The sequence below is a fragment of the Colletotrichum lupini genome, chromosome 9, assembly GCF_023278565.1.
Source record: "Colletotrichum lupini chromosome 9, complete sequence".
Lineage (NCBI taxonomy): Eukaryota > Fungi > Ascomycota > Sordariomycetes > Glomerellales > Glomerellaceae > Colletotrichum > Colletotrichum lupini.
Window position 1 is genome coordinate 2,742,067 of NC_064682.1, and position 119,227 is coordinate 2,861,293.

Sequence of the window (119,227 nt, forward strand, 5' to 3'; positions counted from 1 at the left end):
AGCGTTAGAGGTCTATAATATAGTTAATAGCGTTAACCTCTCTTATATAATTTTAATAACGCTAAGGAAAATCACCGATCGAATTAGCTTTTTACCTATTCTAACGGTTATTTATACCGATTCTTACTCGCTATACGAATACCTTATTAAATTAAGAATAACGAAGGAAAAGAGGCTTATAATTAATATTATAGCCCTTAGGTAATCGTACGAAAGGCGCGAGATACTCGAGATCCGTTAGATTAATAATAAAAATAACCTAATAGACGCTTTTATAAAAGTAGTACTAAATAAGGGATTAGAGTAATTTATAAGTAGTAAAAAAGTTACTATACGAATAGAGGGATAGGTTATACGAAAAGAGTAAAAAAAAGGGGGAAAAGGAGACGACTTAGTAAACGGGCCCGAGGTTAAATTATACTTCTAACCGTAGTAGTTAAATTGATAAAAGAAAGAGAAAGTTAGTATTAAATTAGAAGTCTAATTTAACCGCGGTATATAGCCGACTATATAGGGGCTAATTAGGGGCCTTATTTACGATTATTATAGCTAGACTAACCTATAGTTAGAACCTCCTTTTTATACCTACTACGCAGATATTTATATAGTTTAATTAATCTCTTCGTTAACTACGGTTCGAACTAACTACCCTATAATAGGGATACTAACACAATATGACTCCATTGACGTGAGCGGCTCTATCTCTCGCGGCACACAAGTTGCAAGTTGCAGCGCATTGGTTGCTAACCTATGTGATACTAAGAACTTGGTGACTCTAAGTCAGCCCCGTCACAGCTTTGAGGTATACCAGGAAATACAATTATTTCCCACTACTGGCTACAATACAGAGGTAACCCGATTTCGAGTTCAGCGTTTCAGAAGAGTACGTACATCTTCTGCCAAGCCGTCATTCGCTGCACATAATTTGCAGAATCGCCGTCAAAATATGCTCGGCATCGCGTCATCTGGCAGGTAAAGACCGAGAATACTTCTACAACTGGGCGACTGAGGTTGTCTGAAAGTACTCGATGCGTTGCAGACACATGGACAGATTGCCATTTTCACACTTAGCACTCGATTGTCAGATATTGACCATACTAGAAAAGCAAAGCTTCTCAAGGCACTTCAATGTTATTAGAGGGGAAAGAAGCAATCGGCTGCAGCTAGATGCAAAGTCTTCTTGAGATTGTTTTTGCATTCATTTACTTGTTCTTATTATCCATCCTAACGGGAAATAGTTTCAACATCCAGCAATTGCATGCGCGGCGCCTAGGGTAAATCTCACCCCAAGGCAATAGGGACGAAAATGATGGTAACAATGACCAAAGACCTAAGTTTATTGAGTAAGGTATAGGACTTCTATTTATCGGGAGTGAAGCGCTTACCATTTGATGAAGGCTCGAAGTCAATTGGAAGCTCGCATGGCCGATTGCTCAAGGGCAAGAGCTTCCAATGCAGAAGTACTCGCCGTTACCAATAGGCTTGCAGCTGCAGCCGCGAGCCTGGATATCAACGTCTCTTTTGGTCATCGCAGGCGTAGGGATGAAGTCCTTGGGGCAAAGTCTGCCGCTGCAGAACCACTCATCGCCGATCTTGTGGCATGAGCACTGTCTAGCGACGAGCTCGGCCTCGGGGGCGGGAGCTGCAGCTGCAAGGGCGGCGAAGAGGGTGGTGAAGGTGAGGATTGAGAACTTCATTTTGATTTGTTTTGGTGAGTTGGCTAATTGATGTAGAGAAGTAGTTGGATGTTTTTGAGGTCAGGAGTTGTTGAGAAGTTGCAATTTCCTGCACCGATGACAACAGAAAGGAGACTATTTATGTTTCAATGGAAACTCAGAATCTACGACTTTCTTGTATCTCAATTGGGTAATACAAAGTCTAGAAATCGTTTCGGCCTGTTTGCGTTTGCCCTTGGCGCCTTGAACCTTTGCGAGCTTCCCATTCTGGCCAATACTCGTATGCAATTAAATTCTCAGTTTCGCCCAGTTTTGCTGAGACTGGACCTATCTTACCGCTATCTTGTCTCAAGAGCTTGTGGTTGTTTCTGAGGCATTCTGCTGATTGGAAGAAGTGTTCTTTGAAGGATCACGCATGTGGTGGCCTTTTGCGCAGCTGTGCCTCTTTGAGAGGCACAGCCATACCCGATACAGCAGGTCGTTAAAGCAGATCCGTCGTTAGTATTGCTAGTGTTGCTTTTAAAGGCTGACGGAATATGAGAATTGCCTAGTTACTTTGACAGGAGTCTCTCACGTCGGGTGCTGATATCAGGGTTGTCAACCTGTCGTGGTGGGCTACTGGTCGCTGCACGATCAATTGTGACTTGGGTGTGAGGGCGGGAGCTGAATTATGCCAAGCAACGCTATCCAGAAGGCTTCAATTAGACCACTAGTAACTGGAGCTGTCAGACCGTGGTCCAGACCCTACCAAGGGCACAGTCTAGAATTGCATCAAGTCGGAATTCCGCGAAGTCGCCAAGCCCTATAACATGCGTGACTCGTGAGATGCCAAGCAGTAGGTTAATGCACTTCAGAGGCGCAGAATACCACATTCCCGTTTAGAACTATGCTCTTTGCGCGATGCGATCTTTACCGGATCATTTGAAAGTTTACCGATGAGTCGTACTAAAAATGACCACACATGATCGTGGTGTAGAATTGAACGCGTCCACTCCGTCTGCCTTCGCAGCCTGTGGGCTATTATGCCCCAAAAGCCGCCAAACTATCCTCGAATATCTCTCTCCGACTTGAAAGATGCTTCGGGATTTCCTTTTACTCCAAAACCTCCAACTCAAACTCCCGAACCAAGATGCTACCACCCAGACGAGTCTTTGCCCAGTTGAAGACGCTGAATCGATAACCCATGAAGAAGAACCACTCATTGTTCAGCTCATACACTGGTCCAAGTTGTTCAAAGTTATCACCGTCGGTGCTAAACCAGAACGTAGCATTCGGCCACGCGCTCGATCCGGCGACGGGCGGTGAAATGTCGGCCTTGATACGGAGCCACAGATCGCCGCCGGAGATAGTGGGTCCTTCCGCCTTGACATAACCGTTCGAGGTTGTCACCCAGTCCGTCAATGAGTCTCGCACGACCATGCTGATCTCATCAACGTACACAAGCTTAGAGACGCCATCAACCTTGTGGATCCCGATATAAGCGCTCAGTTGGCGCAGTGCTGCTACACCTGCTTGGTCTCCGTCCACCATTTCAGAAATATCAAGGCGAAACGTGGCCTGGCTTCTGGGTCCGATGATGCGCTGGGTGAGGGTGTTGGCGGCTCCGTACAGCCCCTCGCATACCGTTGCGGTGTGGAGTGTGACTCCATCGGGCCCCAAGCTCCAGGCGTCGTTGTCGGGGTTGTGATTCCACTCCCAGCGGGGATTCAACGCGTCACCCTCGAACTTGTCGACATAGGATCCAACTCCCTGGACTGTCTTCGAGGTTGTGACAGGCATCGCGTACTCGACACCCCAACCACCGTCTGCATCTGTGACCACCGAAGGCCAACCTTCGGCGTCAAACTCGACAGGGGCGAGAACGGGAGCACGGCCACCGGGGTACACGTCGATGAAGGCCATGTAATACCACTTACCGTCCTCAGTCGATACGAGACCACCCTGATGCGGCGCTCCCGCACCCTCGACGGGGGCCTTCATCTGCGCAATCACCTGCCGAATTTCATATGGACCCCAGGGACCCGACGTAGATTTCAGAACATGCTGCTCATCGCCGGGCTTCGTAACCCAGATGTAATAATTTCCATTGATGTGGTAGAATCTCGAGCCCTCAATGTACCTGTGGGCATCTTCAGTGTACACAAGCTAGTAAGAGTCAGTGTCTGCAGTGCAGAATAGGCCACGACGTTTTGCCAACATACCTCATTGCGGACCTCAGTGAAACCATCAGGAGATAGCTGCGCAAGGCGGATGTCGACGGCACCGTAGGCGATGTACATGGTGTCATTGGTATCAATCAATAAGCCGAGGTCGTAGTAACATTTTGGAATGGGGTCGTGATGAGTCCACGGCCCCTCTGGGCTAGACGCAGTGTAGATGTGCGTCTCATCCGTGCCTTGGATGCAACCATACCAGTAAAATACACCGCTGCTTTCGCGATATCCCAGGGAAGAAGCCCAGACGCCGTTGACGTAGCCCGCACTGTCACTGCCATTGAGTGAGAACTTTGAACCAGGAAGCTCAGGTACCGAGTGCGAGACGAACTCCCAGTTCACGAGGTCGTAGGATCTGAGAAGTGGTGCGCCGGGAGAATAGTGCATTGTCGAAGCACTGTAGTAGTACGTGTCTCCGACTCGGAAGACTTCATCGTCGGCGAGGTCGGCCCATATTACCGGGTTGGAAAAGGTGGCTTCCTGGCGGGGGACCAGTGCCTGGCCGACTTGGCTGAGGCCAAGAAGGGCGAAGGAGAAGACAGTAGACACACGGAGTGTCATAGTGACTGGTTGAAGGTGACGAGGAAGTTCTCTCCGGTGTATCCAGGCCAGGAACGAAAAGCATGAGGGTGGAGAACCTCGATGCTTATTATCTTCCATGAAGATTAAGTTCAGTGATTTATCTATCGGCATTCTCCAGCTCCCGATTAAAGGTTAGACATTGGATCTAGCCTCAACATATTTCGATTTGAATTTTAGCCAGAACTATTAGCCTCTCTGGACGCTCAACTGCTAACATCGTGCAGAGATCGTCCGAAGCGGCAGAGTCGGTTACCGGATCAGACGCCAAGATACGGAGTGAGGACGAGGTAAACAGGATGGCCACTACTTTCGCCGAATATGATCCGATACCATGCTGTCTCCAGATTTGCGACCCATTCCTCTGCTTTCCAATGATTCATGGAGGAACATGTGATTTTGTAACCTCAGGAAGATCCAACCGCAAATCAATTATTAGATCGGGAGGATGAAGTCGATGAACTATGCGGGGTGCATGTGCAACTGTGTAGCTTTCGGCAATGAAATAATACTAGCGAGCCACCGTTCCAGCGTGGTATTTGACAGTGTGGTAAAATGCATTTTGATTTAGCCGGGTGCATGAGATGGGCACACTGAGCCAAGCGGAGCGGGCCGCCTGTCGAGCACGTTGCGTTTCTGTTCCATCATTGGTTCGGGAATCGGCTAAAACATAGTTGTTTGTAAGCTTAAACAGCTCCTAGCTACTTAAACGATCTATTGCAATTGGTCGATCGTTCAATCATGAAAGCCTTGCTCCACGATCCTTGATCATTGTCACCAGACCTGCCCTGTCTTGCTCTGCGCGTTCCTGCGACGACTTTCAGTGGTATCAGGGGCTGCATGCTTTTAGGACTCGATGTAGAGACTGATTGCGGGGAAGAACTTCCCCACACAGAAGCAAATCGATCGTTCCTTGCATCATGATGCTATCTGACAGGCAGATCATTTAGCCGAAGTTTGTGTTACTGCGTTATGTATCTCATTAGTGGGAGTGAAGTTCGGCAAGGCAGAATGGTGAAGCCATTTGCTGAAATGCTGGGCAACATGTGACATGACCTTGTCTTTTCAAACCTACAGTAATTCTCATGGGGTATATAGTTTGACTCTAGACCACGCCCACTTTGTCTGGGGTGTCCATACGCCTCTTCATCGCCTCGAGTATCTTGTAACCTTTCAACTCTTTCCAAATGATCCCTCACTTGGGCCGTTTGGTCCTAGGACTTTCTCTCAGTTTTTGGGCAGCTCTAGTAGCAGCTGATAACTCAACATTCTACAACCCAATCCTACCCGGCTGGCACTCCGATCCATCATGTGTCCACGTTGATAGCACATTCTACTGCGTCACCTCAAGTTTCATCACTTTCCCTGGTCTACCAATATATGCCTCCAAAGACCTGCTCAACTGGAAGTTGATAAGTCATGTTTGGAATCGACAAAGTCAAATGCCCAACGTTACTCAACAAACCAAAGGCATGTCAGATGACTTCATTAGATGAGCCATAGAGCTTCTTAAATCTTCACTAACGTCAACTCAAAGGACAACAAGAAGGCTTCTACGCCGCAACTATTCGGCATCATGATGGCGAGTTCTGGGTGGTGTGCAAGTACCTCGGCCTGCCCGACGGAATGCTGGGGACAGTCTTCAAAACGAGCGATCCATTTGACGCAGCTAGCTGGAGCGACCCTTACACATTTCTGACACCCAACGGAGATTTAGATCTTTTCTGGGACGACGACGGAAAAATGTATATCCCGGGAGGCGGGCACGTCCTCCTCGACGTCGACCTCGAGACGGGGACGGTTGTCAATAACACATTTCTCTGGGCCGGCACCGGTGGCGTGTGGCCCGAAGGTCCTCACATTTACCGCAAAGATGGCTGGTACTACATCTCTGCCGCCGAGGGTGGGACTGAGACTGGGCATTACCAAGTCATGGCTCGATCTTCCAGTCTGACGGGCCCGTATGAGCCGTGCCCGTACAACCCGGTCTTGACCAACAAGGATACCGATGAATATTTTCAGGTAAGCAAGCTATGTTTCATGTACAGCAGCCGCTGTCCATCTCTAATTTTGGGATAATAGACAATCGGCCATGCAGATCTTTTCCAAGACTCTGAGGAAAACTGGTGGGGTATCGCGCTAGCTACTCGATCTGGCCCAGAATGGAGAATCTATCCCATGGGCCGCGAAACAGTCCTGTACCCAGTCACCTGGCGAGAAGGTGAGTGGCCGATACTGGAACCCGTCAGAGGCAAGATGTCGGGTTGGCAAATGCCACCAGCATCTAGAGACCTTCCCGGAGACGGTCCGTTCAACTCGGACCCCGACGCGTACGACTTTACGACACTGAGCAGTATTCCTCGGAATCTCATTCACTGGAGGGTTCCAGCTGAAGGCGCCTTTTCGACTGATAGCTCGAGGGGCCTCCGTATCGTGCCTAGTCGCGCGAACCTCACGGGCGATAATGCGGATCTGGATGGCCGTTCGGGGCTATCTTTCATCGGACGACCTCAGACGGATTCTCTATTTACCTTTGAAGCAGTCATTGATGCACCGTCTCCTGATGTTGACCAAGAAACTGGCGTTACTTTGTTCCTGACCCAATACAACCACGCTGATGTCGGGGTAGTAACCCTCCCCAAGGCCGACGGCTCCGGTGGAAGCGATCGCATGCTACGCTTCAGGGCAACGGGAGATGATGCCCCTGCGGAGAATATTGTCAAGATACCTGAAGCGTGGGGAGACGATTCGATTCGTTTCCAGATTGCCACGGTCAACAGCACTCACTACACGATGGCCGCATCCCAGGCTTCTCAGTCCGATCAGCAGGTCGTCATGAGTACGTTCTCAGCAAGACTGGTCAGTGGCCAGAGCGGTCCTTTTACCGGCTCTTTGGTCGGCGTCTACGCTACCTGCAATGGCGCTGGCTCAGGAGTTGAGTGCCCCTCCGGAGGTGACAGTTGGGTGAAGGAATGGCATTACGAAGGTAAAGGTCAATACTACACTGAAACCGACCTTGTCCCACAGTAAGGTGTGTCGGTAAACCTGAGGTTAAAGTTGGATACTTGAAGTATGAGATTTATTCATCTTCTGTTGTCCTCATCTCTTTGTTGGCCTGCTTCCAGACTTCTTTCATCGTGACCTCCCCCTCCGCGCCTCTCCATTTCCTCCCATCCAAGTGCCGAAGACACAACTGCCTTCCTTCATTGGGATAAAACAGCCAACAAGCCCACCGCGACCACATGCCCTGCTCCTTCATTTGAGTCCGCGCCCGATGTCCGATCGTATCCTCGATAAACGCCCCTCTAGGTATCGCCAGCCGCGTCGGAAAGACACGCGTCAAATAGTGCTCCGTCGCTGCGATGTGGGGCTTATCATGCCAAAAGAACATTGGCGTCAACGGCACCTCCACCCCCGGATATGACTCTGGCGTAAAACTCCTCTTCAGCTTGTTCGTCAACGTTCTAAGATGAGGGAACTCTTGCGCATGAGCAGTCTCGGCATACTTCAGCATCCGAACCGAAGCAAGACAAACATATTTCACCGGGCTCTCCTCATCTGCGTCCTGCGTCCTCATGACATCCAGTATTGGGCCCACGGGGATGTCGTATACGAGTGTCCAGTCGTGCTGATGGACCCAGACGTACGGTGTTGTCGTTATTCTCAAGGCCGTCCGCACCGCTAGGCCGAAACCAAGTCTCTCTGACGGCTCTACGAAAGATACGCGAAAGTCTTTCGTCTTGCTTACGGTGAATGTGGCTGAATTTGTCGTCACGGTCGCCGCTCGTCCGTTGTAGCCATATTCTGCCTCCCCTTGCTCTTGACTCAACTCGTCAAGTCTCTCATGTGGGTCGTATTCCCTCAGCACGAGCTTCTTTACGTTGTCTTTGTACTCTGCATACTCCTCCGCGCCCTTTTCCGTCACCTGGCCCTTCTTCAACCTTGGAACGTCTCCGATGCGCTCATACGTGTCCAGTACAACAATGATGCGGCACGATAGCAAGTCACTGCAGTGAAGGCGGATAGATTTGAAGACCGCATCCAAGAGTTCTGTCGAAGGCGCCGACGGGGTTGGCGACGTGGTTATTATCAGCGTCAGAAGCTCTGAGACTGATGCCGACGCTGGCGGTGCAGGGGTGGAGGGCATGACGATGCCCACCGAGCGGGTGTATGAGAAGAGGAGTGGAAATGTCCCGTCGAGATCCGATGGGAGACGTCGAGAGGTACGTATCTGGTCGGAGTTGAGACTTTTTTCGGCGAAGTGGGGCACCACGCCGGAGCGTCAAAAAATTGTTAGTCACGGCGGCCGGCAGAAGATTGTGTGGTTTGCCGCGCAACAAGGCAGCTTTCATGCGTTCAAAACATCGAGATACAAAAATAACTCCCGTGGCATGTGCTTAGGACGAGTTTTCGTTGCACTAATCGTGTTCTTGTAACTACCGTTTAACACTGTTTGGCGGCGCCTGAGCGTTGAAGGCCACTTCCGGCCCGGACTAGCAAGCCCTGACTCGGCGGGGGCGCCGGACCCGCAACCCGCGCAAAAATTTCAAACCCGGCATTCAAAATGCAGAATTTTCAAAAGATTATGACCAGCCTGGGGGTCGAACCCAGAATCTCCTGATAACATGTTTAATCTTAGTCAGACGCCTTGCCATTGGGCCAACCGGCCATCGTTGTTGGGATCCATTGCTGGATGTTGATGAGAGCGGCCAGATCAGGCTCTATGTAGCCTGCCTGTGAGAGAGAGTAGCACGGTTTGAGTCTTTTACATTACAACTACGCATCGACCGCCTTATATCTAGTTCACCTTCGAGCAACCTCCTGAAGGCCGACACAAAGTTTAATTAATAAATTAAACTAAAGACTCTTTTAATTCTATTACCACCGGGTATCTTAATTAGCCAATCCTAAGAAACTCTAATCCGCATAATTATTCTAGGAAAACTAAAGCTATCGGATTAGAAGTCTAATTCGACCGCGGTATATAGCCGACTGCGCAGGGGCTAATTAGGGGCCCTATTTACGATTATCGTAGCTAGCCTAACCTACGGTTAGAACCTCCTTTTTATACCTACGCAGATATTTATATAGTTTAATTAATCTCTTTATTAACTACGGTTCGAACTAACTACCCTATAATAGGGATACTAATACTAATTAGTAATTAAATTCTATTATTATAAATTAGTAAAGTATCTCGCTATATAAAAAAGATAACTTCTTAATACCGTACGAAATAGGAGATTCGTACTAATTAACCTTATAGAAGTAAATAAAAAAGGAGATAATTCTTAAATATTATACGGAATTAAGTAATTATAGCCCTTTATTACTTACGAGAGGTCGACGTTTACTACGTTAAACTACGTTAATTAACGGAACCGCTTAAGTAACTAGCCTTTTACTATCGCCCCGAGTAGCTTTTTTACTAAACGATTTTTTTATAGCCGGCCCGCGATTAGAAATTAACTAGTTAAATTAGTAAAAGTACGGTATAAAAGAGTACTGCGCGATTAAAAAAGGGGATCTCTAAATATAAATATTCTTACTTAGTAATAAAAGTAATTTTATAAGAGTTATTAAGCTAAGAGATTTACGGTATATAGGAAAGTCTATTACTACGAGGATCTTATAAGTACGACCTTAAGCCCGCGATCTAAATAACCTCTTTATAGCTCCCTTAACTACCCCCTGGGTATTACTTAGGAATATAATATAAGGGACGGTTTAATAAGGAAAGAGGGGATTTAGAGGTCCTAACGGTATCGAGCTAAGAGTATTACGGATCTTAGAAATTAACTAAGGAAGCTATTTAGAGATTATAAAGAGTACGAGGCTTAGGAGGCTAGAAGTATACGGAATAGCGGAAATTAGTAATTAATAAAAATCCCGAGACTAATTACTATATCTTCTTATAGTAATATAAACGTCTACCGCTACTATTATTAAAAAGAACTACTAAAACCTACCCTTTTTTATTAAATAAAAAGGAGGATCTTAATAAGTACGATAGCTAGCGATTTAGAAAAGTAGTAGTAATTACTAAAAATAGTAAAAACGAGAGTAGTAGTAAGATAGCGAGAGAAAATAGGAATTTCCTAGACCTTAATAAATTCGTTAAGTAGTAAAAGCACGGATTTATTACGACCCGCGCGCGGATTAGATATATCCTTATTAAGATTAAATACGCTAGCGATTACTAATACGAGTATAAGCTAAAGTACGACCCTTAGTAAGTTAGGGTAAAAAAAGAGAGGACGAAACCCGATCTTAGATAGAATCCTAATCCCTTATAAGTAGGTAAATATTAACCCGGACTATTAAAGGACGTAGATATATAAAATCGTAAATTAACTTAACGGCGAGCAAATTAACGCGGTATTAATCTATTTAACTAAGGTCTATAAGAAAAAGGGGCTATAGGGGTAACCCCTATTTTACGAGATCGTAAACGACCTTAGTTACTAGCTAAATAAATAGTTCGCGAACGTAAGCCTAAGAATTACGAAAGTAGTTAATAGATTCCTTTACGGGCAAGGGGTATTACTAGCGCAATTATAATCGCAAGAGCTATATAAAATACTAATAGCGATAATTATAAAAGAGGAATTCGTACTATAAAACTAAGTATAAGTTAATAGAGCGTATAATTACTTTAATAAATTTAAAAAAAGGGTAAACGACCTAGATTTCCTCCCTATAATTACTAACGGAAATCTATCGTTATAAAAGGATATACCGGGGCAAAATATAATACTAAAAGTACGATAATTGATAATTCTACTTATTTCGATCTATAACTCGTTACCGCTATTAATACGAAATTCGGTACCGATTGGCTAATAAAAAAGGAGGTAGACGACCCGAAGTTACTAATAATACGTAGCGACGCAGGGTTCGCATATAAATACTAAAAATCTAGTAATAAATACGAAGTAATTTATAAACCTTAAAAAGATCTTCCTAAAAGAGAAATTATACTCTAGGGGGAAGTATAAGGTCTTATAAAAAACCCTAATAATATTTTACGATTATTACGAAAAAGTCGAAATTAGGGAATACTAGTACTATTTAGTAATTAATATTGTATTCGTAAGCAAAGCCTCTAATTACTATTATAAAGCGGTATATAATCTTAATTAAAACGACTTTTTTAATATAATTAACGTAATCTAAAGCTGCTTTAAGACTTATAATAAGAACTTAGAGCTCCTATCTAAGCTACGAGCGATTTTTTTTATATTTATAGCTAGGATAATAGAGGGCAAATTACGAGTAGAGATCCTTAAAGAGCTTATTAATTAAATCGATAAGCTAGCGAAAACCTAGCTAAATAAGGGGATAAACGAGCGGAAAGTCGGATATCTTTATACCGTAATTTAGTATATACTAAAAATAAAGATTACCCTATACTAGGTACCTAAAGACTACGAGACGCTTTACTCGAGGCTAAGATCTAGCTTTAATATTAAGGCGAGAATACTACGCTAAGCCTATCTCTAAGTATACGACGGCCCTTATTAGTAATATTAGGTCGATCGAACGTATAATAAAAAAGGAAAAGAGGCTAGATATAGTAATTACTAATAAGGAGGCCTAGATTCGTCGAATAAATAGAGATTTAACTTATAAATAGGGTAATAAAAAAAGTAATACTATATTTATAAAAAGAATAGATATTAGTTAAGTAACTACTTTAAAAAAGAGCGTACTAAATTATACGAATAGTATAAAAAGTCGAGGGTAGTAGATAGTAAAACTAGCCCTCGTCGGTTTAACTAATTCTTTATTATATATAAGGGTAGATCCGGGGGCATAGAACCTAGTGACGGTAACTAAAGTAGCGGCCTAAAGTATATACCCCCTATAAGAGATTCGGAAAATAAAGAAGATCTTACCCCCTATACTAACGAATTAGATTATAACGAAATCGAAGATATTAACTACTCTTTTTTTACCCTATTAGCCTCTAGAGGATATACGAGGCTAAACGAATAGAGGGTAGTAAAAGCTCTTAATAAGTAGGTTTTTATTTATAAATAGTAAGGGAAGGTCCTTTAGATAATAAATACGGAGGTAGCTAAAAGGGCGAATTTAATAGGGCCGAAGCTTATTATTTTAATAATTAAAGAGAAGACGCTATCTTTTTTAATATTTAAAAAAAAGGAATATAGTACTAAGTATATCTAGGGGTAGCTAGAGGGGTCCTTTTTATACTACTTAGATCCCTCGAATACTAAGCTCGTATAGGTATTTTATACGAGCGAAAAATACGGCCTAAACAATTTCTATAGGATTATCCTAGATACTAGGGCATCGTAATAGTTAATTAGAAAAAAAGAGTAATTCTAAGTATTATAAAAGATCGTACTAGTAACGCTTAATACGTTAACGGCGGGTATTATAAGGATTAGTTTTAGCCTAAGTAAGGAAATCGTTACCCTAAATATAATAGAAATAGAGATATACTTCGGAACGATAACTTTTTATATTTTACTTATTAATACCCCATTTCTCCTATATCTAAAAGATATAGATCGACTAAGTATTATATTTAATAATACGAAGAATAGAATCTCTAGTAGTAAGCACTTCGAGGTAATCGAACGATAATAGGGGTATGCGTTTATAAAGCTTATTAATAATACGAAGTTAATTAATTACCTAACGGAAAGTGAGCTTAGAAGACTATACTAGAGATTCGGGTACCCGTCGGTTACGAGGCTATATAACCTCCTAAAGTAATTAAGTAATAATAATATCAAAATAGGGGCGCTAAAATAGTTAACGAAAGTATATTACTAATACTAAATAAATACGCAGAGCCTACGTAGATTTAAGTTTAAATTGCGTAATAAGCTTAACTTTAACTAGGAAATAGTCGTCAATATTTTCTACTTAAATAGTCGGCTAGTACTATATATAATCGACGTATTTATATCTTTCTAAGTAGGGCAATTCCTCTAAGATTTATAAATAAAAATAGTATGGGTAGCCCTACGAAAAAGCTATATTAATATATACTAAGGACCGCTAAACGGTATTAAAACCGACGCTAATACTAGCTTTAAGTTAGTAGAATTTAGGGATAATACGACGGCCTATAGTATATAGCTAAAAGTCGTACCTATTAAAGCGTACTATAGTATTAAAAAAGTAGAAAGGGTATACTAATAGTTAAAAAGGGCGTTTAGAATTATTAAAAAGGAAAATCCGGATTTTACCGACGACGAATGCCTCTAGATAGTACTTAAATACTATAACGATACTATAGGGCCTAACGGACTTATATTAACGCTATTAGTATTTAGAGCATATTTAAAAACGACCTTAGCCTCGCTACTATTACTAAGTATAAGCTAACGAGCCTAAGTAGTTAAAAAAGTAATACGGGCACTGCACGAGGTAAATATAAAAAAGTAAGTTAACGAGGTAATTACTATGCGCAATGGGCCCGATATAGGGAATAATCTAAATATACCGCTAAATTCGGATATATAAGTATAGCGCGAAATTACCTAATAATAGGCTAGGCTATATAAGTTAATTTTCGTTAACGAGCGCTCTTATATAGTTATAAAAAATCGCAACTAGCTACTCGAAGTATTAATTACGGTAGTTAGACCGTACTATATAGATCCTAACGAGGTGATTTCTAACTTATAAAAAGAAGAAGAGCTAGGGGAAACTATATAACCCGCGGTAGAAGTATAGGAAATTATCCTTAACGAAATCGTCGTAGTAGTATTAATAAACGACGAAGAAGAGGATATTATTAAAAGGGTACTAATACTACTAGCGAGACGTTATAAAAGACTACGACGGCAAGCCCTAACGCGGCAATTTATTACTAACGACGAAGTAATTAATATTTTTTATATAGTAAAAGAAAAAGCCGATTTTAAGCTAGCGGTTAAACTACGTAAGGAAGGCGTAATTATAATTACTAAAAAGCCGTATAAGGGATTAGATCTTATTAAAGTAAACACTCTTTATAATCGAGGGGTCTATCGATTTATCCTATACGACTTAGAAAAATATATAAACCTCTATATATTTAAATTACGAATAGTTCGTAAGATTAAAAAGAAAGGAATACCCTAGCCGTACGAGAAGTTTAGATACGTAATTTAGGGGTACGGTAACGTCGAAAAGGCAACGCTGCTTATATAATTACCTATTATATAGTACTATAACTAACGATTAATAATAATACTAATAGCATTATTATAGAAGAAGGGATACGAGATTTAGAGCCGTAATATTACCTAGGCCTATACCTAATCGGCTATAGGGCTTATAAAGAAAATCCTAGCCTATTTACCAAAAGAAATAGCTAGCAAGTACTTAGAAAGCACGATTATTAAAGTACTTAAGCTATTATATAGGCTCGCAGAATCGGGCACTTATTAGTAAGCTACTTACTACGATTTTTATATTAATTAATTATTAATAGTTACCTCTACGTACGACCCGTGCTTATTAGTCGCAGAGTAGGAAGGCGACTAATTTAGGATCGTTAGAATATAAACTAACGATATATTAAGCCTATTTAATATTAACTTTATAAAGAAGGAGGATAAGGAGCTTTAAAAAGCGGGCTTCGTAATAAAGCTAAAAGAGGTCTTTATAATAAATACCCCCCTAGTATTTAATAACGGGATTTTTATAATCGAAGGGGAAACCGTCGTTTTTTAATAAAAGGGGTAAGGCGAAAAGATTAACCTTATTGATCTAAATATAACTAATATTAAGAAGCGGTATAAAGCTAAGCTCGCGCAAGGGGTATATATTATAAATATCTATTAGCTTAAGGTAACTTTTAATTATACTAAGGTAGCGTAAGCTATAAATCTAACCGAACGAGACGTCGAGGTACTTAATAAGCGGCTTAAGTAATAATAAATAAATCTCGATCGAGGTCTCGTTTATTACTTAATCGACCTTACGACTAATAAGCTCTATATCTTTATTAATAGGTTATTTATAAATAATAACGACTTTACTTCGTAATTAGGGTATATTATTATCTTAGCTAATGAGAGTATAAGTAAGAGCGAATTTACTATATATAGTAATATAATTTATTACTTATTAACTAAAAATAAGTAGGTAATAAGAAGTATATTAGCGTTAGAGGTTTATAATATAGTTAACGGTATTAACCTCTCCCACGCGATTTTAATAACGCTAAGGAAGATTACCGATCGAATTAGCCTTCTACTTATTTTAATAGTTATTTATATAGATTCTTACTTACTATACGAATACCTTATTAAATTAGGAACGACGAAGGAAAAGAGGCTTATAATCGATATTATAGCCCTTAAGTAATTATATAAAAGGCGCGAGATACTCGAGATCCGTTAGATTAATAATAAAAATAACCTTATAGACGCTTTTATAAAAGTAGTACTAAATAAGGGATTAGAGTAATTCGTAAGTAGCGGAAAAGTTATTATATAAATAGAGGGATAGGTTATATAAAAAAAGTAAAAAAAAGGGGGAAAAAGAAACGACTTAGTAAACAGGCCTAAGGTTAAATTATACCTCTAACCGTAGTAATTAAATTAATAAAAAAAAAAGAAAGTTAGTATTAAATTAGAAGTTTAATTAACTACGGTATATAGCCGACTGCGCAGGGGCTAATTAGGGGCCCTATTTATGATTATCGTAGCTAGCCTAACCTACGGTTAGAACCTCCTTTTTATACCTACGCAGATATTTATATAGTTCAATTGATCTCTTCGTTAACTACGGTTCGAACTAACTACCCTGTAATAGGGATACCAACAGAAGCAGACCTCTATTCACGTCGTCAGACCCAATGACACCCTCCAAAGACCTCATACCCAACCCTGAACCTCAGACCTTCTTCTTCCAAGCACTCAAAAAGAAGAACCCCCCACAAATCTCCGACGTCTGCGCGCCAGTGCAGTGCATATCGCAATTCCACGCCGGCGCAGCTGTCGTCGGCGGCGTCCGCGAACAGTAACACTGGTCCCCAAACTCGGTGCCAAAGTACTCGTACCCAGAACACACCCCCGCGCAGAGCCGGTTCGTCTGGTCGTCAATCTGCGTGAACTTGTCCGGGAACACGCGGTTCGAGGTGTCCTCATAGCAGCCAATGTATTCCCAGTCCACTACCTGCACCCATGTCGTCGTCGTTGCGGGTGCTGCTGTTGTTGAGGTGCCGTTGGTGTCCGGGTCGGTTGTTCTGTGACGGGTGTTAGTATCAAAGCCCCAGCCAGTGTTGATCGAGGTGTTTTGAGGGGAATGCTTACTTTGTTGCTGCCACGTTCTTGAGATCTAAGATTTCTGAGCTCTGTCTTGCGAGCATGCTCCCAAATACCCCCGCGACGATTGCCAGCAGCGCAAGAAGGAATCCCAGTACACACCAGAGCATGAACATCGCCAAGCTCATGCCACAGATCCTCCTCTTCGATGCCGCTTGTTTTTGAGGATGGCTAGGCATGCCATTGCCGGGTACTTGGTTGTACTGGTGATAATACGGCGCGCCTACGATCTTGTCTGGCTCCGGCACCGGATGAAGACCATTCTCAACGTACGAATCGTCAATGACTTGTGACTGGCTGTAATGCGTGTTCGTATTCTGTGCCGTACTCGCATTAGATCCTGTTGGACCGACGTTATAACCTCCCGTCTGCTGCCCGTAGGAATGGTCCATCTCGTGTGCTTCCTCTCGCCAACTTCCACCGGACCGTCGGGTGTGGTTGATATCGAGCAACGCCTTTTGCTCGGGTGACTGCATTCAATCGTCTAATTATCAAAGTCCGATGGGGAGAAGAGTATCGCTATGAGGTGATGTCGATGAGGCTCATGAGGAACAGAAAGGGAAACAACTCCAGACCCATGAAATAGCTTTCTCAAGCAAAACAGATCCGCACAGCTTCTTAAGAAGCAGCTTAACAGTCACCAGAGCTAGTGCTAGGCAGCCGAATCACAGAGCTGGGGGCCAACCGTCGCTCACGTAGGATTCCATCCCTTGCCGGAACCGCACGCCACTGCCAAGATGCTACCAATTGCGGCATCTCGAGAATCGCGTAAATCTTAAGACTCCCGTGCCGTCAGCACCAAGAACTCTGCCGGCTTACAATACCCCCGGGCCTCGATGACAACTAGAGAGCTGAAAGCCACAACAACCACCACTGGAGCTCTCGCAGAGGTAAAGGGTTCCCGGCAGGACTGCGGAAAGACTCCGCGCATGTTGGTTGCGACTTTGCCTCGCTCAATGTTGATCCTCTCCCAAAATCAGCCTTACGATAGATGACAATACGCTTGGCATTGGAGGCTTGAAACGACGTACTAATCCCTTTTAATGTCTGCTCATTTCCCAGCTACGCCAACTTCTCAAGAGACTGTCAGCTCGCGGGTGATTTTGGTGTTTAAGCTCGTCTGCCTAGAGTGGATTAAGCATATTTACTAGCGTTCGCCACCTGGACCTCAATCGCTTTGACGTGCTCGAAGCTGCCGGGAAGGAAAATACCATCTTGGAGAGTTCTTTCATCCACATAAGGTAACTTTCTTTTTACACTATTGTTCAGGACCTTGCCGTATTTGATTGAGAGCTCTCCGTCTTGAGTTCTTTACTTGTAACCAACCTGGCATCCAATGTAGTGGCAGCAACAACGCCGTCTCGGCTCAGGTGGGAGAAGGGTACTCGACTTACTTTTGTCTACGTATGTGCACAGAGGGACTTCCACACCAGATCCTTCTAACGTAGAGCAATTGACGAGAGTAGCATCTATGCCTCTTAACGTCTACTACGATTTTATTCGTCTCTGAATTCTAAATTACCTTTCAAGGTTCTGTCTTCAGGGTGAAGCATCAGCCACCATGATCATCACCATCGCCGGCTCAAGCCATGCATCTACAGACAGGTTGAGAATAACAGGGCTCTCACGTCTGACATGCATGCCCCATCAGCACTAACCCCGCCACCAATTTACCACTCCCGAAGCCAACTTCTCCGCCTCGACCTTGTTTCTAAATTAACCCGTCATCATACCTATCAGTTCCTCTGATGTCATGTATCAAAAAGCTCCTAAATCACCGCCAAGAGCAATAAACCACATACCCTCGTACAAAACCATCATTCCAAGCGGCAGGGAGGGGGAGAGGCCCGGGCCGCACCAACAAAACAATGGCCTTCTTCCTCCGCCACCTAACAGACCCAACCTCCATCGCACAAGAACCATCCCTGAGCAAAGTCGTCCAACACGTCCGGGAAACAGCCGTATGTCTCGCCGTCCTCGGCCAAGTGGACCACGGCACCGGTCTGCTGACGATCCTTCACGCGCACGGCATCCCGCCGTTTGACCTCTGGGAATTCGGGCCCGAGGTGTTTTCGGAGGACTTTTCCCGGTGCCGGAGCCTCGGCAAGGGATGCGACGACAACGGCGATGGATCCGGCACGTACGAGGTCCCCGTGAACCCTCCGCGCGCAGACCCATTTACGCGCATCGTCTTTGCGTTTGCGTGGGAACATGTCGGGCGGTGGCCGCGGTGGGCTACGCCCGTCCCGAAGCCGTTTTCTTCTTCTTCTTCTTCTTCCTCGAACGATGGACAGCAGTATCATTCATCTTCAGGCAACGGCTGTGATACGGCGCTCGACGCCCTGGAGTGCTACGCTCGCACTCTAGTCTGCAACCGCTTCGCCCCGCCCTGGCGCGAGGACGAAGAAACCTACGAACTCGCCCGCGAGCTGGCGCTGGGGCAGGACAACAGGGCGAACCCGCACGGCCCGATCCCGATGCGCCTGGCCGGGTTCTGGGGTCTCTGGGAGCGCATGCTGGCGCCGTGGCAGATGAATCAGGTTGTCAAGGCCACGGGGCGGGTGTTGGCGCTTGATCTCTCTGTGAGGTTGTTTCGTGATGCGGTGGATGGTGGGGAGGCGACCGATGATGGTGGTGGTAGCAGGGTGGAAGAGAATGTGTATCGACCCGAGGAAGAGGTCCTCGTCGACGAGTTCCTTGCAGACGAGGCCGAAGAGGATGAAGAAAGGGTTAATGACAGCTGTGGAAGCAGCACTCATGCAAGCGAAGAAGAAGAAAGCGTCATCGAGCTATGGGGAAGAACGATAGCGACCCTCCATTCCGCACAGGACCAGATGTCTATGCTAGGCAGTATGCGCGAACTATGGCGTTACGGCTGGTTCACGGATCCCTCCAAGAACGCCCTCGTCAAGCACCTAGAGATCGACCTCAACCATATCCGCGAAGTCGCAGACGCCGGGTGCGAGATGCTCCGACAGCGACTGGAGCGCAGCCCGGTGCGACCGTATGAGGGGTACACCATTGCCGAGCTCGCGCGCGCAATCGACGAAAACACTAGATCATGTGCGCCGTATGCCCCCGACGAACTACGCGGGCGGGACGATATGCTCGTCGAGAGGACGGTTATGGGGCCGGTGGAGCTTGATAAGGACAAGATCTTTCGTCCTGAGACGTTGTTCCGCTACCCAGTCCCCTCTCACCAGGAAATCCAGGATCTGGAGAGGAGGCTGGAGCTGAGTGCCCCGTTGCCGGATCAGTACAAGGCATTTTTCCGCGTCACAGACGGGACGGGGCCGGTGTGGTGGAATACATCGCAGCACCTCCGCATCCTAGCCCCGCTATCCAAAGTCACCGTCCAAGACGACGAGCTTCCGGCCAGCATGCAGCTGGAGCTGCTGCCGTCCCGGGGACTCGCTGACGGTAGCTGTATCGCGTGGCCCCTCCTCCGGCGGGTAATCTGCATCAGCGAGAGCGGGCACGAAGGGGACCTCTGGCTCGTGGAGCCGAAATACGTATCCGAGGCCAAGGACGCCTTCTTCGAGGTCTACGACCACGCCTCGGCCCAGGATCGACGGTTGCTTCGCAGGGAGGTGGAAGAAGTCTACGGCAGCATTGACGGGTTTCGTGGGTTGGAGTGGGGTCTGTTGATGTGGACGTCGTGGTTTACGGAGATGGTTCCCTACCGGGACCTGAGCGCGTTAATGGATGAGTTGGCGAGAGGGAGTCGGCGGAAGGCGGAAGAGTGGACGCTGCAGTTTGATCCGAGCACGAGGAAGCTGGATGCGCGGTTGTATAAGACGGCGAGCGCGTTGGATCCGGGCAAGGAGGTGGAGAATGTGAAGGATGGAAAGGGGAATCTGGTGCTTCCTGCGCCAGGGACGATGTCGATGGGGCCGTTGGTGTATCCGGAGAATGCAATGACCACTCCCGTGGTCGATCTCTGAAGCTAGATATTCGTGATCAGGCATTGCAGGCTATTGATATCGAACTTGATGTTTCAAATGACACATCGCTTGGCTCGTCTGAAGCTGCATATGACAGTGTAGCACTTGGCTTCTTCGCAATCAAGATGTTCGACAGATATATATAGAAAGAGTCAACTGAAGACTAGTCACTGCCAGGACAAATCATGCCGGTCATTCCTTTTCTCGGCTTACAGCCAACGACCTCATAGACAGCGAGCCGGCTGGAGTTGCCAGGATGGGTAGCGCATTGATTCGACAAGCGGGTTAATCTCAGAATTCAAATTCCGAGTTTCCATAACACCATCACTCGCTGCCTTCAAGTATTTCGTCCCCCTATCCCTCGATGATTCCCAACGGAATACATATCAAACGTCAGACTCCCCAGCCTGGTACTGACCACATCCTGAACTATAACAAAACTGAATTCTAGAAACAGGCATTGGAATCATCTCATATACACCAAAGCCACCTAACCCCTATCTCTTCGTACAGACGTCAATCAGGTTGACTGACAATTTCAGTATTCGTGGGACTCTTCGTGTTACGCATGGAAAAGTAAACTGAATTATATATCCTTTATCCACCTAAGCCTGGCAACAGAACGAGTTGGTCAAAAAGGGCGTTGTAATTTTCCGGGTATGTCAACGAATCTAGGAATATCTTCCAAAGGATCGTTTGCCAAGATAGCTTTTTGTACAAGTTCGCAGCGCATCTTAGGACCTCGGGACGTAGTTGTGGATTGAGCAGCGGAAGAGCTCGTTCTACCTCTTGTGTGGTCAAGTCATTTAATTACGTCATGCTTTCACATCTATCGCACCATCATCAATGTCTTTGGACAAAATGAACAGTCGTTGTATCATCTTCATCAGTTAATCTGCCATCTTGCGCATTCGCCCCGCTTCATTCGCTTCAAATTCGCTTTTTCCCATAGTAATCTTCTCCCACAACAGCTCCTGCTGGGTATTATCGTTTAGTTTCGAGTATCAGGACTCTGCCGCAGTGCTCAGACAGCGGTGCCCTTCTTCTCAGTTTCGGCGACGACCTCATGGTTATCCTCATCTGCAACCGCGCCGTGGCGAGAGACCTTAAGATTACCGGCGGCGATCTCTCTCTCGATGTCATCAAGACGAGATTTCTTCTGATGGGTCTTCCAGGCTGGAAGACCAGAGTTGAAAACATCGTCCATCTCCTCAAGTGTGAAGCCCTTGGTTTCGGGCGCGAAAAATGCGGTGTGAAGGAATGCCAGGGCATTGAATGTCGCAAAGATATAATACATCTTGTAGTTGATGTTCCATACTGTTGAATGTCTGTTAGTCCTTACTTACTAGGGGGGTGCCATGCGGTTCGACTTACACAGAGGGGGAACGGCAAAAGCAAGAATCATGTTCCAGAACCAGTTGGTCGAAGTGGACAAAGAGACGGCCTTGGCGCGAATCTTACTCGGGAAGATCTCAGCAGGGTAAGTCCATGACACAGGACCCCATGTGGTGGCAAAGGTTGCGACAAAGAGGTACGAGCAGGAGACGATAGCAGAGGAGACTGGCCTCTGGTTGAGGACGAGCCAGGTAACAGACTCGTTGTCGGGGTTGCGTGTCTCATCGGTGTTGGGCTGTCCATAGTACTGTTGAAGTGCGCCAGAAATGAACAGCCAGGTCATCATCATAAAAGAGCCGCCGACGAGCAAGGGACGACGGCCGAGCTTGTCGATAAAGACGATGGCAGGAAGAGTCATGACGACGTTGATGATGTACTGAATAGATGCAGTAAGTAGCGGGTTGCCTATGCCGGCACCCTGCATGATGTAGACAATGTAGTCTGAATCAAATCAGCAACTTGTCGTTCACACTTGCAATTGGAAGGTCGTTGCTTACACATCATGATGTTCATTCCGCACAACTGGGACCACATCTGGATACTCATGCCGAGCAACACACGCTTGTACATGCGGGGAGCGACGAGACCTTTGAAGCTAGAAACGTTCTCTTCTCGCTCGAATCGAAGGGCCTCCTCGATTTCTTGGTACTGTGCCAGGACTTTGGGGTGGTTGACGTCGCCGCTGCCGTGAAGATGAGCGAGGACCTTAATGGCTTCATCCCAACGGTCCTTGCTAGCAAGCCAACGAGGACTGTAAGGAAAAAAGAACAATCCAACAAAGAGGACAGCGGCAGGGACAATCTGGACGCCCCAAGGAATGCGGAAAGCGGCGGTCGGCTGATCGGGATCAGTGGAGCCTTTTCCAATGCCCTCGGCGGCGCCGTACTGGATGAAGTATTGAATCAAGATACCCCAGGTAATTGCCCACTGCTGGAGCGAAACAACGCGACCACGGATCTCCTTGGGGGCGATTTCGGACTGGTAGACGGGCACAATGGAGGATGCGATACCGACACACATGCCCGCGATGACACGGCCGACACAAAGCATGCCGACGTTGACGGAAGCACATTGAAGGATGGCACCGATGGTCCACAGAATACAGGAGAATTGGAGTGCGACCTTGCGAGAGTACTTGTCGGCAATGAATGAGGAGACGAGAGATCCGACGAGGGAGCCGGCAGGCATGGAAGCCGTAATACCACCCTGGCGGTACGATGTAGGATTCCCAAAGTATCTCTTGTAGGCGCCAGTCCCTAGAACACCACTCATGGAACTGATATCAAAGCCGAAGAGGCCACCGCCTGAGCTTTCGTCAGTATGATCCTCAAGGTGTAAGGCCAGGCGAGAACTCAAGGCAACATCACGTACCAATGGCGGCGAAACCGCAAATGAAGTAGATGTTTTGCGCCTGATACATGATGGCGGTGTTCGCACGAAGGCGACTATTTCTGTAGTTGTGTTCAGTTACAATGAGGTGAGTCGTCCGTCTAGGTGGGACGAGGTGAAGTTGGAATGTCGTATGTATGCGTCAGCGGAGTAGGTCTCTCGTGGCTCGTGAATTGGCTTGCAGGTGGGCGCGACCGAAACTTAAAGTAAACGGGGAGGCTCGGTGGTTGTTTGCCTGCGGTACATCTGGACGCGGTTCGGGGGCGGCCGCGGTTGCCTCGTGTGTATGGTATCCGAATCGTAGGATGGGTAACGACACGGGTCACCGTCGTACCGAGTTGCTGTGTCGAATGACATTGGGCTACCAGTTGAGTTGATCATAGGGGGACCCTGTCTGGGGAGACAGGACGGACCGAATGCAAACGTTGGCACATGGGGTTGACAAGGTTGATGTGGAGGACTGCCAATCCCGTGGTATACGATGGGGTCATGGGTAGAAGCAGGCGCGGAGGAGTAGTGAAGGGAACAGACGATCAATTCCTCGAAGAGCGATAGGGCCATTGTGTGACAGGTGGGACGAGTGGGCGAGCATGGCGAAGGCACAGATGTCTGGGCCGTTGCCAGGTCGTCGGTTGAGATGGTGAGGCCGAGGAGTGACTGGGCAGGAATCGCATGCCTGCATAAAGTACTCCGTACCTTAGTTGGAGAGCTCAAGAAGAGGTGACCAAATGAGGCACATTGGAGTATGGAAAATCAGGAGCTCCCAAGGTACCACTGATCATCCAGAGTGCGTGAGCAGATGTGTGGTGTGTGGGAGACGAAATGCGGAGAAGAGGAGAGTTAACTCAGGATGGGAGGAATCGGCAGCTGTGAGTGGCTGGCAAGATTGGATGATTGGCGATGTTACCAGGCGAGCAGCGTGGGAGACTCAGACGAGAAAGCTGGGCGAGATCCCGAATGCCACACGGGCGGTAGAGGTGTCGTTGCGTTGCACGTCTCATGCTGTGCTCGTGTCGGTGGTGTCACTGGTGTGTCCAAGTTCCAAGTACCATATTGCTACAGCCAGGTATATTGCTGCAGGATTGTGCAGACCAGGAACTTGGTGTGCAGTCGAGCTGTCCATCTGTCTGTCTGCTGGTCTGCCTTGCCTGGCTACTCGTCTCTATTGCCTGAGCTCTCTCTTACGCAGTCGACTATCATAACTGAGAACCTTGGTGATGTGGGCCGTGGACATGGATGGACATGTCACATCTGGGCTGTTGTTGGGTTTCCTAGCACTGGTGCCATACTGTCAGTTTTTTAGTCATGAGTTCGTAGCAACCGAGAACTGTACAAAAATGGACCGACACATGGAAGCAGGCTAAACTTGGTCAATGATGCCTTAAGTGAGGTACGCAAGGCGGGGGATATCCATACGGTAAAGGTACCTGAAGTAGTTCATCAATCTCAATACGTACCGCAGGTACCTAGGTAGTCCAGTGTCAAACGGATGGGAAGGAGAAACACATGGTTCATTCGCCCTTTCCCTCCCTCATCGCCCGTGTGTCTTTTCCGTCCGGACCCCTGCCCGCTGTCTGCCCCGGGCGGGTCAAGAACGGTGGGCCACCTCCCGACGTTCCTCCTCCCAATTGACGGACCAATCTAAGCGGCCCATCTCCCCCGCACCCGACTTGGACGATGGATCACGATGGAAATAAAGGCCAAACACGCAACTCTAATGCTGGCCAGTCATATCACGGCAAGGGCGAAACGACTGCCTTACCTACCGAAGGTAAATACCTACAGTGGACACCTGGTAAGGTATCCTTAACTTGATACCGAGCATGTAGGAAAAGGCTGGACAAAAGTTGGGCGCTATCCCTGGTAGCTAAGGTAGGCGGATTTGCAGCATGCCAAGGCGATTTAATCCAGATGTCATCACTCAGCGCCAGGGTGGTTGAGGTCTTGGTGCCTTTTCGGCTGCTGCTCCGACGAAGACAGGCTTGGGGCAAGCTTGGCGATACAGAGTCGCCTCGGCCATCTGACGAAAGTTGCCTACCTTACCCGCAAGTATGCATCTGGCAAGTACCTAGATGCCGGACGGTAGACAAAGAGTCCGAATTCGGGCCACAAAATCTGACGTCTAGGTGTTTTCAACTATCTGTACGCTGCTGGACCTTTCCCAAGGGACACATGAAAAAGAGCCGGGAAGGGAAGTATCCTGCTAAGTGAACCAAAGTATGGAGAACAGACGGAGAACCGGCGGAAAACTCGTAAAAGCCCAGATGGGAAGCTTTCTATTGTTCCAGCTGCAGAGGAGATGAGGTATCCATACCCAAGGCACCAAGCTCATTTGGTTTCTACCACTCTACGTTACAAATAGCAAACTCACCGAAAGTTCAGAGCCTTGGCTGTCGGAAAAGTTTTTGCAGTTTTTGATCATCACGGGACAATGCGACACGAAAGCGAAGTCGAGGCAGGCACAGCAGGAGAGCTCTCTCCAATTACCAGACAGCTATTTCCCCCGTCGACCCCAATTCCTTCCCTCGCCCCACACCCCCAACATGGGAAGGATCCATCCTGGCTCCTTCTTCCCCGGCCTCACCTCACACTTCCTTCGAGGCAGCTACGGGTAGCACCACAACCTCCTCACCCCATTGATCCTTCCTCCCAAAGGTTGAGAAACTTGCAATGCAATTGGTTGAGAGAAGGCACGAACGGCCAGTTCTTTCTTTCCAACAATATGAACTTATCCCGGTAGGGTGACTTCGACACCACCTTATTTGTCCCCTTCGTCAAGCCACCCGCATCATCTTACCTACAGACTCCAGTGCTCCAATCCGACTCCCGTCTCAGACCGGGCCAGATGTCCGTCCAACAGCCCGTTACCAGCACCTCCAACCAGATGACATTGCCAGCATCTCCAGTGAGCAATGCCGTCTCGTTGCTTCCGCCATTTCTGGTCTTGTGCCTCGACTACTGGACAGGTTACCTCGTCCGAACGCCACGCCTCTGTCTCGCCACGATCGATTCGAATCCTTCTCTTTCGGCCCTCTGTCCCCAGCAAGTATCTCGCGGTTTCCTCGTCCGACCATCCGCAATCATCATAGTTTCAACAAGCACTCTAGCCTCTAAAGTCCCGCCGATGATACAGCGAAGTGCCCTTCCAGCACATTTGCGGACCTCGCCATGCGTCGGCCTCCAAACTACTCCTTTGCCGACCTGACAAGGCTTCGGTGTGCTCAAGCAATTTTGGCTCCTCTCATTTTCGCATTCAAGCTTATTAGCAAGCCGTCTGCTTGCGGGGGAATGGCTCCCGAGCTGCGGGCTTTCAAGCTTGGTCCCGTCCTTGTTTTGCGGGCCAATTCTCGGACCACTTCTCCGACACGGGCAACCCAATGTGCCAGCCGGTCAACGTTCTCCGCCAAGACGACCAGTAATTACAGTACATTCGCCATAGTCGATTCCTTCCTCTCCCAGAACCCGTGTCTATTCATCGCCGGCCCCGATGATGGTGCAGAGACTGACCAAGGCACACGCAATCTTGAAGCCTCGTTTCATGCCACGGTAAACTCGAGCGTCTGTCAGTTGAAATATGACAAGACAAAATCATCCAACCTCGCTTTCTCGCAGTCTTACCAGAGGTCCATCTACCAACGTTGTCTCTTTGGCGACCTTACCTAAGGCATCTCCACCAATTTAACATCTTGGCCACTGCTTAGCGCCTACTCGACCCGGCCACCACTCCGCGAGGCCCAGAAAAGACACTGGGGCCCTTGCCCGCTGCTACGATGCGTGTGCCTTGAATGGATCGCTTCTCATCAATCGCACGTTCATCACCCCTCGGCCTTGCACCTGATATTTCAGAAATTTCACATTTTTCTGCCCTTGTATCTTGGCACGTTCAAAGCTACGGAAAAGTTCTTCTTCTTGTTCCGGCGGCAACACGTCCTCGACATTAGGTACTAGGAGGTCACGGCATTTCATAATCCCTTCCTGTTAGTATCCCTATTATAGGGTAGTTAGTTCGAACCGTAGTTAATAAAGAGATTAATTAAACTATATAAATATCTGCGTAGTAAGTATAAAAAAGAGGTTCTAACCGTAGGTTAGGCTAGCTATAATAATCGTAAATAGGGCCCCTAATTAGCCCCTATATAGTCGGCTATATACCGCAGTTAAATTAGACTTCTAATCCGATACTAACTTTCTCTTTTTTTTATTAATTTAACCGCTACGGTTAGAGGTATAATTCGACCTCGGGCCCGTTTACTAAGTCATCTCCTTTTCCCTCTTTTTTTTACTCTTTTTATATAACTTATCCCTTTATTTATATAATAACTTTTTCGCTACTTACGAATTACTCTAATCCCTTATTTAGTATTACTTTTATAAAAGAGTTTATGAGGTTATTTTTATTATTAATTTAACGGATCTTAAGTATCTCGTACCTTTCGTACGATTACCTAAGGGCTATAATATCGATTATAAGCCTCTTTTCCTTCGTCGTTCTTAATTTAACGAGGTATTTATATAGCGAGTAAAAATTAGTATAAATAACTTTTAGAATAGGTAAAAGGCTAATTCGATTAGTAATCTTCCTTAGCGTTATTAAAATTACGTAAGAGAGGTTAACGCTATTAACTATATTATAGACCTCTAATACTAGTATACTTCTCGTTACCCGCTTATTTTTAGTTAACGAGTAATAGATTATATTACTATATATAGTAAATTCGCTCTTACTTATACTCTCGTTAACTAAGATAATAATATACCCTAATTAGGAAGTAAAGTCGTTATTATTTATAAATAACCTATTAACGAAAACGTAAAGCTTACTAATTATAAAGTCAATCGGGTAATAAACGAGACCTCGATCGAGATTCGTTTATTACTACTTAAGCTACTTATTAAGTACCTCGACGTCTCGTTTAGTTAAATTTATAACTTATACTACCCTAATATAGTTAAAAATCGCCTTAAGCTAATAAATATTCGTAATATATACTCCTTACGCGAGCTTAGCCTTATACCGCTTCTTAACGTTAGTTATATTTAGATTAACGAGGTTAATTTTCTTACCCTACCCCTTTTATTAAAAAATAACGGTTTCCCCTTTAATTATAAAAATCCCGCTATTAAATACTAGGGGGGTATTTATTATAAAGACCTTTTTTAGCTTTATTACGAAGCCCGCTTTTTAGAGCTCCTTATCCTCTTTTTTTATAAAGTTAATATTAAATAGGCCTAATATATTATCGGTCTATATTTTAATAATTCTAAATTAGTCGCTTTCGTACTCCGCGACTAGTAAGTACGGGTCGTATATAGAGGTAATTATTAATAATTAATTAATATAAAAATCGTAGTAAGTAGCTTACTAATAAGTGCCCGATTCTACGAGCCTATATAATAGCTTAAGCACTTTAATAATCGTACTTTTTAGGTACTTACTAGCTATTTCTTTTAGTAAATAGGCTAGGATTTTCTTTATAAGCCCTATAGCCGATTAGGTATAGGCCTAGGTAATATTACGGCTCTAAATCTTATATCCCTTTTTTTATAGCGATACTATTAGTACTATTATTAATCGTTAGCTATAGCGCTATATAGTAAGTAATTATATAAGTAGCGTCGCCTTTTTAACGTCGCCGTACCCCTAAATTATATATTTAGATTTCTTATATAGCTAGGGTATTCCTTACTTTTTAATTTTACGAACTATTCGTGATTTAAATATGCGGAGGTTTATATATTTTTTTAGGTCGTATAAGATAAATCGATAGACCCTTCGATCGTAAAAAGTATCTACTTCGATAAGATCTAATCCCTTATACGGCTTTTTAGTAATTATAATTATGCCTTCTTTACGTAGTTTAACTACTAGCTCGAAATTAGCTTTTTCTTTTATTATATAAAAGGTATTAATTACCTCGTTATTAATAATAAATTGCTACGTTAGGGCTTGCTATTGTAGTCTTTTACGACGTTTTACTAGTAGTATTAGTACCCTTTTAGTAATTTCCTCTTCCTCGTCGTTTATTAGTACTACTACGACGATTTTGTTAAGGATAATTTCTTATACCTCTACTGCGGGTTATATAGTTTCCCCTAGCTCTTCTTCTTTTTATAAGTTAGAAATTACCTCGTTAGGATCTATATAGTACGGTCTAACTACTATAATTAATACTTCGAGTAGCTAGTTATGATCTCTTGCGACTATATAAGAGCGCTCGTTAACGGAAATTAACTTATATAGCCTAGCCTACTATTAAATAATTTCGTATTATACTCGTATATCCGAATTTAATAATATATTTAGATTATTTTTTATATCGGGCCTATTGTGCGTAGTAATTACCTCGTTAACTTACTTTTTTATACTTACCTCGCGTAGTACCTATATTACTTTTTTAATTACTTAGGCTCGTTAGCTTATGCCTAGCGATAATAGCAAGGCTAAGGTCGTTCTTAAATATACTCTAAATACTAATAGCGTTAATATAAGTCCGTTAGGCCCTATAGTATCGTTATAATATTTAAGTACTATTTAAAAGCATTCGTCGTCGGTAGAATCCGGATTTTCCTCTTTAATAATTCTAAACGCCCTTTTTAACTACTAGTATGCCCTTTTTACTTTTTTAATACTATAGTACGCTTTAATAGGTACGACTTTTAGTTATATACCGTAGGCCGTCGTATTATCCCTAAATTCTATTAACTTAAAGCTAGTACTAGCGTCGGTTCTAATACTATCTAGCGGTCCCTAGTATATATCGATCTAGCTTTTTTATAGGGCTACCTATACTATTTTTACTTATAAATCTTAGAAAAATTGCCCTACTTAGAAGGATATAGCTACGTTAATTATATATAGTACTAGCTAACTATTTAAGTAGAAGATATCGACGACGATTTCCTAGTTAAAGTTAAGCTTATTACGCAATTTAAATTTAAATCTGCGTGGGCTCTGCGTATTTATTTAGTATTAATAGTATACTTTTATTAACTACTCTAGCGCCCCTATTTCGATATTATTATTACCTAATTACTTTAGGAGGTTATATAGCCTTGTAACTAGCGGGAGCCCAAATCTTTAATATAGTTTTCTAAGCTCACTTTTTATTAAATACTTAATCAATTTCGTATTATTAGTAAGCTTTATAAACGTATACCCCTATCGTCGTTCGATTACCTCGAAGTGCTTATTACTAGAGATTTTGTTCCTCGTATTATTAAATATAATACTTAGTCGATCTATATCTTTTAAATATAGGAAAAATAGGGTATTAACAGGTAAAATATAAAAAGTTATCGTTCCGAAGTACGTCTCTATTTTTACTATACTTAGGGTAATAATTTCCTTACCTAGGCCGAAACTAATCCTCGTAATACCCGCCGTTAATATATTAAGCGTTACTAGTGCGATTTTTTATAACGCTTAGAATTACCCTTTTCTTTTAGTTAACTATTATAATACCCTAGTATTTAGGATAATCTTATAGAAATTATCTAAGCCGTACCTTTCGCTCGCGTAAAATACCTATACGAGCTTAGTATTTGAGGGATCTAAGTAATATAAAAAGGACCCCTCTAGCTACCCCTAGATTTACTTAGTACTATATTCCTTTTTTTTAGATATCGAGAGAAATAGCGTCTTCTCCTTAATCGTTAAGAAAATAGGCTTCGGCCCTATTAAATTCGCCCTTTTAGCCGCCTTTATATTTATTATCTAAGGGACCTTCCCTTACTATTTATAAATAAAAGCCTACTTATTAAGAGCTTTTACTACCCTTTATTCGTTTAGCCTCGTATATCCTTTAGAAGCTAACGGGGTAAAAAAAGAGTAATTAATATCGTTAATTTCGTCGTAATCTAATTTATTAATATAGGGGGTAAGATCTTTTTTATTTTCCGAATCTCTTATAGGGGGTATATACTTTAAGCTACTACTTTAGCTACTATTACTAGGTTCTATACCCCTAGATCTGCCCTTATATATAATAAAAAATTAGTTAAACCGACGAGGGCTAGTTTTACCGTTTATTACCCTCGACTTTTTATACTATTCGTATAATTTAGCACGCTCTTCTTTAAAGTAGTTACTTAACTAATATCTATTCTTTTTATAAATATAATATTACTTCTTTTATTACCCTACCTATAAGTTAAATCTCTACTTATTTAACGAATCTAGGCCTCCTTATTAGTAATTACTATATTTAGCCTCTTTTCTTTTCTTATTATACGTTCGATTAACTTAATACTACTAATAAGGGCTATTATATACCTAGAGGTAGGTTTAGCGCAGTATTCTCGCCTTAATATTAAAACTAAATCTTAGCCTCGAGTAGAGCGTTTCGTAGTCTTTAAGTACTTAATATAAGGTAATTTTTGCCTTTAGTATACGCTAGATTATAGTATAGAAATATCCGACTTTCCGCTCGTTTATCCCCTTATTTAGCTAGGTTTTCGCTAGCTTATTAATTCGATTAATAAGCTCTTTAAGGATCTCTACTTACGATTTACCCTCTATTATCTTAGCTATAAATATAAAAAAAATCGCTCGTAGTTTAAATAGGAGCTCTAGGTTCTTATCGTAAGTCTCGAAACGGCTTCGGATTACGTTAATTATACTAAGAAAGTCGTTTCGATCGAGATTACGTACCGCTTTATAGTAATAGTTAGAGGCTTTACCTATAAGTACGATATTAATTACCAAATAGTACTAATATTCCCTAATTCTAACTTTTTTATAATAATCGTAAAATATCGTTAGGGTTTTTTATAAGACCTTATACTTCCCCCTAGAGTATAATTTCTCTTTTAAGAAGATCTTTTTAAGGTTTATAAATTACTTCGTATTTACTATTAGATTTTTAGTATTTATATACGATCCCTGCGTCGCTGCGTATTATTAATAACTTTAAGTCGTTTATTTCTTTTCTTATTAGCTAATCGGTACCGAATTTTATATTAGTAGTAATAACGAGTTATAAATCGAAATAAGTAGAATTATTAATTATCGTACTTCTAATACTATATTTTACCCCGGTATATCCTTTTATAACGATAGATTTCCGTTAGTAATTATAGGGAGGAAATCTAGGTCGTTTACTTTTTTTTTAAATTCGTTAAAGCGATTATACGCTCTATCGACCTATATTTAGTTTTATAATACGAATTCCTTTTTTATAATTATTGTTATTAATATTTCGTATAGCTCTCGTAATTATAATTGCGCTAATAATACCCCTTACTTATAAAGGAATTTATTAATTACTTTTACGATTCTAAGGCTTGCGCTTATAAACTATTTATTTAGCTAGTAACTAAAGTTATTTACGATTTCGTAAAATAAGGGTTACCCCTATAGCCCCTTTTTTTTATAAACCTTAGTTAAATAGATTAATACCGCGTTAATTTACTTATTATTAGGCTAATCTGCGATTTTATATATTTACGTCCCCTAATAGTCCGGGTTAATATTTACTTACTTATAAGGGATTAGGATTCTATTTAGGATCGGGTTTTGTCCTCTTTTTTTTTACCCTAACTCGCTAAGGGTCGTGCTCTAACTTATATTTATATTAATAGTCACTAGCGTATTTAATCTTAATAAGAATATATTTAATTCGCGCGCTAGTCGTAGTAAATCCGTACTTTTACTACCTAACGAATTTATTAAGGTCTAAGAGATTCCCGCTTCTTTTCGCTATCTTATTACTACTCTCGTTTTTATTATTTTTAGCGATTACTACTATTTTTTTAAATCGCTAGCTATTATACTTACTAAGATCCTCTTTTTTATCTAATATAAAAGGGTAGGTTTTAGTAGTTCTTTTTAATAATAATAGCGGTAGACGTTTATATTACTATAAAAAGATATAGTAATTAGTCTCGGGATCTTTACCGGTTACTAATTTCTATTATCCCGTATACTTCTAGCCTCCTAAGCCTCGTACTCTTTATAATCTCTAAATAGCTTCTTTAGTTAATTTCTTAAAATTAATAATCTCGTGCCGGGAGCTAGTATAAAAAAAAAGCCCTTTAGCGGCCCTCTAGAGGATTCTTTTTTTTTCCCCTTAGATCTTCGTTTTTTTAGCCTTTTCTTAAGCTAATAATAACTCTAATAAGAAGTCGTAGGACTACTTTAAAATAGCTACTTTTTTTTTAAGTTAATCTCTAAGATCCGTAATACTCTTAGCTCGATATTATTAAGACCTCTAAATCCCCTCCTCCCTTATTAAACTATCCCCTATATTATATTCTTAAGTAATACTTAGGGAGTAGTTAAGGGAGCTATAAAAAGGTCGTTTAGATCGCGGGCTTAAGGTCGTACTTATAAGATCCTTATAATAATAAATTTTCTTATATACTATAGATCTCTTAGCTTAATAACTTTTATAAGGTTACCTTTATTACTAAATAAAAATATTTATATTTAGAGATCCCCTTTTTCGATTGCGCGGTGCTTTTTTATACTATACTTTTACTAATTTAATTAGTTAATTTCTAATCGCAGGCCGGCCGTAGAAAAGTCGTTTAATAAAAAAGCTACTCGGAGTAACGGTAAAAGGCTAGTTACTTAAGCAGTTCCGTTAATTAACGTAATTTAATATAATAAACGTTAACCTCTCGTAAGTAATAAAGGGCTACGATTACTTAATTCCGTACGGTATTTAAGAATTACCTCCTTTTTTATCTATTTCCGTAAGGTTAATTAGTATAAATCTCTTATCCTATATAATATTAAAAAGTCGTCTCTTTTACGTAATAAGATACCTTATTAATTTATAATAATAGAGTTTAATTACTAATTAGTATTAGTATCCCTATTATAGGGTAGTTAGTTCGAACCGTAGTTAATAAAGAGATTAATTAAACTATATAAATATCTGCGTAGTAAGTATAAAAAGGAGGTTCTAACCGTAAGTTAGGCTAGCTATAATAATCGTAAATAGGGCCCCTAATTGGCCCCTGCGCAGTCGGCTGTATGCCGCGGTCGAATTGGACTTCCAATCCGACACTTCCCATTTGGGGGCTCCGAATTGATGATTCGCCTAGCGCATCTAGGTATTACACCGCAGACTCTCCGAAGAAGGGCCCTGTCTACCACCGTCCTACCGGTCATTTGCTGCTCCTTCTACGGAGATCGGCACGCCCAACTGCTGCATCTAACTCTGTACGCCCTCCAGACAAGATACCGAACGAGCAAATCCTCCAACGGTCCCCCGCAACTCCTCGACAGCAAGACGAGACTGCAACGTTACCCCGATGCGGGGTTTCATATTGACCGAACTGACTGATGTCTTTTTGCTGCTTTGGTCGGCAATTTGTGGCCGACGTGCTGGACATCAGCCCGTATCCTGTGATTGTATTCGAATCCCGGACGAACTACATACGGACCGAAAAGCTTCGATCGAACGTAGATGGTGCACACCTTGCTTGGCTCTGCCAGAAGGTCGGAAATCCCAAGCATCGGGTAGCTTGACCCTGGCCCCAGAGTCGCATGGGCTTTCCAACCATCCGTTCTTTCACCTGGGAACGCACCCTCGGTTCCCAACCTGGGCTGCAGAAGCAGCAGCACCTTGTCCAAGCCCACTGCCTATGGGCTCAGAAGCTGCATCGCTAACAAGATTTCGATGGAACAAGAGACCCTACAGCGTCATCTAACAAGGCTCCTTCGCTACAAGTGATATACCTTTCCTTTGCATGCTTATTTGACCCCTTGGCGTGCGTTACCGTGGTAGTCCTCTTCCATATTCTTACAAGTTCTTCCACTACCCGCGCAAACTTGCCCTCCGGAAACAGCAAGGTCATAATGTTGAACTAGACAGCATGCGGTGATATCAATGAAGTGACCCTAATACTGGTGAGACGCCAAACGCAAACAAGGGCGTGTTCAAGTATGGGTGCTTCAATGAGTAAATGCCTATAAACTCTAGAAGGCATGGACTGCAGTTACAAGGCTGCAAGGGTAACGACTCTCTGGCTATGTAAGACGTTTCGTCGGCTGAGGAGTCTGTCCAGGACTTCCCTCCTTCGTTGGGCTAAACCCTCGGGCATGCCAGTGGCAGCAGAGGCTGCACCGGACCCATGTGCTCTTGGTATGACTTCTTCCTCTCCACACCCATGCGCAAAGGCACGGAAAATGCAGTGAGAAAAGAGGCCGACAAACTCCAAAGAGCGTCGGCCAGAGTTTGTTTGTTGTTTGTCTGCTTGCGAGTCCTCGTGCCAGATTCTCGTAAGAAGATCTGCCTCATCGCTCACACCCCCACCTGCGCAAGCCCCCGCGAGGAAGCTTGCCAGGAGGTCCTGCCATCTGTGAAATCGTCAGCAAGTCGCCGGGCCACGCAGGCCCAGCGTAGTAGTGCCAAGTGAGCAGAGGCTTCCCGCTTCCCGCTTCCCGGGAGGAACGGTTGCGCTGCCAAGTAGAAGTAGTAGAAAAAGTCCTTGTTCATTGTTGAGCCCACTAGGGCTGGGCCCAAATGCTTCGTTGGGTAGCTGGCCAGCAGGGAAAGGGGTAAGAACACGCCACCAGGACGTGCTTGCGCAGAAAAGGACCGGTCCTGTGACAGTCGATCCTCGTCGACACCCCCTCGTCGCAGCCAACCAGCTGCCGTTATCATACAACTTTGCTTCGAAGAGAGACGAAACAATAGAGAAAATAAAGAAGATGGAGAGAGGGGAACACTTCAAGAGAAGAAAAAAATAGACTTGACCCAAGAAGTCAAGCCAACCAGGATATGGGGGTGGGTATCGTGAGAAAGAAACAGCCGCCTCTCCTTGACTCCGTCTCCAAACTGGGGTGCTTGGTCCCCGCCCGTCTAAACAATGCAGCGCAAAAGATTCCTGTAGCCTGATGATTCGCTTCCCTTCCGACATATCATGAAACCCCCATCCTTCCTGTATCAACAGTTGGAACGATGCTTTTCGAATTGCGACTCGCAACAAGAGCTGGGATCTCATCTTGAGTCGTACAGCTGGCGCAGGTGCGCGCGTTGGTGACGGAATGAAGAGTAGTTACCAGCGTAGATAGTCTCGAGTATGCTGGCAGGTCCATCGGCGCGTGGACCGGCTTGGGCAAGCTGCACCATTCTCTTCTTCAGCATCTGATGTGCAATGCTGAACTCTTCTAGAATTCGCCCAGCGTTGCTTGAGCCACCAGAGATATCATTTGCCGGGTTATTGGGATCAATGACGGAAATGCGATCAAAGTTCTTGTAGACGACGTCTTGAACTCGGTGCTGCGGTGAGAGCATTAGTGAACGTACTCAACAAGGTCACCAGTATGAACTTACCTTGTGAACATAACCTGGAGGATTCAGCCGGATTGCCGTGTTGACATAGTCAAACCTGTTTCCGTAGAGATCAAAGAACTCCATGAGCATCTGTCCAAGGTGGTGATCAGGGGTAAGGTTGCGACTTTGCACAGAGGGCATGAGCTGCAGCATGCTGACGACCATGCAGGTTACAGTGAAGCTACCGATACCGCCGTTGACAGGCTCGTTCAAACCGCGCATCGCCAGAAAGTGCTTGACCATTGTGACGATAACTGGCATGGCTGGATACTGCTTCTTCCACTCGATAAATGTCTTGACGGCCTGGGGACCGTCAAGGCGATCGAAGGAGATGTCCACCCGAAGGCCAGTCTCGGTGTCAATGTACTTGACGAGCGGGACTTTGGCGCCTGCGATGAACTCCATGCTGTTGTAATGGGTCAGACGCTTGGACGAAAGGAACTTGCCAAAGCTCCGCAGAGCCTTGATTCCGAAGAAGTTGGAATGTGCACCATTGAGCCAACTTCTTTCACAGATGACCAAGTCCATATCAGCTGTGGGTAAGTAGAGGCCAGACATGTATGAGCCAAAAGGGCGAACATCGCATTCCTTATAGAAGCGATTAGTTTTGAGCGCTGAGCGAATTCGTTCCACAAGCCGTGTGCGCATTTCGTGCTCAAAGTCGCGAGGGCGTACGACCTCGTAGAAGTCGACAATCTCCTTGTGGAGCCTATCCCGGTTAGACACTACGTCCGATTAAACGCTGCCACAACTCACCAAACACTGATGTCCGAGGTCTTGGAATGGTCGGCGTCGATCCAGGGCGTGGGATCCTCGCCTTTGGTCACCTTCCACTCAGACAAGATGGCACCACCCACAGGCATTTTATTGACTTTCTTGAGCGGAGCGTAGGTAGGAGGCTTGATGTGATCGTCGACAGTGCGCTTCCGGGAGCCGAGAGCGTCGTTGGATGCAACGGGCCTAGGCGGCAGAGTTGAAGGCTTGCCAGGCGTGGATGGCGCTGTCGACGTGGCTGATCCGTTAATAGCAAGTGGACGGTCGGAACGAGGACCGCTGGGTGCGATTCTCGAGGCGACAGATGAGGACTGCAGAGGAGGCGCGGGGCCAGGAGGAGGGGGAGGGGGGGGCGAAGGTGGCTCAGAAGGAGGAAGAATGATCTCTTCCTCGTCATTGGGCTCGTCAAAGTCGAAGGAAATGAACTCCTCGGCTTCTGCGCTGGCCTTGAGCTTGTCTGCGGCTGTCTTGTCGACTCGTGCCTTCCGAATCATCTTGACCATGTCCTTCTTCTTGCGTTCCGCTGCATCAGGCGGGGGCAGGGCGGTGTACGGGTCTGGGTTCGACCATTTTGGGACGCTGTTGCCCGATTCGTCGTTGCCAGCGCGGCGGGCACGCTTGCTAGAAGGCTCACCAGATTCCTCGTCGTCGTCGTCGGAGTTGTCCGAGATCTCCATATCGGCCTCTTCATCGTCTGAAAGGTCATTGATGTCGCGGTATACTACACCGGCGCCCTCCTCGTTGACTAGGTTCTCGTCGACTCCATCGCGGCGGGTGCGCAAGAGCTCGCGCTCGGCCGGGATGATCTTCTGGTACCCGCCCCTACCGCGACCACGAAAGAATCCTCCCCGAGCGCGTGGGGCCCTTCTTCTATCGTTGCCCTGATATGCGCCGGGGCGGTACGAGTCTCCTCTGGAGGTGCTGCCAACGCCAGAGGGCTTATCCATCCGGAAGGTGAAGTCGCCCTGAGGCGGTCGGTTATCGGGTCTGTAGCCATCGTAGCCTCCTGATCTTCGGCCTATATCATTGCATCATTTGTTAGCACCAAAATGGTCGAAATGCCGCGGTGGAAATTGCGATCTTGAGAGGTGGCTGTACTCACGGTCTTCGGGCCACGGGTTGCGCCAATTGTCGCCTGCTCCAGGTGGCGGCGGCTGATGATGTGAAGAACGGGAATCGTAACGACCGCGATTGCGGTCGTCCCTAGCATTGCCCTGAGGCGGGTATGGTCTGTATGAGCTCATCGTGGGCGCGCGCGTTGTGCAGTGGATCCTGGTGTTGACGCGTTGAGAAGCTTAAGCGATCGAGAAAATTCGGGCGTCCGACGTCAAGGTCAGGAATTCCTGCCCTGTGACTATCGATAACGCTAGCGTGCACGTGACGGCGGTCGCAGGAAGGGGGGTGGTGGGGAGGGTGGTGACGTCTTATCTTCTTATCGCCGATTGCATCCAAATTTCTGTTTTCATCTTTGTCAGGTCCTGCAGGCTGGAATTCAGGCCAAGAGCAAATTCACTCGGATAATAAGAAGATAGCTGAAAGCCATGGACTTTCTTAAGTTCTGGTTGAAAGGTTCACCCCCAACAATACCAGGCAGACCTGGATAAAAAAGCCCTACCAGGCGATCTTCGGTGTTCAAGGCAAGGATGTCCACACAGTCAAGGTGAGCGTGAACTGTCAGTCATCGTCTTTGACAGGTGAGCTGCTCAACCTCATTGCCAATGCATTAGACTGGCTTCGTTGATTATCACAGTATGTGGAAGATGTCTGTTACCTTGGTCAAAATCCATATGAGTAAATCATTTCAAATTGTACCATGTCTCTAGGCAATGCGTCCTACACAGCCCGAACGACTTGAAGAAGGGCAGAAGCCTCACGCCAGCCAATTTGATCTTGCTTCACCTACCTCAGGCAGTCGACAACTCGGGAGGATCAAAGAAACACTCAATCATGCTTGCCGCACCCATAGTATCCCAAGAGAACATTGCTCCGCGGTAGGTGGCGTCACTCAGCACCCTTATGTGGAATACCCAACTACGCTGGTAGATACCCGAGGATCCTGAGGATAGGAGGCAGGGCCTAGACTCCGCGAAACCGTTCGTCTTGTGATTTCTAGTACTATAAGTAGCCTTTCTGCCCATGATATCTCACTGGACCATGGCAAGCGTCATGTTAGTGTCCCAACTGTTGAAGAACATCAGCTCCCGACCCCCGGAAAGCTTGGAGTCCTTGTCAACAAAATCAGGTCAAGTGTGACCTCTGATTATAGATCTCTCCATGTCTCCCAAATCACAGCCACCTTTCCCTGTTCTGCATCTGATCCAGGATGCGCCTTCATCGCCGTATATACTCTGGACCCATGTAAACCAAGAAGCTTCAACAAAGCTTCGTTGTCTAAAACGAGCTTTGATGCCGAATGTTTTTTCCGAACAGGAGCCATAGCCACTCCTGTCAGTCCATACTCGATACGTGCTTGGGACCTGTTCATCTGGATGCGTTTCTCCTGCGTCTAGCCCGGCAATTCAACGACTCCTAACGGCGCCCCAGGCTACCCTATCTCGGCCTCAATACACTTACCAAAGAGAAGTCACCGATGAGAAAAAGGGATGACATATGACGGCACCACCGCCGATTTACGACAAGCGAATGAATCTCGCCCAATAGATGAAAGTGAAGGGGTACAGAGCGCGTGGCTCTCAAAGTAAGGAAGAGGATTGACACCGAGCTCTTATTGGGTTGTTAAACGTTTCAAGCACTCAACGAGGCTCATGATTCCGTGACGATCCCTCCTCAGAAGCAACCTTCGAGACTCTTTAGCCCATCTCTTCAAGCAGCCGGATGCTGATCTTTCAATAACATGATTCAATGCGTCTAGGACTCTAGCAGATCTTCCTCTAATCTATCTAACCCTTCCATCTTCTCACACCCCCCAGCCCTCTACACAAAATCTGTCATCCCCACACCCCCATCTAAAACACAACACCGCCCCCATCAACAACCAAATCACTCCCATTAAAATAACTCCCCGCCCGACTACACAACATCACCACAACGCCCCCCAACTCCTCCGGCAACCCCATCCTCCCCGTCGGATTCCTCCCCGCCCACACCTCCCTCGCCTCCCTCAACCCCTCCCCCTCGTTCAACACCGTGTCCATGTACCCCGGGCTCACACTATTCACCGTGATCCCGTACCGCGCCCACTCCGCCGCCAGACTGCTCTTCAACTGCAGCAGCGCGCCCTTGCTCGCATTATACCCGGCCTGCGGCTGCGGGAAATTCACCCTGTGCGCGGAGATGCTCGCCGTGAACACGATCCGCCCGCCGCGGCCCTGCTCCACGAAGACGCGCGCGGCGGCCTGCGCGCAGATGAAGGCGCCCGTGGTGTTGACGTCCAGGATCCTCCGGAACTGCGAGGCCGACATCTCGAGCGCGTGGTGGCAGCCCACCACCCCCGCGAAACAAACCAAGTAATCGATCCCGTCCAGCTCGCTCGCCGCGACCTCCATGGCTTCCTTGACGGCCCCTTCATCCGTGACATCCACGCTCCTGGCAAGGATCTTGGTCGCCGGGAACTCGGCCCTCAGAGACGCGATCTGCGTCTCCGCGGCGGGGGAGGAGACGTCTAGGTCGAGGAGCGCGAGGCCCGTCAGCCCGTGCTGGAGCATCGCGCGCGCGACGGCGTGGGCGATGGCGCCGGTGCCGCCTGTCAGGACTGCTGTGCCCGGGAGGGCGAAGCGGGATTCGGGTGTGTCGGACGCGGAGGCGGTGCGGGCGGGTCCGCCTGGGAGGGTGGCGGTGTCGCCTGATGCGAGGGTCATGAAGGGGATTTGGCGTTTTGTGAGGTCTGCGCGGGGGGTTTGGTCTGCCATTTTAAGTGGTGGAACGGGTTGAGTGTAAGTCTCGTGTGGATGGTTGAATGAGGCGATTGAAGGTAGTGAACGAGCTGCGGAAATTGATTTGAAATGGATTCTATGGTGAGGATTTGTAGGACGGTTGTAGATGCCGAAGTTTAGAGTAAGTTCGGTACGGACGGGGTTTTCAATGAAGTCGTTCGCCGGAGGAGGGGGTGACAGGACGCCGTGCGGCGGTGGGGTGCTGGCGGAGGACTGTCGACCGATAGTGGGGTCTATCTCTGTGGTGCCGGCGGCGGGGTTCCCGACGGGAGTGCGGGGAGGGGGTGTCAAGTTTCGAGGAACGAATCGAGGTACATCAGTGTGTGGGCTATCAGATTCTCGGGTTGGGGTAACGGAATAGCTTCTCGAACCATGAGCGGTTCGGCCAGAAGATTACCTCAGTATACTGTCGAGCGAAGAGGAATTCTAGCAGGGATTGTAGATGATTTCGTCTACCTCCTCTTTACCCATCAACCCCAGAGGATCGAAATGGTTTTTGGGGTGTAATTGCGATTTCCTCATAATCGCAATGAGTGGCTTCATCAAAAACAAGCAGTCTTCACACTTCAAATCTCAGAAAAAAGTCTTCTTCAATCTTCAACCTTCAACACATCAATTCTCACAAAGGCTCTCATTCTCAATTCATACATACAGTCTCTTGGCCGTGTCTATTAAATTACGTAAAAAGCTCTATGCTAGGGTGTGATGTGCGTGTGTACATCTCGCAAGCTCTTGACAAAAAGCCATGCTATCTCATGGCTCGATGTGTGATGTGTGTACTGTGCGCAATGAAGGCTTCCTCTATCTTCTCATATGAATTCGCAAAACCCTCCCGAAAATTTTGGTGTCGATATTCCCAAAACCAAAAGACTCCATTTTTCACAAAACATGGTTCTTGGCCTGTTGAAAAGACGCGGCCGAGTTGGAAACCTATCGGGTGATGACGATGCTGATGCTGTTAAATCAACTGACAGTAGGAAAGTGGCAAGCAGGATGCGAAACGCGTTGCGAAGCGGGCTTGAGGGTGGGGGTGATCATCTGCGGTTGAAGTTGAGGAACTTGCTCTGTTGAGGACGTTAGTAACTGCTTGAATCATCCAGTAGGGGACTAAAGTGGGGGATGCTTACCGCCATGAAAAGGATAATCAAGTTGCTGCCGACAAAGGCCAAAAAGATACCGAGGTCCCTCCAGCGGTTATCAAAGTTGAGCCCCAGAGGCGTGTAGAACTCGTCGCCGACCTTGTACGCGCAGTACTCGCAGCTCGACGTATCGTTGTTGGCCAGGTATCCCGGGCCACCATTGTCGAAGAAGGGCTGCATGTACTCGCCGCACGTCTGACCCGGCGGCGCGGTGAAGGGGTTGAACTCGACCGAGGAGCAGGCAACCTTGAGGTCGTGTAGCGCGGTGACGACCATACCGCCAATGAGACGCGTAAAGGGTTCGAGCTGGTAGAGCCAGGCGCGCCAGAAGCCGGGCATCTGCGGGGCGGGGATGGTGACACCGCAGAAGAGGGCAAAGGTGATCATGATGAAGGGATCGAACTGCGAGGAGATGAAGGGGCTGGGCGTCAGGGACGCCAAGGCCTGGCCGAGGGAGACGGAGAAGAGCTCGGTAATGAGGATCATGAAGAACTGGTAGCCCGCGCGGGAGGAGTCGAACTGGAATCCTGGCATGTAGTAGAGCGGAAGGAAGAAGCCGACGGAGCACATGATGGAGTAGGGAAGCTCGGCAATGGTGATTGCGGCGGCGAATGTGAGGGGGTTGTACATCTTTGAGGAGCTCTCGCGGAAGAAGAGGGCGCGCTTGATGTGGAACATGACCTCGACCTGGCTGATGATGAGGGCCGGCAGGACAGTGACCTGGAACATGACGAAGACCTTGTACTGGAGCGAGCTGCGGCTGCCGTCGAGTTGAAGGTAGGTGAGACCGGTGATGAGGGCGACGACGACGTGGTTGAAGAGGCGGGTGAAGAGGTAGTTGGGGCTGCGCCAGAAGCTGATGTTCATGCGGTTCACGACGACCTTGAGCTGGTGCAACTGCGGGCTGGCGTACTCCTTCTCCAGGTCGTGGTTGACGGTCCGGCCGGCGGCCATGCGCTGCTCCTTGAGCTGGCCGATAGTGTCCTTGACGTTGGCGAGCTCGGCGCTGTCGTCCCAGATGTCGGCCCAGTCCTTGTTTCCGACACGGGGCGCGGATCCGGCTCCGATGGCCTCGAGCATGTACTCAGCGACGTTATCGGTGGGCTTGGCGATGGCGCCGTGGCGCTTGAGGTAGTCTCGCAGAACGACAGCGTCCTGGCCGATATCACCAAAGTACACGGTGCGGCCACCTCTCTGAAGGAGCAGAAGACGGTCAAAGTTCTCGAACAGGGCGGCGTTGGGCTGATGAATGGTGCAGAGAATGGCCTGTCCGGCGGCGGCCAGCTTCTTGAGGAAACGGACAATGTTGAAGGCGCTCTGACTATCGAGACCGGAGGTGGGTTCGTCAAGGAAAAGAAGGAGCTCAGGCTTGGCGGCCAGTTCGACACCGATCGTGACACGCTTGCGCTGCTCGACGGTCAGACCGAACTCGGGGGAGCCAATGATGCAGTCGGCAATATGCTCCATTTCCAACAGAGCAATAATCTCCTCGACGTATTCGTAGCGCTCGGGAATGGGGGTCTCGTAAGGCTGGCGAAGAAGGGCGGAGAAGCGGAGGGCCTCGCGGACGGTCTGGGTCGGGTCGTGGAGATCGAGCTGCTCGGCGTACGAGGTACTGCGTTGGAACTGCTTTCCGGGCTTGATGCCGTCGACGAGGACGTCACCGTGGATGACACCAATGTTCTTACGAGACGCGAGTACATCGAGGAGAGTGGTCTTGCCGGCACCGGAAGCACCCATCAAAGCCGTGAGTTGGCCGGGCTTGACGTATCCGTAAACATTGTTGAGCAGGCGACGGGTTCCACCGGCGACAGGAACATCGTAGTTGAGGTCCTCCCAGGTCAAGACGGCTTCCGAGTTGATGCTTAAGTCAGAGCCTTCCTGCTTGTCGCCGCGGCGCTTGGCTGCCTTCTTCTCCATCAATGCCTCGTTGAGCTTCTTACGCTCCGCGTTGGGCTTTTGGTAGACCTTGGCCGAGCTGCCATCGTTCCCAAAGTTGATGAGTTCACCGAGAGTGACGTTCATGAGGAGGAAGAAGACGATGAGAGCCAGGATGATACCCCAGTTGCGCCACAGATCGCCCTTGATGTAGTTGTACCCAGCAGCAATATACGCTGAGCCATCGACGAGCGTGGTTCCTGCGGTGGAGCCAGCAAGCGTGCAAACCTGATGGTTGATGTCGCCATAACCGGGGCCCGAGGGGATGAGTGACTCGCTCGAGCAGGTGAGTTTCAGACGGCTGAACTCATTTTCCATCATGGCACTGAAAGCAAGACCAAGAGCGTTGACCCAGTAGATCCAGCGAATCCAAACCTTCTCAGACTGATACTGAATGAGGTAACCAGAGGTGGTGACGAAGAAGGTAATGATGACAACGGCGAACTTGATGGCGTAATCGAAATCGGGGCTGATGGAGCCGATGCATCGGAAGAAGAGCGTCATGGCGATGTTTCCAGAGAGAATCATGAGGTAGAAGGTGAAGAATGCCCCGGCTTCGCGGACAAGCCCAGACATGAAGTAGACGATGATGGAAAAGACCATGATTCGACTTGCTGCAAAGGCTTGATCGACAATGATTTGCGCGATCCACAGTGCTGACGGACGGTGGAAAGCGTACGCCTTGTGCTTGTTCACAATTGCACGTCCAGTCATGATACCCGCCAGCTCGGAGAAGGCTTCAAAGGCGTTGAAGAGGAGCGAGATGAACATGAGACCACCCTTGCTGAAGGCGCTGGCGGAAGTCGAACCGAGGCGGAAGAAGAGAGTACCGAGGACGATGGCGATGACGATGGAGCGGAACCAGGAGAGGAACAGAGACAAACGGTCCTGGAGCTTCAGGACGAACTGGCGCTTCATGAGCGCGTAGACCTGCAGGTGGAAACCGACGGCGTAGACAGAGCGCTTGGAGGAGCCGCGCTTGGCCTCCTTGACGGCGACCTGGAAGTCGGTGTGCTTCTCCGTCTCCTGGGCCAGTCTCGCCTTGTACTCCTCCATCTCGCTGTCGATCTGCTTCTGGAACTTGGAAGTCTTGAAGGCCTCAGCGAGGGTCTCGGGGCTGTGGGGCGCGTTCTCGGCTGAACGGCCGGGGGCGTACTCGCGCTCGAAGTCGTCGGTGCATCCGGTAACGTAGTCGGGGGTGGTCTGTCTGGGGCGAGGGGCGAAACCGAGACCCTCGAAGTAGGCGCGGGCCTCGGTGGCGGGGCCGAGGTAGACTTGCTTTCCGGCGTCAATAACCATGACCTTGTCGAAGAGGTTGTAGATGTTCTCGGAGGCCTGGTACAGAGATACAAACGTGGTGGTCTGGTACAAGTTCGTCTGGACACGGAGGGACTTGACAAAGTCGAGCGCCGTACTGGCATCTAGACCACGGGTGCTGTTATCCCATGAGAGAACGCAAGCGTTGGTGATCATCATTTCTGCGATCGATACACGCTTTCTCTCTCCTCCAGAGACACCGCGCACGAAAGCGTCACCGACGACAGTGTGGCGGGTGTGCTCGATGTTAAACATCTTCAGGAGGGTGGAGATGACCTGCTCCTTGAACTCGTTCTTGGACATGCCGGCGGGGCGCTTGGCGGGAACCTTGGTGTCGAGAGCGAAACCCAGCGTCTGCTCGACGGTGAGGGTGGAGTGGTGGATATCGTCCTCCTGGTTGTAGACGGCCTCACCTCGGTACTGCTTGAACTCGTCGGCTGTGAACTTCCCGTACAGCACATCGCCAGTAACACTGGTGTAGCCGGCGCGCCAGTTGGCAATGGTCTTGAGGAACGTGGTGCAGCCCGAGCCAGGCTTGCCCAAGACCAAGACCATCTCACCCGGCTTGCAGACACCCTTGAAGTTGTCCAGCAGAGTAGCCTCAACACCCTTCTTGTTCAAGCCCAGGAGGTTCATGACGGGAGTCACGTAGTCGACAAAGCTGACAAAAGCATCGGGGAAAGTCTGGACGTAGTTGGTGGTGCCTCCCATGCCCTTGACCGTGAGCCCGTCCCAGTAGGCGCCGATGTGCTTCGGTCTGATGCCGGCCTCGCGCTCGGCCTCGACGCCCCCGCGCAAGACGGCTTCCAAGTCAAATTGCTCACCATCCGTCTCGGAGGAAGGTGTGGCCGAGTTGACGTTGGCGACAGCCTTCTCGACATCTTCAGACTTTCTACGGCTGTTGCGACTGTTCACTCTGCTTGCGCGCGAGTGACCAGACAGCTCGCGCTGGAGTTCCGCAAACTCGGCCTCGGCCTGGTGAACCGAGATACCGGCGTGGATCGCGGTGAAGCCATCGGGGTTGTTGCGGCGAGCTTCCTCGCGTTGCTGTTCCGAATCGGCGGCGGTGGAGGTCGAGGATCGCGGGGCCGTACTTGAGTCGGCCGTATTGTTCTTCTCGTTGACGGCGGGGCTACCTCCTGCGACGGCCTGTTCCGTCTTTTCAAAGTCCTGGTCCGCCATTGGACCGACGGGCTAATGTGTGATTCGCGAAGTGTTGTTGTCCACTGCGGTGCAAAGTCTTTTGTGTACGGCGCGTTGGGTTGAATTAATGCTCGGTCTCACAAAACCTAATGGTGAGTGAGTGGTCGAGCTGGTATTAAGAGGTGGTGACGATGATCCCAGGCGACCGGAAAGTGGCGGTGGCTGGCCCGTGCCGGGGAGAGGAAAGGCGTTGGAAGTGGAGGTACGGGGTGATGTGCCGTGGGGATGGATGGTGAGAAAGAGGGAGAATAGGCGAAAGAGTCAGGCGGCAATGTGCCGTGTTAAAGGGGATGAAATAGAGAGAGAGATCAAAGGACTGAAGGGTGGAAGCTAAGAGCCGGTGGGTTGAGACTGCGTGACAGAGAGAGAGCGTGTATGTGTCAGAGTTTCTGACTGTCGAGATGCGCTTCGGACCAAGAGGCGGTCATTCGGCGGAGGAAAGGAGGAATACGCAAATCCCAGTGGCCGTCGACCCGAGAGCGAGTTGATGGATGAGAAATGGGAGTTGAGGAAAAATAAAAGAAGCTTCCGTCAACAACCTAAGAGAAAGAAAACCAGGGCCAGCAAGCAACTACCTCCTAAGGACTGGGTTACTGGGTATCCATCCGTATGGTCTAGGAGGGAAAAAATAAATAAAGAGGGTCTTGGGGCCGCCCAGGCAGTCTATCGGATCGACCTCGGGAGCCAAACAGAAAACATTACCAATCAACGATGCGTCAAGATGAGTGACAATTTCCGCCGGAGTCGGTTCCCGGATCTAGGACGTCTTAAGCCCGGCCGGTAGCTAACAACTTGCAGTAGGTACGGAGTAAGGTAATGCGAGGTCACAGGTGGAGGTACAGCACGATGTTGGGCATTCAGGAGGTATTGTTGCACGCAGGGCGAAGGCGAGGCACCCTGACTGGGGTGATAGATACTACCTTGTCTTCAGAGTGATGGGTACATACTTCCCGGCAGGCTGCTGTTAGTCTGTTAAGAAAGACAGAGAGCATTTCCTGGGTGAGTACATGGGAATTGGTGGTGTTGTGGGCGTCATCTAGTGGGATATGTAGGTACCGTATACCGTATCCACGTATCTCCCGTACCCAGCTAAAAGGACCTTATTAGCGCCACGAGTGAGAGTCTGGAAGACTGGGACTCGTTGGAAAGTGCGTGCTTGGCTTGGCTCCAGGAAAAAGGCGTGCAGATGCGACTAACAGCGCTGCGTAGGTACGGACGATGCAGCAGGGTGGAGGCGCGATGGGAGGACCCGCAGCTGTTAAATTGTCGGGGAGACCCAGACACACAGGCGTGCCAGGGTGCAAGACGGCCGTCATCCATGAGGTGGTGGGGGTACGGCTGTGTGGATCATCCTGTTCCCTTGGCATGGTGTTCCTTAGTCCTGACGGTCGACGGATAGTACATGATGAGCCATCTTGAGCCACCATGATACCTCCCAGGTCACAGACCAAACGTTGGGTTCCTTGGTTCCTTGAACCGTTGTAACTTGTGGCCCGTGGGAGGGCAGATCGGGGAGGAGTCAGAGACGGCAATAGCTTGCACCGGTCTCTACTATAGTAAGCTTTTTTCAACCGCCGCGGGGTTTTGCCTCGAGGCATCTTGGTCGTTGGTACACAGACAGATGTCCCCGATCTTGAACGAAGAAGAGGCGGTCAGCGGTGGGATGAGATGGGATGATGAGTGTCCGTGTGTAGAGGCTCGCGTCATCGGGAAGAAGGACGCTTTCGAGGTGTATAGTGTGTGTGTGTGTGTGACTTTTTTCGTCGGTATGTGTGTGCGCGAATGTGTAATGCAACTCTACGATCTAACTACCCGGCGAGGGACTCGAACACCCTCTTTGGTCAGACTAGTCGTGCTAGTATAAGGTGGGAGAGCTGGCTACCAACAACGGCAGAGCTGAACAACATAGACGTTAGCGGCAGCCAATTCGTTGAGAGATTTTAGACACATTGACGTGGACTTGCAAACATTTCCATCTGAAAAGCAGATGCAAATTGAACATCATCTAGCACCTGCCCGTCATGGAGGTTTCCAAGCAGATCTCCATGGGCCCCGAAGCATGTGTGCTGACCCTTGATGCAGTCAGAAAAAAGAAGAATGAGAGACTCCGTACGGAGTAAGAAGAGGCAAAAAAAAAAAAAAAAAAAAAAAAAAAAAAGGGATCAAAGTGGATACCAGCAGTGTTGAAACGCAGGTATCCAGCGCGATGGTCGTCGATGATAGAGGTCAGACACGTCGAACAAGTTGGCGCTACAAAACTCCGAGAGCGAAATGCGCAGCTAAGCACGCGCGGCAGGCCAACAGACAGTGGAGAGAAACAAGGGGAAGCAAACAACAAGAAATGTTGCAGGTTGCGATGGCAATGCCGAACACAGAACACGCACAACAGCAGAAAACGGAGACACCACATCGAGGGAAGGCGGCCCCACTTGAGAGATAGCAGTAGCGCAGCCAGCAGCGCCTGCCCGAGTTTGTGCTGCTGCACGTTGCGTTGTCTGCGGCCGGCGTAAAAAGGCGGCAATACCAGGACCAGGGATGGGGTCCTGCCCCGCTTTGCCTGCTCCCGGTGTTCTTTCCTTGGACTTTTTGGTTTCTTTCTTCTCTTTTTTTTTTTCACGTTCCTTCCACATTGAATTCTCACAGTCTGGTTGGTCACTGCCCACCTGGCCAAGGACAGCCACATTGGCCAGTCAAAACATCTGAAATCCGCGCTTGTCAGGAGTGTGGGGCCTGGCAATCGGTTTCGAGTCATCCGGCAAAATGTGGAGAAAGAAAAGGCAAGAAGGGCTACAGTGTCTTGTTTTGGATTAGTGCTGCTGAATCAGCTTCCTTCCTCCAAAGGCGAGCCAATTAGGTAGAGAGAGAAGAGGGAAAGAGCAGTCCAGGTTTGAAGGGTCTCTCTCTCCGAATATGCACCTCTCGTTTCGATCTCGAACTCCAACCACGGCCATCCCACCACATCGCCATCACTGCCAGCTGCAACAAACATTATTTGCATTCAAGTATCGCACTCTACAATTGGCTTCCCATCCTCGCTCCATCTTATCAGACCTCCTCTATCCAAACGCATTCTGTCCGGTCATTTCACCGGGTTTTCCACCACGGACTTCCCGCCATGCTTCCGCCAGTCTTCCGCGACTTCTCCGCTAGCCTCCCGCCAGTCAAACAAGCATATCTGAACCATTATTATTCATCTCCATCTCGCATCAGGCCCGCACATCTAAAAGTCCTTTTGCGACAAAGGATCGAGGACCCGTATTATTCGTACGGATATCCCGCCCACCCACTGTCTTACAGCCTGGCAGGGACCTCATATGCTAAATTGCGTGCGGATCAATTACGACTAGTATCTGCTTCCATTGTGGATTGTCGCTGACCCCTTACATAAGCCTTTACAGTCAATTAGTCTTACCCTCCGACCGCAACTCAGCTGAGGTTTTCGGCACAGCAGCAATTCGAATCCTGGAGACACCAAAAAGTCGTCAATTCAATGTGGACCGGGCCCCGCGGCCTCCCTGCTCCCCTGGTCCTAGCAGCATTCCACCGCCGGCTTCGTCCGCCGCAACGGAGGTCTTCTTGGACGTTGAATCAGCTCCGGTTCTCCATCAACGTTGACGCTGATCATTGACGAGATTTCAATCTCACGGCCCTGTTTCCCCTCCGACCTGTTTCCTCCAACGGGCCTCCTATCACTCTCCTACGGACGTCTCCCACTCGTCTTATCCTCCGGCTGATCAAGCAACCGGTGCAACCCTGGACATTTCCGTTTCGCCAAGCCCGTCTTCAGAATGAGTCACTTCTAGACTGCAAATCATGGCAACTGAACCAAAAAGCAAAAACTCGAGGGCCTAGCAGACACACTAATGACAGGTCGAATTATCTTCTACAACGGATACAGGCCATTGAGGTGTCAGCAAGAATTGTTGCGAGTAATTCAAGCCCAGCAAGTCACTGTTCCACGACAAATGCACCCTCGCGCCTCACCCTGTCGGAGACTTTCCTTTGCTAAATTAGTGTCTCGCCGCCACGCCTTCCGCGCGCCCTCCCGCCGCAAGTCACACACCTGGTGGGCGTTCCCCCGTCCTACCTGACGGTGGCACGGTGCAGCTGCCGTTCGAGTCTCGGCGGCAATCGGCCGAAGCCTCGGACAAGGTACATGATGTTCCTCAATCTCGCAAACCAGAAGAGACTCAAGAGAGATAGCAGCACTACGGATACAGAACATATCGCTACCCTGGCGACCTGGCCTGGCACCTGGCCCCCGACTTTCCAAGGCTGATGAGAAATGCACAGCTCAACCCCAGACACCTCACGTCGTGAAGACTAGCCAAGACCCGCTAATTACACATTGATAAAAAGTCCGTCCGTCTCCTGTCAGCTAGAGCCTGGTCGAGGACCTTCGCGTGACGCCTCGCACGCATGCACATGGCCTACCGTACTCCGTACCTCGCTCGCCTTTAGCAATCATGCCCACATCAGCCTGATCGGCTCGGCCTCAAGTGCCGCGACACGAAACATGAACGCGAAAGCCAACTCAACCACCCAATACTCGGTGCAGCATGCAGCACGTACGCCTGGCTCTAAGCTTATGCAGCGCTGCTTCATCCTCACTTCATCCTCTTCGTCTTCTTTGCTACTCTCCCCCACACCCCCGAACGAACGATGTCAATTCGCTCGCCAGCGGCAGCATCCGATCGACAGCGTGGCGTTTCTACCCGACTTCAGACTGGCTCCCAGCGAGAGAAATGATCGCTTGAACTCGTCACAGACCGCCCTGTCCCCTGACGACTGACTGCACGCCGAAAGAGTCATCCACAGACTTGTTTGTGCCGGATGCTGACAGCCAAGAACCCAGATGGAGTTTCCTCCAATGGGCCTCTTTACTCTTGTCTTTCCACTACCTATTCTGCTCTCAAAGTGGCCAGCGCCTGCATTACACTACACTGATTTTCCAGAAACCTCGGAGACATGTCATCCCTGTCGTCGAGGCACAAATGGTAAGCTTGCGGCTGATTCTCGGATCTCAACCGCTGAACGAGACGGATATCCGTATAGGAGTTTTGGTCAACCGCTCGGTCGGAGCCGACTCGGTCAGCCGAAAGAGGCAACATGCGGGGACGATCTACGTCGACGACCCCTCCACCCAAAACGTTGTCGTAAATCGGCCAAAAAGTCTAATATCGTGATCTGGAAGCGACCATTTCCGTCCCGTCCAAACAGTCGATATGCTATGCCAAAGTTTCCTCCCATGGGCATGCCATCTCTTTGGCTCCCACATTGACCACACAGACTTTACAGTCTAAGCGTGGATCGTCGACTGTTGGACGAGGCGTTCTTGTTGGTCTGATGTAGCTCAACATCGATTGACCCTCAAGTGTCAGTTAGTCAGCCATACACACACATTTTCCCCAAACATCGCAAGTGATTTGCTGAATCCGGTAATGGCTTCGTGGGGAGCATCTGGGCGGGCGAAACAATCATAAGCCTATTTCTATTGCGACGAGCGCACTCTCGGGCCGTTCGAGACACCGTTGGACCTCGGCGTCGTTGGAGCATCAATGTGAACGTGAGCGAGCAGGCAATGTATGATGATGAGCGGGCGATTCCTGTTAGTACGGTGTCTCTCTCAACGATGTAGTGTGTATCACTCTGGCTCAAGCGCTCCGGCGTTTGTTCTCTTCCCTCCCTTGAACAACTACCCTTCCCCCCCAACGTACCTTGCTCGTTGAGGCTTGTAAGTCCGTCTCGAGCATTCCGTAGACGTATAAACTGCCAGACTTGTCAACTATCGGGTACTTTGCACAGTATTAGACACGATAGACGAACAGTTGCTAGCCAAAGCTTGTAGATTTCTCAGTCCTTTAGTCTGAGAGACCTCTTGATGCGATAGATCAAGTCAGCCAGCGACCCTACCTGCAACGTGACAGATCTTGAATTGATACCTTGCGAAATCAAATACAAAGTAGAAGCCTTCCATATGATGTTCAGCTAAAGATGCTGAAGATGCTGGAGAGAGATACTGAGGACGGATCTACTTGGCTAGTCGGATGCTACCTCTAGGTTCTCTCATGACGGTGTTGCTTGCGTGCAAGTCTAGGAACATGAGCTTGCCTAGCTGACGGTACTGCCGCTGGCTACCCTTTGGTGATATTTCGGCCTCTTGGTCCTGTGTCTCTCCTTTGTTAGTTTGCAGTATTGTCCCATGTACAACGTCTTTCTCAGTAACAACGTATTAGCTCCAGAAGATCTAGCAAGTACATTGTGTCTCCCATTCTCGACGTGTACTCCGCATCATCCCCTTTGAAGGATCATTATCTTAGTGTCCTCGGGATTTTCTCGATCTGATCGCTGCCTTGCCCCTTTCCCGTGTGAATAGGCGTAACATGAGTCCCGTCTCGCATGGAACACCTTGAACTGAGCAACTGTGTTTCCTGGCGTAATCTGTAGCTAGGTGCAAGTGTTGATCAAGAAAAAGTAAGTATATAATGCTATCGGCCAGCAGAGATGCTACATGTTTCTCTCCACACAGTCTCTGCCATTGAAGCTAGACTCCTCGGGTCATGGAATTTAAATTCCTCTTGATGCAGACTTGCTAGGTGCATTTTCCCTTGGCTCTCTTACGACAACACTGTTAATTGAGACTGAGACACGTCGGATTCTTTCACTAAAGCCCTCTTTGAGAGTATACAGACGCGAATACTGGAGAGAAGCGGGGAGGGCGAGACTACTGATTGTCTGCTGCTGGTGCATAAATCAAGTATCCATGCAACATGAAGATTCACTCCATCGTCGCTTAACACAACTAGAAACGCAAGATCTTGCCTCTCCGATCGAACAGCCTCTTCAAGAGAGGCGCACTCTTGCTTTGCGGAGTGTTCACGCTCCACGAGGCCACTTTACAAAGGCCGCCAGCGGGGTGCAGAAGGGATCTACGGCGCCACCATGAGGCCCTCAATGGCGATGTCGATGACTTGGTTGCAGTTTTTGGGGCCCTGCTAGTGTTCGGCACTTTCGTCTCGCCCTCGTCTTTGTCACGATATTATGCAAAATCTTGTCGCGACTCCATGAGTTGCGTTGAGGTCTCTTCGGATGGTTGAATCCTTGTACCTGGCCGTGATGGATGACGTCGGAGAGTGCTGACAATCACGTTAGTGAATGGTCTCGAGGCTATTTATGTTGCTATCGCTTGTTTTGGTGCTGTTGTCGTCCACTCCTCCGCAGTCCATGAGCAGCGGCTTGGCTTGGCAAGTGAGTAGTTCTCCTGTCATGATTCACGTTGTAGGTTCCAGCCATGAAATGTTGCTTCTTCCTGTAAACTCCATGAGTTTGTCATTATTCTGGGTCTTCTTGATACGAGGCTATAAAACGGGGATGGGATTTCTAGTCCCTCTGGAGAGCACGCTGTCAAGACTCCTTCTTTTCGAGCCAAGTCCAAGCCCTTTTGCATGTTTTATTTGTTTCAGTAAACGAGAGAAAACTGCTCAGAAGCAACGATCAACTGCTTCAACGAAGATCTTCTCCGCAACAAGACCACCAGGCTCATGAATCTCAAGCTTCCAGGTCCCCAAACCCAAGATTATCAATGTCAAACTCTTCCACCCTCCTCTTAACCATCACCACAGCTTTCGGGTTCACATTCATGGACGCGCCCGTAATCACAGGCTCCGAAGGCGACCCCGGCGCCAGCTTCCAGTCGTACTTCAACAGCAAGTGACAAAGCGCAACCTTCACCTCGTTGGAGGCGAAGAACCGGCCAGGGCACGCGTGCAAGCCGTGACCGAAGCCCAGGTGCTCCGGGCTCGTCGTCACGAGCTGCGCCTTGTTGGCGCCGCCGGGCTGCTCGCGCATGCGGCGGAAGCGGTGGATGTCGTAGGTCTCGGGGTGTTCGTGGACGGTCGGGTCGATGGAGCTGTAGGTGTTGACGGAGACGGTGTCGCCGCGGCGGATGGTGATGTTGGAGTCTGGGAGGGTCACGTCTTTGGTGGCGAGGCGGCGCATGAGGACTGCAGTCGAAGAGGTGATTTATTAGATGGAGGCTTTGGGTTGTTGAATGTAATGGAGAGGGCGGTGGACTTACGCATGGAGACGGGCTTCATTCTTTGCGTCTCCTTGATGGCGCTGTCCAGGAGCTTCATGTTATACAGCGCGCTCTTCTTCCATCCCTCGGCTTTCAGGACCTCCACGATCTCGGCTCTCAGGGGGTCGATCAGCTCCGGCTCCCTGGCTAAGTAGATGAGCGTCTGAGCAAGGAGGTCCGTCGTAGTGTGTATAGCCACAAAGGAGAGCGTGAGCTGGAAAGTGGCAGCATCGTACGCCCCTCCCTGCGCCTCAGCCTCAGCCCACTCGATAGCATCGTTAGACACCGGCGTCTCAGTGGCCTGGCCTCCGGCGGCGGCTGCCCGTTTCTCCGCGCGCCGCTTTTCAATGACTGGTGCGATGAGCTTCTGGGCCTCGGCCAGGGACTCACGCGTGCGTCTGCAGTCTGCGGAGAACCAGTGGAGGAGGGGGCGCAGACGGAAGGGCACGGCGCGGAGCTTGACGGCTGCGGTGAAGGAGAGGACAGTGTAGTCCTTTGTGATGCGGAGCCAGTCTTCGTTACGGCAGAGTTCTGGGCCGAGGAAGACGCGGGAGGAGAGGCGGGCTACGAGGTCAAGGATTGTGTCTTTTAGGGGCAGTTGGTGCCATTCTGAATCGGCGATTGTTAGTTTTGGTTCCAAAGAAAGGCATTCCGAGGAATCTAGGAGATGGCCATGATATCTACCTTGAGATTCGCCGAAGATGAGGTTTGCTGCGAACGCGGTTTCGAGAGAGAGCGGTTCGGTGATGGTATCTGCCAGCAACTACTTGCAGGATCTTGTTATCGTCGTCAACGAATCCGAACGGCTGAAATCCCGGGATTTTGCCATGGAGGTCCTACAAATTGAACAAAAATGTCAGTATACCAAGAGCTCCCCAAGTAGAACGTCTTAAAGAACCACCCTGGGTAGTCTTCACGGCCCTGGGAACTCACCCGCATGATCACAGCCCCGAAGCTCAGTCCCTCCTCATTCCGGATGACGTTGGCGAAACGAGTGGGCAGAACAATAATCTCCCCACTCTCTGCAAGGACCTTGTATGGTTTGTCGCGCAACGTGGCTCTCCCTCTCGCAATCAGTTCCTTTCCTGTTTTGAAGAATTCAATCTGTGCTAGGAAGGTCGGTCTAAACCACTTTGGCGGCGGCTGCAGGAGGGGTAAATCGTCGTGTTTGAAAACTTTGAGGAAGATGGAAAAGACGACGACCAAGAAGGCAGTGGCGATGTAGCCGTACGGCTGGATTGTTGGGCTTGGACTGTTCTCTTTGCCTAGCCAGGAGAAAGCGGACGCGATTGGTGAAGATGAAGCCATTGTGACTCGGTTTGGAGATCAGTTTGCTGTTGTGATGGTTGACAGGGCGTGGTAAGATATACGTAGACCTGCTTCGTCAAGAGTTGTCCATTTCAACCTTCATGGAATGGCCTCCTTATGTAAAGAACATTCAGTTGTTCAGCATGCCTCTCAGGAGCGCCATCATGGAGCCGATAACTGATCAACTTAGGATGACGGGAATTATCTTGACTCTGAATCCCATACCAAGTTTTGAATTGGGTCTCAACGGACAGCTCCTAGCGAGCTTCAACCCTATGCATGGCTTTCCCCCATCTCGCATGAGGCAGAGGACTACAAATCAAAACGTTCTCATTCGCTACAATGTTGATGGTAAACCACATATCGGGAATTGCTTGCAAAGCCGAAAGGCGAAATACTGCGTCCGCACGATAGACTGTCGTCAGTCACGACATCGGGACGGAATTCAGACGAACTGATGTCAACCGATCCGATGAACACGCGGGCAATCACCTTTGTCAAGTGCGCCTTGCGCAGCCATTTTTGTTTTTTCTTTCTTTCTTACCGCTTTTACGCCATAGTATATGGGTAGCATATGTCCATTCGTTAGAATGCAGCCAATGTTTCACCACTTTGCTAAGCGGTGGGAGCCGAAACTTTTGACCAGTCATCATCGAGGCTCACGATGTTCAGGCATTGTAACTTGCCTAGACAAACACTGACTCAAGCTCCGTACGGCTCCGGAGTCTTTAAAGTCTCTCAATCCCGCCTCTTGCTTTGCTTTAAACTACAGACTGTCCACCAAGATAACTTATGGGGCTGTGTCATGATCGTGGGGTAGGATGAACATAAAAACCAGCCACTGGAAGCGCAGGCTACGGTAGGCAGAACCAATGATAGCTCGCACTTTACGCGGGTAACGATATTACAATCTTCAACCAGGGCCTGTAGTTAGAGACCGAAGTCCGTGTCTCAGCTACGGGTACGGTAACTAATGTCACATAGTGCAAGATTCGAGCAAATGCCTATTTAGGGGAAGCCGGCACTCGAAGCCGCCAAGGCCTAGCAAGGCAGATCTGTCAACCCCTAAATTCTGGAGCAAGCGAGTCTGTAACTAACGAACTGCCTAGCTCGTATCTCGTGTTCGTAACTCGGGTTCCGTCGCGTTTACAACCGTATGGGGCAAAAGCGGACGAATCAGGTACTCTATAACCAAGGGCAAATGGACATCGACCAAACGGATTACTCCTTGCCGAGACTGGGTTATGCCGTTAGATATACGAACGGGTCTTCCCGAATCTCCCGTTGACGTGTGAAGTGTGGCTATGACGGCTCAGCCTAGTGGGGGTTTGACCCTTGTCACTGCGTTCGCGCCTGGGCTTTGTAACGAAACCTTAATATTCCAAGAGATTTTTAAGCCAACGTCTGCGTGTAAAGTTACAATTACACGAGTAAGTCAGCGGATAGTACGGCTAGGCAAAGGCTGTAAAATGGGGGAGAGAGCTATTCAATCTGCCTAGTTCAGGACATTCGAAAGTCCATTGGTTCCTATGATCTTAGGCCCGCAGATCCGTCAGGTTTTGTCTCGTTAGGATAGGTAAGGTAATAATTGGCTACGATGCCAAGAGAACGCAGAAAGCTTGGGTGAGATTGGTCCTTTCATGTACTTACCTAAGCTTTTACTCACTTGATAAGAAAGCCTGGGCTCCAGAGGCGCAGGATGTATGTTCTCATTGCCAATTCCGTGTAGCCTTTCATAATTGTTTTCTTTCAGTATCTGCTCTGGATATTGTACTGGTATCTCGCTCTTTCAAATCTGGTTTTATCTCAGACAATCTGTCTTATTATACTATCTCATTGACAGTCATCACAAAGAGAAGGCAACCGGAAACAATAAAAGGACAGCCATAAGAGAAGGATCGGGAGGATAGAGAGCACGGAAGAGCGCGAAAACCTACGAAGCCGAAGGTGACTCCCCTTGTGATCTGAACGAAGACGCGAGCCGAGATCCTGGACCGTTTGACTCGAGAGTGACACTACGGAATTGGACCGTCCTGAAGATTCAATGGCGAAATGCAAAGAGCATCCTCTGGATGTTCCAAGTACGTTAAGATATATGACAACATCGGTCGAAGGCACGTCTGACAAATATACTGCAAGTTATCGAACAGAAGCTCGGTGGCGGTATCCGAGTCCACGGCCTGTTGATATCTCTATCAGCAGGAGCAACCATAGTCGCCTGTTGTGCCACGGCATACCTCATCTTCAGACACGCGAGCAACTACACGAAACCCAAAGAACAGAAGCAGTGAGTTACGCATATCTCATTCTCTAGCACTCTCCCATCCTAGGTCGTTCATGGGTTCTGACAAAAAGACATTCTTGCACAGAATAATCCGGATCCTGTTGATGGTCCCAGTCTACTCCATCGCATGCAGCCTGAGTATCATCTTTTACAAGAAGCAGGTGTACATCGGAAGCGTTTACGAGTTCTACGAGTCCTTAGTCATCGCATCCTTCTTCCTGTTACTCTGCCAGCTGCTGCATCCCGATCTGAATACATTACGCCGGGTCTTCAACTTGGTGGAGCCGAAGAAGTGGCTCAATCCCACGCGGTTCTTTGTCAAGCATGTAGGAAGAAACAAAAAGGGACAAACTGAGGACGGCCTGAAATGGTTCAACGTGAGTGAATGCAGCTCAAAAACATGGTGTCTCTTACATAGCCTGCGTCAAACTAATTTTTGCTAGATTATTTGGTTTGGAGTCTTCCAGTTCTGTACTGTCAAGTTCTTCGGTGCTCTCACAAAGTGCATCACGGAAGCCGCGGACGTGTATTGCAAGGAATCCAAGGATCCTAGCCATGCCAAGATCTGGGTGAGTGAGATCCCAATGAAGACGAGGTTCTCGAGAGTCGAACATGGTAGAGGACGAAGACCAGAGAGACTGACAACAAGTAGATCATGGTCATTGAGATCTTGTCCCTCGTCACAGCCATGATGTGCCTGCTGCAATTCTACCATCAAACCTCAAAGGAGATGGCCCAGCATCGACCTCTGCTCAAGTTCCTCGCCATCAAGCTGGTGGTGTTTCTATTCTACGTTCAGACCGTGAGTGCAAATCCCTTCTCCCTAGATAGGTGGTTTCCAACAACGTCCTCTCCTGGCCGCCTGTCTACTATGAACGTACGCTGACGCCGAAGCGACACCAGGGCATCTTCGAGTTCCTCACAGGCGACGGTGGTCCATTGATACCAACAGCATACATCTCGCACCCGTCATGGGCAGTCGGTATTCCCAACACACTCCTATGCTTCGAGATGGCAGCCGTATCAATTCTCCACCTTTATGCCTACCCCTACTCCATTTACAAAGACCCGGCGGCACCGAAAAACACCGGACATAATGCCAACGACGAAGATGGGCAGGGCACAGACCAGAACTCTGCGACGCGAATCATCCCTGTAAGAAGCCGAGAAGTCTGGCCTCAGCAGCCTGAGACTGCGTATGGACGGGCAGGAGCAGAAGAGCAGGACGCATGCGGCGTTTGGGATGGAGCTGACGGCTCTACTCGGCCTAACGCCGAGACCAGCGTCTCTGCGCGGGGCTTCCAATGGAGAGCGTTGAAGGATGCCCTCAACTTTGTGGATATTGTCCGGGCTGTTGTGACAGCGTCGCGGTGGCTGGTTGTCGAGCGACGGAGGGCTGCTCGGGGTTCTGGAACCGAGGGGGTCCAGATGCAAAGTGAGAATGGGGCGCAGTATATGGAAAGGGTCAAAACGGATGATTTATCTGAGGCTCTGAATATGGTCAACAGTCATATGTCTCGCAGATGAACTACCAGGCATAATTGACATGCCTGACGAAAACCTAGCTGCTGAGGACCCTCTTCATGGCGTGGAATGAGAAAATTGGTATTGTTCGTTGCATGTACTTCGTACTAGGGCTTTATGTCCGGAGTTATCATCTCTCAGTGTCTTGAGACTCGCTAGATCATAGACTTGTCGTTCGAGAGCTCTTCGAAATTCAACCCTAGCAACGCAGACAAGCTTCATCAAGAACAATGGTACGCATTTCAATCAAACCATTGGAGTCTGGGCAACAACTTCTAAAGCCATATTTCTTCTACCCATCTCTCAAGTCTTGCACGAGACTTCCATGCAGCCCTCGGAGAATACACCCATCTGCTCCACCGCGCGTAAGCCCTCACGCATCTCGTCTCCCACCTCACTTGAGAGTCCATAGACCCGTTTCCAAGCGGATCTGTCAACCAAGCTTCCTCCCCCACCAAGGAGACACATGCAAGCTTCAATTCGCCCAGATCGTCTAGTTGGTTAGGATGATACGTTGTGGTTCTTCTATACAGCGATCCGTGTTGACGGCGGTTCGAATCCGCCTCTGGGCAATTACCCGGGACTGATCATCGCGATCGGTTCACTTTTTGTGTTTGGTCAGAATTTTGAGGCATGGAGTTCTGTATTGATGGGTGGGGATGGATGTCCTGCGTTGTTGTGAAGTACTTGATGTAGGCCGAGTATCGGAGGGGCGGTTGGCTGCTCGAAATAATGAAATAATGTAAATTGAAAAGGATTGAATGAGTCAAAATTAATGTACACAGTCGGTCAGCATGGCACTGGAACATGTTCACCCAAAGTCGTGAAAAAATGCCAGAATCCAAGCAACGTTGAGCCACCAGTCAACAACTCAATCAAGCGTGAGACGCATTTCATTGGCTCTATGCATGAGTAGCAATATGGTGTTTGCATTCTCTAAAGACCTCTTCCCATCGGTCCGAAGTCCCCCGTCTCTCTTTCTCCTTCTCTTCCCATCATGTTTTATAGTACAGTAGTATTAACAAATTTTCTTCGCGCAAAGCCCCCTTTTATCGTCTAACCGTGCCAATGCTGGCGGTGCCGTGAGCGCGCGCGCCAAAATAATCAAAAAAGAGGTTCCACCTCCTAAAAACGCCATGCCATGCGGAGTCGAGTGAAGTTTGTTCCAATACAGTTTTCTGACCCTCGAGCAGCTCTTTGGCAGAGCACGCTCAGTGGTCATACCCCCTCCCATCCCTCCGTCGGGGTATGTTCGTACATCGGTTCGGTCTGGCCCGGCCTAAGATCGCTCGTCGCAGGAGAAGCTTCCGTCGTCCGTTACTGCGTCAGCGTCCTCGTGACGACCGTCCTGCCGCCGCCGCCGCAGTTCTCGCGGTGGCAGTTCACCGGTCCTTGTAAATCTTGGGCTTGAAGCCTTCCTTCACCTCAGCCTCGACCTCCTCCTTCTCCACCAACGGCCCAATCTCCTTTTCCAACCTCTCCCTCGCCCGGAGCACCTTGCTCTGGAGGTAGAAGCTGCCGCCCTTCTTGGGATCGTTGACGTCGAACAGCTTCTTGAAGCGCTCCATGACCTCGCCCGGGTTGGCGTCGGCGCCGTTCTTGCCGGGTGCCTCGACGTTGAGGATCTTGCACGCCTCGTCGAGGGTCATGCCCGAGCCGCCCGAGCCGGCACCCTTTGTGCCGGCGGGTGCGTTGCCGTTCTTGGCTTGCGCGCGGGCGTACTCGGAGGAGGCCTGCGCTTGCTTGTAGGCTGCGGCGAAGGAGCGACCGACGATGCGGGTGCCGACGAAGACGACTTGGGTGATGAGGCGGTACGCCTAAGGGTTGCGAGGGTTAGTCGGGTTTCGCTTCGCGGGATCGGTAGGAGGTTGATGAGCTCTGGCGGCGCATTCGGGTTCGAAGGGCGCACGCGGGAGAGAGTAGGGTAGGAGGGGAAAGCTTGAGGCGAACTCACCATGTTTGCTGTATTAGTAGCCTCTGCGCGAAGGGCGGTAGAGATGTTGTTGTTAGAGGCGGACCGATGCTCGATGACTGATCGCACGGTATACAGGAACCCGAGATGCGATGTCGCGCGTGTTCAGTACAGCTTGGCTGGTACGGGGGGGCGCTGGGCGTAAGGATGGCTCGCAACCTATCCAAAAAAATCCATCGACGACATGGAAATTGCCGACGAGAAATTCCGAGCTTCCTGCGCTTCGGAGGAGCGGGTTTGGCCGGGCGCCGACAACTTTTTTCTCGGGCCTTCAGTGCATACTGCGCCACATGTGCTCTCCTCAGCCACAACACTGATTCAAGTAGGCCGCCTCTCCTGTGGCTTGTTATTCACCCTGATGCTCGTGGGAAATGAGCAATGGATTCCCCTTGTCAACAGGGCACGGGGCTTGACTTTGAGTTTGAGTCCATCGTCGAAATGTTCCGCTGCGCTTGTGCTCTCTTTCAACGTCTCGACGGCACTGCATACCCATGGAACCTTTTCCTCACCTCGAGTGTCTGATGCTCATGTTGTTTACTGCATAGAGAGCACGATGAAGAATAGGAGTTGGCGCAGACATTCACAGCACAACCTCGAGGGGTTACTAGGCCGACCCGACTGTTCAGAATCTTGGTACATCAGTCTCCGTGACTGAGTAGCAACCATTCCGAAGCTTTCAAGGGACAAATCATTCAGGCAAAATCTCTAGCGCTGAATAAGGCAGAAGAGTCTTATAGGTAAGAGGATATGTACTGGTTGGTTTATGTACTCCGCTCTATGGCAGTCTAAGTATGTACAGACGAATTATTTACGGGATAAGATAGTATGTTTCAAGACGTGAAAACGAGATCTAGGACCAGGTGGTGGTGGCACCAATGGCCTCACCAGAGGTAGGAATCAAGAAGTTGCTCGCCACAATCTTGCCGTTGGCCTGGCGCGCACCCTTAACCAAGCTAACATCGACGCTCTTGAAGCTCGAAGCGGACCAGGTCGCGCTGCCGTCCCACGAGTTGCCGCTGCTGGTGGTGCCGCTGACGAGCGACGTCTGTCCCGACTTGGCCGTGGTCGCCGAGTTGGCGGCGGCGACATTGCTCTTGAGCGTTGACTTGGTCGTGATGGTCTGGAAGCCGACAGCGCCGTTGTTGTAGGCTGTGTTGCGTGTGAACTGGAAGTTGCCGGGCTGCTTGTTGTCGGTGAAGCCCTTGGCTACGTTGTTGAAGGCGATGCTGTTGGTGATGACGTGGTTCGCCGAGCCGACGTCGGCGGCGTCGCCGCCGCCCAGCTTGAAGCCGTTGCCGTCGCCCTGGAAGTCGGTGAAGCCCCAGCGGTTCACGCCGTTGCCCCATGAGATGGTATCCATGATGGTGACGGGGGACTTGAACTCCCTGTTGTTGTGTTTGTTAGCGGGTGTTTAGGTGGGCTTGGGGAATGTGGGAAGATATAACTAACCAAAGGTCCAAACCGTCGTCGACGTTCTCCCAAAGACGAGCGCCCTTTAGAATGTTACCCGTGCCGGAGCCCTCCTTGCAGGCGAAGCCGTCGGCGCTCTCGCCGTTCTTGCGGGGGTCGCGGTTGCGGTAGGAGTCGAGGTAGATGACCTGATTGTTGCTCAGGGAGCCCTGCATCTGGAAGCCCGTCTCGTAGTTGTCGTGGGTGACGATGCGCTCAAAGTAGTTGTTGGATCCGTCGCGGAGGTAGACACCGTAGGGGCCGTTGATGATGGTCAACTTGTAAAACTTCCAGTAGTTGGCCCCCTCGATGTGAAGAACACCACGGTCGGCGTTGGCAAGAGAGGAGTCGAGAGCGCCGGGGGTGCCAGGCAAAGCCTCTCCGTCGATGGTGACGGCCTCATCGTTGTAAGCCGTCAGGGTGTAGGGCTTGGCGGAGGTGCCGCTCTTGGTGATCTTGATGTTAGTCGTGGGCGAGTATGTGCCGGCACGGAGGTAGATGGTGTCGCCGGCAACGGCCTTGTCGACGGCAACTTGGATGGACTTGAGAGGAGCAGCGAGAGTCCCGGCAGCGCTATCTGAGCCGGCGGGCGCGACGTAGAGGTCCGCGGCCAAGACGACCGGGAGGATGGCGATGAGGAACCTGTAGAGACCCATGTTTGCTGTTAAAAAACCAAAAAGACCAATTGCAAGGTAAGGAATGAATGAATGCAGCAGTGAAGACTGATCGAGAGGGATCAGCTCTTGCCGATTAGCCGGCTGCCATCAAGCTTAAATACAAACTTCGCATCGTCAACAGGGAGCCCTCGTCTCTGAGAGCTGTCAGTCTAGGTCTTGATGAAGGTAACGCTGTACTTTCGCTGTAGACAGCTGCTATCCAGGCCGTGGCATTCTATTCGCAACCACCATTGACCCCCTTGTTAAACTGGGCTAGAAAGCAGACCGTCCTCCCGTTGGTGGAAAACAAACTCCACCACCGTAGGGCCGCCTCATTGATGGAGACCTGGCTTCGAGGTAGGATCCATCGACATCTCCGTGGGATAGAAATCCCGGCAATCGAGAGATTCCCAGGACCGCATGAACGAGGGGTTCCCTGGGCTTACTAGGGATGCGGTCGAGGTTGTTGAAGAAGGTAATACGCGGTTTATGAGCCACGAGGGAGGACAGTACACCAGCGACCCCGACGGAAAAGCAGCTCGCACCACTTCCTCGGGCACCGGAGAGAGCCTCGACCGGAAGATCTCAGTCCACCATCTCGGAGAGCAGCCGTACACGGACTCGATGGAACGTTGACTAGGGCTTTAAATCGTATTGAGCAGGCACACGACTCAGTTGAGCAATGTCACGACACCAAATGGTCGGCTTTTCGAACGAAACATGCCCGAGAACCAAATGTCTATTTAGTGATAGCATAATCACTTAGAATGAGATGAGAACAAGGGAAACTTGTCCATCTTGGAGAGCGCATGCACTCTCTGACGTCGCGATGTTGTCTAGAACTTCTGGTTCTGCGTGGTTTGAGTGGAGATGGAAGTCCACTGCCGTGATGCTTGGCGGCCCAGTCACCTCGTGGCCAGTTACCGATGCCATGGGTTGATAGGGGCTCCAGTGAAGAGAGTCAGGAGCAGCAGAAAACTGCCGCAGTCTGCCCACAAGCGTATTGTTTGGTTGGGGATTGGGTTATGTGGGCTGGCAGAAGAAGCGTCCATCCCCGGACGAACATCCTTGGAAGAATTGCTTGCCTAATCTGGCGGGCAGAAATTTGCGCTTTGTTTGACGCTAGATGGAAGAGGAATCGGCTGCCGTTGTTCGCTCTCTGGAGGCAAACACTTGCTGGAGCTGATGCTTGCAAGGTGCAGCAGAGAAGAGAGAATTGAGTGACGTTGACAATCTCAGCGGGATGATGACATGATCTAGTGACTTATGCGTAGCTGTTGCTTTATCCGCAGTTCATCTCATCCTGCTGATGCATAATGTGTTCGTGGAATAATACACTACTACGTCCACAAGAACTGGAGAACTGGGGAACAAGGAATGCCGGTCCAGGGTCGTCAAGAAAAGGTCCAAGGGAAACATGATCAGACGTTATCTTATCGATAATAGGCTACCTAAGCAGAGCTATCTTATCGATAAACATCTGTGCCTGACAGGCATAACGCTCATGCCTCAAGGTTCAGGCAAGAAAGATTCTTCACGGCCCCACTCTACAGCTCCAGGGCTGGTGACTGACGTGGTGAGCCTCGAAAGAAGCTACGTCTCCAATATCGCCAGCTCCAGGTACCACCTGTCCACTCACGCACCCAAACGCGCCTCGCAACCCCGGCGCAAAACGGCTGTCGAGCCCACGACCGACGACTAGCTCCTATATCCTACACACAATCCATTGCAACCAGATTTGCAACGACACCTATCACGAACCGACGACGAAACGAAACGGAATCGAGGCGCGCCTACTCCAGACAAGGGGGTAGTAATCGAAAGGGCACTCCAACCAATTTACCTATACCAAATCGACCTCAACCTCAACCTCTCAAATCCGACATACACAGCAGACAATGTCAAACTACTACCAACCCCAACAATCCTACGGCCCCGGCGCAGGAGGCGGCGGCGGCGGCGGAGGAGGAGGTGCCCAAAACCTCCAGTTCTACCCCTCCTCCTACTCCCCAGCCGGCGCCGTCTCGGGCCACGCAACCCCACAACAGGCCTCCTACGGCTACGGAGCCCAACCCGCCGCGGCAGGCGGCTTCGGCGGTGCGGCAGCCTTTGGCGCCCCTCCTGGCGGCGGCGTCGGTGTATCGGGTCGCATGGGCGAGCAGGGCGGTCTGCGCACGGGTTGGCTGGCGGCCTTTTCGACTGAAGGCTATGATGGCGAGCCGCCCTTGCTCGAGGAGCTTGGGGTCAACTTTGGGCATATTCAGGCAAAGGTGTGTTTTGTTGGGTGTGATGCGCGATTGGGCGTGGAGCATTGGGAGAACTTGCTGCCCCAACCTCTATAAGAATGGATCTGAACATGGGGAGAGCATCTTGGCTGACTTTCGATGATTTGCAGACTCTGGCGGTCCTGAACCCTTTCCGCCGAATCGACCAACACCTAATGGACGACGCAGACCTCTTCGGTCCCCTACTCTTCGTCCTCTCCGTACGTTGCAAAACCCAAAGCCTCACCTCCCTTCCCTACCACAAAGACAAAGCTAACCTCTCTCCTCTCAGTACGGCACATTCCTCCTCCTCTCCGGCAAAATCCACTTCGGCTACATCTACGGCCTCGCCCTCCTAGGAAGCACCTCCCTCCACATAATCCTCTCCCTCATGACGCCCACCGACGCCCACCCCTCAACAGCACCCCAGGCACCCCAATACGGCGGGCCCGTATCCTCCGTCGGCGGAGGCTACCCCGGCGCCCCGGACACCCACCACGACCACCCGTCGCGCAACGCCGCGGGCCACTTCTCCTCGACCCTGACCTTCACTCGCTCCTCCTCCGTGCTGGGCTACTGCCTCCTCCCTCTGGTGGCCACCAGCGTGTTCGGCGTCTTTATGCCCATGGACACGCCCCTCGGTATCGTCTTCACCACCATGGCTATCCTCTGGTGCACGTACTCCGCCTCGGGCATGTTTTGCGCTGTTGGACGGATGAGGGGTATGCGCGGGCTCGTGGCGTACCCGCTTGCGCTGTTTTACGTCGGATTCGGTATCATGGGTATTTTCAGCTCTAGGGGCAGCGGCGGGTCTCTGGCCAAGGCGGCGGCTGGGCTGAAGGGATGAGCAGGTAGGGTGACAACATGAAGGAAAACCTTAGAATCACCAAAAAGGCAAACTGGTTCCACGCGAGGAATCTCGAAAACGCCGGAACTGTAGAGGGCCAATCATACCAACAAGGGCACGGCGCATTTTGGTGTATACCATGGAAGTTGAAAGTTGTGGGAGCCACGGGAGAGGTGCGAGAGCCAACAGGAGCCCAGAAAGGAGCCACGATAGACGAACAAGGCAACGAAACAGACAGATGCATGCCCACGGCTACCAGAGGAGGCGGAAGCCAAAGGACCGACGATGCTTCACGTCATTGTACAATACTTTTAATCATGTTCAGACGAAGCCAGAAATAAAATTTTTGATAGTCCAATGCCTCCTATCCCTTCCGTTTTCCATGCTGCTGAAAAGATAAAAATGCACAATGCTGGGCTAGAAGATCCTCTCGTAATATACACATCAAGTGTAAAGAAAAGGGGAGGATCAGACCTTGATAACTTCTCGAGACCAAGCATAGTATTACAGGAGACTATCGTCAGTCTCCATAGCCAAACAGCCTCCGCGGCGGTCGCGATCCTCCGCTAGGCACACAATAGGAGGGGCCTTGTCGAGCAGAAAATCCTCGTTGGTATCATAAGTTTGACTCCCCTTCGAGGCCGTTTCTATACCTGCCCATCCGTTCATGCCGAGTCGAAGCCTCACTGCCGCTCTCGTCCAGAAAAAATCTATTAGTCCGCTCAGGGGACATTGGAGAAAAAACCGGAAACTCGTCAAAATCAGATTGTTGCACGAATGTATCGTACCGCGAGTGAAAATGGCTCATGCTGAGAATGAACCAAAGGAAAAAGCATCGCGACTGGAATTGGTATGCCGCCTCGGCTCATGTATGGAGTCCACCTCTTATTTCTGGTGATTGCGGCGCTTGCTCGTTCATCAACCGTGTTCTTGTAGAAGCCAGTCGTATCCGCTTGCTGTTATTTGGAACTCGCCGCCGCGCTGTCAAGGTTCAACCTTTTCTCTAAGAGACTTAGAAAACAGGTCTGAAACCACCGGTGGCTGGTTGGGGCGCGAAGCCGTTGACCTTGGGAACGTCGGCAACACCTCCCAGGATAGAGTACTGGCCACCGGCGCCAGCGAAGACGAGCTTCTTACCGCGGACAGCGGTGTTGTCAATGGTGGTCGGGGTCTCGATATCCTCAGTCGTGCCCTGACCAGTCTGGTAGTTGGCAGAGAAGCCCCACGAGTGAGCCTCGCCCTTTCCGTCGATGGCAAAGTTGTTGTCGACACCAGCGGCAACGTATACACACTTTGCGATATCTAGTGACTTACGTTAGCGATACTCGGTAAGGAATGGACAGGTGAACTTACCCTCAACAGCAGTAGGCTTAGAGAGAATGCGGGGGTTGTTGCTCTCATCCTTAATGACGCTTTCCGCATCCAGCTCCTCGACAGGAATACCGACCTGGTGGCCATCCAGACGTCCCCAGGTCAAGAGCTTGCCGTCCTCGGTGCAAGCAAGAGAGTGGTGCTCGCCACCAGCAATCTGCTTGATCTTGTAGTTCTTGAGCGACTCGACAATGGTAGGACGCAGAACAACAGCGTCATCCTCGCCAGCACCCATCTCAATACCAGTCTCGGCAAAGTTGTTGAGACCCCAGGCCCAGACGGCACCATCCTTGCCAAGAGCAAAGCTGTGGTAGGATCCGCAAGCAATGCGGTCGACCTTGTTCTTGGGAAGACCCATGCTCTGGGGGATAAGGGAGGAAAGCTTGTTGCGCTCGATGATACGGCGCCCAAGCTGGTTCTGCTGGCCGCAACCCCAGGCGACAACGACACCCTTGTCGTCAAGGGCGAGAATGTGGTTGGAACCGGCAGCAAGGGCCGTGATGTTCTTCAATGTGGGAAGGTAGGCGGGAGTCTTCTGGATCTGGATCTTGTCGGTGAAACCGAGGATACCGTCACTCGACTGGAGAATGTTAGCTACTTATCACCTCATGCTGCGGTTAGATAGCTTACTCTGAATGTGCCCCATCCGTAAACCCTGCCATCCTCAGTCAAGGCGAATGTGGCACTGTCACTGGCAACGACCTGAGTGAACTTGACATCGGGAGCAAAGTTCGTCGCGTCAACGGCGGTGGGCGTGCTCTCGTGGGGGTTGATGCCGGAGTCGTCCTCGTCGTCTTCCTCCTCTTCGGCGTCAGCGTCGCGGAGTCCTCCATCCCAGTTGGTGTCGCGACCAAGAGCGCCCTGGTCGTTGACGCCCCATGTGAGGATCTTGTTGTCCTTGGTCAGAGCAACGACGTGCATGCCACCGCAGGCAACCTGGACAACACCGACGTCCTTGGCATCAAGCTTAGGGTTCAATCTCGGGCGCTTGACATCGACAACCTTCTTGCCGTCAAGCTTCTTGCTGCCGAGACCGAGCTCGCCAGAGGATCCCTCGCCGAATACATACACATCGAGGATCTGGGTCGGCGCAGAGTTGATCTTCTTGCCAATCTTGTGGGGGTGGGCTGGGGGAGGCTTGGGGGCAGCGACAGCGGCCTTCTTGGTAGCCTTCGCAGGCTTGACAGCCTCGGGCTCCTCATCCGCAGACTCTGTCGCCTTGGCCGATTCCGTAGCCTGGCTGTCGACCTCAGCAGTGTCGGTCTTTGACTTCTTCGCCTTGGGCTTCTCGTCTTCTGTCGCCTCCTCGCTTGACTTGCGCTTCTTGATATCAGCGGCGGGCTTGGCATCAGTCTTCTTTGCGGCAGCAGTCTTCTTGGGCTCGGCCTTCTTCGCGGCAACCTTCTTTGCGGGCTTCGCGACCTTGGGCTCCTCTTCGGTCTCCTCGGCAGCCACGGCCTTCTTCTTGGGGGCGGCAGCGGTAGTCTTGGTCTTCTTCACAGCAGGCTCTGCTGCCTTCTTGGTGTTCTTCTTGGGGGCAGGCTTCTCGGTCTTCTCGGGCTCCTCGGCCTCGGACGCTTCGACTTCTGATTCCTCCTCGGCGAGCTTGCGCTTCTTGGAGGCGGCAGTCGCGCCATTGGTAGTAGCTTCCTTCTTTCCAGCGGGTTTCGCGGCAGGCTTCTTGGTGATCTCGTTGCCCTTCTTGGCGAGGGAAGTCTTCTTCGGTGCTGCTTTGGGCTCAGCAGCCTTCTTGGGGGCGGCCTTGGGAGGCATGATCGTCAGGTGATGATATGATGTGTGCTTGGCGATAAAACGCGTGTAATGGGATGGGGATTCTGGTCAAATCGAAGGTTTCGCAGAGAACAATTGAAGAATCGATTCTTTGTGATGCGAATTGATGCAATCGAGATGAAGAACTTGAAAAGAAGAGAGTCAGAAGAGGAGGATTATTCTGGGTATGGGGGGAAGAAAGAAATTGTTTCGAGGGTAGGGCGGAAGTGACGCGACCGGAAGGTGCAGCTTTATTTTCTTGGGCTCTGGAATTCTGACCAAGCAGGGGTGGCGCTTTGTGGCTCTCAGCGCGGGCTTAGCTGCGGTGCGCTGCTGGCGGCCCCAGGGCCCAGTACGTAGTAGGTTCGTTCTTTTGCGCAACTGCCTTTTACCTAGTGCGATCCCGGGTGGGTACCTTCCATGGGTACCTGACCTTCTGGGCCGTTTTTTTGCGCAGCTATGGCCCGAGCTCCCGGGGCCGGGTGCAGTTATGTTCCAATGGGAAGCTGCGATCGATGATAGAGCTTCTGACCGCCCGGTCACACCTGCCCTTTTTCTTCCAGTTCTCCGGCAGAAAAGGCAATCGCAATGATTGAGCCCGGCAAGAACAAAAAAAAAAAGATCATTCGAAAAACCCAAGGGTGGGTCCTTCCCTTCCGGTGAGTCGGGGAAACCTCGCGTCATCTGCCGATGCCCCTAGAATCCCCACGCCACGACGACTCGGCTTTCTTTCATTTCTTTGCAATTTGGCGCGAAATTGTGCCCGGCTGGACAAAAGAATCGGCTTCCTATGTTTTGCTTCCGAGATCCATATTGTTGTTTTATAGTGTTTGAGCTCGTCACAATGCGCTGCTGGTCCCGCCAGCCAGCCAATTGCTTATAGCCGCTCAGACAGAGCCGCGTCTTGACAGTCAGTGTGTAAGTCGACGAAGCGCGCTTGCCAGGGCGATTTCCCAGAATTGCCTCAGACCAGACTATATGACATACTCCCTACGATGCGATACTGTCCTCTCCATTGTCCACAGAATCCAAGATGGTGCTCACCTTGATCATCCACAGCATTTCCCGAAAGGTTTCAATCTGGAAGCAACGATGGCGATGCACATAGTGGCCCTAATAATACTACGCTCCAAGCATGGCATCTTGTTTTGCCTTTGGAAACGAAATCAAGTCACCTCCTCATGTCTAACTCGAAAGGTTGTTACGAATGAATGCCATGTTGATTCTCATCGCTAGCTACGGGATGGTATACTTGTTATCGCTGGTGTCTTGGATCCGCGATTCGCTGTCGCCTCGTCTGCACTTCATATCGACACTGCCAATCCTTGGTCTGGTCGGAGTGACTCTCTCAGCGTTTTCCTTTCCTCCTGTTTTTCTTGTTCTTCGGTTTCTTCCCCCTGTTTCCGCCACCGCCTTGCTGAGGCTGAATTGGAGCCGGCGCAGGAGGCTCCTCTACCTCGTCAGACCCCTCCTCCTCGTCGACCTCCTCTATTGTTTCAAGCCTCTCTTTTCTTCCAGATTCCTTGACCTTTCCGGGCTCCAATGGCTTGAGTGGCTCCGCAACCCTGGGCTCAGTCACGAAGAAGCTCAGTACCTTCGAGAAGCCCTTGCCGAAGTAGTTGGCCATGAAGAACGCCGCGAACATGATGAGCATCTTCTAGACGCGTTTCGGATTCGCCAACCACATCCAGAACTTCAGTCGCTCTGTCCAAAGATCCTGGTGCTCTTTCTGCCAACATCTGCAGCGGCCCCAAACTTCTCGCAGCCATCTCTCAACCCGTCCGAACAAAAAGTCGTATACCGGAATAACGACTGGTCGATAGAAGCGCCATACCAAACGGCAGAGCGATACGGTCATAGTTGGGTCATAGGCGAGAAATGCCAGTAGGAGGCAGCAGTAGACGAGCTCCTGGCGTAAAAGATCCGATATCCAGTAAGAAACGTCGAGAATCTGTGTGGTATTCATGTTGACTGTTGGCCAATCCTATCGTCCAGTACCCATTGTGCGCTCCAAAGCAGCCGTGCCATCATAAACCATTAACGCCTTGTCCTCAGTTGTCGAACCCATCGCCGTCGGGCTGCAACACTAATCCCAGAGACCCTTGAACGCCGATCCTAATGCTACGAATAGGTTTGCAGGGGAAGTTAAGTTACTGGCGGGTGGTGAAGTCGATCTCGTGCTCAGATCGGTCATACGTGGTTGTGGCTGCCTTATCACATGTGCAGGCATCTAAGAAGGGTGTTAGCCATCATGCGAACGAGAGAAGAGAAGATCAATGAACATACCTGCGGGACGAGATCCGCAGGAGCAGGTCTCGCCGGATGGCTTAGTGTTCTCTGTGGCGGCACGGTCGCAAGTGCATTCTCCAACGGGGCGGGCTCTGCACGAGCAGCGAGGTCCGGCGACAGCATTCTCGGAGGCGGCCTTGCTGCAGGTGCAGTGGAGGGCAGACTGCTTGCCGCAGGAGCAGGTAGCTTGCTGGGCTGAGGAGCAAGACGGGTTAGCTTGTAAAGTTTTGGTAGTGTCATTGTCGGTTATGGATGGTTTGAGAATGATATTGTGTTCAAGGACGAGAGAGATGTCGAGATGATGTTCAAGTTGAGGGATCGGGGGATCAGTGGATGAGAAGTACATACCACAGACGCACTCGGCGCTCTTGCCGCAGCAGGTGGAAGCCTTGGTGACAGTCATTGTGATTGTTAAGTGGGAAGGTGAGGTTGGTAGAGGGTAGGATAGCAAGTAGAAACTGGTTCTGAATGTAGAAGAAGCCGGGAGCGATGTGAGAGTTGTCTTGGGTTGAATTGGTCTGAATTGAACTGTATCGAATGGAACATCATCCAAAAAGGCAGTCGCAGAGGGGTCCTTTTAAGCATCTGCGATGCAGGGAAGGAGGGGCCGAGTCCCGACGTCACGGTTCCTGGCCATCATGGTGGGTGATCCCTGCACTAGGTCATCAGCTACCCTTCCATTGGCTAGAGATTTCTCTGACCAATGGCAACAGCTTCATTTCCAACAATGTGCCCAGGTTGCATCGGGCCATTTCCATGGCCAGATCCTGCTATGTCAGCCCATGTGTGAACGGTGCAATTGCATGACAGCGGGACGGGTAACTGTCATTTGCGCCCACATCTTTTTTGGTCAGCATTTGACGACGGTGGCACGGTTGGCTCGCGTGGTGTGGCATCCTGGGTTTACACCCTGTGTACAGTACGATTAGCTTTCTCCTCAATGCGGATATGGATCTCTGAGGTTCTATCCGGCAACGCCCGCTGCTAAGCTACCTTACACTGCTTCTGCACCCGTTGGTTGCTTTTAACTTTACTCTCGTACATTGCTTCAATTAACAATCACATATGCTAGCAAGCCATGCGTCATTCTACTGAACCTTTTGGCCGGCTGTGGGGAGGCAAACGCAGCAATTCCTCTAGTTTGAAGGATGCCAAGTTCCCCATGGCTCCAAGAACATATACACCGCTTGCATGCGCCTGCCCGTGTTCAAGCTAGTATATCAAGTCTTGTCGTTGAACGTTGTCTTGGCTTCTGGCCAACGGCAAACGTCACCTCGCAAGAAATAGAATGTTAGCCTTGGCTGTCTCCGTAACATCTCTCGATCCCGTTCTGTGGGTGGGGGCTCCGCTGATGCTTGATCATAATCATGAGCTGTGCCGCTTGCATGTTTTCCCATCAGAGCAACTGCCTGTCTTACTTTTGTGAGAGAGCGGCCGGTGTGCTATGCTTTGTCATGCTGATATATGATGCCATTGCTCGATAATTGCTATCCATAACCACTAAGCTTTCATGAGCAGGCTTGAGTGCTAGTCTTGCTATCATGAGAACACCAGTTGGCGTCGATAGCCAGGCTTCACTGGGAGCAATTCCCACCTGGACTAAGTGAAGGTAAATGGCTCGGGGTGAAATCCGAGTGAATCGTCCAAAAGATGCAATAGACCGTTGCCCCGAGTTCCTGCATACACGTCAACTTCCTTCATGTGCGGACCTTTGCTCCGTTTGCTCCGCCTGATGCGTGATCGAGCACTCGACGAACACTCCTGATGCCCACACCCATCATCTTCCTTCATCTTGGGACCCGAATACGCCTCTGTTTATCCTGGCGTCCGTTTGCTGCCATTCTTTTCAACTTGACCGCCTCGCCTCAGCCTTGGACTTACTTCCCCTCCTTCCAAAATAATCAAGCGGCTCGCAATCTTTTCTGTCTTGGCCTGATTTTTTTATCCTCAAGCTTGCCAGTCACAAAGTGGACTTCAGCAGCCCTACTTCCAGGTACCTTCCAAACTGCAGGGTGTTTGAGATTTCAAATCGTGAGTACCTCACTCTCGCCCCCAACCTGATCAAACCTTCATTTTCTCATCTTCAAACCATCAGATACAGCAAGAAAAGGCATCCATCCCAACATCAGCTCTCACCATCTCTCATCCCTAAAGCTCCAAGATGGTCGTCCCGACTGACCCCAAACTGCTCTCCATTCTCGCCGACAGAGGAGGCGTCAACATCAGACAGCTCGAGGTCGGATACCGTCAATTCGTCGACAAGATGGTTCCCAAAGTCTTGTGGGGAGCCAAACCCTTCAGCATCGACCTCATTCACCCTCCCGAGCCCTTCATCGCCCGCCGCGCCTACAAGCTCACCTTTGACGAGCCTCCCAAGACCGGCATCCCCAAGCAGCTCATCCTCGACGTCAAGTTCGGCCCCAGCCCTATAAACGCTGGCGTCTTTGTCAACATCACCAACCCCGTCGGAAACGTCTCCACGTTTGACACGGCAGGGCGTTGTCAAGAGATCGCTCGCTCTTGGCTCCCCAATCTGGTCCCCCGCGTCATCCGCGTTGGTGTCTATGAGACGGATGATGGCGATGTCGATTACATCGTGACAGAGCACATCCCCAACACAGTGACCCTCGACAAAGTCTGGTCCTCCCTCACTCCTCAGTCGCAGGACCGCATCATGGGCCAGCTCGTCACTGCGCTTGAAACCCTCCAGAAGGAACATGGCTTCTCTGAGAAGGATATTGAAGAGGCGCTCAGGGCCGTCGATCTGTCCGGCAACATCGACTACACCGCCCCCGTCGTCCTCAACGGTCCCAAGACCCCCGAGCCGATTCCCCTGGACCAAATCCCCGCCTGGCCTCCGCAGTTCACCTCGCAGAAGCGCGTCCGCCTCCTTCTCCAGCGCTACGCCAGCGAATTCCGTCCCGCCCGCCACCACTCCCCAGCCACCACCTTTACAGAGCGCAAAGACGGCAGCTTCAACATCAGATTCCCCAGCGCGGATCATCCAATGGACGTCCAGTTTCTCACATGCAGACACATCCAGGAGCTCGGCAGAGCCCTCGTCCTCTGCCACATGGACCTCGAGCCCCGCAACATCCTCGTCAAGCTCGTTGAGCAGCCCACCAGCGATCCCGCCGATGGCAAACCTGAGAAGGAACTCCAGCTGGCTGGCATCGTCTCCTGGCAAAAGGCCACTTTCGCCCCCTTCTCCATGGAGCGAGGTCTTAAGGATGCGCTGCTCGGCTGCCAGTTCAACTCGGACTACGCGTGGTACAGGCTCTTTGTCGAGCGCACCAAGCACCTAATCCCGGATCAATTCTCCAATGCTAACGAGCATGTGTTGGCGGCCATGGTGAGCATGCGCTTCGCTGCTCGTGCGCTGGACTGCAACTACACGACGACAGCCCACCAGCAGCATTTCTATGCCATGGAGAAGATTACCATGACCTCAAACCGGAAGGAAGGATGGGTCAGAATGCCTGGCGCCCAGGACCATGAGTCGCCTTCGGACTCGGAGTACCGAGAGATGGGCAATGGTCTTGTGCGCAAGCTGCTATATAACCACTTTCAGACGATTCCGAGACACAGCTGGCCACAGAGGATTGTGGATGCCTTTGCCCAGTATGATGCTTGAGCTGTCGATTCTTGGACAGTCTTTGTCGTGCCGTGGTCACCGGGGAAAGCTACGTTCTTCTGATGACATTAGGAGTTAGAGAGAAAATCTCTTCACGCTTGGGCAGTGCGAATGTTTGCAGAAGACAACGAAGACTGTCCTCGGCCATCACCTGCTTTGTATCCTGGAAGGAACGTCATCTTTCCGAAAGTACATAGCGCGTGGGACTGATATGGGGGTTATCGGCATTGTATCAGGAGGAGATAAACGCGCCTAGTAGACTAGCAGATAACTAGGTCTAGACAGCCTCTCATTCAATCGATTGTCCATGACATTGCATTTGCACCTTGTTCGTCGCCGTCCTGTGCTCTTGGTTTATTGGTGCCGATTTGACATGGCGGGGCAAGGAGCTGAACATTAGGAGTGAATCTCGTGCTTACTAAGCCAGGTATCTGTTTCATCAGGGGTCAAAGCTCTGTGGACACTCTGAATCCCTTGGTCACACCAAATTGAACCGCTTTCTTCTTGCAATGTCTCTACTCTGAGGCCGCTGTGACTAATATGTTGCTGCAAAGCCAGACAAGGCTGATTATCCCACAGTTCAAAGCTTACCAGATTCTTTCCCATTCATGATAGGCGAGGCAACACCCCCGGCGATGTTGACTCTCGGATGTGAAGGACACTGGATCTCAAATTCATCTTATTCCGATCTTGGAGCGTGGTATGGGAATCTCCCATCTATCTCATGATTGCTTTTATCTTCGGGATGGACGAACCAAACGCATCAGAAGTGTTACAACTGGTCTCTCACCCAAGATGAATTGCCTTCCTACCTTACTCATTGCTTTGCTTGGTGTCAAGCCTAGCTTCAAACCTCAACTCATGCCACAGAATATTCCGGCAACGCCTCTAGTCCTTGGGGCTCTCACTTAGAGATGAGTGTATGGTTTGCTCTGAAAGTATCGCAATATCCTAGAGTGTTCTGTCAAGGTCAGACACAAAGCCCTCTTCCATCGAAACCCAGCGACCAGGTTAAAGATAGAAGGCCCGAGTCCTCAGTCCCCCATGTTACTTATTGTCTCGCGACATCACCAAGGACGGCAGAAGAGGCCAATCGTAATGTTTCCCCGTAGTGCATGAAGTTACACGAGGGTACGCGCAGTGAGCCTCCGGTCCAGCTTTCTCCTCATGTAACTACTTTCAAGGTTCTCTTTCCGCTCTTTTAACGGCCAATGGCATTGGGAAGGAAGGCCTATCCGGCATCTTGCCGCATTCACTTGCCTTTGTCCAGGGACCGTACTTCCTTCCCACTTTCACGTCTGCTTTGTGTATTTCTCTCAATTCTTCAAAGCTGCTCACTTTCTACTTTCGTTGGCCTTTTGCCCTTCAATACTATCTACTCTTTCTCTCATTTCCCCTTCTTTCCCTCCTTTTCTCAAACGTCTTTCCTTCACTCAGTTTGTCGAGGGCACTAGAGGATATGCGATCCATCTAGCAACCATGGCGAAGCTTCGCGGCTTCATGATCTTTCTTTTGATATCAACCATCGCCGACGCAAATCTCGCCACGTTCTGTCACTCTGCTGTCGAGCCATCGTTGACCTCATTCTCGGACGACGGATACTTGCAGACTCTGGCAACGACTCGAGCTCCCCAGGAGCCTGAGAGCGCTCCGGCCGGGAAATTCCTGCTAGAAGAGAAGGCCAGCCAGAAGCAGGATGATATAGCCCTTCACCAGATGTGGGCGAGACAGAACCTCACGTAAGTACAAAGTTCACTGCGCCTAGATTGACGCTAACCATATGGTCTAGACCACCCGTTGAAGCGACAATTCAAGTCACCACCGTCACTGTTGTCCGAACGGTGACTGTCGAGCTTGCTAGCCGAACCGAAGTGATCTGGGCGCCTCTTCAGCAGACCTTGACTTTCATCAATCCCACCCTGGTCTTCGAGACGAATATCGTTACCGCGTCGCAACCTCGAAATATTGCAGTGAGAGACGCGGCAGACGCCATCGCATCGGGTCAAACGGCGATTTCCGAAATATCCTCGACCGACACGCACTATCTTGAAGGTGCTGGCTTCTCATCGCACCGGACTCCTGTTCGGAGGCAGACCCCAGCTTCAATCAATAGGGTTTCCGTAGTCACCATCGAGATCACGACCACAATAGTGGCGAGCGGCACCATCGTCCGCACTGTCACCATCTTCGAACCTACATTCGTTTCTGTGACGAAGACGCCTACTCTGACGTCGACGATCTTTACAACCACGACCCTTCCCATTAAGGATGGAGGTTCCAACTCACCTGCGATCGCACCATCTCCACCGGCTAGCCACAAGGTCATTTCCAGCGATGGCGCTCAGCAGACTCCATCGTTTGTAGGCCTCAAATCTTCTTCTGTCACGGCAACGACGCCAAAAGCCCTTGAACCCACAGAGCTTTCGGTCGTCTCCAACACTATAGGCGCACCCGAGAGCAGTCGCATCCGCTCAGAATTCGATACTCCTCGCAGTACCTTTACATCATCCTCAGTACTTCCGAGTCCATCACCTGTGACCAATGACGGTAACTCAGCGAGGGTTGGGCCCGCAGCGAGCAGTAGTCCCTCTATGAGATCAACTTCGACGACGGCTGTTCCACCCTTTACGGAAACTCTTCTTCCTCCAACTGAGCGCACTGCCAGGCCATCGTTGAGTCCTGGAGTAATCGCAGGCGTCGCTGTAGGCGCAACCTTTGCTCTCACAGCTCTGATCCTGCTATTCCTCTGCATACGTCGACAAAGGTCCAAACGCAGGCGACATCTTCAGTTGAACGAAGACGACCGTTACATGACATCTGCCATAGCTGCTACCGCTATGATGAATCGGCCGACATCTAACGCTGTAGCCTACGATCGACCTTGTCATATGCCGCGAACCGAAGGCAGCAGTGGCAAAAGTTCCGAAGAAGAGCAGGTGCGAATTGTCATTCAGCCCGTCCCCAAGAAAAGAAGCATGAGCAGCGTGCTCTCGGCCATACCAAAGGTTTGGCCTCGACCACCGGGATATACCGGCAAGGCATACAGCTTTTCTGCAGGCGGGAGCGGCGAAACGACTCCAAGGGAGCCGGTAGGATGGAGCGTTGAGAGCGAGTATGGAAGCTCGGGCAATCTGGATGCATCGCGAAGTGGAGGTTATCAGGAAGCCATTGCCTCGAAAGGGCCGGCAGCAACCCACTCCAGAGCAAATGACAGATGCGAGACGGGTTGGATCAGATGAACTAACGCAATGAATGGAGTAGTTATCCCAAGACTAATGACATACGGGTTGTGCCTTCTAGAAGTGTGGAAAGTTCACCGGTCACTTTGAGTAAGATGGGGCTCTTTCGCTCACCGATGCAAATCTTACCCGCAATGCAAAGTGAGATCATACCACAATCGGTACAACCTCCGTCGACGTATCATTACTCCGTTGTGACAGAACTCAGCACACTGCATCTAGTAGCCTATCCCGAGGCCCTGCCCACCGATTCGTATGTCGCACTGCAGAATACAGTTGGGATGTTGCATTGGCACATCACCGGTGCGGGGTTCTTAAATAAGCAAGGTGAGCAGATGTTCATTCAATCATTGTTGGATTGCACCAAAGAATTGGCTTCAACGTACTTAAAGTGTGCGCTTTCCGTCAGACATGGGGAGTTGTTCTGAGGCCGGTCGTCGCTATTCTTCCATGCACGAAGTTCGCCTCCGATTTCCTCAACCACCGGACAGAGCATGGCGTCTAAACTAGTGATTGGACTCCTGTTGGCGACAGCTTCAGTGCTAGGACAACATACTGAGCAGGTCAAGAGAACTTTCGACTCAATCGCTGAGCAGTATGACTTTATCGTAGTTGGGAGCGGAACAAGCGGCCTGGTCGTGGCCAACAGACTGAGCGAAGATCCCGAAAGTGAGTCTCAGCGTCATCAGTAGTCTCAAATCCAACGTATCTGATGCTGATTCACTGTGTGTGCTCTCAGAAACGGTATTAGTCGTCGAATACGGAGACTTTGCCAACACAATCAACGTCACCGTGCCCTACTTTGCAACATACGACCAGTCGGCGCGCCTCTACAACGTGACGTCGGTCCCTCAAACCCATCTTGGTAATCGAACATCTCGCCTTCGTATCGGTGCTGTGGTTGGCGGAGGCTCCACCGTCAACGGAATGGCTTGGGACCGTGGCTCTGAAGCCGACTATGATGCGTGGGAGGCCCTTGGGAACCCCGGTTGGGGCTGGGCGACCCTTTTCAAATATTTCCAAAAGTCGTCTACGTTCGCGCCGCCTGTGGGTGAGTATGTCGAGGAGTACGGGTACGAATGGAGCGAGAATGCGTATGGCGATGGTCCCATTCAGGTCGGGTTTCCTTCGTGGCAGTGGCCAGAGTCTGGTGAGGTGCCCTCTTGACGGAGTCATGTCCCCGCTGATTAATTTGCTAATGTCACCAAAAAGCTCTCATGGCACAAGCATGGGCTCAGGACATCAAAGCGCCCACGTTGAAAGACGGTGCCGACGGTGACAACGTCGGCATTGCATGGCTCCCGCAGAACTCTGGCGGTCCGAACGCGACTCGATCAACCGCTGAGACTGCGTACTTCAATCCAGTCAGCGCCCGCGAGAATCTACATCTGCTTATACGTCACTACGGTGCAGCGATAAGATTTGAGGGCAACACAACAACCGGCATAGTGATTGGCAGCCGTGATGGCTCCGAGACCAAGTTCGTGGAGTCTCGGAACGTGGTGCTCGCCGCGGGCGCAGTCCACACCCCTCAACTACTCCAATTGAGTGGCATTGGGCCTCAGAAGCTGTTGAAGTCATTGGATATTGAGGTTGTGGTTGATTTACCAGGTGTTGGTGCGAACTTCCAGGACCATCCTTCCATCTTCATGGTCTACGATTGTAAGTTGAACAGCCACTTTAGAACTCCTGTCAGAAAGCTCATGTCTCTTTACAAAGTTGCAAACGACACATCTATCAATCCCACCCTCATGAACAACGAAACCTTCTACAACGAGTCCTGGGCAGAGTACGAAGCCAACAGAACCGGGCCACACACACACGCCTGGGGAAACCGCGTCGTCTTCACATCCCTCCAAGACCTCGATCCAGACAACTACCAAGCCATCGCAGACGCCGTCACAACCCAAGACCCGCTGCAATATCTTCCTGAAGTCTACGCCGAGAACCCGGCACTCCTCGAGGGCTTCAACCGCCAGCGTGAGATCCTGAGCCAGAGATTCCGCAATCCAAAGGCAGGCGTCATGGAATTTACCTGGGGCGGCGCGGAATCCGTCCCCGTAGCCCTCCAGAAACCCCTCTCGCGCGGCACAATCACCATCAACAGCACGAACCCGGACCCCGGACCCTCCACCCCAGGCGCCGGCGGCGCACAAGTCGACTTCAACACCCTCTCGAACCCAATCGACACCCTCCTCCTCCTCCGCGCCGTCGCCAAAGCCCGCGCCTTCATGGCGAGTCCCAGCGTCGAGACGCTCGCCGCGGTGGAGATCCTCCCGGGCCCGGGCGTCACCAGCGACGCTGAGATTGAGACCCTCATGCGGGAGTCGTGGCTGTCTTCGAGCCTCGATCACCCGGTCGGCACGGCGGCGATGATGCCGCGGGATCTGGGGGGCGTTGTGGATAGTGGGCTGAGGGTGTATGGCGTTGAGGGGTTGTGGGTTGTGGATGCGAGCGTTATGCCGATGTTGCCTGCGGCGCATACGCAGGCCACCGTGTATGCTGTTGCGGAGTATGCGGCTGATCTTATCAAGGGTGTTGGGAAGTGAGTTGGTGAGGGTGGAAAGACGGGACTAGCAAACTAGCAACAGAAGTCCCGTCTTCTTCACAAGCCACTAGGGTTTGCGTCGTGAATTAAGCTTATTCCAACTTCGAGTGCTCCCATCAGCCGCTCGGATCCACCGAGACCATGGTGCGCGCTGTGTTCACACAAATCGAATGTTCAGTATGACTGGGTCATTGAACAAGAACAGTCTGTCGATGCACGCTTATATCATTGCCAGGTGACCGACCCAAAAGCCTCAGGCCCAGTTAACCTCGCTTCCCCAGCACCCATCCCTCGTCTCCAAGCCTCACAGCCAGCCATCCACTACCAAACGACTCTCACAATGAGCGTCTTTTTCAAAAGTGCATTCACTTTCTTCTTTGCCTTGTCCCTCCGCCCTTTGGGAGTCGCTGCCCAAGCTCAAGCATCCCTCGGAGGAAGCCTACCGGCGCTTTTGGTAGTCGGTACGGGCCGAGATGCTCGTTTACGGGGCTACTTGAGTGCCTACAAGCTGCAATTGAGGGACTCGTATTCCGAGTCTTCTATGAGAAACATTGCGATGGAGATGGTGTAGCGGGTGGGTGGTGTTAGTTGCCCCCTTTACCCTCGTCATCGAGCAAGCCCGTCACGGCTTCGGCCACGATCTCAGACGAATGCTCTTCTCGAGTCGAGGAGACTTGAAGAGAGAGGTCAAAGTAGCGCAATCGATTCCCGCTTCATCGCAAACGCTGACGACACCTGTTGCTTGCCACGACCAGCTATACACATACAATAGATTTCGCGAAGAAAGCAGGCAAACCGCAAAAGTTCAATCTTTGGTAGATTAAGTTTAGTCCAGCCGTTGCCACTAGCAGTGTATCCACAAATTACTCGTCGAACATGAGCCGAGCTAGCTCATCGTTCACTATCGCGATGCGACCTCACCCCCCCCATACAACAAACTTGCATTGGGGCCATTTTCCCTTCTTTCCCACAAGATTCGCCCGAGACATTACTGCAGATTCACAAGAAACCCCACCACGGCTCATAATCGTGGCGAAAAAAATAAATAAAAGATTAGGCAATCGCCAAAACCCCCCCCTTGCTAGCGTTGATCGGATTCCGGTGCGAGGCCCCGGGTGGGGGGCAGCTTGGAACCATGGGAGCAATGGGAGCTTTCTTCAGTGAAAACCATACAAGCACACCAATGGGACGGCGTTGATATCTTGGATACCCTGGAACCAGGTGGTCTCAGGGTCGCATCGCACCACGTACCGAGCATCTCGAGTCGGACTGGTGCGAGAGGGGGGACTGCATGTCTAGTCTAAGTCTGCCGGTCCAGATCGCCTAGTTGTCTTGGCGTGTATCCTTACCTGCATGATGGTATTTACACAGATCGCGCGCACTTTTTCTTGGGTGGTGTTGAAAATGTTTCTTGCGCAGCTATTCTTCTCCTTTTTGATTATTAGTTGACTTGGTCACGGCGGCTTCCTTACTTGAGGTTTCCCGACTTTTTGTAGCATTGAAGGGGGGACTAGTTTCCAGAGAAGGCCGCAATCATGGCAAAAGCGGACCTTGTCGAGATGCAGCAGCAAAAGGGCGGCTACGACGCCGTCAACACGACGAGCTCTCCGGGCAACACAGACGACGGCGCCAAGAACAACCACCACGAGAGCGGCGCCTACCCATACGCGACCGATGGCGGCACGGGCGACTCGACGCTCAGGGTAAGTCACAAGCGCAGTCTTCCTCACCGATGTCACGGACGGCAACTGACACGGGTACTTGCTGCCAGCGTCTCTTCTCCTTTTGGCAGCTCTTGGCCTTTGCCCTGATCTTCATGTCCTCGTGGGAGGTCATGGCGATGGACATGGGAGCGACGTTCTACAACGGCGGACCGCAGACGCTGGCGTGGGGTATTGTTCTCGTCGTCGTCGGCGCCATGGCGCAGGCGCTCTCCATGGCTGAGCTCGCGACCATCCAGCCCATTGCGGGGGCGCAGTACCACTGGACGCATTTCCTTGCGCCGGAGAAGCATCGGCGGTTCATCACGGTATGTCTCTCTCTCTCACCACGCGTTTCCCGGAATCCAGACTGACATCGGCTACCCTCGCAGTGGATGCAGGGCTGGGTAACCTGGTTCGCCTGGGTTTCCGCCCTCGCGGGCTCCGCCGCCTCGGAAGCAAACATCATGATCGGCCTCGTCAGCACAAACTACCCCTCGTACACCTTCCAACCCTGGCACATCACCATGGTCATCATCGCCCAGCTCGTCGCCTGCGCCCTCATCAACATGTACGCCTTCCGCACCATCCCCTGGATGGAGCTCCTGGCGGGCGTCCTGCACGTCGTCCTCTGGCTCGTCTTCGTCGTCGTGCTGTTGACGCTCGCGCCCCGCGCCTCGGCTGAATTTGTCTTCTTCGAGCGCACTGTTTCCTCCGGGTGGACGAATGGCTTTGTGAGCTGGAATATCGGCATGTTGGTCCCCGCGTGGGGGTTCATTGGGTTCGATGGTGTTGTGCACATGGCGGAGGAGACGAAGAAGGCGAAGCAGGCTGCTCCGCGCGCGATGCTGTGGACGATTATCCTGAACGGCGTGCTCTCGTACGGGATCATCCTCGCCATCCTGTTTGGCATGGGCGGCGACCCGGCCACGACGGAGGCGATTCTGAGCTCCGACTACCCCATCATCCCCTTACTCTTCAACGCCGCGGGTCCCGCTGCGGGCACAGCCATGGTCGTCGGCCTCCTCGTCATCACTTTTTGCGTCGTCGCCGCCTCGCTGGCGTCCGTGTCGCGCATAACGTGGGCCTGGGCCCGCGACGGCGGCCTGCCGCGGTACTTTGCCAAGATCCACCCGACGCACCGCGTACCCATCCGGTCCGTCTGGCTGCCGTGCGTCATCGTCACCTGCCTGTCGCTCTTCACGGTGGGCAACAACGCGACGGCGACGGTGTTTTCGGCGTTTACTGCGCTCTCGTCGCTGGGGTTGTATGGCTCGTACATCATCGCCATTTCCTGTATGCTCCACGCCAGGCTGACGGGGCGGATCGGGCATGGATCCGAGTATCAGGTGCAGTATGGCGGGTGGTCGCTGCCCAAGGGTTGGGGCACGCCGGTTAATGTGTATGCGCTGCTGTGGTCGATGTATTTGAGCGTGTGGTTGCCGTTCCCGCAGACGATTCCGGTGACGGGGACGGAGATGAATTATGCGGGGCCGATTTATGTTGTTGTTGTGGTTGGGGCGGTGAGTTTGTGGTTTACGTGGGGGAAGAAGCATTGGCCTGGGTTGAATAAGAGTGCCATTGATAATGTGGTGGCGTATAATTGAGAGTGAGTTGAGATGGGAAAGTCTGGTCCAAACCAGACTTTGTAGATGATGAGTTATTAGACTACTATAGAGCCTCGTGGAGTTGTGCAATTCGACTCAAGTCTTTGATGGAATTCCTGGCATGAAGAGTAGAAATGAGAGTGATGGGTTGCTTGATCTGATGGATCTCAGTGCGATTAGCTTGAGAGACTTGGCAACCGGCGACTCTTCTCGTTGACCGTGTCCTCGATAGATATGGCCAACCTGTTCTCATCTCAGAAAGCCGGTGCCTGGGAATTACACGCGGCCGCGATGACTGGCCGCATCAGGCACCGACGGCCTGGGTAAGAGCATTGCGTACGTGGGCCACGAATGCCACGCTGGCATGAGGTGAGATGTGGCATCTCCCATCGACAACGCGTCCGCATCATACACCAGGACCCGAGTATCTGGCATTTGATCTCGCGATGCTGATGCAACAGACAAGTCCCGGTGAAAGGTGAAGATGGAGCATCCATGAGTGGGTTGTGTCCCAAAGCGGCAAGATGCGGAGAGAAGCGGTAAGGTGGAACAAGGCCCCGATCGTCGGGCGGGACCGAAAGGCGCTAGCAGACGTCACATGGCGCTCAGATTAGGGGGATGCCTGGATGCAAAACACGGTGCCTGTATCGGTCGTGGATGTTGTAGGTATTTGGGTGTACCGGTAGGCTGTACGCAGTAGACGGTAGTCAAGGACTCGTTGTATCTAGAAGCGTTGGATGGAGGGAACATGTTTGCTCGGTGAGTCAAGCCAGGAACCAGACCTTGCTGCGAATGAACACATGTCCATCTATGCCAAACAGGGGCGTTGAAAACGAGGGGACCAGAAGGTCTCGTGAGTATTTAGAGGGCCGTCTCTAACCTCGGTGAGCCTTGTTGGACAGTTCGAAAGACCTCTTTAAGTTGGCTGCCTCGGGACGATGAGATGAGAGCGGTGTCACGAATCAGCAGGTTCCCTGTCTTCATCCCTTCCAATTGTCCGGTTTCAGCTCCCTTCCTCTCCGCAGCTTACCTCATCCGTTGAACGCTCACCGTTATCGGCTTATCGCCTGCCCGAGCTGACACCGACGACAACCTTATCGCACCTTATCCAGCCCCTCGATGACGTCCACCGAGGTACCTCATCGCATTGCATCTCGCTGAAAGCACCAAAGCCAAGATCTCTCACCGGGCGCCCCCCGCCTTACTAGGTACCTTAGGTATTCTACCTTAGTCAAGTTACTTTGGGTATGTAAGGTACCTTTCCCACCTAATGCTATGCGGCAGGTACATTCCCGTTTGACCCTTGGATCCAACGGCAAGTGCCCGTGATGCCCGCTACACCCGCCTGTTTTGTCCTCGTGCTCAGGGACCCCACCTTACCTTGCCCCCCAGCGAGCACCGAGCGCCGGTTGCTGCTTCCGCGTGCTGTCTGCTGTGTAAGCTGCCGTGTACCTTGCCTTACACACCCGTCCGCATCCGCAATCCTGCATCTTCCATCTGCTTGCTCCTCCACAGCTTTTGGTTGAACCCTTTTCTTTCTTTCTTCCATTCTGTCTGTCACTCCGACACTCATTGTCGAGATCCTACCGATACTCACACATTACCTATCAAGCTAGACGGACCTTGCAACCTCAAACGCTACCCCTCGCTGCTCATCCCATACCGTCAGCCCCCCCGCCTGACGTCGGCTTGTGCTCCCTGCGACAGCTGCGCGCGCTGACCGAGCCGTGCAAAGCTACCTGTGCCGACAACACTCTTCCATCTCTTCTTTAGTTCCGAGCAAACCTTCTTCTTCCCTCTTACACCTCTACCTCCTCTCCACCTTGACGACCTTATCGAGCCCTCATATCGCAACCATGTTTGACATATTCGCCCACCTCTTATCGTGAGTTCCCCTCTCCTTCAGGCATGCGCAATGGGGGAACGCCGCCCCTCCATGACATCCATGACACTCTCGGCGCGGCTTGAATTTCTCAACCTTCAGCCTTAGGCCTGCTGGGATACGATGAACCGCTCGACTAACATGATATTCTACCTCACAGCTCCATCGCTTCCTTCCTCTTCCCCCTCTTCGCCTCTTACAAGGCCCTCAAGACCTCCGACCCGGCACAACTGACACCATGGCTCATGTACTGGGTCGTCCTCGCCTGCGCACTCCTCGTCGAGTCCTGGACTGAATGGATCCTTGTCTGGTACGTTTTGACTCGCAGACTGCAACCAACATCCAGCCTCCCTCTTCCGACCAACCACTAACACCAGCCACAGGATCCCCTTCTACGCCTATATCCGCCTCCTGTTCCTCCTCTACCTCGTCCTTCCCCAAACCCAAGGCGCCCGCATCATCTACCAAACCCACGTCCACCCTTTCCTGCAAGACAACGAGGCTCAAATCGAAGAGTTCATCTCCGAGGCCCACGACAAACTGAAAGCCGCCGGCATCGCCTACCTCAAACGCGCAATCGAGCTCATCAAGACAAACGTCCTCGGCCTGCCCCCAGGCGACCCCGAACCCGCGCCCCAGCCCTCCGCTGCAGCCGCTCCTGCCGGCCACCCACCGCAGTCCTACACGCAGTCCCTCCTCGCCCGGTTTAGCGTCCCCGCCGCGCGCTGGGCTCCCGCTGCCGGAACTGGCCACACAGGCGCTGACTTTTACAACCTCCTCGCCGGCGCCTACTCCGCCGCTACCGGTGGGGGACAGCACCAGGACCTGTCCAAGTCCGGCTCCATTATCCCGCCGAACCTCCAGGGTGGCGAGAGGACGAGCTTCATCGCCGCCCAGCGTGAGCGTCTCGCCTTCCTCCTCAAGGCTCTCGAGCGTGAGGAGGCAGCGACGTCATCGTCGGCGCATCCCGAAACTTTTAGCCGCTCCCTGGGGAGCATGCAGCTCGACGGCAGCGAGGAGGAGGAAGTGACGCAGAGACCGCCGAGCGCGCACAGCGGACTCAGCAAATCGCGGAGTGAGACCGATTTCGAAAAGATTGACGCCGAAAGCGGGGCCGAGGACCTCGGTGGCGATGACGAGGACGGATCCGTTAGGCGGAGGCAGACTAGCGGGGGATCGTCGTGGATGCCGTGGGGATGGGGCGCTACACCGACGGCTGAGAATCCCGAGGGTGGATCTAGCTCGGGCGTGCACAAGTGATTGCCGTCCTTCGGATGTGACAACGGCGTTTGTCAGTGGGAAATGGAGTTCTTTGCGCGGCGGTTTATGGTGACTTTTGCATGATTTAGATGTTCGGCTTGGGCGAGGGATATGGAGTCATGGTCGATTTATGATACACCCGAGAGTGGATGTCATTCCGGGACCAGCAAAAGCCTGCGCTCCCGCACGATTCCCAACCAAAGGGGGGCTGAATAGACCTGGGAGTCGCTTTCAACAGCCGACCACCGTTCCTGAGAGAGTGGCCTCTGTCGTGATTGTGTCCTAATGTTTTGATTGACCGCTATGCAAAGGTCTATGCATCTACAGCCCTTACCCCTATCCCGAGGAGGGCCATGATATACGTCTAATATTACAGTTGAGATTCCTACTCTTGCGACCCGTCTTACACATATCCCACCCATCTAGTTTTATTTATACAAGTTTTTTTTATCCATAAGGTCTTTGCGGGCTCGCACGATACCCGTCACATTCCCTAACAGCGCGGAATTGTCCTCTTTCAAGGTTTATCGTCCTTGAGCGCCAGACACTTTTAGTTGGTCTTCTTGTAAGGGTACGCCAGCGGCACGTCCTTGCGCGTCCAGACGAGCTTCTTGCGCTTGGTGGTGACGTGCTCGGCCCAGACCTCGTCGGCGTACTCTCTGCGGAACTGGCGGATGAAGACGGGGTCCCAGAGGTCCGAGGCGACGCCGAGGTCTTTGCAGCAGCGCATGAGGGCGTTTGATTTGCAGCCCTCGACGGCGGAGGGGAGGTTTTCGACGGAGAAGTAGCCGTTTTCGCCCTGGGCTTGGGAGATGAAGCTGTGTGGGTTTGCGGGTTAGCTTTGCTTTGCTTGATGCGACTTCAGGATAGTCCGAGTGGGTTGGGGGGCAAAAGTCCGAGGACATGGAAAAACACGTACCGTCCTTCCGCGATGAGAGCGTATTCTCTGGTGACGACCTTCTCTCCGACGACGACATCGCCCTTGGGTACGAGGCCCCACCCGCCGGGACCAAAGGCCTGGTTGAGGATGCGGCGGTACTTGATCTCGGGGAGGTAGATTATGCCGTCGGGTTTGACCTCGACGTCGGACGGGTTGACGGGTTGGAGGAGGATATCGACTACTTCCTTCGGGAAGCGGGCTGTGCCTAGGCCGTGGTAGGATGTCGACCAGTCTATTGGCTGCTGCTGCTGTTGCTGTTGTTGCCGTGTTTGCTGCTGCGGTGTTTGCTGTTGTTGTGTATCTGAGGGCTGGGTTTGAGGAGGAGGGACATATGCTGGTGCTGTTGGGAACGTTGTCGTCGCGGGCGCGGGTGTGGGTTTAGGTGCTGCTGCTGCTGAGGGGGAAGAGGATGGTTTCGAGGCCTTCGCGGCTGGGGAGGGTGTCTTTCTGGCGTAGCTTGAGGTTGTTGTGCTCTTTGCGGGGGACGGGGCGGCTGCGGTCGCGGAGGCGGCTTTGTAGCGCGAGGTTGTGGCTATGCGCGCGACGGAGGTGAAGGCTGTTGCTGTTGCTGTTCGCGATGCGCGGAGGAGGGGGCGCACGGTGAAGGAGGCCATTGTGGTCTGTCTAGTATGCGACTTTCCGGCTGAGGAGTGAGTGGCGTGGGAATGGGTAGAGTGCGTGTCCGGGTGTAGGGTTGAAGAGCTGTGGGACACGCGCGCGCGCGTGGGAGAAAGGGACGGGCGGGAGAGAGAGAGCGAGAGTGAGGTGGTTGAGGGTTGCGCGGTGTCGATGATGCTCATAGACTCCCGGGGCGGCGTGTAGGATGAAGGAGGACTGATGAATTTGGTCGGCGCGGGTGAATGCGGCGCCCGGGAGGCGGGAGCTTGGGCCACGTTTTTGGAGCTAGAACACTGTGCGAGCGACTTTTTCTGTTCTCGTTGGCGTCAGTCCACTTTAAGCCTGGCAGTGAGTGAGTGAGTGAGACGGTCAACGGGAATGAGATGAGTTGCGATTCGTTTCGTGATGATTTTTAATCTACAGTTGTTGATACAAGTGGTGTACAAGCTTCAGATAGCGGACCAAAGACTCATTCTCGGAGTTGGATCACGCATCCTTTGCGTCCGTCCGGCGATCGTTGCCCTGCTGCTTCCAACAGCTCTTGAAATGCTCCATCTAAGATAGTATCAACCATTGTCAGCTTTAGTTCATCATGTACCTCATTGCAGCGCGAGACAAGAAGAACATTCGGAGGAAGCAGACATACCTCGGCCGTACACTGCCGCCAGTCCTTCTTCTCGAAATAGCAATCTGTCAACTTGGCATTCTCGTCTACAGAGACAACCAAGGTGGATTCCAAAGTTAGCGCCGTGATCCAACTGTCTGTTCGCGATCTTTTCCGCTGCGATCCGGAGAGAGAGGGGAGTCGTTGCGTACCTGCGCAACCCGTGCTGAAGATGCGCTTGTCCCTGCATGGTTTTGTTAGCCTTTACTTCTTGTTTACTTGTCTCTCTCTGCTCGTTTTCCTCGTCTACTTATGCCTTTCTACATCGTGAGCAACATCAATTTGCCGTATGAGACAAGACAAACTCGACGAGTTGAGAAGAGCAGAAGAAAGGTCCATTCTACGTACCAGTCATCAGGCTCGTCATCTTCTGTCGACGACTTCTTCGCCGTGTCGCTCTCCTGCTTGGACATCTTCTTTATTCGTCTTCCTCCTCAGAGTCAATTGTAGGTCGTTGAGCAGACGTTGTTGTCGTCTTGTGTCGGCGATTGAATTGTTTTGCAAGGTGCGAAGTGAGTTCTCATTCGAAGTAGCACCGCCGGAACTTTGTTAGGGGTCCCAAGACAGTGCCCAACCAAACCCCGAAGCTACAACGACGCTCGCTACTGGAACTCACTCACTCAACACCTTAAGACTCATCTCATCCCTCATCGCCCTCACTCACAGACTCTCACCATGGCCTCACGTAAACTCAATGTGCTGGTCTACACCGGTACCTAGTCCCCCTCCCTCAGCTATTATACCCCACATTGACTCACATACAACCCCTAGGCACCGGCACGACCGTCGAATCGGTCCGTCACTGCATCTACTCCCTCCGCCGCCTCCTCTCCCCAACCTACGCCGTCATCCCCGTCGCCGAGGCCGCCCTCCTTAAAGAACCCTGGCAGCCCACCTGCGCCCTCCTGGTCATCCCGGGCGGCGGCGACCTGGGCTACTGCCGCGTCCTCAACGGCCCCGGCAACCGGCGCATCCCCGACTATGTCCGCCGCGGCGGGGCATACCTCGGCTTCTGTGCCGGCGGGTACTACGGCAGCCGCCGGTGTGAGTTCGAGGTCGGCGATCGGACGCTCGAGGTTATCGGGTCGCGCGAGCTCGGGTTCTTCCCGGGGACGTGTAGGGGTGGTGCGTTGAAGGGGTTCGAGTATCATTCTGAGAGGGGCGCGAGGGTGGTAAGGTTGAGTGTGAAGGAGGGGTTTGGGGAGGGGGATGAAGTGTTGAGTTACTACAACGGCGGAGGCGTCTTTGTCGATGCTGAAAAGTTTGAGAATGTGGAGGTTCTTGCGCAGTATGCTGATGAGATTGCCGTTGATGGGGGAGCTGGGAAAGCGGCTGTGATACACTGCACAGTCGGGTCTGGCAATGTCATCTTGACCGGCCCTCATCCAGAGTATGTTCACCCTGTACTCCTTTCAAAACCCGTATGCTAACAAATTTACAGATTCGCAGCGGCAAACCTCAACCCCCAACCACAAATCCCCTCTTACGAAGCCCTCGTCTCCTCCCTCGCAGCAGCCGACGCAGCCCGCGTAACCTTCCTCCGCGCATGTCTCTCCCGCCTCGGCCTGGATCTCAGCGCCGACCCGTCCGCGCCGCCCTCCCTCTCGCGCATGCACCTCACCTCGGCGAACCACGTCGAGGTAGGCGAGATGCTCGCGTCCTGGGAAGAGGCCATTACCCGTGAGACCGGCCAGGGACAGGATGCCGATGAAAAAGAGGAGTACATCCGCGGCGAACACGACGTCTTCCGCATCGAGAAGCTGTCTTCGCGGTGGGATGTCGACGAGCTCAAGCAAGCTCTGCCGTCTTCTGGTTCTGGGGACGCAGGAGTAGGCCGGATGCTGGATTATGATGCCTTGGTCAAGGTGATTGTCCCGCACGAGGAGGAGTGGCCGGACGCCAAGGAGACGCCCAGTTTCAACCATCGTTTGTTTTATGGGTCTCTCAAGGAGTATCGTGCGATTGAGCCTGCGGCGGAGGAGTGGGGTGATACGCTCATGTATGGCGAAGTCGTCACCAGCACGAACACGCTCATGGATAAGTATGGCCCCCTCTTCGTTCTCCCTCGAGACACCATTAAAGCCCTCTCCGCTAACGGTAATTGTCTTCCAGGAACCCCAAACTGCTCGCCCACCTCCCAACCGGCTTTACTCTCACTGCAACAACTCAAGTCGCCGGCCGAGGCCGTGGCACAAACGTCTGGGTCTCGCCGGCGGGTTGCCTTATCTTCTCTACTGTCATCAACCACCCAGCACACCTAGCCGCCTCCCATCCAGTCGTCTTCATTCAGTACATTGCCGCTATCGCCATCGTCGAGGCCGTCAAATCGTACGACGCAGCCTGCGGCGACGTTCCTGTGAAACTCAAGTGGCCCAACGATATTTGTAAGTATACTCTTAACCAAACGGCATGAAAGTGCTGCAAAGAATTGTATCCTGACGACAACAAAGACTGCCGCGACCCAGCCTCAACTCCCCAAGACCCCTCCTACGTCAAAATCGGCGGCATCCTCTCCAACTGCGCCTACTCCCAAGGCGCCTACCAGATCGTCCTCGGCATCGGCATCAACACGACAAACTCGCGCCCAACGACCTCCCTCAACGCCATCGCGCCGGCACCACTGAAGATGGCGGGTGGCTTCCGCCTCGAGTCGCTGCTGGCGCGGATCCTCACCCGCATCGAGGCGCTCTACGCGCAGTTCCGCCGCGAAGGGTTCTCGCGCGACCTCGAGGAGCGGTATTACAAGCACTGGCTCCACTCGGGGCAGAACGTCACGCTCGAGGCTGAGGCGGGCGCGAAAGCGAAGGTTGTGGGGATCACGAGGGATTGGGGTATGTTGAAGGCTGTCGAAGTGGATGGGATGGGGAGGGAGACGGGGCGGATGTGGGCGCTGCAGAGTGATGAGAATAGTTTTGATTTCTGGAAGGGGCTTGTGAAGAGGAAGTTGTAGGTCTGGATACTGTGACGGGTATTAAGTTAGGCTTAGCATCTATAATTATCGAAGTTGTGGCTGGCGACTTCATCTGGAGCGTGCAATAGATCTGTGCGGATCGTATCTTGCTGGCTTGCTGAGTGAGTTGAATACTTTGGAGTACTTGGAAGATCATCCTGGGTGACAAGTCAACGGGGTGGCTCAAGGAGGCACAGTGAGAAAGGTCCATGAGGAGCAAAACGACCGTCAATCCCCAACAGCTACAGCCGCAAAAAGGAACTCCTTCCCAAAGGCTTAAGATGGTTATACCCCTAATCCTGAAGTCAGAGCCAATGAGTTGCTGTGGCTGTTGCTTTCGAGCCTCCATGGAGTCATTCGTTTTTCCTTTTTTCATACCTGCAGCACCACGCGTCACATTTCTCGCCCGATTCGAGTCGACAGTTCGTCTCAGGGGATCAACTGCGGGAGTATCCGGATGCTTACGGTCAGCTTCATGCCGCATCTGGATAGCTGCACGGAATGCATTCCGGCTTACACCCCCAAAACTAACCCATCTGACATCTCGAATAAATGTCTTCAAACGCCTCCGTCATCATGCTCTGCAAGCCTTATTCAATAATCGAAATGTCATGGGAAAATTACTGGTAGTCGGCTTATACGGTGCTCAAACCCCCGTCGCCAGTCTCACCATCGGCCTCCCGGAGCCCGATCTCTCCGTCTTACACCCTCCACGTGGGAACTGTGCCGCCCGTCACCACGGAGACAATGCGGAAACAAAAGTACGTGAGAAATCGTAGCGAAACATGCCATTCTAGAAGCCGAAACCCTTTGGCCCACCCAATGATGACAGGCTGCCTGGACGTCAAACCTGTGAGGAGTACATAAAGTATTAAATAACCCCAGTCTTGCGAAGTCACTACAGATCATCAATCATGAGTGCAATTGAGATCCTCGGCCGACGCTTCCATCGCTCAATATCAACTAACAGCAGTATTTCATCATCAAAATTCACGCTCAAGCTCATCGCCACTACTCAAGCTCGCCATAGATTCGCTTACCCCGCCACGCCTACCCGCAAACTCACAACCGCGCGATTCTTTGCAACATCACACCAACCCTTCAAAATGGCAACTGAAGAACTACCAAAAGTGAAGCTCTACTGGTAGCCCCCCCTCCCCTCATGACACGCTCAAATCCTTCCCTCCCACGAAGACTCACTAGTCCAAAGGCTCAACGACTCCCGCTCCCAAAACACCCTTTGGCTCCTCGAAGAGCTCAAAATCCCCTACACAGTCCAACTCTTCCGCCGCGCCCCCAACCGCCTCGCGCCTCCCGAGCTCGAAGCCGTTCACCCGCTCGGCAAGGCCCCCGTGCTCGAAATCACGCCCGTATCAACCGACGAGGACCCCAGCCCCGCACCGATCCGGCTCGCCGAGAGCGGGTATATCACGCAGTACCTCGTCGAGCACTTTGGCCACCGGAAGCCCGGCCTCGTGCCGCCGCGGTGGAAGGCCGGGCGGGAGGGGAAAGTCGGGGGCGAAACGGAGGCGTATGCGCGGTTTTGGTATTTGTTGCATTATGTCGAGGGGAGTTTCTTTCCTGTGATTGTGCAGTTTCTTCTCATCAATGGTAAGCACCTCTCCCTCCCCTTGGAGACATATTCACTTCCTGTCAACCTCTATCATATGAGATCCTGACCTAGATTGACCTATAGTACTCAAATCATCCAACGTTCCCTTCCTAATCCGCCCCCTAACCTCCCTCGTCGCCTCCAAAATCTTTTCCCTCGTCATCTTCCCCAACGCGCAAAAGCACCTCGCCATGCTCGAGAACTATCTCAAGACCGCGCCCGGGGTATCAGCCGGCGGCGGCGGGTTTCTTTGCGGACCGGAGCTCACAGCCGCGGATATTCTCATCAGCTTTGCGCTCATCACGGCGGACGCGGAGAATGCGTGGGACTCGATGGGTAGTTGGCCTGGTGGGTCGGTGAAGGCGGCGCATCCTGTGCTGTTTGAGTATGTTGAGCGTTTGAAGAGGGAGCCTGGGTATTTGAGGGTTGTGGAGAAGGTGAAGGAGATTGAGGGGTGAAGAGGTGGTGGTAGAGAGTTCCTTGGTCTTGAGTTGCTGCTCCACGAGGGATCACTCGACATTGCGATGCTTCGATTGACCGTGATACTCTTCGGCAGTCGACGTAGGCGTCTTGTGACTGATGAGGGTCGGACCGGCGCTGAACATTTATTATCATCATCATCATCATCATCACCATCACCATCATGATACTTTGATTTCCCAGGAGGAATGAAAAGTTTCATCTTTAGATATTAGTCAAATTAACATGATTCATGAGCTCTCAAATTCTGAGGCCTATGATTTTCAGAATGCATTGCCATCAAGATTGCGTGAACTAAATTCATCACCAAATTGAGGTTTACATGGGTATGGAACTTAGAGTGCGAGATTAGCCCAAAACATACACCATCCAAGTCGGTCAAATGTGAAAAAGAGACTTAGAGAGAAGGATTTGAAAAGCGGTAGCACGTTTTCATGATGGTCATGGTGGTAGGGCATGCGGAGTCTCATCTTCTTTGTGAGATTCCAGCTTCGATGCCGCGTGGGATGATCACGGCAGTCTCGAGTGCAGTGAGGTGTCTCTGCTGTTGCACGTTGCACAGACTCCCCGGCAAATGGTTGCAGCTGGTACCGGTAGTACGGCGCATTTGATCCCACCTCACCCATGAAGAGAAGAACTCGGCCAGGACACATCTAATAAACCACCCGACACAGATCTCCCACCCCGCCAAGCGCGAAGACAAGCTTCTAGATTGGCCCTTTCAGCTCCTCGGGATGATCCTGACAAGGCCTCTTTTAGAGACCGGATTCTAGACGCCGGGAAGCACAGTCTCCGCCATCAAGCTTCTGGCACCCGTGAACCTTTTGTGCGCTGTCGCAGGAGCAATCGACGCAGACACACAATAGATCGCTATGGCGGGGGTGACGGGCCGGAAGCCTAGGTGTCTTCTATGCTACCTCATCACCCCATCAGAAATTGTCATCAAATAGGACGGTTGATTCTCTCGGTCCCTCTTGACACATCTCTCCGATGAGGTGTCGTTAGCCGAGTGAACTTGAAGGGCAGAGGACGCAAAGAAGAAGCTCCGAGGATGCAGAAAGTAGCCGTGTCGGGACTACCTAGAGAAGAGTGTGGATGGGCGAGAGATGCATGACCTGACAGTGGTGGGCAGAAAATGCAATCGCCGTTGCCCGTCAACATCACCATCGCCATGAATCGTCTTGGTTTCTTTGTCCACCGCGCAATTATCCGCTCATCCACATATTCTGCGCTCTACGACAACAGACGGAAACAGTGGGCGATTGCGTGTTGAACTATCGCAACGAACCTTGAGACGAAGCATGCCATCAGAATAGAACATTGAGAAACAAAACGGTCCCACCAATCGGCACGGCAATCAAGCCAGGTCCTTCCGGATCGGGAAAGTCCCGGACGGCACTCCGTGCTGCCATGCCACCATCGCCTGCGGGGTGGCACATGTGGTCGCGGGATTTGCGGTGTGGAGGGGTCGAGCGAGAATGGAGGTGCATATCCAGATGCCTGCGGATAAGAGAATGCAAAAGTCTGTGTGGCATCTCTGACCCCGCATCGACGAATTCGACAGCGACTGGTGCGGGAACTCACTCGAGTTGGAGACGTCTCTTCTTTTCCCTATCTGTGTCTCGTCTCTCTTTCGAGGTTATCGTGAGATGACAGCCGGAGTTGTTTCACTCTCAGCCATCAAAATGTTTATCCCCGTTTCACCAAGATGAGATGACAACTGAGGTGAAGCTGAAAAAGTGACAGGACACATCACTCACGAACCGTTCAAGAAAGCTGAGTAGTTGGAATGTGAATATCCATCCCCATCCCCCTCCATCGGCCTCTCCCGCCGAGAACCCAAAAGAAACAGATGTCCATCCAATCGCGATCCCAGCCGTTTAGCCTGTGACTTGCATCTGGCACACTTAACACTCACTCACTCACTCACCTTCCCTTTTGCCTTTTCGGGCAGACATGGACAAGCCCACAAAACCCACACACACATGCGCACGCTCAAAGGCAGACAGATAGACACATCCACACACCAGGAGCCAATGCGCCCGCGCTGACGAATTGAGTTGATTGTTCTTCCCTTCGATGCGGAAACCCCCCCACACCCGGGGACGATGTGTGGGCTGGGACTCGGGAGATGCTACTCCAGGGTCCTTTGCCGGGCTAGGATGTTCGCCGCGTGAAGTCAACCCCGGGATGGGGTTTGGACGTGGTCCCGCATGACGAGCATGGAGCTTCCTATCCTAGTAGTTGAGGCCTCTCTCATGTCTGCTATGAAAGACGTCAGCCCTGCTCTCAGTTGCTATGAGACATGATACCGGCCTTGGCCTTCTTCCCTTCCTCATGTTGTCGTTCTAAGCCTAGACTTCACTCTCATGTACTGGAAGCATGTAATTCCTTGGTAAACACCAGGCGTGGAAGATCGTAGGCTTCAGAATCACCAATATCCGACTCGTCCGCGATTGTCGCAGTCGTCTTGTTCACGATGTCGAACTCCAGTATCAATGCCAACCTCACACACCCTCATACACCGTCGTCGTCTTCAACATTATCACCGACGGTTCTCAAGGAAATCGTAAGTCATAATCCCATTCATCTTATCGAATGACAGTCATCTCACACGGCATCACAGCAAGATGCAAACGTCCCCCTCTTCATGACGGGCCTCCTCCTCCCCCACGCCCTTTGCACCATCTTCATCGCCTCCCGAATAGCCTCCCGTCTCTGGGTAACTCGCAAATGGTTCCTCGACGACACACTCATCCTTATCGCATGGCTCTTCTCCACGGCCCTCTGCGTAGTCTACAGCATCACCGCCACCACGCCCTCCCTCCTCGGCGCCCCTTCGCTATCTTCAGCTGCCACAGCCGACACCGACGCAAACCCGTACATCATGCGGACCTACCTAGGCCTGATCTACTACCAACTCGCCCTCTGCCTCACAAAACTCTCCATCCTAGCCTTGTATCTCCGCGTCTTCGCATCCTCCTCCCGGCCCCGCGAACGCCTTCTCGCCCGCGCCGCCGTCGCCTTTGTCCTCCTCTACACCCTGCCCTTGCTTCTCATGTCCTTTCTTCAATGCAACCCCGTCCAAGGCCAATTCTTCAGCCGCCCGGTGCCAGTATGCTTCCGCTTCCCAGACCTCCTCATCGCCAGCGCGAGTCTGCACTCCGCCACAGACGCCTGGCTCGTCGCCATGGTCGTCCCCTCCGTCGCGCGTCTCGACCTCCCCCGTCGCCAAAAGATTGCCCTCGCAGTCGTCATGAGTCTCAGCGTTCTGGTGATTGTAGCAAGTATGGTCCGTCTGCAGCTCAGTCTGCACCTGCACTACCGGCCCACCGACGACGCCGGCGTCCGCAACACTCTCGGCTTCTTCGTCATGACGGTATTGGAATGCGACCTTGCCGTCATCTGCGCCAGCGCACCGACCCTCCGCCCCTTGTTGGCTCGCCTCTTCCCTTCCGTGATGATGAGCAGCGCAAAGCGGCGCTCACTTGAAGCCGGTGGTGCTGAGACGCAGAGCTTTGATCTTACTAGCCTGACGTATCACGGCTACCCCTGGACGGAACCCAGCACGCCCGCCGGGTTAGCAGCGCGGAGCCGGAACGCGAGTATCGCGAGCCACTTGAATAAGTTACGCATGCCGGCGCCGCCGTTGCCGACGCTTACCATGGCGCAGCTGGGCCCCGCGAAATTGAGCCTGGGAAATCTTTTGATTACGGGTACGGCGCCGCGGAGGCCGGGGCGGAGTTGGCATGTTGCGGAGGACGGGAAGCCGATTCTGTTTGAGACGGCGGAGAGGAGGGGGGCGGGGGCGGCGGGGTATAAGACGCAGGCTTCGTCGATTTATTCGCAGGATATGACGTGTAGTGGGGATGAGTCGTGGCGGGAGGAGGAGGAGTTTGAGAAGAAGGGTGGGGTGATTCTCAAGACTATGAGGTTGAGCCTGAGATCGGAGTATGTTACGCAGAATAAGACAGACGGAGGAGACAAGGAGACGGGAAGTGTTGACCGTTCGAGCCCGACGTCTGGATTCAGTGGCGATACTTGGGCCGTGGACAGGAGCAGCTCAGGGACGGCTGGGGGTGATGGAGTCGGCGGGAGAACACGCATAGGGAGATTTATGGAAGAGATACCCCGGGAAGAAGCAGTTGAGACGCCAGAGGTTCCCAAGAGGAGCCCTTTGAGGGATAGTCGACGAAGATAATGACCAATACAGATTGACGATTTGATGACTCTAACGAAGGCTCCCCTCCACGAACCTCTTCGAGTCTTTCCCCTGCGTCTCAAACCTTTCTTGTAGAGTACCCTTCAGCGGCAACAGCGTCGTCGCCCCGGGTAGGTAATAAGTCTCATATGACACCATCCTCACGGACCCGTTTCCCAAATCCGTCAACAGGTTCGGATGCTCCGCCGGCAGAAACGTGCCACCAAGTCCATCGTCGTTTCGCCACACGTTGACGGCTCGTGTAGCGCCGTCGTCACTGCCGCGCACATCCGGTGCAAGTAAACTGATGACCTCGGTCGAGGAGGTATTGACGCCGGGAATGATACCAGCTGTGGTAAAGTTCATCGATAGGCCGGCGTACACGTCCCCCGGTCCCTGCACATCGGGCGGGAGGCCGACGTCGATTACAAAGGTGTTCCAGGTACTGTAGCGGCGGAAGTCGAGAAGCGCAGGGTAGATTTTGTCAATGGGTGCGTTAATCACTTCTTCGGTGCAGACTGTGAAGAGCGCGCCTTTGAGGTCGTACGTGGGCGTGGGAAGGATGGCGCTGGAGCTGCAGCGTAGGGAGGCGATGTCGGATAGGGAGGCTGAGGCGGTCACGGCAAAGAGCCATGAACTCGAAACGACACGCATTTTGAGACGTTCCAAAGAATCTTCCTCGAACCTAGCTTGGTCTACATGGAGAACAGCGATAAAGTGAGAGAAGATATGGTAGCGATCGAGGGCAGAGCATCGATGATGTATCTGTCTAGGGTCGTTCAGCTTACATGTAGGTCCCCAGGCGAGCTGAAAACTCCATGACGTGGCCATGCAGACACGACCTCCCACTACCTTACGAGAACCCTCAGGCACACATATGGAGAGTGGGCACTTTGCCAGACATGAACACGCAGCAAGTCTACTCCCACCTTAGCTGACGATCCTACCGACCTCCGCCAAGCGGAAATTGCAAGTGTCGTGACATCCGAGTCTTGGTCTTTGCCATCTCAACTTTCACATTTGGTTGGGGTGCTAGACAGTTATCACAAGCGAGTAAATATATTTACAGGAGAATATTGAATGAAACGTTAAGCCAATTCAATATCCTCGCTCTTTATGGACCAGAAGTTGAGTGAAGTGGAATTATTGTATATTGTGTATTATCAAGCTACGGAGATCGTAATTATACGGCGTTTTCAGCACCCTCTTCGTGCGGGATAAGTTCTGTCTGTAGGAAGGGCCACGAGGAAAGTTCGAGGGGAGGCAAAACCGTTGATAAGTTGTAGCCAAACATTCCAAATCCATCAGGCCTATGTTCCACGCTTGGTAAATCGCGATCAAGAGGGAAATCCGCTGTAAAGGACTGGCCCAAGGCTCCCGGTTGATGTAAACTGGCAAAAGATTGCGAGCCAAACACTGCCCGCTCTTCTGACCCTAATGTTTGAAAATCCGCTGGAACATCCGTAGGTACTGGGCGGATGTTTTGCTGTGAAACGGATGCAGTTGCGAATGGAACTGTCCTTGGTTGGAAGTGACTTCCTATCCCAATACCGCTGTCTACCAATGACGCAGCGGGTGTCTCATTGCGTGTTAAATTGCGGTTTCGACCTATTCCTGAGTCCGAAGAGCCATTCGTGCTGAAAGTATCGCAGAAGGAATCCAAAGACTCTGAAATAACTCTCCTTAAGAGCTGCTCCTGGTCGGCGGCCACCCTGCCTTCATCTAACAGTCCAGCAGCCCGAAGATTCTGGACAAGGAGCGGCTCCGCGTGTCGCGCACAATGCTCCCGAAATAGGCAAACTTGCATGGCAAAAGCGGAATCTAGGTAAGCGGATTCAGGGCGTGGCTTCTGGGGGAAAACGATATCCCAGATTGCGAACCATTGCTGTTCTTCCGACAACTCCGCGTTTGCCTTTCTAGAGAGATCGCGGCTTCGTCTGTGGGTAATTCCATCTAGCGTTCTCCCCTCAGGCGCGAGTTGGCAACCGAACCCGTCTGGTTGCGACACGTGCTGCGTGAGGCTTTCTTCGTCATCGAAGATTCTCAGGCAGCGGTTGCAATAATCGTCGGGGGTGTGCTTTCTCTTCAGGTGCTGCTTGACGTCCCGGATTCGTTTGAGCTGGAATCGTGAACAGGCGAAATATTTGCTGGGGCTCATCTTTCCAAATGGACAGGCCAGAAGCTTGATGTGCTGTGACGTTTTCTTAGACCTTTTGGAAGGTCTTGGATCGGTCGCGTCCTCTTCTGAGTCTGAGTCGTCGTTTTGGACATGTTTCCTCTTTCCACCTTTTTCTGCAGGCCCTAAAGATGCCACGATGCTGCGAGAAGACGATGAAACTGCCATTCCGTGATCTTGTCCACTGCCATAAGGTGGGTTCTCCCCGTCAGCTGCATATTGAAAGCCTGAAACGAGGCGGAAAACCACGGTATTCAAGACTGCCCGTATCGGATTGTCACCTCCCAGGGGCTGAAGTTTTTCCGATGATTCCGACATCGACAGCAAGTCAGATTCCAACAAGGATTCGGTCGATTCACACGGATGAATCCCGTATGAGCATTGGCACGAAACCCGGGAATTGGCATCATTGTCCCACGAAAGTCTGGTGACAATGTCTATGTCTCCAATTTCCCCTGTGAGCTTCCCCGACGACGCTGTGCTCTTCGGGGACTCAGCTCCATGTGAGTCCATTGCCAATGAGCTAGAGGAGCTGGGGTGCAGGCCTCCATCGTCTTTGAACCTACATGTAAATTCTCTTCTTACTGTTGACACGGAGTCATCTGCGGATTGTCAAAACTCAACGGTCGTAGACAATATGTTACAGAGAAGACATTCTATGATGTCGCTTACCTGCATCCAGACGGGATTCTCGGCATTGCTCAATGATATGACGGCCGCTCAGGATATTCTCTAGATCAATATTTCTCCTGCTATATGCACCTTTGTGTGCCTGATTGCTAGGTTTCGAGCAAACGCAAGATAATTTCCGAGCACTCGGGGTTTCATGCCAGAGATACACATTCTGCACTTGCTTCACAAGAGAAAGCTTCTTTCGTGTCCCATCCAAACTGACTTTGGAAGCGGATCTGGAGTCTTTTCCTAGAAAATCTAGGAGATGGTGAGGAGAGACTTCAATACCGTTGAAAGCCTTCGGTCGGCGCAAGATAGGATACCCGGGAATAAGAACAACGTTGTCGTTTCTTAGTAACTCTATCCATTGAGACTGTTCCAAGAGTGAAAACTCGTCGAAAGGAGGTTTACCGACCCCGATATCAAAACATACACGCCCCTATTGAGATCAGAATACATGAAACGACCACTCTCCCTGGAAGTGTATACCTACTAACACATGAAGCGTAGCTATACTCATGATCACGGGAATCCGTTGTAGGACATTGTCCATTGATTGGTGAGGAGGGGCGTTTGCAAATGAAGTCTGCAGCCATGCAAGCTGCTCACCGCACTCTGCAATGGTGTGTGCAGTACCGTGGAGGTTCATTATGAGAGTACCGTCTTCAGAAGATGCTGATACCCGGGTCCTGTCATGCAAAATCTCTGTACAGCAGTGAGAATACCCTCATTACTAGCCCAGAACAAGAGCTTACCTTTGTAAATTCTGCCACTATCACCGACAGACGCCCAATGCACCAAGTTGAAGATCGTTCTCCAGGTTGAAGGCCATGTTTGCTTCATGTAATCCTCTACGGATGCTGCCTGTGCATCTCCGGAGCAAATGGTTATGACAATGGCCTCGTGCAGGGGGCTTTCAGATCTGAACAGGTTGAGACCGGCTGCGCCAAGGAGTACCCATCCCGGCACTCGAAATGTTACGGAGTGAGTGTTTGGTGGTCGGCGTTTACTAATCTTGCCGGTTGGAAGGTTCTCTAAGATCTTACGCCGTAGAATTTCACGATGGTTGAAACCTTCCGACTCATCGAAATCTCGCCTGAGGGCCAATTCTCTTCGCAGGCTATCGATAAGCCACTTGAATGACTTGCTCTCTATGACGGTCTTGTTGTACTTCGATAGTTCCGCCGTGTCTATGGTATCTTCTTCGTCCGTAACCCCCACGAAAAGCTCGTTGTCGCTGAGAGAGGTCCCTACTTCCGTCGCCTTGCTGTTCCACAGGGCTATCTTCTCGCTTAAGGGCATGTCGTCTCTCTTGTCCGTATTCTCTGCCGAAGCGTCGACACAGAGGACCATTGAGTCAAGTTGCGTTGCAATCTCCCTGTCTTCATTCAGTCTTCATGCGGATGTGTTCAAAGGATTTTATATGAAGGGAACGCACCGGCTACGTTTGTGTACGAAGTGCATTCTGTCCCGGTTCACCTGGTCCGAGGATTCAAGGCCAAGTTTGATAGAAAAATCTTTGATAAGGCCCAAGAGGCGTTCGGACAGTGACATCCAGTGATCCAAGTCGATACTCCCGCTGAGTTTACTATGGATAGTGCTGGACAACTCGGAGATATACCGCTGCGCTTGATCCATTGCCACACTGCTCGCTCCTGAGTATACGGTTCTAGCATCAAGGTCATTTCCGTCATAGCCAGGTGTATTAGCACCTCCCAATTCCATTCCCGGGAGATTGCTAACGTCGATCCCTGACGCATATCCGGAATCAGTGAAAGGGGCTTCTTGCTTCGCAGGAGTCGGCAGGGACTGCGAGTAACTCCCTTCTATTTCTTCCAATTTTAACGCATTATCACTACTTATGGTCCTCTTCTCGTTGTCTTGGGACCATAAGTGATCGTTGATGGAATGTTTACTTGTCACTGTGACCCTTGAGGCAAAAGATGCAGCGTCGTAATTTGGCCCACTACATCTAGGTAGCATGCCTGGGACTGGCTGCTGCATGTCTTTGGTGGGCGAATGGCCCTGCTGACCATTCCGCTTTCGAAACACGAAATTCCCCTGTGTATTGTCAACAATCCGTTGAAAACGAGCGAGCTCTTGGGGTTGAGCCTTTCCATCTGCGACTCGTTGCATCAGCTTTCGAAGGTTAGGATTTAGTGACGCCATTTGAGCTAATTGCTGAATCAAAGCTCTGACAGTCAGCTTCTCATTAGAGCTCGTAGCATTCTGAGCTCCCTGTTCCTTCGGTGATTGACGAGAAGTCGGGTCAAGGAATTGCCTCTCCGTCAGGTATCCAGGCGAATCAGCCGGCTGGCGCTTTGCTTGACCAGCCTGGTCAGCAAGAGTCGGCGATGCCATCGTTCCTGCAAGTATATTGAAGCACCTCGCTGAAAGATGAGTGGAAAGAGGGTACGAAAATGCAGCCAAGTCGGCGTTCTATTCAGAAAAGGGATGAAGAAACTGCGAATACAACGGCCGTTATGATGCTGTGCGTCTCTGGTTGCGAGGGAAACGGAATCATGGCAAGAATAAGAGGGGAAAGGGGAATTTCAGCTTCTACACATCAACTTTAACGTGCTTATGGCCACTGCCATCAAGGGGTATGTCGGATTAGAAGTCTAATTCGACCGCGGCATACAGCCGACTGCGCAGGGGCTAATTAGGGGCCTTATTTACGATTATCATAGCTAGCCTAACCTACGGTTAGAACCTCCTTTTTATACTTACTACGTAGATATTTATATAATTTAATTAATCTCTTTATTAACTACGGTTCGAACTAACTACCCTATAATAGGGATACTAATACTAATTAGTAATTAAATTCTATTATTATAAATTAATAAAATATCTTATTACGTAAAAGAGATAACTTCTTAATACTGCATAGGATAAGAGATTTATATTAATTAACTTTATAAAAATAGATAAAAAAGGAGGCGATTCTTAAATACTATACGGAATTAAATAATTATAGCCTTTTATTACTTATAAGAAGTCGACGTTTATTATGTTAAACTACGTTAATTAACGGAACTACTTAAGTAATTAGCCTTTTATTATTACCCTAAGTAGCTTTTTTATTAAAACGACTTTTTTATAACCGGCCCGTAATTAGAAATTAACTAGTTAAATTAATAAAAAAAAATACCTACGCGACGACTACTTACTTAATTGATTAATATAACGAACGAGCTTAATAATATAATATAAAAAAGTACTGCGCGATCGAAAAAGGGGATTTCTAAATATAAATATTCTTACTTAGTAACAAAAGTAACCTTATAAGAGTTATTAAGTTAAGAGATTTATAATATATAGAAAAGTCTATTATTACGAAAATTTTATAAGTATAACCTTAAGCCCGTAATTTAAATAACCTCTTTATAGCTCCCTTAACTACCCCCTAGGTATTACTTAGGAATATAGTATAAAGAACGGTTTAATAAAAGAGGAGGGGATTTAGAGGTCCTAATAATATTAAGTTAAGAGTATTATAGATCTTAGAGATTAACTTAAGAAAAAGGTAGTTACCCTAAAGTAGTCCTACGACTTCTTATTAGAGTTATTATTAGCTTAAGAAAAGGCTAAAAAGACGAGGATCTAAGGGGAAAAGAAAAGAATTTTTTAGAGGGCTATTAAAGGGCTTCTTTTTATATTAACTCCCGGTACGAGATTATTAATTTTAAAAAATTAACTAAGTAATAAAAGGGATCGCTAATAAGCGATAATTACTTAACTATAATTAAATTACGAAAAAGACTACTTAAAAGATATAAAATAGAGTATTAAGAGGCTATAAAAAATAAAATCTTTAAGGTATCTAACCCTACTACGTATATATAATAAGTAGGTATTTTTAGTAAGTTTTTAAAATTTATAATTTTATAAAAAGGAGGGCTTAACTTCGTTAACTATACTCAACGGCCTATATAGTTCTTAATAATTTATATAGCTCTTTTACGAGCTACTTAGCGTCTATTTTTAACTATTTTTATAAAATATTATTTAAAAAGAGGTAGGTTAAAAAAAGAAGCTATTTAGAGATTATAAAGAGCACGAGGCTTAAGAAGTTAGAAATATATAAAATAGCGGAAATTACTAAAGATCCTAAAACTAATTACTATATCTTCTTATAGTAATATAAACGTCTACCGCTACTATTATAAAAAGGAACTACTAAAACTTACCCTTTTATATTAAATAAAAAAGAGGATTTTAATAAGTACGATAGCTAGCGATTTAAAAAAGTAGTAGTAATTATTAAAAATAATAAAAACGAGAGTAGTAGCGAGATAGTAAGAAGAAATAAGAATCTCTTAGACCTTAATAAATTTATTAAGTAGCGAAAGTACGAATTTATTATAATTAGCGCACGGATTAAATATATCCTTATTAAAATTAAATACGCTAATAATTACTAATATAAGTATAAGCTAGAGTACGACCCTTAGTAAGTTAGGGTAAAAAAAAAGAGGACAAAACCCGATCTTAAATAGAATCCTAATCCTTTATAAATAAGTAAATATTAACCCGGACCATTAAAGAACGTAAATATATAGAATTATAGATTAGCTTAATAGTAAGTAAATTAACGTAGTATTAATCTATTTAACTAAAGTCTATAAAAAAAAGGGGCTATAGGGGTAACCCCTATTTTATAAGATTATAAACGACTTTAGTTACTAGCTAAACGAATAGTTTATAAGCATAAGCCTAGGGATTATAAAAGTAGTTAATAAATTCCTTTATAGGCGAGGGGTATTACTAGCGTAATTATAATTATAAGAGCTATATAAAATACTAATAATAATAATTATAGAGGAGGAATTCGTACTATAGAACTAAGTATAGGTTAATAGAGCGTATAATCGCTTTAATAAATTTAAAAAAAGGGTAAACGACCTAGATTTCCTCCCTATAATTACTAACAGAAATTTATCGTTATAAAAGGATATACCGGGGTAAAATATAGTATTAGAAATACGATAATCGATAATTCTACTTATTTCGATCTATAACTCGTTATTATTACTAATATAAAATTCGGTACTAATTAGTTAATAAAAAAAGAGGTAAACGACTTAAAGTTATTAATAATACGTAGTAACGTAGGGATCGTATATAAATACCGAAAATTTAGTAGTAAATACGAGGTAATTTATAAACCTTAAAAAGATCTTTTTAAGAGAGAAATTATACTCTAGGGGGAAGTATAAGGTTTTATAAAAAACCCTAATAATATTTTATAATTATTACGAAAAAGTCGGAATTAGGGAATACTAATACTATTTAGTAATTAATATCGTATTTATAAATAAAGCCTTTAATTATTATTATAAAGCAGTACGTAATCTTAATTAAAATAACTTTTTTAATATAATTAACGTAATCTAAAACCGCTTCGAGACCTATAATAAGAACTTAGAACTCCTATCTAAGCTACGAGCGATTTTTTTTATATTTATAGCTAGGATAATAAAAGGTAAATTATAAATAAAGATCTTTAAAGAGCTTATTAATCGAATTAATAAGCTAGCGAAAACCTAGCTAAATAAGGGGATAAACGAGCAGAAAGTTAGATATCTCTATATTATAGTCTAGCGTATATTAAAAATAAAAATAACCCTATACTAAGTACCCGAAAACTACGAGACGCTCTACTCGAGGCTAAAATCTAGCTTTAATATTAAAATAAAAATGCTATACTAAACCTACCTCTAGGTATACGACGGCCCTTATTAATAATATTAGGTTAATTAAATGTATAATAAGAAAAGAAAAGAGGCTAGATACGGTAATTGCTAATAAGGAGGCCTAGATTCGTTAAATAGGTAGAGATTTAATTTATAAGTAGGGTAATAGAAGAGGTAATATTATATTTATAAAAAGGATAGATATTAATTAAGTAACTACTTTAAAAAAGAGCGTACTAAATCGTACGAATAATATAAAAAGTCGAGGGTAGTAAATAGTAAAACTAGCCCTTATTAATTTAATTAATTCCTTATTATATATAAGGGCAAATCCGGGGGTATAGAACTTAGTAATAGCAATTAAAATAGCGGCTTAAAGTATATACCCCCTATAAGAGATTTAGAAAATAAAAAAGATCTTACCCCCTATACTAACGAGTTAGATTATAACGAAATTAATAATATTAATTACTCTTTTTTTACCCCATTAGCTTCTAGAGGATATACGAGGCTAAACGAATAAAAAGTAACAGAAGCTCCTAATAAGTAGGCTTTTATTTATAAATAATAAGGGAAGGTCCTTTAAATAACGGATACGGAGGTAGTTAAAAGGGCAAATTTAATAGGGCTAAAGCCTATTCTCTTAATAATTAAAAAGAAGACGCTATCTCTCTTAATATTTAAAGAGAAAGAATATAGTACTAAGTAAATCTAGGAGTAGCTAAAGGGGTCCTTTTTATATTACTTAAATCCCTTAAATACTAAGCTCGTATAAGTATTTTATATAAGTAAAAAGTACGGCCTAAATAATTTCTATAAGATTATTTTAAATATTAAGGTATTATAATAGTTAACTAAAAAAAAGGGTAATTTTAAATATTATAAAAGATCGCGCTAGTAATACTTAATGTATTAATAATAAGTATTACGAGGATTAGTTTCGGCCTAAGTAAGGAAATCGTCGCCCTAGGTATAATAAAAGTAGAGACGTATTTCGGAACGATAACTTTTTATATTTTACTTATTAATACCCTATTTCTCTTATATCTAAAAGATATAAATCGATTAGGTATTATATTTAATAATACGAAGAATAGAATCTCTAGTAGTAAGTACTTCGAGATAGTTAAATAATAATAGGGGTATATATTTATAAAGCTTAATAACGATATAAAGTCGATTAATTACCTAACGGAAAGTGAGCTTAAAAGACTATACCGGAGATTCGGATACTCGTTAGTTACGAGGTTATATAACCTTTTCTAGCACGTATAGCTTTAACGAGGTAATGCGGGATATTCTTATAAAGAATATAAAAAGTGAATATTCATATAGAAGCAAGAATATATGAATATAGGGGATATAAGCGTATATAAAAGAGGTTTTTGTAGTAAAGAGAGTAATATAGTTGAATTACTATATGAGAAGTTGCTTGCTTAACGAAAGGTCTAGGTAGGCAAATACACGCCTACATATAGGCATAAAAACCTCCTACTAGAATATTCCATTGCTTATTAATTATGATATAATTAATAAGCGTATACGTAAGTGAATGCGTAATCGTAGTACGTAATTCCGCCTCGAGTAAATTCCAGATTATTCAGTTACCTTCCAGTACTTTCCATTGCTCACGTAAGCTTATATAAGCAGTATTGCTTACATAATCAATACCTATAATAATCTACAGAAATCGTAGATTAATATGGTATATAGTTTGCTTACGTAATACTGATAATAAGGCGAATAATAAGGTAAACAAAGTTACCTTCGTAACACCTTTTAAAGTAATTAGGTAATAATAATATTAAAATAAGGGCGCTAGAGTAGTTAATAAAAGTATATTATTAATACTAAATAAATACGCAAAGCCTACGTAAATTTAAGTTTAAATTACATAATAAGCTTAACTTCAACTAAGAAATCGTTATTAATATTTTTTATTTAAATAGTCGGCTAGTACTATATATAATCGACGTAGCTATATCTTTCTAAGTAGGGTAATTCCTCTAGGATTTATAAGTAAAAATAGTATAAGTAGCCCTACGAAAAAGCTAGATCGATATTTACTAGGGACCGCCACATAGTATTAGAACTAATACTAGTACTAGCTTTAAATTAGTAAAGTTTAGGGATAATATAACGGCTTATAATATATAGCTAAAAGTCGTACCCGTTAAAGCGTATTATAGTATTAAAAAAGTAAAAAGGGTACATTAGTAATTAAAAAGGGCGTTTAGAATTATTAAAAAGGAAAATCCGGATTTTACTAATAACAAATGCCTCTAGATAGTACTTAAATACTATAACGATACTATAGGGCCTAACGGACTTATACTAACGCTATTAGTATTTAGAGTATATTTAAAAACGACTTTAGCTTTATTATTATTACTAAGCGTAAACTAACGAGCCTAAGTAATTAAAAAAATAATATAAGTACTACGCGAGGTAAGCGTAAAAAAGCAAGTTAACAAGGTAATTATTACGTATAATAGGCCCGATATAGGAGGTAATTTAAATATATTACTAAATTCGGATATATAAGTATAGTACGAAATTACTTAATAATAGGCTAGGCTATATAAGTTAATTTTCGTTAACGAGCGCTCTTATATAGTTATAAGAGATCGTAACTAGTTACTTAAAGTATTAATTATAGTAGTTAGACCGTACTATATAAATCCTAACGAGGTAATTTTTAACCTATAAAAAGAAGAAGAGCTAGGGGAAACTATATAACCCGCAATAGAGGTATAAGAAATTATCCTTAATAAAATCGTCGTAATAATACTAATAGACGATAAGGAAAAAGAAATTATGTTACGAAGGTAACTTTGTTTACCTTATTATTCGCCTTATTATCAATATTACGTAAGCAAACTATATACCATATTAATCTACGATTTCTGTAGATTATTATAGGTATTGATTATGTAAGCAATACTGCTTATATAAGCTTACGTGAGCAATGGAAAGTACTAGAAGGTAACTGAATAATCAGGAATTTACTCGAGGCGGAATTACGTACTACGATTACGCATTCACTTACGTATACGCTTATTAATTATATCATAATTAATAAGCAATGGAATATTCTAGTAGGAGGTTTTTATGCCTATATATAGGCGTGTATTTGCCTACCTAGACCTTTCGTTAAGCAAGCAACTTCTCATATAGTAATTCAACTATATTACTCTCTTTATTACAAAAACCTCTTTTATATACGCTTATATCCCCTATATTCATATATTCTTGCTTCTATATGAATATTCACTTTTTATATTCTTTATAAGAATATCCCGCATTACCTCGTTAAAGCTATACGTGCTAGAGGTTATGAGCCCAGTTATTATATAACTGAGGTTTTATTTACTTAAGTGAATATTATTCACTTATCCGAGCTCTTCTATTTTTATTTGCCTATATTATACCTATTATCATTTAGGTATATGCCTTTATCCGGTATATGCATATCATATATCGAGATACTTACTCCGCCCAAAATCACTTTTTCGAATTCGAAAATTCGAAATCGACCTTTATATTTAATAAAGGATTTATATATATAAAAAGGCAGACGAAGTGTAAGCCTTTTTATACTATATACTTACTTTTATTAAATATCTATTTATAAGAAAAGAAGTCAAAATAGACTTTTTCTTATATATATTTTTAGACTTAAATAAGTCTATTTTCAAGCTTAAAAACAAGCTTGAATTCTAAGCTTAAAGTAAGCTTATTTATACTAGGAACAATACTAGTATATATTTATATTATATATATTCTAAAATATATATAATGGCGGATATTATTAAGGCAATTACAGGCTGCCTTATGCCTGAAAATCAACGCCTAAAAGGTAGTCAAAATTGGACTACTTGGCTTTCTACTCTTCATATTTATCTTCGACTTTTGAAATTAAATACCTATTTCGAAGTTGAAAACGAATATGAAAATATTACTGAAGAGCAAAAAACCCAATCCTTATTATTAATAAGGCAAAATATTCAACCTGAGCCTCTTTCACTTATTTTTGATCAAATTGATCCAAAAGAGGCTCTTAATACCCTTAAAGCATCCTATGAGGGTACAGGACCAGTTCTACGTCAACAATTATACCTCGAATTCCACGCTATTAGATTGGAGCATTTTAATAGCTTAAATGAGTTTATTAGCTCATTTAAAAGCTATATTTCCAAATTAAAAAGCGTAGGAGCTATTATTGAGGATATAGACCAAAAAACGGTCTTTATATCAGCCCTAACTAATATCTTTCCGATTTGGGCTGATCGTCAAAGGTCTAATTAAGACTTAAAGAGCCCCCTACTTTAGAGGCTCTTATTACGGATATATTAGACGAAAATAGGAGAGAAATCGATACTCCTAAGTCTAATAATACTATTAAGAGTAATAAATACTCTCGAAATAAGTATAATAAGTCTAAGACTTATTATAAGCAAAATACCAACCCAAATACCAACCCAAATAAGCCCTTAAATTACCCAAATAAGCCCTCAAATAAGCCCTTATATCAACCCAAACCAAACCAACCCCGAAACCAGCCCCGAAACCAACTAAACCAGCCCAACTTTTTTACGAAAAACCAACGCCCACATGGAGATTTGAACCCTCAGCCCTTACAATCAAGGAATTATATGGTTAGTGGTTCCGACCACTATACTATAGACCCACTTGATGAAAATTATCAACCTTTTCTCCCTCATATATTACCCAACTCGACTCCAAATGATAATTTGGGCCTTTCGGGAGAAAATACCAATAATTCGGCTAATATGGGCACAAATACAACTGAAAGGTGGTTGTATGATACGGGTTCAACAGTCCATATTACTAATAGTATGGATTTATTCGAAAATTTCGATAATAGGGACAATTTACCCCCTATTCGAACCGGAGCTGGCCCAGTTTACCCACAGGGTATTGGGGACTTAATTTTACCTATCTATTTACGGGGTAAAATTATACCTATAAGGTTAAAAAATACCTTATATATTCCAGAATTCCCACTTAATATCTTTTCAGGTATATTACACTACAAAAATGGTGGATATATTGAAAAGAATTATTTAGTGGATTCTGAGGGCAATGTATTTGCTTATTTGGATTTCAAAAGGCATGGATTTTTCCTTAATATTGCTTGGAAAAATCGAAGGCCTACTACAGGGTACCAACAAAACGATTTGGACCCTAAAAATCAGTATTTGGATCTAAAAAATATTTTAGAATCCATTCAAAATTCTCTTCATAATATTACTATTAATAATAGTAATATAGAGAAAAATACTGATTATTTATCTGAAAATTCAGATAATCAGGCCTATTCAATCACCCAGGAATGGCACGAAAAATTAGGTCATCCTTCTTACCCTTATTTATTAAAAACTGCGAAAATAACTAAGGGAATTCCTTTAGACAAATTAAAGGAAAAAGACCTAAATTGCCCGAGCTGTACTACAGCTAAGTTAACTAGGCAACAGCCTAAAATTAACTATAATCGGGCATTATTTCCATAGAAAGGGTCTGTATTGATACAGTTAAAATTACCCCTACTACTATTAGTGGAAATAATTACGCTATTCCGTTTACGGATGATTTTACTGGTTTTCGAGATGTTGAATTCTCAAAAACCAAAGAGAATATAATTAATATTCTCAAAAACAAACTGGAATTTTATTTTAACCAGTTTAATTCCTACCCTAAGTATATACGCTTAGATAATGGTACGGAATTCAATATAGGGGAATTATTACCCTATATTAACGAAAAAGGCATTATTTTAGAGCCTTCGACGCCCTATACGCCCGAGCAAAATGGTATAGCCGAAAGGACTAATAGGGCCCTTATCGAAAAGGCTAGAACTATTTTATTAGGGAGAAATTACCCCTATATTTATGGGACGTAATTTTGAAAGAATTAACTAAATTAGTTAATTTTACCGCTAATATACGCCTTGAAAAGACCCCTATGGAGGCTTTTCTCGATTATTTCTTCCCAAAAAGAAATAATAAGCCGGATTTATCTAATCTAAGAAAAATCGGCTCTAGGGTACTTATTTATTACCCTACTCAAAAGCGAGTCACTTCGAATAAAATGTATACCTATACTCAAAATGGTATATATTTAGGAAAAGAAGGTAATAATATATATATTATATATTGCCCTTCTAATCCTTTTCGATCTCGATTATTACGGACTTCGCATATTCGATTTATTCAAAATAATAGAATAGAGGGGGTAGAAAGCGTAAATCCTCCTTTATATTCTAAAAATTTGATAAAATCGAAGATATTCAGGAAATACCTTCTAAAATAGAGGTATTAATTCCCAAATTATCTGAGGAAGAAAAATCTAAATATAAAGATTTTACTCAGAGTATTACCCTACCTCCAGAGCCTAATACACTAAAACAGGCTCTAAATAGCTCAGAAAAATCAGAATGGTTAAAAGCTATATATTCTGAGCTAGAGGTTATTATTAAAAAGGGTACTTTATTAGCTATAGACCCAAATAAGGTCTATAAAGCTAATAAAATCCACTATCTACTAGATGGGTCTTTAAACGAAAAATCAATATTAATACTGGTAATATTGATAAATATAAGGCCCGATTAGTAGTTAGAGGCTTCGAACAACAGTATGGAGTCGATTATTTCCAAACTTTTGCTTCTGGAAGTAATCCTACTACCTATAGGGTACTTATAGCCCTATCTGCCCCTTTAAACTGGCATATACACCAAATTGACGTTATTGGTGCCTTTTTAAATGGGGATTTATTAGAAGAGGTATATATAGACCCTTCTAATATACCTTTAACTGAATTTTTTGAAAAATACCCTAATTTAAATACTATAAATTGGGATAAATCAAAAAATCAGTTATTACAGCTTTTAAAAGCCTTATATGGGCTCAAACAAAGCCCTAGACAATGGCAACTAAAGCTGAAGTCTATTTTTAATAAAATAGGCTTTTTACCTCTAAAATCCGATGAGGCTACCTATTTCAACCAGGATTTCAAAAATCCTGCTTTTATTGTTACCCACGTCGATGATTTCCTTATATTTAATAAAAATATTAAATATATAGAGGAAATTAAGGGTAAAATATCGAAATATATCGATATTAAAGACCTAGGCGAAGCCTCGAATTTCCTAGGCGTCAAAATTACTAGAAATCGGTCTAATAAGACTATTTCTCTCTCTCAAAGTCATTATATTAAGGAAATTCTTAATAATAATGATTTTTCCAAAGCTAAAATCACTAATATACCTATAAATCCGGGTATATTAAATAGTGATTTAGGGAACGAAAAAGATGACTATTTACCTTCAAAAGAGCTATTAAAGACCTACCAGCACCTAGTAGGATCTTTAATGTACGCTATGGTTGTGACTAGGGCTGATTTAGCTTTTTCAGTCTCTTTCGTCTCCCAATACCTCCATAAGCCCACTATTTACCTACTTAAGGTAGTAAAAGGTATTTATAGATACCTTAGTGGCACTATTCACTATAATATTACCTATAATGGTAATATTGGGCCTGTAGAATTAGTAGGCTATACTGATTCTAACTGGGCCGGGTGTAAAAGTACTAGAAAATCAACTTCTGGGTACTTATTTACACTAAATGGAGGTCCGATTAGCTGGAAGTCTAAAAAACAGTCTACTATAGCACTTTCTACTACAGAGGCTGAATTTAATGGACTTCAGGAAGCTATTCGGGAAGCTATTTGGCTTCAGAATTTATTATCGGAAATAGGTTATCAAATTAAACCTATTACTATTAAAACCGATAATAATGGGGCATTATCTCTTGCTTATAATCCTGAATATCACCAAAGGACTAAGCATACTGCCCTATATTATTATTATACTCGACAGGAAGTAGAAAAAGGGAATATTAAAGTAGAATATCTCCCTTCTACTATAATGCCTGCCGATGGGTTAACAAAACCCTTACCTCGGGTTAAACATAAGGAATTCGTTAAGCTAATAGGCTTAAACGATCCTAATAACCCTATTTAACCTATATTATACCCCTAATATAGGTATTTATTTTCCTTATATTTTTATGAATACTTTAAGGAAAATACTCTAGGGTACCAAAAGATTGTTCTAGGGTACCAAAAAACTATTCTAGGGTACTAGAAATCTACTCTAGGGTACTTGGTTAGCTATTTCAACATAGCTAATAAGGCAAAAGAGGGAGTGTTACGAAGGTAACTTTGTTTACCTTATTATTCGCCTTATTATCAATATTACGTAAGCAAACTATATACCATATTAATCTACGATTTCTGTAGATTATTATAGGTATTGATTATGTAAGCAATACTGCTTATATAAGCTTACGTGAGCAATGGAAAGTACTAGAAGGTAACTGAATAATCAGGAATTTACTCGAGGCGGAATTACGTACTACGATTACGCATTCACTTACGTATACGCTTATTAATTATATCATAATTAATAAGCAATGGAATATTCTAGTAGGAGGTTTTTATGCCTATATATAGGCGTGTATTTGCCTACCTAGACCTTTCGTTAAGCAAGCAACTTCTCATATAGTAATTCAACTATATTACTCTCTTTATTACAAAAACCTCTTTTATATACGCTTATATCCCCTATATTCATATATTCTTGCTTCTATATGAATATTCACTTTTTATATTCTTTATAAGAATATCCCGCATTACCTCGTTAAAGCTATACGTGCTAGAAATTACTAAAAGGGTACTAATACTACCGGCAAGACGTCGTAAAAGACTACGATAATAAGCCCTAATGTAATAATTTATTATTAGCGACGAGGTAATTAATACCTTTTATATAATAATAAAAAAAGCCGATTTCGAGCTAGCGGTTAAACTACGTAAAGAAGGCGTAATTATAACTATTAAAAAGCTATATAAGGGATTAGATCTTATTAAAATAAACACTCTTCGTAATCGAGGGGTCTATTAATTTATCCTATACGACTTAGAAAAATATATAAACCTCTATATATTTAAATTATAAATAGTTCGTAAAATTAAAAAGAAAAGAATACCCTAGCCGTACGAGAAGTCTAAATACGTAATTTAGGGGTACGGTAACGTTAAAAAAGCGACGCTACTTATATAATCGCCTACTACATAGTACTATAGCTAACGATTAATAATAATACTAATAATATCGCTATAGAAAAAGGGATACGAGATTTAGAGCCGTAATATTACCTAGGCCTATACCTAATTAGCTATAGGGCTCATAAAGAAAATCCTAGCCTATTTACTAAAAGAAATAGTTAATAAATACTTAGAAAGTACGATTATTAAAGTACTTAAGCTACTATATAGGCTCGTAGAATCGGGTACCTATTAGTAAGCTACTTACTACGATTTGTATATTAATTAATTATTAATAGTTACCTCTACGTACGACCCGTGCTTATTAATTATAGAATACGAAAGCGATTAATTTAGGATTATTAGAATATAAACCGACGATATATTAAGCCTATTTAATATTAACTTTATAAAAAAGAAGAATAAGGAGCTTTGAAAAGCGGGCTTCGTAATAAAGCTAAAAAAGGTCCTTATAATAAATACCCCCTTAGTATTTAATAGCGGGATTTTTATAATCGAAAGGGAAACTATTATTTTTTAATAAAAGGGGTAGAGTAAGAAAATTAACCTTATTAATCTAAATATAACTAACGTTAAGAAGCGGTATAAGGCTAAGCTCGCGCAAGGGGTATATATTATAAGTATTTATTAACTTAAAGTAACTTTTAACTACGTTAGAGTAGCGTAAGCTATAGATTTAACCGAACGAGACGTTAAAATACTTAATAAGTAGCTTAAATAATAATAAACGAATCTCGATCGAGGTCTTATTTACTACTTAATCGACCTTATAATTAGTAAGCTCTACGTCTTCGTCGATAGGTTATTTATAAATAATAATAACTTTATTTCGTAATTAAGGTATATTATTATTATTAGTATATACGTAGGCAGGTCAGACCTTTTAGTCGAAACTAGGTTAATAGGTTAGTATAGGTCTATTACGTATATATATAAGAGGAGAAGATCGTGGGTAGAGCCTGCGGTCCCTTAATAAGTATAAGTAAGTAGAAGGGTCCGTCTATACGGGCCTAGACTGCCTACCTACTACCCCTACCTAACTACTTAATAGGGCCCCTTTTCTACCTCGTAATCTAATATTAATAATCTTTTACTTTTATAATAAAAAAGGCTAGAATAGGGGCTACGTCCCCCGCTAGCGAGAACTAGTAATAGAATCTATAATTAATCCCCTATTCGGAAATACCTAAAGCCGTATACTAAAATTTTAATATAGCTTCTATTATAATTATTTATATAGAAATTTTAGTATCCCCTCCTTCCGATTGCTTCCTAATCCTCTAATATATATAATTTATATACCTAACTCCTTAAAAATCGTTAAATCTAGCGTAGTTAAAAACGA

At 48.3% G+C, this 119,227-nt stretch overlaps 34 protein-coding genes and 2 non-coding genes across 36 annotated transcripts; 17 read left to right on the plus strand and 19 right to left on the minus strand.

The window, feature by feature from the left end:
* Positions 1-1,433: 1,433 nt before the first annotated feature.
* CLUP02_16688 (uncharacterized protein) lies at positions 1,434-1,697 on the minus strand (the record flags this gene model as incomplete). The annotated part of the gene is made up of 1 exon (XM_049295606.1): positions 1,434-1,697. The coding sequence occupies one exon, from the start codon at positions 1,695-1,697 to the stop codon at positions 1,434-1,436; it is 264 nt and encodes an 87-aa protein (XP_049152753.1).
* Positions 1,698-2,768: 1,071 nt separating this feature from the next.
* CLUP02_16689 (glycosyl hydrolase family 43) lies at positions 2,769-4,450 on the minus strand (the record flags this gene model as incomplete). Its single annotated transcript, XM_049295607.1, has 2 exons — positions 2,769-3,821; positions 3,878-4,450. 2 exons carry the CDS (start codon positions 4,448-4,450, stop codon positions 2,769-2,771), a joined length of 1,626 nt encoding a protein of 541 aa, XP_049152754.1.
* Positions 4,451-5,655: 1,205 nt separating this feature from the next.
* Positions 5,656-7,498, plus strand: CLUP02_16690 (uncharacterized protein; the record flags this gene model as incomplete). Its single annotated transcript, XM_049295608.1, has 3 exons — positions 5,656-5,884; positions 6,006-6,490; positions 6,551-7,498. 3 exons carry the CDS (start codon positions 5,656-5,658, stop codon positions 7,496-7,498), a joined length of 1,662 nt encoding a protein of 553 aa, XP_049152755.1.
* A 49-nt stretch (positions 7,499-7,547) lies between these two features.
* On the minus strand, positions 7,548-8,615 carry CLUP02_16691 (alcohol dehydrogenase; the record flags this gene model as incomplete). The annotated part of the gene is made up of 1 exon (XM_049295609.1): positions 7,548-8,615. The coding sequence occupies one exon, from the start codon at positions 8,613-8,615 to the stop codon at positions 7,548-7,550; it is 1,068 nt and encodes a 355-aa protein (XP_049152756.1).
* A 439-nt stretch (positions 8,616-9,054) lies between these two features.
* CLUP02_tRNA317 lies at positions 9,055-9,137 on the minus strand. Its single transcript has one exon. It is a non-coding gene; the product is annotated as a tRNA-Leu (tRNA).
* Positions 9,138-12,844: 3,707 nt separating this feature from the next.
* Positions 12,845-13,081, plus strand: CLUP02_16692 (uncharacterized protein; the record flags this gene model as incomplete). The annotated part of the gene is made up of 1 exon (XM_049295610.1): positions 12,845-13,081. A coding segment is annotated over one exon (237 nt), but the record flags the coding sequence as incomplete, so codon positions are not given.
* Positions 13,082-16,333: 3,252 nt separating this feature from the next.
* On the minus strand, positions 16,334-17,240 carry CLUP02_16693 (uncharacterized protein; the record flags this gene model as incomplete). Its single annotated transcript, XM_049295611.1, has 2 exons — positions 16,334-16,685; positions 16,753-17,240. The coding sequence occupies 2 exons, from the start codon at positions 17,238-17,240 to the stop codon at positions 16,334-16,336; spliced, it is 840 nt and encodes a 279-aa protein (XP_049152758.1).
* Positions 17,241-18,632: 1,392 nt separating this feature from the next.
* Positions 18,633-20,708, plus strand: CLUP02_16694 (uncharacterized protein; the record flags this gene model as incomplete). Its single annotated transcript, XM_049295612.1, has 1 exon — positions 18,633-20,708. One exon carries the CDS (start codon positions 18,633-18,635, stop codon positions 20,706-20,708), a length of 2,076 nt encoding a protein of 691 aa, XP_049152759.1.
* A 734-nt stretch (positions 20,709-21,442) lies between these two features.
* CLUP02_16695 (high-affinity glucose transporter) lies at positions 21,443-24,274 on the minus strand (the record flags this gene model as incomplete). Its single annotated transcript, XM_049295613.1, has 7 exons — positions 21,443-21,490; positions 21,739-22,025; positions 22,083-22,544; positions 22,601-23,407; positions 23,475-23,593; positions 23,737-24,149; positions 24,218-24,274. 7 exons carry the CDS (start codon positions 24,272-24,274, stop codon positions 21,443-21,445), a joined length of 2,193 nt encoding a protein of 730 aa, XP_049152760.1.
* A 68-nt stretch (positions 24,275-24,342) lies between these two features.
* CLUP02_16696 (uncharacterized protein) lies at positions 24,343-24,795 on the plus strand (the record flags this gene model as incomplete). The annotated part of the gene is made up of 1 exon (XM_049295614.1): positions 24,343-24,795. One exon carries the CDS (start codon positions 24,343-24,345, stop codon positions 24,793-24,795), a length of 453 nt encoding a protein of 150 aa, XP_049152761.1.
* Positions 24,796-30,651: 5,856 nt separating this feature from the next.
* On the minus strand, positions 30,652-30,885 carry CLUP02_16697 (uncharacterized protein; the record flags this gene model as incomplete). The annotated part of the gene is made up of 1 exon (XM_049295615.1): positions 30,652-30,885. A coding segment is annotated over one exon (234 nt), but the record flags the coding sequence as incomplete, so codon positions are not given.
* Positions 30,886-36,442: 5,557 nt separating this feature from the next.
* On the minus strand, positions 36,443-38,796 carry CLUP02_16698 (uncharacterized protein; the record flags this gene model as incomplete). Its single annotated transcript, XM_049295616.1, has 4 exons — positions 36,443-36,724; positions 36,779-37,487; positions 37,535-38,570; positions 38,655-38,796. 4 exons carry the CDS (start codon positions 38,794-38,796, stop codon positions 36,443-36,445), a joined length of 2,169 nt encoding a protein of 722 aa, XP_049152763.1.
* Positions 38,797-39,093: 297 nt separating this feature from the next.
* Positions 39,094-40,410, plus strand: CLUP02_16699 (uncharacterized protein; the record flags this gene model as incomplete). The annotated part of the gene is made up of 10 exons (XM_049295617.1): positions 39,094-39,121; positions 39,190-39,212; positions 39,280-39,314; positions 39,376-39,517; positions 39,596-39,654; positions 39,715-39,794; positions 39,875-39,999; positions 40,063-40,135; positions 40,214-40,250; positions 40,344-40,410. The coding sequence occupies 10 exons, from the start codon at positions 39,094-39,096 to the stop codon at positions 40,408-40,410; spliced, it is 669 nt and encodes a 222-aa protein (XP_049152764.1).
* A 108-nt stretch (positions 40,411-40,518) lies between these two features.
* Positions 40,519-47,021, minus strand: CLUP02_16700 (ABC-2 type transporter; the record flags this gene model as incomplete). The annotated part of the gene is made up of 3 exons (XM_049295618.1): positions 40,519-41,658; positions 42,418-42,509; positions 42,554-47,021. The coding sequence occupies 3 exons, from the start codon at positions 47,019-47,021 to the stop codon at positions 40,519-40,521; spliced, it is 5,700 nt and encodes a 1,899-aa protein (XP_049152765.1).
* A 1,124-nt stretch (positions 47,022-48,145) lies between these two features.
* CLUP02_16701 (uncharacterized protein) lies at positions 48,146-48,640 on the minus strand (the record flags this gene model as incomplete). The annotated part of the gene is made up of 1 exon (XM_049295619.1): positions 48,146-48,640. The coding sequence occupies one exon, from the start codon at positions 48,638-48,640 to the stop codon at positions 48,146-48,148; it is 495 nt and encodes a 164-aa protein (XP_049152766.1).
* A 423-nt stretch (positions 48,641-49,063) lies between these two features.
* On the plus strand, positions 49,064-52,228 carry CLUP02_16702 (uncharacterized protein; the record flags this gene model as incomplete). Its single annotated transcript, XM_049295620.1, has 13 exons — positions 49,064-49,123; positions 49,237-49,392; positions 49,489-49,582; positions 49,686-49,804; positions 49,897-50,368; positions 50,449-50,534; positions 50,576-50,612; positions 50,675-51,029; positions 51,098-51,194; positions 51,246-51,358; positions 51,425-51,445; positions 51,522-51,818; positions 51,898-52,228. The coding sequence occupies 13 exons, from the start codon at positions 49,064-49,066 to the stop codon at positions 52,226-52,228; spliced, it is 2,238 nt and encodes a 745-aa protein (XP_049152767.1).
* A 106-nt stretch (positions 52,229-52,334) lies between these two features.
* Positions 52,335-54,489, minus strand: CLUP02_16703 (uncharacterized protein; the record flags this gene model as incomplete). The annotated part of the gene is made up of 14 exons (XM_049295621.1): positions 52,335-52,411; positions 52,444-52,487; positions 52,552-52,703; positions 52,760-52,827; positions 52,869-52,919; positions 52,956-53,039; positions 53,097-53,208; positions 53,451-53,489; positions 53,664-53,766; positions 53,846-53,905; positions 53,976-54,034; positions 54,078-54,178; positions 54,254-54,351; positions 54,443-54,489. The coding sequence occupies 14 exons, from the start codon at positions 54,487-54,489 to the stop codon at positions 52,335-52,337; spliced, it is 1,095 nt and encodes a 364-aa protein (XP_049152768.1).
* A 101-nt stretch (positions 54,490-54,590) lies between these two features.
* On the minus strand, positions 54,591-56,427 carry CLUP02_16704 (ent-kaurene oxidase; the record flags this gene model as incomplete). The annotated part of the gene is made up of 4 exons (XM_049295622.1): positions 54,591-55,045; positions 55,120-55,704; positions 55,804-55,882; positions 55,960-56,427. The coding sequence occupies 4 exons, from the start codon at positions 56,425-56,427 to the stop codon at positions 54,591-54,593; spliced, it is 1,587 nt and encodes a 528-aa protein (XP_049152769.1).
* A 2,044-nt stretch (positions 56,428-58,471) lies between these two features.
* CLUP02_16705 (uncharacterized protein) lies at positions 58,472-60,238 on the plus strand (the record flags this gene model as incomplete). Its single annotated transcript, XM_049295623.1, has 6 exons — positions 58,472-58,508; positions 58,567-58,714; positions 58,797-59,088; positions 59,155-59,280; positions 59,364-59,513; positions 59,615-60,238. The coding sequence occupies 6 exons, from the start codon at positions 58,472-58,474 to the stop codon at positions 60,236-60,238; spliced, it is 1,377 nt and encodes a 458-aa protein (XP_049152770.1).
* A 479-nt stretch (positions 60,239-60,717) lies between these two features.
* On the plus strand, positions 60,718-60,807 carry CLUP02_tRNA300. The gene has a single exon. It is a non-coding gene; the product is annotated as a tRNA-His (tRNA).
* An 810-nt stretch (positions 60,808-61,617) lies between these two features.
* CLUP02_16706 (uncharacterized protein) lies at positions 61,618-62,192 on the minus strand (the record flags this gene model as incomplete). Its single annotated transcript, XM_049295624.1, has 2 exons — positions 61,618-62,052; positions 62,190-62,192. The coding sequence occupies 2 exons, from the start codon at positions 62,190-62,192 to the stop codon at positions 61,618-61,620; spliced, it is 438 nt and encodes a 145-aa protein (XP_049152771.1).
* Positions 62,193-63,057: 865 nt separating this feature from the next.
* CLUP02_16707 (pectate lyase L) lies at positions 63,058-64,312 on the minus strand (the record flags this gene model as incomplete). Its single annotated transcript, XM_049295625.1, has 2 exons — positions 63,058-63,592; positions 63,657-64,312. 2 exons carry the CDS (start codon positions 64,310-64,312, stop codon positions 63,058-63,060), a joined length of 1,191 nt encoding a protein of 396 aa, XP_049152772.1.
* Positions 64,313-64,359: 47 nt separating this feature from the next.
* CLUP02_16708 (uncharacterized protein) lies at positions 64,360-66,126 on the plus strand (the record flags this gene model as incomplete). The annotated part of the gene is made up of 11 exons (XM_049295626.1): positions 64,360-64,371; positions 64,411-64,476; positions 64,522-64,611; positions 64,700-64,943; positions 64,993-65,012; positions 65,079-65,247; positions 65,439-65,508; positions 65,573-65,632; positions 65,688-65,716; positions 65,806-65,990; positions 66,049-66,126. The coding sequence occupies 11 exons, from the start codon at positions 64,360-64,362 to the stop codon at positions 66,124-66,126; spliced, it is 1,023 nt and encodes a 340-aa protein (XP_049152773.1).
* Positions 66,127-66,210: 84 nt separating this feature from the next.
* CLUP02_16709 (Yip1 domain-containing protein) lies at positions 66,211-67,738 on the plus strand (the record flags this gene model as incomplete). Its single annotated transcript, XM_049295627.1, has 5 exons — positions 66,211-66,582; positions 66,708-66,797; positions 66,869-67,386; positions 67,458-67,596; positions 67,658-67,738. 5 exons carry the CDS (start codon positions 66,211-66,213, stop codon positions 67,736-67,738), a joined length of 1,200 nt encoding a protein of 399 aa, XP_049152774.1.
* Positions 67,739-67,927: 189 nt separating this feature from the next.
* CLUP02_16710 (GDP/GTP exchange factor) lies at positions 67,928-70,567 on the minus strand (the record flags this gene model as incomplete). Its single annotated transcript, XM_049295628.1, has 6 exons — positions 67,928-68,076; positions 68,111-68,287; positions 68,347-68,404; positions 68,445-68,725; positions 68,777-69,374; positions 69,425-70,567. 6 exons carry the CDS (start codon positions 70,565-70,567, stop codon positions 67,928-67,930), a joined length of 2,406 nt encoding a protein of 801 aa, XP_049152775.1.
* A 1,345-nt stretch (positions 70,568-71,912) lies between these two features.
* CLUP02_16711 (uncharacterized protein) lies at positions 71,913-72,218 on the minus strand (the record flags this gene model as incomplete). Its single annotated transcript, XM_049295629.1, has 1 exon — positions 71,913-72,218. One exon carries the CDS (start codon positions 72,216-72,218, stop codon positions 71,913-71,915), a length of 306 nt encoding a protein of 101 aa, XP_049152776.1.
* Positions 72,219-72,714: 496 nt separating this feature from the next.
* CLUP02_16712 (uncharacterized protein) lies at positions 72,715-73,256 on the minus strand (the record flags this gene model as incomplete). The annotated part of the gene is made up of 3 exons (XM_049295630.1): positions 72,715-72,794; positions 72,851-73,048; positions 73,202-73,256. 3 exons carry the CDS (start codon positions 73,254-73,256, stop codon positions 72,715-72,717), a joined length of 333 nt encoding a protein of 110 aa, XP_049152777.1.
* A 1,758-nt stretch (positions 73,257-75,014) lies between these two features.
* CLUP02_16713 (uncharacterized protein) lies at positions 75,015-76,487 on the plus strand (the record flags this gene model as incomplete). Its single annotated transcript, XM_049295631.1, has 1 exon — positions 75,015-76,487. The coding sequence occupies one exon, from the start codon at positions 75,015-75,017 to the stop codon at positions 76,485-76,487; it is 1,473 nt and encodes a 490-aa protein (XP_049152778.1).
* A 111-nt stretch (positions 76,488-76,598) lies between these two features.
* On the plus strand, positions 76,599-77,399 carry CLUP02_16714 (uncharacterized protein; the record flags this gene model as incomplete). Its single annotated transcript, XM_049295632.1, has 2 exons — positions 76,599-76,676; positions 77,145-77,399. The coding sequence occupies 2 exons, from the start codon at positions 76,599-76,601 to the stop codon at positions 77,397-77,399; spliced, it is 333 nt and encodes a 110-aa protein (XP_049152779.1).
* Positions 77,400-77,966: 567 nt separating this feature from the next.
* Positions 77,967-82,275, plus strand: CLUP02_16715 (GMC oxidoreductase; the record flags this gene model as incomplete). Its single annotated transcript, XM_049295633.1, has 6 exons — positions 77,967-78,226; positions 78,277-79,712; positions 79,928-80,053; positions 80,261-80,395; positions 80,466-80,876; positions 80,939-82,275. The coding sequence occupies 6 exons, from the start codon at positions 77,967-77,969 to the stop codon at positions 82,273-82,275; spliced, it is 3,705 nt and encodes a 1,234-aa protein (XP_049152780.1).
* Positions 82,276-83,809: 1,534 nt separating this feature from the next.
* Positions 83,810-85,908, plus strand: CLUP02_16716 (LPXTG-domain-containing protein; the record flags this gene model as incomplete). Its single annotated transcript, XM_049295634.1, has 4 exons — positions 83,810-83,977; positions 84,046-84,303; positions 84,367-85,497; positions 85,762-85,908. The coding sequence occupies 4 exons, from the start codon at positions 83,810-83,812 to the stop codon at positions 85,906-85,908; spliced, it is 1,704 nt and encodes a 567-aa protein (XP_049152781.1).
* Positions 85,909-87,437: 1,529 nt separating this feature from the next.
* On the plus strand, positions 87,438-88,723 carry CLUP02_16717 (HVA22 family TB2/DP1 protein; the record flags this gene model as incomplete). Its single annotated transcript, XM_049295635.1, has 3 exons — positions 87,438-87,466; positions 87,624-87,773; positions 87,847-88,723. The coding sequence occupies 3 exons, from the start codon at positions 87,438-87,440 to the stop codon at positions 88,721-88,723; spliced, it is 1,056 nt and encodes a 351-aa protein (XP_049152782.1).
* Positions 88,724-89,273: 550 nt separating this feature from the next.
* Positions 89,274-91,584, minus strand: CLUP02_16718 (uncharacterized protein; the record flags this gene model as incomplete). Its single annotated transcript, XM_049295636.1, has 7 exons — positions 89,274-89,541; positions 89,643-90,566; positions 90,772-90,836; positions 90,928-91,129; positions 91,210-91,378; positions 91,410-91,489; positions 91,562-91,584. The coding sequence occupies 7 exons, from the start codon at positions 91,582-91,584 to the stop codon at positions 89,274-89,276; spliced, it is 1,731 nt and encodes a 576-aa protein (XP_049152783.1).
* Positions 91,585-91,620: 36 nt separating this feature from the next.
* CLUP02_16719 (biotin-protein ligase) lies at positions 91,621-95,965 on the plus strand (the record flags this gene model as incomplete). Its single annotated transcript, XM_049295637.1, has 8 exons — positions 91,621-91,657; positions 91,717-92,335; positions 92,387-92,986; positions 93,058-93,329; positions 93,396-93,891; positions 94,560-94,660; positions 95,090-95,506; positions 95,592-95,965. The coding sequence occupies 8 exons, from the start codon at positions 91,621-91,623 to the stop codon at positions 95,963-95,965; spliced, it is 2,916 nt and encodes a 971-aa protein (XP_049152784.1).
* A 2,501-nt stretch (positions 95,966-98,466) lies between these two features.
* CLUP02_16720 (uncharacterized protein) lies at positions 98,467-100,188 on the plus strand (the record flags this gene model as incomplete). Its single annotated transcript, XM_049295638.1, has 2 exons — positions 98,467-98,556; positions 98,614-100,188. 2 exons carry the CDS (start codon positions 98,467-98,469, stop codon positions 100,186-100,188), a joined length of 1,665 nt encoding a protein of 554 aa, XP_049152785.1.
* A 30-nt stretch (positions 100,189-100,218) lies between these two features.
* Positions 100,219-105,397, minus strand: CLUP02_16721 (uncharacterized protein; the record flags this gene model as incomplete). The annotated part of the gene is made up of 9 exons (XM_049295639.1): positions 100,219-100,290; positions 100,354-101,002; positions 101,064-101,079; positions 101,140-101,220; positions 101,392-102,966; positions 103,037-103,475; positions 103,563-103,741; positions 103,792-104,414; positions 104,475-105,397. The coding sequence occupies 9 exons, from the start codon at positions 105,395-105,397 to the stop codon at positions 100,219-100,221; spliced, it is 4,557 nt and encodes a 1,518-aa protein (XP_049152786.1).
* Between the last annotated feature and the right edge of the window lie 13,830 nt (positions 105,398-119,227).